Source organism: Coregonus lavaretus, assembly GCF_964263955.1.
Source record: "Coregonus lavaretus genome assembly, contig: HAP1_SCAFFOLD_370, whole genome shotgun sequence".
Lineage (NCBI taxonomy): Eukaryota > Metazoa > Chordata > Actinopteri > Salmoniformes > Salmonidae > Coregonus > Coregonus lavaretus.
Window position 1 is genome coordinate 215,090 of NW_028161731.1, and position 127,323 is coordinate 342,412.

The 127,323-nt window shown below is 45.0% G+C and overlaps 1 protein-coding gene across 1 annotated transcript; it reads left to right on the forward strand.

The window, feature by feature from the left end:
* Positions 1-28,529: 28,529 nt before the first annotated feature.
* Positions 28,530-114,436, forward strand: LOC311120186 (neurexophilin-2-like; the record flags this gene model as incomplete). The annotated part of the gene is made up of 2 exons (XM_084194802.1): positions 28,530-28,574; positions 113,648-114,436. The coding sequence occupies 2 exons, from the start codon at positions 28,530-28,532 to the stop codon at positions 114,434-114,436; spliced, it is 834 nt and encodes a 277-aa protein (XP_084050928.1).
* Between the last annotated feature and the right edge of the window lie 12,887 nt (positions 114,437-127,323).

Genomic DNA, 127,323 nt, shown 5'->3' on the forward strand with positions numbered 1-127,323 from the left:
CCACTGTACCATTTTATTTATCACCATTTTGGTCTTCAGACAAGTTCCTTACCTTCTTTCCTTTCCACTGGCTCTATTTTTGCTGCAATCAGATATTTCTGTTAACTGCATGTGCGACATAACTCCACTCCACCAGTCCTATTTATGATATAATTTACAGTGCCTTACAAAAGTATTCCTCCCCCTTGCCGTTTTTCCTATTTTGTTGCATTACAACCTGTAATTTAAATGGATTTGGATTTGGATTTCATGTAATGGACATACACAAAATAGTCAAATTGGTGAAGTGAAATGAAAAAAAGAACTTGTATCAAAAAATTCGAAACAATAAATAACAAAAAAAAGGTGCGTGCATATGTGTCACATAATTAGTTAAATAAAGTCCACCTGTGTGCAATCTAAGTGTCACATGATCTCAGTATATATACACCTGTTCTGAAAGGCCCAAGAGTCTGCAACACCACTAAGCAAGGGGCACCACCAAGCAAGCGGCACCATGAAGACCAAGGAGCTCTCCAAACAGGTCAGGGACAAAGTTGTGGAGAAGTACAGATCAGGGTTGGGTTATAAAAAAAAATCTGAAACTTTGAACCTCCCACGGAGCACCATTAAATCCATTATTAAAAAATGGAAAGAAAATGGCATCACAACAAACCTGCCAAGAGAGGGCCGCCCACCAAAACTCACAGACCAGGCAAGGAGGGCATTAATCAGAGGCAACAAAGAGACCAAAGATAACCCTGAAGGAGCTGCAAAGCTCCACAGCGGAGATTGGAGTATCTGTCCATAGGACCACTTTAAGCCATACACTCCACAGAACTGGGCTTTATGGAAGAGGGGCCAGAAAAATGCAATTTCTTAAAGAAAAAAATAAGTAAACACATTTGCTGTTCGCCAAAAGGCATGTGGGAGACTCCCCAAACATATGGAAGAAGGTACTCTGGACAGATGAGACTAAAATTGAGCTTTTTGGCCATCAAGGAAATCTCTATGTCTGGCGCAAAGCCAACACCTCTCATCACTCTGAGAACACCATCCCCACAGTGAAGCATGGTGGTGGCAGCATCATGCTGTGGGGATGTTTTTCATCGGCAGGGACTGGGAAACTGGTCAGAATTGAAGGAATGATGGATGGCGTTAAATACAGTGAAATTCTTGAGGGAAACCTGTTTCAGTCTTCCAGAGATTTGAGACTGAGACAGAGGTTCACCTTCCATTTTGCATCTTCAAAGTGGTAGGCATGTTGTGTAAATCAAATGATACAACCCCCCCCCCCAAAAAAAAATCTATTTTAATTCCAGGTTGTACAGTGAGGGAAAAAAGTATTTGATCCCCTGCTGATTTTGTACGTTTGCCCACTGACAAAGACATGATCAGTCTATCATTTTAATGGTAGGATTATTTGAACAGTGAGAGACAGAATAACATCAACAAAATCCAGAAAAACGCATGTCAAAAATGTTATAAATTGATTTGCATTTTAATGAGGGAAATAAGTATTTGGCCCCTCTGCAAAACATGACTTTGTACTTGGTGGCAAAACCCTTGTTGGCAATCACAGAGGTCAGACGTTTCTTGTAGTTGGCCACCAGGTTTGCACACATCTCAGGAGGGATTTTGTTCCACTCCTCTTTGCAGATCTTCTCCAAGTCATTAAGGTTTCGAGGCTGACGTTAGGCAACTCAAACAGTCAGCTCCCTCCACAGATTTTCTATGGGATTAAGGTCTGGAGACTGGCTAGGCCACTCCAGGACCTTAATGTGCTTCTTCTTGAGCCACTCCTTTGTTGCCTTGGCCGTGTGTTTTGGGTCATTGTCATGCTGGAATACCCATCCACGACCCATTTTCAATGCCCTGGCTGAGGGAAGGAGGTTCTCACCCAAGATTTTACGGTACATGGCCCCGTCCATCGTCCCTTTGATGCAGTGAAGTTGTCCTGTCCCCTTAGCAGAAAAACACCCCCAAAGCTTAAAATTTCCACCTCCATGTTTGACGGTGAGGATGGTGTTCTTGGGGTCATAGGCAGCATTCCTCCTCCTCCAAACATGGCGAGTTGAGTTGATGCCAAAGAGCTTCATTTTGGTCTCATCTGACCACAACACTTTCACCCAGTTCTCCTCTGAATCATTCAGATGTTCATTGGCAAACTTCAGACGGCCCTGTATATGTGCTTTCTTGAGCAGGGGGACCTTGCGGACGCTGCAGGATTTCAGTCCTTCACGGCGTAGTGTGTTACCAATTGTTTTCTTGGTGACTATGGTCCCAGCTGCTTTGAGATCATTGACAAGATCCTCCCGTGTAGTTCTGGGCTGATTCCTCACCGTTCTCATGATCATTGCAACTCCACGAGGTGAGATCTTGCATGGAGCCCCAGGCCGAGGGAGATTGACAGTTATTTTGTGTTTCTTCCATTTGCGAATAATCGCACCAACTGTTGTCACCTTCTCACCAAGCTGCTTGGCGATGGTCTTGTAGCCCATTCCAGCATTGTGTAGGTCTACAATCTTGTCCCTGACATCCTTGGAGAGCTCTTTGGTCTTGGCCATGGTGGAGAGTTTGGAATCTGATTGATTGATTGCTTCTGTGGACAGGTGCCTTTTATACAGGTAACAAGCTGAGATTAGGAGCACTCCCTTTAAAAATGTGCTCCTAATCTCAGCTCGTTACCTGTATAAAAGACACCTGGGAGCCAGAAATCTTTCTGATTGAGAGGGGGTCAAATACTTATTTCCCTCATTAAAATGCAAATCAATTTATAACATTTTTGACATGCGTTTTTCTGGATTTTTTTGTTGTTATTCTGTCTCTCACTGTTCAAATAAACCTACCATTAAAATGATAGACTGATCATTTCTTTGTCAGTGGGCAAACGTACAAAATCAGCAGGGGACCAAATACTTTTTTCCCTCACTGTAAGGCAACAAAATATGAAAAATGCCAAGGAGGGTGAATGCTTTCGCAAGCCACTGTACAAAGATTATACAGTTTTTTATTTTTTTTCCCAAAATAATGGTTTTCTATCAATTAGAATATTTGGGTTTAACCATAACATTTGTTATAATATTTCGTCAGCCTTTTCTGATGGATTAAACTGAAATTGCAACCAGCTTTCTGGTTGGAGATGATTTCATTTTCAAATGATGATGTGTGTTGGACAGAGGTGGGTCCTGCCTGGTGGCAGAGGATTGGCTCAGGCCTGTGGGAGACACATGGCTCAGCTAGAAGACAATGACCAGGCACCGTCCCCATCCCTCCTATCACCTGGACAGATAGAGACATGTAAGAATCTTTCATGCATGTGTGCATGTCATCCATGTCTTTAAATACAGTGCCTTGCAAAAGTATTCATCCCCCTAGGAGTTCTTCCTATTTTGTTGCATTACAACCTGTAATTTAAATGGATTTTTATTTGGATTTCATGTAATGGACATACACAAAATAGTCCAAATTGGTGAAGTGAAATTAAACAAATAACTTGTTTAAAAAAATACTAAAAAATAAATAACGGTAAAGTGGTGCGTGCATATGGATTCACCCCATTTGCTATGAAGCCCCTAAATAAGATCTGGTGCAACCAATTACCTTCAGAAGTCACATAATTAGTTAAATAAAGTCCACAGAGGGCACACCTCCTCAGTGATAACAGTATAACTCTGGTTCATAGGCTCATGATTACTGCATACTGTTGGGCTCCCGAGTGGCGCAGCGGTCTAAGGCACTGCATCTCAGTGCTTGAGGCGTCACTACAGACCCCCTGGTTCGATTCCAGGCTGTAGCACAACCGGCCGTGATTGGGAGTCCCATAGGGCGGCGCACAATTGGCTCAGCGTCGTCCGGGTTTGGCCGGTGTAGGCCGTCATTGTAAATAAGAATTTGTTCTTAACTGACTTGTCTAGTTAAATATAAATAAATACAATAGCTGTAGGACAAACAGAGGTAATTAGGGGAACATAAATTAAGTTACTTACATTGTGTCCGCCCCTAGGATAATGTACATTTGATGCAGCATTATGACGACTCATTGTCACAATGGTAGGGATTAACTGAGATGGTCTTGGGTCATTGATAAATCATTGTTTCAACACGGCCTTGAAATGCGTGGACAGAGTCCAGGAGCCAAGATTATTTGGAAGGACCGTCATTCTTGTAGAGTGTCTTCTGTTTCCAGAAGGTGTCATATCTATCTCTATCACTCCAGTATCCCAGCACATTGTAAATATGGTATTGGAACTGACCCTGTATATATACTACCAGTCAAAAGTTTGGACACCTACTCATTCAATGGTTTTTCTTTATGTTGACTTTTTTCTACATTGTAGAATAATAGTGAAAACATCAAAACGATGAAATAACACATATGGAATCATATAGTAATCAAAAAAAGTGTTACAAAAATCAAAATATATTTGAGATTCTTCAAATAGCCACCCTTTGCCTTGATGACAGCTTTGCACACTCTTAGCATTCTCTCAACCAGCTTCATGAGGTAGTCACCTGGAATGCATTACTATGAGTGGCTATTTAAAGAACCTCAAATATAAAATATATTTTGATTTGTTTAACACTTTTTTGGTTACTACATGATTCCATTTGTGTTATTTCATAGTTTTGATGTCTTCACTATTATTCTACAATGTAAAAACAAAACTTGAATGAGTAGGTGTGTCCAAACTTTTAGCTTCTTACGTTCTTGTGTTCTTATTTTTATTTCTTGTGTGTTTTTGTTCTACATTATGCAATTTTTTGTGATACATTGATATTGATATTGAGCTTGCAAGAAAGGCATTTCACTGTACACCTGACATTAACAACGTGGAAGTTATAGAGGATCTGATTTGACAGCTCTAACACAGTTCCACCTCTAGTTGACAGCTCTAACACAGTTCCACTCCTAGTTGACAGCTCTAACACAGTTCCACCTCTAGTTGACAGCTCTAACACAGTTCCACCTCTAGTTGACAGCTCTAACACAGTTCCACCTCTAGTTGACAGCTCTAACACAGTTCCACCTCTAGTTGACAGCTCTAACACAGTTCCACCTCTAGTTGACAGCTCTAACACAGTTCCACCTCTAGTTGACAGCTCTAACACAGTTCCACCTCTAGTTGACAGCTCTAACACAGTTCCACCTCTAGTTGACAGCTCTAACACAGTTCCACCTCTAGTTGACAGCTCTAACACAGTTCCACCTCTAGTTGACAGCTCTAACACAGTTCCACTCCTAGTTGACAGCTCTAACACAGTTCCACCTCTAGTTGACAGCTCTAACACAGTTCCACCTCTAGTTGACAGCTCTAACACAGTTCCACCTCTAGTTGACAGCTCTAACACAGTTCCACCTCTAGTTGACAGCTCTAACACAGTTCCACCTCTAGTTGACAGCTCTAACACAGTTCCACCTCTAGTTGACAGCTCTAACACAGTTCCACCTCTAGTTGACAGCTCTAACACAGTTCCACCTCTAGTTGACAGCTCTAACACAGTTCCACTCCTAGTTGACAGCTCTAACACAGTTCCACCTCTAGTTGACAGCTCTAACACAGTTCCACCTCTAGTTGACAGCTCTAACACAGTTCCACCTCTAGTTGACAGCTCTAACACAGTTCCACCTCTAGTTGACAGCTCTAACACAGTTCCACCTCTAGTTGACAGCTCTAACACAGTTCCACTCCTAGTTGACAGCTCTAACACAGTTCCACCTCTAGTTGACAGCTCTAACACAGTTCCACTCCTAGTTGACAGCTCTAACACAGTTCCACCTCTAGTTGACAGCTCTAACACAGTTCCACCTCTAGTTGACAGCTCTAACACAGTTCCACCTCTAGTTGACAGCTCTAACACAGTTCCACCTCCTAGTTGACAGCTCTAACACAGTTCCACTCCTAGTTGACAGCTCTAACACAGTTCCACCTCTAGTTGACAGCTCTAACACAGTTCCACTCCTAGTTGACAGCTCTAACACAGTTCCACCTCTAGTTGACAGCTCTAACACAGTTCCACCTCTAGTTGACAGCTCTAACACAGTTCCACCTCTAGTTGACAGCTCTAACACAGTTCCACCTCTAGTTGACAGCTCTAACACAGTTCCACCTCTAGTTGACAGCTCTAACACAGTTCCACCTCTAGTTGACAGCTCTAACACAGTTCCACCTCTAGTTGACAGCTCTAACACAGTTCCACCTCTAGTTGACAGCTCTAACACAGTTCCACCTCTAGTTGACAGCTCTAACACAGTTCCACCTCTAGTTGACAGCTCTAACACAGTTCCACCTCTAGTTGACAGCTCTAACACAGTTCCACCTCCTAGTTGACAGCTCTAACACAGTTCCACCTCTAGTTGACAGCTCTAACACAGTTCCACCTCTAGTTGACAGCTCTAACACAGTTCCACCTCTAGTTGACAGCTCTAACACAGTTCCACCTCTAGTTGACAGCTCTAACACAGTTCCACCTCTAGTTGACAGCTCTAACACAGTTCCACCTCTAGTTGACAGCTCTAACACAGTTCCACCTCTAGTTGACAGCTCTAACACAGTTCCACCTCTAGTTGACAGCTCTAACACAGTTCCACCTCTAGTTGACAGCTCTAACACAGTTCCACCTCTAGTTGACAGCTCTAACACAGTTCCACCTCTAGTTGACAGCTCTAACACAGTTCCACCTCTAGTTGACAGCTCTAACACAGTTCCACTCCTAGTTGACAGCTCTAACACAGTTCCACCTCTAGTTGACAGCTCTAACACAGTTCCACCTCTAGTTGACAGCTCTAACACAGTTCCACCTCTAGTTGACAGCTCTAACACAGTTCCACCTCTAGTTGACAGCTCTAACACAGTTCCACCTCTAGTTGACAGCTCTAACACAGTTCCACCTCTAGTTGACAGCTCTAACACAGTTCCACCTCTAGTTGACAGCTCTAACACAGTTCCACCTCTAGTTGACAGCTCTAACACAGTTCCACTCCTAGTTGACAGCTCTAACACAGTTCCACCTCCTAGTTGACAGCTCTAACACAGTTCCACCTCTAGTTGACAGCTCTAACACAGTTCCACCTCTAGTTGACAGCTCTAACACAGTTCCACCTCTAGTTGACAGCTCTAACACAGTTCCACCTCTAGTTGACAGCTCTAACACAGTTCCACCTCTAGTTGACAGCTCTAACACAGTTCCACCTCTAGTTGACAGCTCTAACACAGTTCCACCTCTAGTTGACAGCTCTAACACAGTTCCACCTCTAGTTGACAGCTCTAACACAGTTCCACCTCTAGTTGACAGCTCTAACACAGTTCCACCTCTAGTTGACAGCTCTAACACAGTTCCACCTCTAGTTGACAGCTCTAACACAGTTCCACCTCTAGTTGACAGCTCTAACACAGTTCCACCTCTAGTTGACAGCTCTAACACAGTTCCACCTCTAGTTGACAGCTCTAACACAGTTCCACCTCTAGTTGACAGCTCTAACACAGTTCCACCTCTAGTTGACAGCTCTAACACAGTTCCACCTCCTAGTTGACAGCTCTAACACAGTTCCACCTCTAGTTGACAGCTCTAACACAGTTCCACCTCTAGTTGACAGCTCTAACACAGTTCCACCTCTAGTTGACAGCTCTAACACAGTTCCACCTCTAGTTGACAGCTCTAACACAGTTCCACCTCCTAGTTGACAGCTCTAACACAGTTCCACCTCTAGTTGACAGCTCTAACACAGTTCCACCTCTAGTTGACAGCTCTAACACAGTTCCACCTCTAGTTGACAGCTCTAACACAGTTCCACCTCTAGTTGACAGCTCTAACACAGTTCCACCTCTAGTTGACAGCTCTAACACAGTTCCACCTCTAGTTGACAGCTCTAACACAGTTCCACTCCTAGTTGACAGCTCTAACACAGTTCCACCTCTAGTTGACAGCTCTAACACAGTTCCACCTCTAGTTGACAGCTCTAACACAGTTCCACCTCTAGTTGACAGCTCTAACACAGTTCCACCTCTAGTTGACAGCTCTAACACAGTTCCACCTCTAGTTGACAGCTCTAACACAGTTCCACCTCTAGTTGACAGCTCTAACACAGTTCCACCTCCTAGTTGACAGCTCTAACACAGTTCCACCTCCTAGTTGACAGCTCTAACACAGTTCCACCTCTAGTTGACAGCTCTAACACAGTTCCACCTCTAGTTGACAGCTCTAACACAGTTCCACCTCTAGTTGACAGCTCTAACACAGTTCCACCTCTAGTTGACAGCTCTAACACAGTTCCACCTCTAGTTGACAGCTCTAACACAGTTCCACCTCTAGTTGACAGCTCTAACACAGTTCCACCTCTAGTTGACAGCTCTAACACAGTTCCACCTCTAGTTGACAGCTCTAACACAGTTCCACCTCTAGTTGACAGCTCTAACACAGTTCCACCTCTAGTTGACAGCTCTAACACAGTTCCACCTCTAGTTGACAGCTCTAACACAGTTCCACCTCCTAGTTGACAGCTCTAACACAGTTCCACCTCTAGTTGACAGCTCTAACACAGTTCCACCTCTAGTTGACAGCTCTAACACAGTTCCACCTCTAGTTGACAGCTCTAACACAGTTCCACTCCTAGTTGACAGCTCTAACACAGTTCCACCTCTAGTTGACAGCTCTAACACAGTTCCACCTCTAGTTGACAGCTCTAACACAGTTCCACCTCTAGTTGACAGCTCTAACACAGTTCCACTCCTAGTTGACAGCTCTAACACAGTTCCACCTCTAGTTGACAGCTCTAACACAGTTCCACCTCTAGTTGACAGCTCTAACACAGTTCCACCTCTAGTTGACAGCTCTAACACAGTTCCACCTCCTAGTTGACAGCTCTAACACAGTTCCACCTCTAGTTGACAGCTCTAACACAGTTCCACCTCTAGTTGACAGCTCTAACACAGTTCCACCTCTAGTTGACAGCTCTAACACAGTTCCACCTCCTAGTTGACAGCTCTAACACAGTTCCACCTCTAGTTGACAGCTCTAACACAGTTCCACCTCCTAGTTGACAGCTCTAACACAGTTCCACCTCTAGTTGACAGCTCTAACACAGTTCCACCTCTAGTTGACAGCTCTAACACAGTTCCACCTCTAGTTGACAGCTCTAACACAGTTCCACCTCTAGTTGACAGCTCTAACACAGTTCCACCTCTAGTTGACAGCTCTAACACAGTTCCACCTCTAGTTGACAGCTCTAACACAGTTCCACCTCTAGTTGACAGCTCTAACACAGTTCCACCTCTAGTTGACAGCTCTAACACAGTTCCACCTCTAGTTGACAGCTCTAACACAGTTCCACCTCTAGTTGACAGCTCTAACACAGTTCCACCTCTAGTTGACAGCTCTAACACAGTTCCACCTCTAGTTGACAGCTCTAACACAGTTCCACCTCTAGTTGACAGCTCTAACACAGTTCCACCTCTAGTTGACAGCTCTAACACAGTTCCACCTCTAGTTGACAGCTCTAACACAGTTCCACCTCTAGTTGACAGCTCTAACACAGTTCCACCTCTAGTTGACAGCTCTAACACAGTTCCACTCCTAGTTGACAGCTCTAACACAGTTCCACCTCTAGTTGACAGCTCTAACACAGTTCCACCTCTAGTTGACAGCTCTAACACAGTTCCACCTCTAGTTGACAGCTCTAACACAGTTCCACCTCTAGTTGACAGCTCTAACACAGTTCCACCTCTAGTTGACAGCTCTAACACAGTTCCACCTCTAGTTGACAGCTCTAACACAGTTCCACCTCTAGTTGACAGCTCTAACACAGTTCCACCTCTAGTTGACAGCTCTAACACAGTTCCACCTCTAGTTGACAGCTCTAACACAGTTCCACCTCTAGTTGACAGCTCTAACACAGTTCCACTCCTAGTTGACAGCTCTAACACAGTTCCACTCTAGTTGACAGCTCTAACACAGTTCCACCTCTAGTTGACAGCTCTAACACAGTTCCACCTCCTAGTTGACAGCTCTAACACAGTTCCACCTCTAGTTGACAGCTCTAACACAGTTCCACTCCTAGTTGACAGCTCTAACACAGTTCCACCTCCTAGTTGACAGCTCTAACACAGTTCCACCTCTAGTTGACAGCTCTAACACAGTTCCACCTCTAGTTGACAGCTCTAACACAGTTCCACCTCCTAGTTGACAGCTCTAACACAGTTCCACCTCTAGTTGACAGCTCTAACACAGTTCCACTCCTAGTTGACAGCTCTAACACAGTTCCACCTCTAGTTGACAGCTCTAACACAGTTCCACCTCTAGTTGACAGCTCTAACACAGTTCCACCTCTAGTTGACAGCTCTAACACAGTTCCACTCCTAGTTGACAGCTCTAACACAGTTCCACCTCTAGTTGACAGCTCTAACACAGTTCCACTCCTAGTTGACAGCTCTAACACAGTTCCACCTCTAGTTGACAGCTCTAACACAGTTCCACCTCTAGTTGACAGCTCTAACACAGTTCCACCTCTAGTTGACAGCTCTAACACAGTTCCACTCCTAGTTGACAGCTCTAACACAGTTCCACCTCTAGTTGACAGCTCTAACACAGTTCCACCTCTAGTTGACAGCTCTAACACAGTTCCACCTCTAGTTGACAGCTCTAACACAGTTCCACCTCCTAGTTGACAGCTCTAACACAGTTCCACCTCTAGTTGACAGCTCTAACACAGTTCCACCTCTAGTTGACAGCTCTAACACAGTTCCACCTCTAGTTGACAGCTCTAACACAGTTCCACTCCTAGTTGACAGCTCTAACACAGTTCCACCTCTAGTTGACAGCTCTAACACAGTTCCACCTCCTAGTTGACAGCTCTAACACAGTTCCACCTCTAGTTGACAGCTCTAACACAGTTCCACCTCTAGTTGACAGCTCTAACACAGTTCCACCTCCTAGTTGACAGCTCTAACACAGTTCCACCTCCTAGTTGACAGCTCTAACACAGTTCCACCTCTAGTTGACAGCTCTAACACAGTTCCACCTCTAGTTGACAGCTCTAACACAGTTCCACCTCTAGTTGACAGCTCTAACACAGTTCCACCTCTAGTTGACAGCTCTAACACAGTTCCACCTCTAGTTGACAGCTCTAACACAGTTCCACCTCTAGTTGACAGCTCTAACACAGTTCCACTCCTAGTTGACAGCTCTAACACAGTTCCACCTCTAGTTGACAGCTCTAACACAGTTCCACTCTAGTTGACAGCTCTAACACAGTTCCACTCCTAGTTGACAGCTCTAACACAGTTCCACCTCTAGTTGACAGCTCTAACACAGTTCCACCTCTAGTTGACAGCTCTAACACAGTTCCACCTCTAGTTGACAGCTCTAACACAGTTCCACCTCTAGTTGACAGCTCTAACACAGTTCCACCTCTAGTTGACAGCTCTAACACAGTTCCACCTCTAGTTGACAGCTCTAACACAGTTCCACCTCTAGTTGACAGCTCTAACACAGTTCCACTCCTAGTTGACAGCTCTAACACAGTTCCACCTCTAGTTGACAGCTCTAACACAGTTCCACCTCTAGTTGACAGCTCTAACACAGTTCCACCTCTAGTTGACAGCTCTAACACAGTTCCACCTCTAGTTGACAGCTCTAACACAGTTCCACCTCTAGTTGACAGCTTCTAACACAGTTCCACCTCTAGTTGACAGCTCTAACACAGTTCCACCTCTAGTTGACAGCTCTAACACAGTTCCCTCAAGTTCCACTCTAGTTGACAGCTCTAACACAGTTCCACCTCTAGTTGACAGCTCTAACACAGTTCCACTCCTAGTTGACAGCTCTAACACAGTTCCACCTCTAGTTGACAGCTCTAACACAGTTCCACCTCTAGTTGACAGCTCTAACACAGTTCCACCTCTAGTTGACAGCTCTAACACAGTTCCACCTCTAGTTGACAGCTCTAACACAGTTCCACCTCTAGTTGACAGCTCTAACACAGTTCCACCTCTAGTTGACAGCTCTAACACAGTTCCACCTCTAGTTGACAGCTCTAACACAGTTCCACCTCTAGTTGACAGCTCTAACACAGTTCCACCTCTAGTTGACAGCTCTAACACAGTTCCACCTCTAGTTGACAGCTCTAACACAGTTCCACCTCTAGTTGACAGCTCTAACACAGTTCCACTCCTAGTTGACAGCTCTAACACAGTTCCACCTCTAGTTGACAGCTCTAACACAGTTCCACTCTAGTTGACAGCTCTAACACAGTTCCACCTCTAGTTGACAGCTCTAACACAGTTCCACTCTAGTTGACAGCTCTAACACAGTTCCACCTCTAGTTGACAGCTCTAACACAGTTCCACCTCTAGTTGACAGCTCTAACACAGTTCCACCTCTAGTTGACAGCTCTAACACAGTTCCACCTCTAGTTGACAGCTCTAACACAGTTCCACCTCTAGTTGACAGCTCTAACACAGTTCCACCTCTAGTTGACAGCTCTAACACAGTTCCACTCTAGTTGACAGCTCTAACACAGTTCCACCTCTAGTTGACAGCTCTAACACAGTTCCACCTCTAGTTGACAGCTCTAACACAGTTCCACCTCTAGTTGACAGCTCTAACACAGTTCCACCTCTAGTTGACAGCTCTAACACAGTTCCACCTCTAGTTGACAGCTCTAACACAGTTCCACCTCTAGTTGACAGCTCTAACACAGTTCCACCTCTAGTTGACAGCTCTAACACAGTTCCACCTCCTAGTTGACAGCTCTAACACAGTTCCACTCTAGTTGACAGCTCTAACACAGTTCCACCTCTAGTTGACAGCTCTAACACAGTTCCACTCCTAGTTGACAGCTCTAAACACAGTTCCACTCCTAGTTGACAGCTCTAACACAGTTCCACCTCCTAGTTGACAGCTCACACAGTTCCACTCTAGTTGACAGCTCTACACAGTTCCACCTCTAGTTGACAGTCTCAACACAGTTCCACCTCTAGTTGACAGCTCTAACACAGTTCCACCTCTAGTTGACAGCTCTACACAGTTCCACCTCTAGTTGACAGCTCTAACACAGTTCCACCTCCTAGTTGACAGCTCTAACACAGTTCCACTCCTCTAGTTGACAGCTCTAACACAGTTCCACTCCTAGTTGACAGCTCTAACACAGTTCCACTCCTAGTTGACAGCTCTCAGCTAACAGTTCCACCTTAGTTGAAGTCTAACACAGTTCCACCTCTAGTTGCAGCTCTAACCAGTTCCACCTCTGTTGACAGCTCTAACACAGTTCCACCTCTAGTTGAAAGCTCTACACACAGTTCCACCTCTAGTTGACAGCTCTAAACACAGTTCCACTCCCTAGTTGACAGCTCTAACACAGTTCCACCTCCTAGACTCGACAGCTCTAACACAGTTCACCTCCTAGTTGACAGCTTCTAACAAGTTCCACTCCTAGTTGACAAGCTCTAACACAGTTCCACCTCTAGTTGACAGCTCTAACACAGTTCCACCTCTAGTTGACAGCTCTAACACAGTTCCACCTCTAGTTGACAGCTCTAACACAGTTCCACCTCTAGTTGACAGCTCTAACACAGTTCCACCTCTAGTTGACAGCTCTAACACAGTTCCACCTCTAGTTGACAGCTCTAACACAGTTCCACCTCTAGTTGACAGCTCTAACACAGTTCCACCTCTAGTTGACAGCTCTAACACAGTTCCACCTCTAGTTGACAGCTCTAACACAGTTCCACCTCTAGTTGACAGCTCTAACACAGTTCCACCTCTAGTTGACAGCTCTAACACAGTTCCACCTCTAGTTGACAGCTCTAACACAGTTCCACCTCTAGTTGACAGCTCTAACACAGTTCCACCTCCTAGTTGACAGCTCTAACACAGTTCCACCTCTAGTTGACAGCTCTAACACAGTTCCACCTCTAGTTGACAGCTCTAACACAGTTCCACCTCTAGTTGACAGCTCTAACACAGTTCCACCTCTAGTTGACAGCTCTAACACAGTTCCACCTCTAGTTGACAGCTCTAACACAGTTCCACCTCTAGTTGACAGCTCTAACACAGTTCCACCTCTAGTTGACAGCTCTAACACAGTTCCACCTCTAGTTGACAGCTCTAACACAGTTCCACCTCTAGTTGACAGCTCTAACACAGTTCCACCTCTAGTTGACAGCTCTAACACAGTTCCACCTCTAGTTGACAGCTCTAACACAGTTCCACCTCTAGTTGACAGCTCTAACACAGTTCCACCTCTAGTTGACAGCTCTAACACAGTTCCACCTCCTAGTTGACAGCTCTAACACAGTTCCACCTCTAGTTGACAGCTCTAACACAGTTCCACCTCTAGTTGACAGCTCTAACACAGTTCCACCTCTAGTTGACAGCTCTAACACAGTTCCACCTCTAGTTGACAGCTCTAACACAGTTCCACCTCTAGTTGACAGCTCTAACACAGTTCCACCTCTAGTTGACAGCTCTAACACAGTTCCACCTCTAGTTGACAGCTCTAACACAGTTCCACCTCTAGTTGACAGCTCTAACACAGTTCCACCTCTAGTTGACAGCTCTAACACAGTTCCACCTCTAGTTGACAGCTCTAACACAGTTCCACCTCTAGTTGACAGCTCTAACACAGTTCCACCTCTAGTTGACAGCTCTAACACAGTTCCACCTCTAGTTGACAGCTCTAACACAGTTCCACCTCTAGTTGACAGCTCTAACACAGTTCCACCTCTAGTTGACAGCTCTAACACAGTTCCACCTCTAGTTGACAGCTCTAACACAGTTCCACCTCTAGTTGACAGCTCTAACACAGTTCCACCTCTAGTTGACAGCTCTAACACAGTTCCACCTCTAGTTGACAGCTCTAACACAGTTCCACCTCTAGTTGACAGCTCTAACACAGTTCCACCTCTAGTTGACAGCTCTAACACAGTTCCACCTCTAGTTGACAGCTCTAACACAGTTCCACCTCTAGTTGACAGCTCTAACACAGTTCCACCTCTAGTTGACAGCTCTAACACAGTTCCACCTCTAGTTGACAGCTCTAACACAGTTCCACCTCTAGTTGACAGCTCTAACACAGTTCCACCTCTAGTTGACAGCTCTAACACAGTTCCACCTCTAGTTGACAGCTCTAACACAGTTCCACCTCTAGTTGACAGCTCTAACACAGTTCCACCTCTAGTTGACAGCTCTAACACAGTTCCACCTCTAGTTGACAGCTCTAACACAGTTCCACCTCTAGTTGACAGCTCTAACACAGTTCCACCTCTAGTTGACAGCTCTAACACAGTTCCACCTCTAGTTGACAGCTCTAACACAGTTCCACCTCTAGTTGACAGCTCTAACACAGTTCCACCTCTAGTTGACAGCTCTAACACAGTTCCACCTCTAGTTGACAGCTCTAACACAGTTCCACCTCCTAGTTGACAGCTCTAACACAGTTCCACCTCTAGTTGACAGCTCTAACACAGTTCCACCTCTAGTTGACAGCTCTAACACAGTTCCACCTCTAGTTGACAGCTCTAACACAGTTCCACCTCTAGTTGACAGCTCTAACACAGTTCCACCTCTAGTTGACAGCTCTAACACAGTTCCACCTCTAGTTGACAGCTCTAACACAGTTCCACCTCTAGTTGACAGCTCTAACACAGTTCCACCTCTAGTTGACAGCTCTAACACAGTTCCACCTCTAGTTGACAGCTCTAACACAGTTCCACCTCTAGTTGACAGCTCTAACACAGTTCCACCCTAGTTGACAGCTCTAACACAGTTCCACCTCTAGTTGACAGCTCTAACACAGTTCCACCTCTAGTTGACAGCTCTAACACAGTTCCACCTCTAGTTGACAGCTCTAACACAGTTCCACCTCTAGTTGACAGCTCTAACACAGTTCCACCTCTAGTTGACAGCTCTAACACAGTTCCACCTCTAGTTGACAGCTCTAACACAGTTCCACCTCTAGTTGACAGCTCTAACACAGTTCCACCTCTAGTTGACAGCTCTAACACAGTTCCACCTCTAGTTGACAGCTCTAACACAGTTCCACCTCTAGTTGACAGCTCTAACACAGTTCCACCTCTAGTTGACAGCTCTAACACAGTTCCACCTCTAGTTGACAGCTCTAACACAGTTCCACCTCTAGTTGACAGCTCTAACACAGTTCCACCTCTAGTTGACAGCTCTAACACAGTTCCACCTCTAGTTGACAGCTCTAACACAGTTCCACCTCTAGTTGACAGCTCTAACACAGTTCCACCTCTAGTTGACAGCTCTAACACAGTTCCACCTCTAGTTGACAGCTCTAACACAGTTCCACCTCTAGTTGACAGCTCTAACACAGTTCCACCTCTAGTTGACAGCTCTAACACAGTTCCACCTCTAGTTGACAGCTCTAACACAGTTCCACCTCTAGTTGACAGCTCTAACACAGTTCCACCTCTAGTTGACAGCTCTAACACAGTTCCACCTCTAGTTGACAGCTCTAACACAGTTCCACCTCTAGTTGACAGCTCTAACACAGTTCCACCTCTAGTTGACAGCTCTAACACAGTTCCACCTCTAGTTGACAGCTCTAACACAGTTCCACCTCCTAGTTGACAGCTCTAACACAGTTCCACCTCTAGTTGACAGCTCTAACACAGTTCCACCTCCTAGTTGACAGCTCTAACACAGTTCCACCTCTAGTTGACAGCTCTAACACAGTTCCACCTCTAGTTGACAGCTCTAACACAGTTCCACCCTAGTTGACAGCTCTAACACAGTTCCACCTCTAGTTGACAGCTCTAACACAGTTCCACCTCTAGTTGACAGCTCTAACACAGTTAGACAGCTCTATGTAGATGTCGGCTAAAGAGAATCTGATTGAATAGACACCTTCCAATCATGTGTGCAAACATTTTACTTATGGGTGGCCCCCGGGAATCAAACCCACAATCCTGACGTTGCAAGCGCCATGCTCTATTGTACACCTACCAGCCTAGAGATCTCTGGTTCAGTGTTAGTGCCACCTACCAGCCCAGAGATCTCTGGTTCAGAGGTGAAGCAGTTTGATTTATTGAATATGAGCTGCAGCGTAAACCAACTTGCACATAACATTCTGAAAACCATATGTTTCTTAGAGCTTGGTGAGAGTGGGGTTGTCCTATGGTTATTTGCATACAACCTTCCCACAACATTCTGGGAATGGTTCAGGATAACCAGCTAGAACATAACGTTCTTAGGTGGGAATTTCAGTCCTTCAGCAAAACGTTTACTCTAGGTTTCCACATGGTTCTATTTAAAGTCATCTTCTCAGAACATTAAGAAAACATTCCATAAAAAACACCAGAAAACATTAGTAACGTTCAAAGAACGTTCTAAGAATGTTATTTAAAAACAAATACATTCCGTTCTCAGTGTCAACAAAACTCTCTCTATTCTCTATCTTGTTAAGTGTTTTCGGGTGTGTTGGCCGTGCCCACTAATTGGCCACACCTTATCTTAATGAGTGCTTGTTTCCTTTGAAATGGGGTCTGTTTGAATAGACTAAAATGAACAGCTTTAAACATGGCATGCTCCATCCTCGTTGTCACGCCCTGGCTCTGGGGACTCTTAAATGTTGAGCCAGGGTGTGGATTTGCTATGTTTAGTTTTTCTATGTTTTTGTTCTAGATCGTTTGATCTATGTTGGCCAGGGTGGTTCCCAATCAGAGGCAGCTGTAGCTCGTTGTCTCTGATTGGGGACCATACTTAGGCTGCCTGTTTTGCACTAGTCTTTGTGGGATCTTGATCCGTAAAGGTTTGTTGTGTTATAACCTCAGGACTTCACGTATCATTTGTTTGTTGTTTTTGTCATTAAGTACGTTAAATAAAAGTATGTACGCTTATCACGCTGCGCCTTGGTCCGTGTCTTCAGTCAACGATCGTGACACTCGTGGTGCAGTGGACTAATCCATGGATAGAGAACAGAAGATCATAGGTTTGAATCTCACTGACGCCATGCCACAATAAAAAAGAAATGTGTTTGATTAATGCCTAAACAAATTACTTTCTGTGTCCTATCTGTGCTTGGAGTTCAAAACAGTTAATCTAAGCTAGCAGTGTTATTAAAAGTCTTATTGAAACATGTTTTCAGAACGTTATTTAATTACCTTCAAATAACCTATAATTTCCGTTCTCAGAACGTTATTAAAACATTCAGGGAACCATAGTAAAACGTTCTCAGAACCTCCCTGCAACCTAAAAATGAACGTTCCCAGACTGGTGGAATTTTCACTTCCGCTCTCAGAAGGTAAAAAAAAAAAATCTGTTTTACCGATCAGGAAACTTATGGCTTCGTTCCCAGAACCAATGGAAAACCGAAAAACGTACGTGCCAAGCACTTCCAAGGAACCGAATGTGCTAGCTGGGAGGTGTGGTGCAGGGTTAGGGTTAGGGTTCGGGTTCGGGTTCGGGTTAGGGTTAGGGTTCGGGTTCGGGTTCGGGTTCGGGTTAGGGTTAGGGTTAGGGTTAGGGTTCGGGTTCGGGTTCGGGTTAGGGTTAGGTTTAGGGTTAGGGTTAGGGTTAGGGTTACAGACTAGGGATTTTTACGTAATGAAACATTCAGTTGAACGGAAACGGTGCTGTACTGAACGACCAGTGGAAAAACGGAGAGGGGTTGGGTTGTAGGTTGGGAAATGCTGTCAGCATGGCCACTGCCTTTTAAATATGTCACTCATTGCTTTAAGCCACACCCCGCCACACCCACCAAACGGGAGCAAACATACCTCAAAGTATTTTCCAGAACATACCAGCAGTAGTGGTGCGTGGGTAAAATCAATGGGCCATATTACAACCTATGTGTTGTGATAATTGAGTTGTTTGCTCTATAACCTGTTAGTTCATATGCCTTGACACCGTGATATAAAGGCCTAAAGGCCGAGACAATAAGAAGACACAGTGGCAGAATAAATTCAACCACACCTTTGTTTCATCACAAAACCGGAGAGCAACCTCTGTCCGGTGGAGTCCACAAAGCATATTGCATGTAACAAACAGTTACATGACCTACAGCACGGTCAGGCAAGGTCATGTTTCAGATGTTTTCGGACCACTAAACAACTATTGATTTAGAACCACAGTTACCGTAAGTCGCAAAGAAAACAGGAGCTGCCTCCACTATTCCAGCACCATTTCAACATCATCAAATCACCTCTGCTTAGTCTAATACAGTGACAACTAAAAGATACCGAAAACGATTTAGTCCAATCAACGTAAGCTAAATATGATGTGGCTGTCAATGGTTCTGATTTCTGTGTGTGTGTGTGTTTGTGTGTGTGTGTGTGTGTGTGTGTGTGTGTGTGTGTGTGTGTGTGTGTGCATTCATGCAAATCGAAAAAACATGTTGACTCACCCTACTTGTAGAAAAACGCTAACACCATCCTCCTCTCTTTCATGTTGACCAAACGGTCTACGACTCTGTCAGACAGTACACACTTTTAGTTTGTTGTCCTCGGCAACCTGGCTAAATGCTCACTAGCCTAACTTCCATTCATGGGCAACGTTAGCTAGTTAACATTAGCCTTCTACATCTAGCTACATATTGAACTTCCATCCTCTCAGGCCAGGGGCACAATGTATGAATTAATGGTTGGATCAGAATTGCCGTTATAATCATTGGCCAGTACGGAGAATTAAGTAAAACCACAAGTTCAAATCCCTATATCCATCCATTGCTAATTTAGGAAAGAGACACTTTTTGCTAGTTAGCTAGCCACCGGAGGACAACAACACAACGAGATGCAACAATTCATTCAAGTTGTTTCTGTCAATGACGTATTGCTCTCGATGTGACGTGATTGGCCAAATCCAAACTGGCTCAACGCTGATTGGCTATTATTTTATACTTTTTTTTAAATCAAGGGAGGCCAAATGCTTGCTGGCTTCCCTTGCATTCAACGCTACGGGCGGCAACAATGTCATACTCTTTTTGACCAGACAGCATCAGATAGATGGCCTACGCATAAAGAGACAGAGGGGCGCTGTTTCACTCGCTCTGATGCTTTTTCCAGTGAGATACATTCAGCCTCTTGGCCAATACACTGAGCAAATATGTCACGCCCTGGCTCTGGGGACTCTTATATGTTGAGCCAGGGTGTTAGTTTCTATGTTTAGTGTTCTATGTTCATGTTCTAGTTCATGTGTTTCTATGTTGGCCGGGGTGGTTCCCAATCAGAGGCAGCTGTGGCTTGTTGTCTCTGATTGGGAACCATACTTAGGCAGCCTGTTTTGCACTTGTCATTTGTGGGATCTTGTTCCGGAGAGGTTTGTGTTTTGTCAACCTTAGGACTTCACGTATCGTTTTGTTGTTTTGTAGTTGACTGTAAAGTACTCATTAAAAGATGTACGCATTTCACGCTGCGCCTTGGTCCGTTGCTTATGACGATCGTGACAAAAGATCCCACCAAAACAGGACCAAGCAGCGTGTTCAGGAGCAAACGCCGGGTAAGGAACTGGAGAAGTTGGCGATGTCCCAGGTGGGCGAATGGTGGTCTTGGGAGGACATGTTCGCGGGCAGAGGTCCATGGGCAAAAGTTAAGGCCCTGGCGAGAGAGGAGGTACGACGCCAACAGTGCCGTCGTCGGACAGGCGAGAGGCAACCCCAAGAAATGTTTTGGGGGGGCACACGGCATGGACGACGGGGATGCTTGAGGCAGCTACAGGACGTATCGGGAGAATAGGAGAGGAGGCCACCAGGTTACGGGGGCTATTGGTCCAGAGGGAGCAGGAGTTAGTGGGTCAGAGGGAGGAGCTACTGGAGGCGATAAGGAAGAAGGAGAGAGTAGAGGCACGGCGAGAGGAACTGGTTAGGGTTAGGGTTACTGGTTAGGGTTAGGGTTAGGGTTAGGGTTACTGGTTAGGGTTAGGGTTAGGGTTACTGGTTAGGGTTAGGGTTAGGGTTAGGGTTAGGGTTACTGGTTAGGGTTAGGGTTAGGGTTAGGGTTAGGGTTAGGGTTACTGGTTAGGGTTAGGGTTAGGGTTAGGGTTAGGGTTAGGGTTACTGGTTAGGGTTAGGGTTAGGGTTACTGGTTAGGGTTAGGGTTACTGGTTAGGGTTAGGGTTACTGGTTAGGGTTAGGGTTAGGGTTAGGGTTACTGGTTAGGGTTAGGGTTAGGGTTAGGGTTACTGGTTAGGGTTAGGGTTAGGGTTAGGGTTACTGGTTAGGGTTAGGGTTAGGGTTAGGGTTACTGGTTAGGGTTAGGGTTAGGGTTAGGGTTACTGGTTAGGGTTAGGGTTAGGGTTAGGGTTAGGGTTACTGGTTAGGGTTAGGGTTAGGGTTAGGGTTACTGGTTAGGGTTAGGGTTACTGGTTAGGGTTAGGGTTACTGGTTAGGGTTAGGGTTAGGGTTAGGGTTACTGGTTAGGGTTAGGGTTAGGGTTAGGGTTAGGGTTAGGGTTACTGGTTAGGGTTAGGGTTACTGGTTAGGGTTAGGGTTAGGGTTAGGGTTACTGGTTAGGGTTAGGGTTAGGGTTACTGGTTAGGGTTAGGGTTACTGGTTAGGGTTAGGGTTACTGGTTAGGGTTAGGGTTAGGGTTAGGGTTAGGGTTAGGGTTACTGGTTAGGGTTAGGGTTACTGGTTAGGGTTAGGGTTAGGGTTAGGGTTACTGGTTAGGGTTAGGGTTACTGGTTAGGGTTAGGGTTACTGGTTAGGGTTAGGGTTACTGGTTAGGGTTAAGGTTAGGGTTAGGGTTACTGGTTAGGGTTAGGGTTACTGGTTAGGGTTAGGGTTACTGGTTAGGGTTAGGGTTAGGGTTAGGGTTACTGGTTAGGGTTCAATCAATTTCAATCAATTTTATTTTATATAGCCCTTCTTACATCAGCTAATATCTCGAAGTGCTGTACAGAAACCCAGCCTAAAACCCCAAACAGCTAGTAATGCAGGTGTAGAAGCACGGTGGCTAGGAAAAACTCCCTAGAAAGGCAAAACCTAGGAAGAAACCTAGAGAGGAACCAGGCTATGAGGGGTGGCCAGTCCTCTTCTGGCTGTGCCGGGTGGAGATTATAACAGAACCATGCCAAGATGTTCAAAAATGTTCATAAGTGACAAGCATGGTCAAATAATAATCAGGAATAAATCTCAGTTGGCTTTTCATAGCCGATCATTAGAGTTTAAAACAGCAGGTCTGGGACAGGTAGGGGTTCCATAACCGCAGGCAGAACAGTTTAAACTGGAATAGCAGCAAGGCCAGGCGGACTGGGGATAGCAAGGAGTCACCACGGCCGGTAGTCCCGACGTATGGTCCTAGGGCTCAGGTCTCTCAGTTGGCTTTTCATAGCCGATCATTTAGAGTTGAAAACAGCAGGTATGGGACAGGTAGGGGTTTCGTAGCCGCAGGCAGAACAGTTGAAACTGGAATAGCAGCAAGGCCAGGCGGACTGGGGGCAGCAGGGTGTCATCATGCCCGGTAGTCCTGACGTATGGTCCTAGGGCTCAGGTTCTCAGAGAGAAAGAGAGAACGAGAGAATTAGAGAGAGCATACTTAAATTCACACAGGACACTGGATAAGACAGGAGAAGTACTCCAGGTATAACCAACTAACCCCAGCCCCCCGACACATAAACTACTGCAGCATAAATACTGGAGGCTGAGACAGGAGCGGTCCGGAGACACTGTGGCCCCATCCGAAGAAACCCCCGGACAGGGCCAAACAGGAAGGATATAACCCCACCCACTCCGCCAAAGCACAGCCCCCGCACCACTAGAGGGATATCCCCAACCACCAACTTACAATCCTGAGACAAGGCCGAGTATAGCCCACAGAGGTCTCCACCACAGCACAAACCAAGGGGGGGGGGGGGGCGCCAACCCAGACAGGAAGATCACGTCAGTAACTCAACCCACTCAAGTGACGCACCCCTCCCAGGGACGGCATGAAAGAGCACCAGCAGGCCAGTGACTCAGCCCCTGCAACAGGGTTAGAGGCAGAGAACCCCAGTGGAGAGGGGAACCGGCCTGGCAGAGACAGCAAGGGCTGTTCGTTGCTCCAGCCTTTCCGTTCACCTTCACACTCCTGGGCCAGACTACACTCAATCATATGACCTACTGAAGAGATAAGTCTTCAGTAAAGACTTAAAGGTTGAGACCGAGTCTGCGTCTCTCACATGGGTAGGCAGACTGTTCCATAAAAATGGAGATCTATAGGAGAAAGCCCTGCCTCCCGCTGTTTGCTTAGAAATTCTAGGGACAATTAGGAGGCCTGCGTCTTGTGACCGTAGCGTACGTATTGGTATGTACGGCAGGACCAACTCGGAAAGATAGGTAGGAGCAAGCCCATGTAACGCTTTATAGGTTAACAGTAAAACCTTGAAATCAGCCCTTGCCTTAACAGGAAGCCAGTGTAGGGAAGCTAGCACTGGAGTAATATGATCAAATTTCTTGGTTCTAGTCAGGATTCTAGCAGGGGTTAGGGTTAGGGTTACTGGTTACTGGTTAGGGTTAGGGTTAGGGTTACTGGTTAGGGTTAGGGTTACTGGTTAGGGTTAGGGTTAGGGTTACTGGTTAGGGTTAGGGTTACTGGTTAGGGTTAGGGTTAGGGTTAGGGTTACTGGTTAGGGTTAGGGTTACTGGTTAGGGTTAGGGTTAGGGTTACTGGGTAGGGTTAGGGTTACTGGTTAGGGTTAGGGTTAGGGTTAGGGTTAGGGTTAGGGTTACTGGTTAGGGTTAGGGTTAGGGTTAGGGTTAGGGTTACTGGGTAGGGTTAGGGTTACTGGTTAGGGTTAGGGTTAGGGTTAGGGTTACTGGTTAGGGTTAGGGTTAGGGTTAGGGTTACTGGGTAGGGTTAGGGTTACTGGTTAGGGTTAGGGTTAGGGTTAGGGTTAGGGTTACTGGTTAGGGTTAGGGTTATGGTTAGGGTTAGGGTTACTGGTTAGGGTTAGGGTTACTGGTTAGGGTTAGGGTTACTGGTTAGGGTTAGGGTTAGGGTTACTGGTTAGGGTTATGGTTACTGGTTAGGGTTAGGGTTAGGGTTAGGGTTAGGGTTACTGGTTAGGGTTAGGGTTACTGGTTAGGGTTAGGGTTAGGGTTAGGGTTCTGGTTAGGCAGCAGAGGGAGGAACTGGTTAGGGTTAGGGTTACTGGTTAGGCAGCAGAGGGAGGAACTGGTTAGGCAGCAGAGGGAGCGGAGGGTTATGAGGAAACCCAGTCCCGCTCCTCGCACCAAGCAAGTGGTGTGTGTCACCAGTCCGGTCCGGCCCGTTCCTGATCCCCGCACTAAGTTAGTGGTGCGTGTTCCCAGTACGGTCAGGCCTGTTCCTGCTCCCCGCACTAAGTTAGTGGTGCGTGTTCCCAGTACGGCCCAACCCGTTCCTGCTCCCCGCACTAAGTAAGTGGTGCGTGTTCCCAGTCCGGCCCGACCTGTTCCTGCTCCCCGCACTAAGATAGTGGTGCGTGTTCCCAGTACGGCCCGACCCGTTCCTGCTCCCCGCACTAAGTTAGTGGTGCGTGTTCCCAGTCCGGCCCGACCCGTTCCTGCTCCCTGCACTAAGTTAGTGGTGCATGTTCCTAGTACGGCCCAACCCGTTCCTGCTCCCCGCACTAAGTTAGTGGTGCGTGTTCCCAGTACGGCCCGACCCGTTCCTGCTCCCCGCACTAAGTTAGTGGTGCGTGTTCTCAGTCCGGCCCGGCCTGTTCCTGCCCCTCGCACCAAGCCAGTGGTGCGCGTCGCCAGCCCGGCCCGGCCTGTTCCTGCCCCTCGCACCAAGGCTGTGGTGCGCGTCGCCAGCCCGGCCCGGTCTGTTCCTGCCCCTCGCACCGAGCCTGTGGTGCGCGTCGCCAGTCCGGCCCGGCCTGTTCCTGCCCCTCGCACCAAGCCTGTGGTGCGCGTCGCCAGCCCGGCCCGGCCTGTTCCTGCCCCTCGCACCAAGCCTGTGGTGTGCGTCGCCAGCCCGGTCCGGCCTGTTCCTGCTCCCCGCACCAAGCCTGTGGTGCGCGACGCCAGCCCGGTCCGGCCTGTTCCTGCTCCCCGCACCAAGCCTGTGGTGCGCGTCGTTAGCCCGGTCCGGCCTGTTCCTGCTCCCCGCACCAAGCCAGTGGTGCGCGTCGTCAGCCCGGTCCGGCCCGTTCCTGCTCCCCGCACCAAGCCAGTGGTGCGCGTCGTCAGCCCGGTCCGGCCCGTCCCTGCTCCCCGCACCAAGCCAGTGGTGCGCGTCGCCAGCCCGGTCCGGCCGGTTCCTGCTCCCCGCACCAAGCCAGTGGTGCACGTCGTCAGTCCGGCACAGCCCGTGCCTGTTCCACCGGTGCCTGGTCAGGTACCGGTCAGCTGCTCCACACCGGAGCCTAAGCAATCCGCTCCACCGATGTCCAGTCCAGCTCCGGCCAGCGGGACCAGACCAGGGGCGCTACGGGAGGTAGCTAGAGAGTGGTGGTCACGCCCGGAGCCGGATCCGCCTCCGAGGCGGAATGCCCACCCGGCCCCTCCCCTGTTGGGTTTAGTTGCCGCGGTCGCAGTCCGCGCCTTTGGGGGGGGGTACTGTCACGCCCTGGCTCTGGGGACTCTTATATGTTGAGCCAGGGTGTTAGTTTCTATGTTTAGTGTTCTATGTTCATGTTCTAGTTCATGTGTTTCTATGTTGGCCGGGGTGGTTCCCAATCAGAGGCAGCTGTGGCTTGTTGTCTCTGATTGGGAACCATACTTAGGCAGCCTGTTTTGCACTTGTCATTTGTGGGATCTTGTTCCGGAGAGGTTTGTGTTTTGTCAACCTTAGGACTTCACGTATCGTTTTGTTGTTTTGTTGTTGACTGTAAAGTACTTATTAAAAGATGTACGCATATCACGCTGCGCCTTGATCCGTTACTTATGACGATCGTGACAAAATAAGAGGCAAAACAAATACTGTTTTACTATAGCCAATACTGATGGCTACATTTGATTTGTATAGGACCATGGAGTGGTGGTTAAACCAAGGTGTGGTCATAATGATTTGACAATATGTCAGTGTGGATAGAAAGCCATGCTGTGTTTCCTGACAGCTCAATCTCCAGATTAATGATACAATCAGTCAGTATGTTACCAAGCTGCTGGACTACAAGTCAATGACATTTCAATTACAGGAGTGAAATATCCTCACAGAACAGTTCACTCATCAACCCAGGTCTCAGACACTATCCAGACATATTCAACAACCCAGGTCCCAGACACTATCCAGACATATTCAACAACCCAGGTCCCAGACACTATCCAGACATATTCAACAACCCAGGTCCCAGATACTATCCAGATATATTCAACAACCCAGGTCCCAGACACTATCCAGACATATTCAACAACCCAGGTCCCAGACACTATCCAGACATATTCAACAACCCAGGTCCCAGACACTATCCAGACATATTCAACAACCCAGGTCCCAGACACTATCCAGACATATTCAACAACCCAGGTCCCAGACACTATCCAGACATATTCAACAACCCAGGTCCCAGACACTATCCAGACATATTCAACAACCCAGGTCCCAGACACTATCCAGACATATTCAACAACCCAGGTCTCAGATACTATCCAGACATATTCACAGGAGATCTGTAGTTTTCTGTCGCTTTCCTTCTTTTTCCAATCACAATAATGATGGTAAATAAATTCCTCCTCTCCTCTCCCTTCATCTCCTGTCCCCAACATTCCAATACCAGACACTGTGAGAGCTTATTCTGCCCTCTAGTGGTGGGATGGTATAATGTTGCTCTATAATGAGATTTGAGAAAGTGTTTTATTCAACCTTATGGTGGTGCTGAAGACACACCAGTATCTAGTTTGATGATGCAGTTTTTCACAGCTATATCTCAATGGTTTATAGATCAGAGTATATATGAATGAAGGCCTAAATACAATAGTAATTGTGTCTGACAATATGTAAAACATACATCGCCTGACCACGGTACTGTGCTGGTCCAAGTCCAACTCTACCTACAATGTAATGGTCAGGGAGTGAGTGGGCTGGCAGGCTAACAGTAATAATGTTGAAACCATACATTTAATGATAACATTTAATTCAGATCAGAAGGCTTGTATAGCAGTTACAGCTCATGTCACATTTCAAATCTTTCTGTAAACAAATTGACCTTATTAACATTAACACGTATTTAGTTAGATAAAACAATTCACATGAAAACAGAACTCAAGAGCCAGACATGCAGCAACTGAAAGTCAGTGAAAAGTGAAAAAAAATAAACAGATGTTCAGAACCATGACATGCTCCTCACCAGCCCCCTGTTCCTCCTAGGTAGACCCTGTAACCCAGCTCCTCACCAGCCCCCTGTTCCTCCTAGGTAGACCCTCTAACCCAGCTCCTCACCAGCCCCCTGTGCCTCCTAGGTAGACCCTGTAACCCAGCTCCTCACCAGCCCCCTGTTCCTCCTAGGTAGACCCTCTAACCCAGCTCCTCACCAGCCCCCTGTTCCTCCTAGGTAGACCCTGTAACCCAGCTCCTCACCAGCCCCCTGTGCCTCCTAGGTAGACCCTGTAACCCAGCTCCTCACCAGCCCCCTGTGCCTCCTAGGTAGACCCTGTAACCCTAACCCAGCTCCTCACCAGCCCCCTGTGCCTCCTAGGTAGACCCTCTAACCCTAACCCAGCTCCTCACCAGCCCCCTGTTCCTCCTAGGTAGAGTTCAAAGGAAAGTCTCTTTGTGTGCTCTGACAGCGGAGCCGAACCTTTGAACGCGGGGCGGATAATGCGCATTAAGACAAACTCTCAACTACTGAGAGGATACTCCGCACCGCACACTACAGAGAGGATACTCCGCACCGCACACTACAGAGAGGATACTCCGCACCGCACACTACGGTAGTAGACTCTACTCTACAGCGTTCGCTGACAAAACATAGTGCATGCTCTATTGCAAAACATAATTTCACCAAGACAATGTCTGTAATCGCATTATGACATTGCTGCTTGGGAAAAAAGGGCAGATGGGAAAGCGGCTTTAAGGTTGGACTTGACTCACCGGAAGATTAAGTATTGTCTCAATCAAGTCACTGAATGCAGTCACTGGAAATTAATTTCAACACAATTCTCTGGTAGAATTAGAAGGTTTTTCAACAATAGAAAAGAGGTTTCTGCTTCGGAACAGTAAAACCAGTTGATAAGTGAACAGCGGTCTGGGACCTGAGCGGACTGCTCTCCTGAAGCGCATGGATTCATGGTCTGTCCCGAAATAACGAAGGAATTGCGTTTGGGGAAAAAAGTTAAGGTGGATTTGAACGTTATTAGTAATGCATGTAGCTTATTCATCCATAGCATTGTGAGGTTATGTAGCCTACTCGAAATGTATTTTTAAGGAATTAAAAACTACTTTAGTGGAAGGTTTGGGCTTTTCTGCTGTTCTTCTTATAACGGACAGTAACAGGGTGATGCATTTGATACATGTGTCGTGTGTACATAAATATTAATGTTAGTAGGCTACAGTATCTCTAAAATATGTTTGTGGTGTTTTTATTTTCTGCACAGTAATGGCATCTGTACATGCGTCCTCTGGTCCCAAAACCTTCCAAAGCGGAATTAATCGTCATTCCTCCTAAATAAAGTCTGAGAGCAGTTATCAAACATGAGAATACCAACATCCCTCCTGCCCATTTTTCTCCTACATCAGGTGAGTGACAATGTTTAGTCAACTGTTTTCTATCTGCTGGTATTAGGAATAGTCTACAGTCAAAAATGCACAAATATATTATTTTGTTAATTTAGTGTATTCATATCCAAGATATGACATGGTCAAATGTAATTACAAGGTCATTTAGGCTCAGTGAGGATCTGGTTGCTCTTTAATAGACACTTTGTAAATCATGGCAAATATATACATAGATTGTCAGATAATAAGAGTTTTATTTAATATTACTGCATTATTAGCAAGTCAAACGTGGTAATATTGTCTGTTGATATTTGCAAGCCACCTACAAAAAGGTTTGTATTCAATGTATACATTTTACTTTACAGAAATTAGTTGAAATAAATAAATTACAGAAATAGTTGAAGATTGGTCTCCACTGTCACTGTGTTATAGAGAAATACCCCACTCAGTACATAGTAATGATAATTATAGCTATACAGTAGAAGTCTATTTAATACAACAAATTATAACAACCATGTCATTATTTATAAATCGCTGGAATCATATAATACAACCTCTATATTCTCCATCTAGTAGAGTTCTCTATTAGAACCTCTATATTCTCCATCTAGTAGAGTTCTCTATTAGAACCTCTATATTCTCCATCTAGTAGAGTTCTCTATTAGAACCTCTATATTCTCCATCTAGTAGAGTTCTCTATTAGAACCTCTATATTCTCCATCTAGTAGAGTTCTCTATTAGAACCTCTATATTCTCCATCTAGTAGAGTTCTCTATTAGAACCTCTATATTCTCCATCTAGTAGAGTTCTCTATTGCTACTCATCGTAAAGCGTCTCATCCATATGGTGTGATTTACCGAGGAAATATCACAATATACTGGTGCTTGTTAGCACATGCTATTGAGTGTTCAGTAGTTATTCGTGTTAATTTTACAGTACAATATGATAATAGAAAGCATCTACCGAACACCCAGAGCTGATTAGATGCTGGAAGCAAAAGGTAAAACTGGAGAAATAGGAAAAAGTAACCACACACTTCCAGCCACGGAATCAGCCGAGGCTGCCCCTCCTCCTACATGTCGCCCTGACACTTCCAGCCACGGAATCAGCCGAGGCTGCCCCTCCTCCTACACGTCGCCCTGACACTTCCAGCCGCGGAATCAGCCGAGGCTGCCCCTCCTCCTACACGTCGCCCTGACACTTCCAGCCACGGAATCAGCCGAGGCTGCCCCTCCTCCTACACGTCGCCCTGACACTTCCAGCCACGGAATCAGCCGAGGCTGCCCCTCCTCCTACATGTCGCCCTGACACTTCCAGCCACGGAATCAGCCGAGGCTGCCCCTCCTCCTACACGTCGCCCTGACACTTCCAGCCACGGAATCAGCCGAGGCTGCCCCTCCTCCTACACGTCGCCCTGACACTTCCAGCCGCGGAATCAGCCGAGGCTGCCCCTCCTCCTACACGTCGCCCTGACACTTCCAGCCACGGAATCAGCCGAGGCTGCCCCTCCTCCTACACGTCGCCCTGACACTTCCAGCCGCGGAATCAGCCGAGGCTGCCCCTCCTCCTACACGTCGCCCTGACACTTCCAGCCACGGAATCAGCCGAGGCTGCCCCTCCTCCTACACGTCGCCCTGACACTTCCAGCCACGGAATCAGCCGAGGCTGCCCCTCCTCCTACACGTCGCCCTGACACTTCCAGTCAGATGAAAAATGTTTTTGAGAAATCAAATGAGTGTGTAATACATGTACTCTCATTTACTCAGACTGTATGCCATATAATTCACAATCCATTATATTTTACAACCATTATCTAGTTTACTCCCATGTACTCATGCTGCCATAGCATTTACAAACCATTCCTAGTTTGTTTTCAGGCTTTTTTATGTCCTACTGAAATTACAGTGATTCCTTCATATTTCTAAATGTGCAGTGTTTCTTTAGAGGTATGAAGTGGTTATGTTTTTATCGCTGAATTAATGACAGCGTAAAAAGTGTAAACCAGTTACGTAATATGAGAGATTTCCTTTAGTCCACATTGTGTCAAGTCCTATTACATTTTCAGGGTCATGTCTCAGAACAGCTTCAGCTAGTTTACACACCATCCATATTACCAGCTCTTTCTGGATTGCACTGCAGCTGCATGGATGTGGGAGTTATTTACATGTTGATTTTGGGGCAGTATCTACCAGCAGCACTAACGAGATAAGGATGCAGTGTGCCTGTTAACCCTCTTCTAATGACATGCATGGATGACATAAATAGTAATTAATTAAATTATTTTCATTTAATGGATTTGAACAAGATTCAACCCTTGGATGTAATCCTTAATGAGCGGCCTGTTCAGATGAAAGTCGCGTGTTTGTGTTATTTTATAATACTGAGAGACCCGCATCATAGCAACCTGCTGATACACAACAGAGCCTGCTCAAATAATAATAATCTTTGACCACAAGGGCTTTCTGAACCTTACAGTTCATCCTCTGTTCTAGAATATATGATTTGAAGATAAATCTGTGTAAATCCAGGGAATTTATTCCTGTATTTACCAGAGATTGTTCATCTTAATCTGGGTAAAGCCCTCTGTGACCCGATGCTGTTTTCTCTGCAGGACGCTTTAATCTCTCCAAAGATAGATCAGAAGATTTAAGGAAATAAAACTCCACATTATTCACTGTTAGTATTTAAATGTTGCTTTGCAGTAGCAGTACAGATGTCGGATCTTAATTTGACCTGTTTCGTTGCAGGAGGAAAATAATCCTGCAGCACAAGGTTTTGAATATCTGAATAAATATTTAGAATCGCCGTCAGGGGGCAGCTAGAAGCGGTGTTCGTATACAATGCATTACCGTACCTACAGGATAAACAATGCATTCGGAAAGTATTCAGACCGCTTTACTTTTTCCAAATTTTGTAACGTTACAGCCTTATTCTAAAATTGATTAAATATTTTTTTTTCCACCTCATCAATCTACACACAATACCCCATAATGACAAAGAAAAAACAGGTTTGTAGAGATTTTTGCAAGTTTATAAAAAAAATAAAAATACAGAAATATCATATTTACATAAGTATTCAGACCCTTTACTCAGTACTTTGTTGAAGCACCTTTGGCAGAGACTACAGCCTCGAGTCTTCTTGGGTATGACGCTACAAGCTTGGCACACCTGTATTTGGGGAGTTCCTCCCATTCTTCTCTGCAGATCCTCTCAAGCTCTGTCAGGTTGGATGGGGAGCGTCGCTGCACAGCTATTTTCAGGTCTCTGCATAGATGTTCGGTCAGGTTCAAGCCCGGGCTCTGGCTGGGCCACTCAAGGACGTTCAGAGACTTGCCCCGAAGCCACTCCTCTTGGCTGTGTGCTTAGGGTCGTTTTCCTGTTGGAAGGTGAACCTTCGCCCCAGTCAGAGGTCCTGAGCGCTCTGGAACAGGTTTTCATCAAGGATCTCTCTGTACTTTGCTCCGTTCATCTTTCCCTCGATCCTGACTAGTCTCCCAGTCCCTGCCGCTGAAAAACATCCCCACAGCATGATACCGCCACCATCGGGTTCTTGGTCACCTCCCTGATCAAGGCCCTTCTGACATGACCACTGCTACTGCTACCACTACTCTACATTACTACTTTACAACATTACTACTGCTACCACTACTCTACATTACTACTTTACAACAATACTACTGCTACCACTACTCTACATTACTACTTTACAACATTACTACTGCTACCACTACTCTACATTACTACTTTACAACATTACTACTGCTACCACTACTCTACATTACTACTGCTACCACTACTCTACATTACTACTTTACAACATTACTACTGCTACCACTACTCTACATTACTACTTTACAACATTACTACTGCTACCACTACTCTACATTACTACTTTACAACATTACTACTGCTACCACTACTCTACATTACTACTTTACAACATTACTACTGCTACCACTACCCTACATTACTACTTTACAACATTACTACTGCTACCACTACTCTACATTACTACTGCTACCACTACTCTACATTACTACTGCTACCACTACTCTACATTACTACTTTACAACATTACTACTGCTACCACTACTCTACATTACTACTTTACAACAATACTACTGCTACCACTACTCTACATTACTACTTTACAACATTACTACTGCTACCACTACTCTACATTACTACTTTACAACATTACTACTGCTACCACTACTCTACATTACTACTGCTACCACTACTCTACATTACTACTTTACAACATTACTACTGCTACCACTACTCTACATTACTACTTTACAACATTACTACTGCTACCACTACTCTACATTACTACTTTACAACATTACTACTGCTACCACTACTCTACATTACTACTTTACAACATTACTACTGCTACCACTACGCCACATTACTACTGCTACCACTACTCTACATTACTACTTTACAACATTACTACTGCTACCACTACGCCACATTACTACTTTACAACATTAATACTGCTACCACTACCCTACATTACTACTTTACAACATTACTACTGCTACCACTACTCTACATTACTACTTTACAACATTACTACTGCTACCACTACTCTACATTACTACTTTACAACATTACTACTGCTACCACTACTCTACATTACTACTTTACAACATTACTACTGCTACCACTACTCTACATTACTACTTTACAACAATACTACTGCTACCACTACTCTACATTACTACTACTACCACTACTCTACATTACTACTTTACAACATTACTACTGCTACCACTACGCCACATTACTACTTTACAACATTACTACTGCTACCACTACGCCACATTACTACTTTACAACATTACTACTGCTACCACTACCCTACATTACTACTTTACAACATTACTACTGATACCACTACTCTACATTACTACTTTACAACATTACTACTGCTACCACTACTCTACATTACTACTGCTACCACTACTCTACATTACTACTGCTACCACTACTCTACATTACTACTTTACAACATTACTACTGCTACCACTACTCTACATTACTACTTTACAATATTACTACTGCTACCACTACTCTACATTACTACTGCTACCACTACTCTATATGACTACTTTATAACATTACTACTGCTACCACTATGCTACATTACTACTTTACTACAAAAACAAATAAAGAGAGTTGCACACTCTATGTATAAACTACCAGTAATTTATTGGGTAAGAAACCACCAACGTTTCGGCATCACTGTGCCTTCCTCAGGATGAAAAAGGCACAATGATGCCAAAACGTTGGTGGTTTCTTACCCAATAAATGACTGGTAGTTTATACATAGTGTGTAAAGTAGTAATGTAAAGTAGTGATAGCAGTAGTAATGTTGTAAAGTAGTAATGTGGCGTAGTGGTAGCAGTAGTAATGTTGTAAAGTAGTAATGTAGAGTAGTGGTAGCAGTAGTAATGTAGAGTAGTGGTAGCAGTAGTAATGTTGTAAAGTAGTAATGTAGAGTAGTGGTAGCAGTAGTAATGTTGTAAAGTAGTAATGTGGCATAGTGGTAGCAGTAGTAATGTTGTAAAGTAGTCATGTGGCGTAGTGGTAGCAGTAGTAATGTTGTAAAGTAGTAATGTAGAGTAGTGGTAGCAGTAGTAATGTAGAGTAGTGGTAGCAGTAGTAATGTAGGGTAGTGGTAGCAGTAGTAATGTTGTAAAGTAGTAATGTGGCGTAGTGGTAGAAGTAGTAATGTAGAGTAGTGGTAGCAGTAGTAATGTTGTAAAGTAGTAATGTAGAGTAGTGGTAGCAGTAGTAATGTAGGGTAGTGGTAGCAGTAGTAATGTTGTAAAGTAGTAATGTGGCGTAGTGGTAGCAGTAGTAATGTTGTAAAGTAGTAATGTAGAGTAGTGGTAGCAGTAGTAATGTAGAGTAGTGGTAGCAGTAGTAATGTTGTAAAGTAGTAATGTAGAGTAGTGGTAGCAGTAGTAATGTTGTAAAGTAGTAATGTGGCGTAGTGGTAGCAGTAGTAATGTTGTAAAGTAGTAATGTAGAGTAGTGGTAGCAGTAGTAATGTAGAGTAGTGGTAGCAGTAGTAATGTAGGGTAGTGGTAGCAGTAGTAATGTTGTAAAGTAGTAATGTAGAGTAGTGGTAGCAGTAGTAATGTTGTAAAGTAGTAATGTAGAGTAGTGGTAGCAGTAGTAATGTTGTAAAGTAGTAATGTGGCATAGTGGTAGCAGTAGTAATGTTGTAAAGTAGTAATGTGGCGTAGTGGTAGCAGTAGTAATGTTGTAAAGTAGTAATGTAGAGTAGTGGTAGCAGTAGTAATGTTGTAAAGTAGTAATGTAGAGTAGTGGTAGCAGTAGTAATGTTGTAAAGTAGTAATGCAGAGTAGTGGTAGCAGTAGTAATGTTGTAAAGTAGTAATGTGGCGTAGTGGTAGCAGTAATAATGTTGTAAAGTAGTAATGTAGAGTAGTGGTAGCAGTAGTAATGTTGTAAAGTAGTAATGTAGAGTAGTGGTAGCAGTAGTAATGTAGAGTAGTGGTAGCAGTAGTAATGTAGGGTAGTGGTAGCAGTAGTAATGTTGTAAAGTAGTAATGTAGAGTAGTGGTAGCAGTAGTAATGTTGTAAAGTAGTAATGTAGAGTAGTGGTAGCAGTAGTAATGTTGTAAAGTAGTAATGTGGCATAGTGGTAGCAGTAGTAATGTTGTAAAGTAGTAATGTGGCGTAGTGGTAGCAGTAGTAATGTTGTAAAGTAGTAATGTAGAGTAGTGGTAGCAGTAGTAATGTTGTAAAGTAGTAATGTAGAGTAGTGGTAGCAGTAGTAATGTTGTAAAGTAGTAATGCAGAGTAGTGGTAGCAGTAGTAATGTTGTAAAGTAGTAATGTGGCGTAGTGGTAGCAGTAGTAATGTTGTAAAGTAGTAATGTAGAGTAGTGGTAGCAGTAGTAATGTTGTAAAGTAGTAATGTAGAGTAGTGGTAGCAGTAGTAATGTTGTAAAGTAGTAATGTAGAGTAGTGGTAGCAGTAGTAATGTAGAGTAGTGGTAGCAGTAGTAATGTTGTAAAGTAGTAATGTGGCGTAGTGGTAGCAGTAGTAATGTTGTAAAGTAGTAATGTGGCGTAGTGGTAGCAGTAGTAATGTTGTAAAGTAGTAATGTGGTGTAGTGGTAGCAGTAGTAATGTTGTAAAGTAGTAATGTGGCGTAGTGGTAGCAGTAGTAATGTTGTAAAGTAGGATTGTGGCGTAGTGGTAGCAGTAGTAATGTAGAGTAGTGGTAGCAGTAGTAATGTTGTAAAGTAGTAATGTGGCGTAGTGGTAGCAGTAGTAATGTTGTAAAGTAGGATTGTGGCGTAGTGGTAGCAGTAGTAATGTGGCGTAGTGGTAGCAGTAGTAATGTGGCGTAGTGGTAACAGTAGCAGTAGTGATGATTTAAAGTAGTAATGTAGCATATTGGTAGTAGTATCAGTAGTAATGTTGTAAAGTAGTAATGTAGCGTTCTTGTATAAGTTTTTTTTATTTTTATTTTTTTATTTCACCTTTATTTAACCAGGTAAACCAGTTGAGAACAAGTTCTCATTTACAACTGCGACCTGGCCAAGATAAAGCAAAGCAGTGCGATAAAAACAACAACACAGAGTTACATATGGGGTAAAACAAAACAAAGTCAAAAATACAACAGAAATAAATATATATACAGTGTGTGCAAATATAGCAAGTTATGGAGGTAAGGCAATAAATAGGCTATAGTGCAAAATAATTACAATTAGTATTAACACTGGAATGATAGATGTGCAAGAGATGATGTGCAAATAGAGATACTGGGGTACAAATGAGCAAAATAAATAACAATATAGGGATGAGGTAGTTGGGCGGGCTAATTTCAGATGGGCTGTGTACAGGTGCAGTGATCGGTAAGGTGCTCTGACAACTGATGCTTAAAGTTAGTGAGGGAGATAAGTGTCTCCAGCTTCAGAGAATTTTGCAATTTGTTCCAGTCATTGGCAGCAGAGAACTGGAAGGAATGGCGGCCAAAGGAGGTGTTGGCTTTGGGGATGACCAGTGAGATATACCTGCTGGAGCGCATACTACGGGTGGGTGTTGCTATGGTGACCAATGAGCTAAGATAAGGCGGGGATTTGCCTAGCAGTGATTTATAGATGGCCTGGAGCCAGTGGGTTTGGCGACGAATATGTAGTGAGGACCAGCCAACAAGAGCGTACAGGTCACAGTGGTGGGTAGTATATGGGGCTTTGGAGACAAAACGGATGGCACTGTGATAGACTACATCCAATTTGCTGAGTAGAGTGTTGGAGGCTATTTTGTAAATGACATCGCCGAAGTCAAGGATCGGTAGGATAGTCAGTTTTACGAGGGCATGTTTGGCAGCATGAGTGAAGGAGGCTTTGTTGCGAAATAGGAAACCGATTCTAGATTTAACTTTGGATTGGAGATTCTTAATGTGAGTCTGGAAGGAGAGTTTACAGTCTAACCAGACACCTAGATATTTGTAGTTGTCCACATACTCTAGGTCAGACCCGTCGAGAGTAGTGATTCTAGTCGGGTGGGCGGGTGCAAGCAGCGTTCGGTTGAAGAGCATGCATTTAGTTTTACTAGTGTTTAAGAGCAGTTGGAGGCTACTGAAGGAGTGTTGTATGGCATTGAAGCTCGTTTGGAGGTTTGTTAACACAGTGTCCAATGAAGGGCCAGATGTATACAAAATGGTGTCGTCTGCGTAGAGGTGGATCTGAGAGTCACCAGCAGCAAGAGCGACGTCATTGATATACACAGAGAAAAGAGTCGGCCCAAGAATTGAACCCTGTGGCACCCCCATAGAGACTGCCATAGGTCCAGACAACAGGCCCTCCGATTTGACACATTGAACTCTATCTGAGAAGTAGTTGGTGAACCAGGCGAGGCAGTCATTTGAGAAACCAAGGCTATTTAGTCTGCCAATAAGAATGCGGTGGTTGACAGAGTCGAAAGCCTTGGCCAGGTCAATGAAAACGGCTGCACAGTACTGTCTATTATCGATCGCGGTTATAATACCGTTTAGGACCTTGAGCGTGGCTGAAGTGCACCCATGACCAGCTCGGAAACCGGATTGCATAGCGGAGAAGGCACGGTGGGATTCGAAATGGTCGGTGATCTGTTTGTTAACTTGGCTTTCAAAAACTTTTGAAAGGCAGGGCAGGATGGATATGGGTCTGTAACAGTTTGGATCTAGAGTGTCACCCCCTTTGAAGAGGGGGATGACCGCGGCAGCTTTCCAATCTCTGGGGATCTCAGACGTTACGAAAGAGAGGTTGAACAGGCTAGTAATAGGGGTTGCGACAATTTCGGCGGCTAGTTTTAGAAAGAAAGGGTCCAGATTGTCTAGCCCAGATGATTTGTAGGGGTCCAGATTTTGCAGCTCTTTCAGAACATCAGCTGTCTGGATTTCTGTGAAGGAGAAGCGGGGGGGGCATGGGCAAGTTGCAGCGGAGGGTGCAGAGCTGGTGGCCGGGGTAGTGGTAGCCAGGTGGAAAGCATGGCCAGCCGTAGCAAAATGCTTGTTGAAATTCTCGATTATTGTAGATTTATCGGTGGTGATAGTGTTTCCTAGCCTCAGTGCAGTGGGCAGCTGGGAGGAAGTGCTCTTATTTTCCATGGACTTTACAGTGTCCCAAAACTTTTTGGAGTTAGTGCTACAGGATGCAAATTTCTGTTTGAAAAAGTTAGCCTTTGCTTTCCTAACTGCTTGTGTATATTGGTTCCTAACTTCCCTGAAAAGTTGCATATCGCGGGGGCTATTTGATGCTAATGCAGTACGCCACAGGATGTTTTTGTGCTGGTCAAGGGCAGTCAAGTCTGAGGAGAACCAGTATTAATGCTGTAAGGAGTGATATAGGATAGTGGTAGTAGTAGTAATGTTGTAAAGTAGTAATGTTGCGTAGTAGTATCAGTATATTTGTATTTATATTTGTATTTATTACAAAGATGATGATTGTGGACTACTTGAAAAGAAGAGGACCGAGCACGCCCCATTCTCATCGACGGGGCTGTAGTGGAACAGGTTGAGAGCTTCAAGTTCCTTGGTGTCCACATCACCAACAAACGAACATGGTCCAAGCACACCAAGACAGTCGTGAAGAGGGCACGACAAAGCCTATTCCCCCTAAGGAGACTGAAAAGATTTGGCATGGGTCCTCAGATCCTCAAAAGGTTCAACAGCTGCACCATCGAGAGCATCCTGACTGGTTGCATCACTGCCTGGTATGGCAACTGCTCGGCTTCCGACCGCAAAGCACTACAGAGGGTAGTGCGTACGGCCCAGTACATCACTGGTGCCAAGCTTCCTGCCATCCAGGACCTCTATACCAGGCGGTGTCAGAGGAAGGCCCTAAAAATTGTCAAAGACTCCAGCCACCCTAGTCATAGACTGTTCTCTCTGCTACCGCACGGCAAGCGGTACCGGAGCGGCAAGTCTAGGTTCAAGAGGCTTCTAAACAGCTTCTACCCCCAAGCCATAAGACTCCTGAACATCTAATCAAATGGCTACCCAGACTTTTTGTATTGCCCCCCCACCCCTCTTTTACGCTGTTGCTACTCTCTGTTTATTATCTATGCATAGTCACTTTAATAACTCTACCTACAGTTGAAGTCGGAAGTTTACATACACTTAGGTTGGAGTCATTAAAACTCGTTTTTCAACCACTCCACAAATTTCTTGTTAACAAACTATAGTTTTGGCAAGTCGGTTAGGACATCTACTTTGTGCATGACACAAGTAATTTTTCCAACAATTGTTTACAGACAGATTATTTCACTTATAATTCACTGTATCACAATTCCAGTGGGTCAGAAGTTTACATACACTAAGTTGACTGTGCCTTTAAACAGCTTGGAAGATTCCAGAAAATGATGTCATGGCTTTAAAAGCTTCTGATAGGCTAATTGACATCATTTGAGTCAATTGGAGGTGTACCTGTGGATGTATTTCAAGGCCTACCTTCAAACTCAGTGCCTCTTTGCTTGACATCATGGGAAAATCAAAAGAAATCAGCCAAGACCTCAGAAAAAAATAGTAGACCTCCACAAGTCTGGTTCATCCTTGGGAGCAATTTCCAAACGCCTGAAGGTACCATGTTCATCTGTACAAACAATAGTACGCAAGTATAAACACCAGAGAAATGTCCTCTGGTCTGATGAAACAAAAATAGAACTGTTTGGCCATGATGACCATCGTTATGTTTGGAGGAAAAAGGGGGATGCTTGCAAGCCGAAGAACACCATCCCAACCGTGAAGCACGGGGGGTCAGCATCATTCTGTGGGGGTGCTTTGCTGCAGGAGGGACTGGTGCACTTCACAAAATAGATGGCATCATGAGGAGGGAAAATTATGTGGATATATTGAAGCAACATCTCAAGATATCAATCAGGAAGTTAAAGCTTGGTCGCAAATGGGTCTTCCAAATGGACAATGACCCCAAGCATACTTCCGAAGTTGTGACAAAATGTCTTAAGGATAACAAAGTCAAGGTATTGGAGTGGCCATCACAAAGCCCTGACCTCAATCCTATAGAAAATGTGTGGGCAGAACTGAAAAAGCGTGTGCGAGCAAGGAAGCCTACAAACCTGACTCAGTTACACCAACTCTGTCAGGAGGAATGGGCTAAAATTCACCCAATTTATTGTGGGAAGCTTGTGGAAGGCTACCCGAAATGTTTGACCCAAGTAAAAACAATTTAAAGGCAATGGTACCAAATACTAATTGAGTGTGTGTAAACTTCTAACCCTCTGGGAATGTGATGAAAGAAATAAAAGCTGAAATAAATCCTTCTCTCTACTATTATTCTGACATTTCACATTCTTAAAATAAAGTGGTGATCCTAACTGACCTAAGACAGGGAATTTTTACTAGGATTAAATGTCAGGAATTGTGAAAAACTGAGTTTAAATGTATTTGGCTAAGGTGTATGTAAACTTCCGACTTCAACTGTACATATTACCTCAATTACCTCGACTAACCGGTGCCCCCGCACATTGCCTCGGTACCGGTACCCCCTGTATATAGCCTCCCTACTGTTATTACACATTGACTCGGTACCGGTACCCCCTGTATATAGCCTCCCTACTGTTATTTCCCATTGAGTCTGTACCGTTACCCCCTGTATATAGCCTCCCTACTGTTATTTCCCATTGACTCTGTACCGGTACCCCCTGTATATAGCCTCCCTACTGTTATTTCCCATTGACTCTGTACCGGTACCCCCTGTATATAGCCTCCCTACTGTTATTTCCCATTGACTCTGTACCGGTACCCCCCTGTATATAGCCTCCCTACTGTTATTTCCCATTGACTCTGTACCGGTATCCCCTGTATATAGCCTCCCTACTGTTATTTCCCATTGACTCTGTACCGGTACCCCCTGTATATAGCCTCTCTACTGTTATTTCCCATTGACTCTGTACCGGTACCCCCCTGTATATAGCCTCTCTACTGTTATTTCCCATTGACTCTGTACCGGTATCCCCCTGTATATAGCCTCTCTACTGTTATTTCCCATTGACTCTGTACCGGTACCCCCTGTATATAGCCTCCCTACTGTTATTTCCCATTGACTCTGTACCGGTATCCCCCTGTATATAGCCTCCCTACTGTTATTTCCCATTGACTCTGTACCGGTACCCCCTGTATATAGCCTCTCTACTGTTATTTCCCATTGACTCTGTACCGGTACCCCCCTGTATATAGCCTCCCTACTGTTATTTCCCATTGACTCTGTATCGGTACCCCCTGTATATAGCCTCCCTACTGTTATTACACATTGACTCTGTACCGGTACCCCCCTGTATATAGCCTCCCTACTGTTATTTCACATTGACTCTGTACCGGTACCCCCTGTATATAGCCTCCCTACTGTTATTTCACATTGACTCTGTACCGGTACCCCCTGTATATAGCCTCCCTACTGTTATTACACATTGACTCTGTACCGGTACCCCCCTGTATATAGCCTCCCTACTGTTATTTCACATTGACTCTGTACCGGTACCCCCTGTATATAGCCTCCCTACTGTTATTTCACATTGACTCTGTACCGGTACCCCCTGTATATAGCCTCCCTACTGTTATTTCACATTGACTCTGTACCGGTACCCCCTGTATATAGCCTCCCTACTGTTATTTCCCATTGACTCGGTACCGGTACCCCCTGTATATAGCCTCCCTACTGTTATTTCCCATTGACTCAGTACCGGTACCCCCTGTATATAGCCTCCCTACTGTTATTTCCCATTGACTCTGTACCGGTACCCCCTGTATATAGCCTCCCTACTGTTATTACACATTGACTCTGTACCGGTACCCCCTGTATATAGCCTCGCTACTGTTATTTCCCATTGACTCTGTACCGGTACCCCCTGTATATAGCCTCCCAACTGTTATTTCCCATTGACTCTGTACCGGTACCCCCTGTATATAGCCTCCCTACTGTTATTTCCCATTGACTCGGTACCGGTACCCCCTGTATATAGCCTCCCTACTGTTATTTCCCATTGACTCTGTACCGGTACCCCCTGTATATAGCCTCCCTACTGTTATTACACATTGACTCTGTACCGGTACCCCCTGTATATAGCCTCTCTACTGTTATTTCCCATTGACTCTGTACCGGTACCCCCTGTATATAGCCTCCCTACTGTTATTTTCCATTGACTCTGTACCGGTACCCCCTGTATATAGCCTCTCTACTGTTATTACACATTGACTCTGTACCGGTACCCCCCTGTATATAGCCTCCCTACTGTTATTTCCCATTGACTCTGTACCGGTACCCCCTGTATATAGCCTCCCAACTGTTATTTCACATTGACTCTGTACCGGTACCCCCTGTATATAGCCTCCCTACTGTTATTTTTACTGCTGCTCTTTAATTATTTGTTACTTTTATTTTGTATTATTTTATATTGTATTTTTTTGTGATTTTGTCTGATATTCTTTCTTAAAACTGTATTGTTGGTTAAGGGCTTGTACAGTGCTATGAAAAAGTATTTGCCCCCTTTCTAATTTTCTCTACTTTTGCATATTTGTGATACTGAATGTTATCAGATCTTCAACCAAAACCTAATATTAGATAAAGGGAACATAAGTGAACAAATAACACAACAATTACATATTTATTTCATAAACAAAGTCATTCAACACCCAATTCCCCTTTGTGAAAAAGTAATTGCCCCCTTACACTCAATAACTGGTTGTGCCACCTTTAGCTGCAATGACTCCAACCAAATGCTTCCTGTAGTTGTTGATCAGTCTCCCACGTCGCTGTGGAGGAATTTTGGCCCACTCGTCCATGCAGAACTGCTTTAACTCAATGACGTGTGGGATTTCAAGCATGAACTGCTCGTTTCAAGTCCTTCCACAACATCTCAATTGGGATTAGGTCTGGACTTTGACTAGGCCATTCCAAAACTTCCAATTTGTTGCATTTTAGCAATTTTCATGTAGACTTGATTGTGTGTTTTGGATCATTGTCTTGCTGCATGACCCAGCTGCGCTTCAGCTTCAGCTCACAGATGGATGGTCTGACATTCTCCCGTAGAATTCTCTGATACAGAGCAGAATTCATGGTTCGTATGTTATCGTGTGTGTATGCATGTGTCTGTGCCTATGTTTGTGTTGCTTCACAGTCCCCGCTGTTCCATAAGGTGTTTTTTAATCTGTTTTTTAAATCAAATTTTACTACTTGCATCAGTTACTTGATGTGGAATAGAGTTCCATGTAGTCATGGCTCTATGTAGTACTGTGCATCTCCCATAGTCTGTTCTGGACTTGGGGACTGTGAAGAGACCTCTGGTGGCATGTCTTGTGGGGTATGCATGGGTGTCTGAGCAGTGTGCTAGTCGTTTAAACAGACAGCTCAGTGCATTCAACATGTCAATACCTCTCACAAATACAAGTAGTGATGAAGTCAATATCTCCTCCACTTTGAGCCAGGAGAGATTGACATGCATATTATTAATATTAGCTCTCTGTGTACATCCAAGGGCCAGCCGTGCTGCCCTGTTCTGAGCCAATTGCAATTTTCCTAAGTCCTTTTTTGTGGCACCTGACCACACGACTGAACAGTAGTCCAGGTGTGACAAAAGTAGGGCCTGTAGGACCTGCCTTGTTGATAGTGCTGTTAAGAAGGTAGAGCAGCGCTTTATTATGGACATAGTTCTCCCCATCTTAGCTACTGTTGTATCAATATGTTTTGACCATGACAGTTTACAATCCAGGGTTACTCCAAGCAGTTTAGTCACCTCAACTTGCTCAATTTTGTCACGATCGTTGAGAGACGGGTCGGACCAAGGTGCAGCGTGAAAAGCGTACATGTTTATTAACTAAATAAACATACAACAAAACAAGAAACAACGTAACGTGAAGTCCAAAGGGCTATACACACACCAGACTAACAGGAACAAGATCCCACAACTAAGGGAAGCAACCAGGCTACTTAAGGATGATCCCCAATCAGAGACAACGAGCAACAGCTGCCTCTGATTGGGAATCATACCCGGCCAAACATAGACACACAACCTAGCACTGCAACATAGAAATAGACTAACTAGAACATAAACATAGAATATATAACATAGAAACTCACGCCCTGACCAAACCAACTAAAGACAACAGGCCTCTCCTTCCTCCCATGATGCACCAAGGCCTGTCTGGACCCTGGTGTGGGAGGCCCCGACCCTGGAGAGGGGCTGACTTCTGGGTCTGGAGTGGAGCCGCTGACCGGAGCTGGACTGGACACCGGTGGAACAGGCCGGGCCGGACTGGGGACACGCACCACTGGTCTGGTGCGAGGAGCAGGAATGGGCCGGGCCGGACTGGAGACACGCACCACAGGTCTGATGCGAGGAGCAGGAACGGGCCGGGCCGGACTGGGAACACGCACCACAGGCCTGGTGCGGGGAGCAGGTACGGGCCGTACTGGACTGGTGAGGTGCACTGGTGACACAGTGCGTAGAACCGGAGCAGGATATACTGGACCGTGGAGGCGTACTGGAGGTCTGGAGTGTACAGCTGGCACAACCCGTCCTGGCTGGATGCCCACTTTCGCACGACACGATGCGGGGCGCTGGCACAGGACGCACTGGGCTGTGAATGGCGACACAGTGCGACACAGTGCGTATCTCCGCATACCTAGGTTCCTCTATGAACTCCTTCTGTTGCCTGAACAGCTCCTCTCTCCTTGCCTCCACTACTTCCTTCTCCCTTTGAGCCTCCTGTAGCGCCTCCCTCTGAACGGATAACTCCTGCTCCCTCTGATCTAACAGCCCCCGTAACGTGGTGGCCTCCTCTCTCAGACTCTCGATCCGCAGGTCTTGAGGACCTCGAAAATAGCGGCCTCCTCCTCTCTAGTCAGCCCTTTCCCGGCCTCCTGCTGCCTCGTCGTCCACCCCGTGAGCCCCCCCCAAAATTTGTTTTTTTCCCCAATCAGAGACAATGAGCGACAGCTGTCTCTGATTGGGAATCACAACCGGCCAAACCTAGAAACACAACCTAGCACTGCAACATAGAAATAGACTAACTAGAACATAAACATAGAATATATAACATAGAAACTCACGCCCTGACCAAACCAACTAAAGACAACAGGCCTCTCAAGGCCAGGGCGTGACACATTTCCACATTATTTATTACAATATTTAGTTGAGGTTTAGGGTTTAGTGAATGATTTGTCCCAAATACAATGCTTTTAGTTTTAGAAATATTTAGGACTAACTTATTCCTTGCCACCCACTCTGAAACTAACTGCAACTCTTTGTTAAGTGTTGCAATCATTTCAGTTGCTGTAGTAGCTGACATGTATAGTGTTGAGTCATCTGCATACATAGACACTCTGGTTTTACTCAAAGCCAGTGGCATGTCATTAGTAAAGATTGAAAAAAGTAATGGGCCTAGACAGCTGCCCTGGGGAATTCCTGATTCTACCTTTATGTAGAATTATGTTGGAGAGGCTTCCATTAAAGAACACCCTCTGTGTTCTCTTAGACAGGTAACTCTGTATCCACAATATAGCAGGTGGAGTAAAGCCATAAGACATACGTTATTCCAGCATTAGACTATGATCGATAATGTCGTAGAGTAGTAATATTGCTAAGTAATAATGTAGCGTAGTGGTATCAGTATCAGTAGTAATGTTTTAAAGTAGTAATGTAGTGTAGCAGTAGCAGTTGCAGTAGTCATGTTGTAAAATAGTAATATTGCGTAGTGGTTGCAGTAGCAATGTTGTAAAGTAGTAATGTAGCATAGCAGTAGCAGTATTAATGTAGTGTAGTGGTAGCAGTAGTAATGTTGTGAAGTAGAAATGTAGCATAGTGGTAGCAGTAGTAATGTTATAAAATAGTGATGTAGCATAGTGGTAGCAGTAGAAATGTAGCATAGTGGTAGCAGTAGTAATGTTATAAAATAGTAATGTAGCATAGTGGTAGCAGTAGTAACGTTGTAAATTAGTAATGTAGCATTGTGGTAGCAGATGCAGTATTAATGTTGTCAAATAGTAATGTAGCGTAGTGGTAGCAGTATTAATGTTATAGAGTAGTAATGTAGCATAGTGATAGCAGTATTCATGTTATAAAATAGTAATGTAGCATAATGATAGCAGTAGTAATGTTTTAAAGTAGTAATGTAGCGTAGTGGTAGCAGTAGTAATGTTGCGTAGTAGTAGTAATGTTGTAAAATAGTAATGTAGCCTAGTGGTAGCAGTAGTAATGTTGTAAAATAGTAATGTAGCCTAGTATTAGCAGTAATAATGTTGCGTAGCAGTAGTAATGTTGTAAAATAGTAATGTAGCCTAGTGTTAGCAGTAATAATGTTGCGTAGCAGCAGTAATGTTGTAAAATAGTAATGTAGCCTAGTGGTAGCAGTAATAATGTTGTGTAGCAGTAGTAATGTTGTAAAATAGTAATGTAGCCTAGTGGTAGCAGTAATAATGCTGTAAAGTTGTAATGTAGCGTAGTTGTAGCAGGACTGTAGCAGATGACTGGTTTACAATGCTATCAAATTAATATAGTATTCATTTGGAGTGCAGCCTTGTGTGTGGCTATGCCCCTGTTTTCACCTCCCATCCTCCCTGTAGCCCCAACCAGCCTCCCTGTGGGCCTCCTGTCCCCTGGCTCCCTCCCTGCGTACCCTCTCTGTCTATGGACATATTGTCTGTGCCACAAACACACACACACACACACACACACACACACACACACACACACACACACACACACACACACACACACACACACACACACACACACACACACACACACACAGTAGGTGTAGCCACAGCATCTGTGCAGTCCCCTAGGGAGAGATAGGGGGGTCAGAGTCTTCACATGAACCATTCTCTCTATGACGTCTGTACAGTCAGTGCCTGATCATCTGACAGCACAACAATGTATCTGAGGACAGAACCACTTGAGCTCTGCTCTCTAATGTTCTGCTGTATTAGTGGATCATGTATCACTGTTCTGGTCCTATAGTGTCCATGATGTATCATGGAATGTTGGGATGAAAAGGCCTACTGTTCAGGATTACTAATGAGAAGAAGATGACTCCATTCTCCATGTCCCACTACGAAGCTCTGTGTTGCTTTATGACACAACATCCACAAAGCAGCTAAGCTATGGTACAGTCTCTACTATAAATTATTATGGGCTCTACTATATTCTACGAGTCATTCTGGTCTGCACAGATTCATGGGACTGACTCCCTGCTGGAGATGTAGTATTCTATAAAGACATGTACAGTGAGGGAAAACAATATTTGATCCACTGCTGATTTTGTACATTTGCCCACTGACAAAGACATGATCAGTCTATAATTTTAATGGTAGGTTTATTTGAACAGTCAAAACCTGTGTCAAAAATGTTATAAATTGATTTGCATTCTAGTGAGAGAAATAAGTATTTGACCCCTCTGCAAAACATGATTTAGTACTTGGTGGCAAAACCCTTGTTGGCAATCACAGAGGTCAGACGTTTCTTGTAGTTGGCCACCAGGTTTGCACACATCTCAGGAGGGATTTTGTCCCACTCGTCTTTGCAGATCTTCTCCAAGTCATTAAGGTTTCGAGCCTGACGTTTGGCAACTCAAACCTTCAGCTCCCTCCACAGATTTTCTATGGCATTAAGGTCTGGAGACTGGCTAGGCCATTCCAGGACCCTAATGTGCTTCTTCTTGAGCCACTCCTTTGTTGCCTTGGCCATGTGTTTTGGGTCATTGTCATGCTGGAATACATATCCACGACCCATTTTCAATGCCCTGGCTGAGGGAAGGAGGTTCTCACCCAAGATTTTACGGTACATGGCCCCGTCCATCGTCCCTTTGATGCAGTGAAGTTGTCCTGTCCCCTTAGCAGAAAAACACCCCCAAAGCATAATGTTTCCACCTCCATGTTTGACGGTGGGGATGGTGTTCTTGGGGTCATAGGCAGCATTCCTCCCCCTCCAAACACGGCGAGTTGAGTTGATGCCAAAGAGCTCCATTTTGGTCTCATCTGACCACAACACTTTCACCCAGTTCTCCTCTGAATCATTCAGATGTTCATTGGCAAACTTCAGACGGGCCTGTATATGTGCTTTCTTGAGCAGGGGGACCTTGCGGGCGCTGCAGGATTTCAGTCCTTCAAGGCGTACTGTGTTACCAATTGTTTTCTTGGTGACTATGGTCCCAGCTGCCTTGAGATCATTGACAAGATCCTCCCTTGTAGTTCTGGGCTGATTCCTCACCGTTCTCATGACATTGCAACTCCACGAGGTGAGATCTTGCATGGAGCCCCAGGCCGAGGGAGATTGACAGGTCTTTTGTGTTTCTTCCATTTGCGAATAATCGCACCAACTGTTGTGACCTTCTCACCAAGCTGCTTGGCGATGGTCTTGTAGCCCATTCCAGCCTTGTGTAGGTCTACAATCTTGTCCCTGACATCCTTGGAGAGCTCTTTGGTCTTGGCCATGGTGGAGAGTTTGGAATCTGATTGATTGATTGCTTCTGTGGACAGGTGTCTGTTATACAGGTAACAAACTGAGATTAGGAGCACTCCCTTTAAGAGTGTGCTCCTAATCTCAGCTCGTTACCTGTATAAAAGACACCTAGGAGCCAGAAATCTTTCTGATTGAGAGGGGGTCAATTACTTATTTCCCTCATTAAAATGCTAATCAATTTCTAACATTTTTCACATGCGTTTTTCTGGATTTTGTTGTTGTTATTCTGTCTCTCACTGCTCAAATAAACCTACCATTAAAATGATAGAGTGATCATTTCTTTGTCAGTGGGCAAACGTACAAAATCAGCAGGGGATCAAATACTTTTTTCCCCTCACTGTAGTGTCCTATTGTCACGAACGTTGAGAGACGGGTCGGACCAAGGTGCAGCGTGAAAAGCGTACATGTTTATTAACTCAAATAAACATACAAACCAAAACAAGAAACAACGTAACGTGAAGTCCAAAGGGCTATACACACACCAACCTGACAGGAACAAGATCCCACAACTAAGGTAGGCAACCAGGCTGCCTAAGGATGATCCCCAATCAGAGACAACGAGCAACAGCTGCCTCTGATTGGGAATCACACCCGGCCAAACATAGAAATAGAAAAACTAGAACATAAACATAGAATATACAACATAGATCCTCACGCCCTGACCAAACCAACTAAAGACAACCGGCCTCTCAAGGCCAGGGCGTGACAGTACCCCCCCCCCCCCCCCAAAGGTGCGTACTCCGGCCACACCAACCTGACTCATTAGGGGAGGGTCCGGGTGGGCATTAAGCCTCAGAGGCGGATCCGGCTCCGGGTGTGACGACCTCTCCCTCTCTGCCTCCCCGTTGCGCCCCTGGTCTGGTCTGGACCTCGGCGCGATGCTTCCCCTCTCCTTCCTCCCACGATGCACCAAGCCCTGTCTGGACCCTGGTGTGGGAGACCCCGAACCTAGAGAGGGGCTGACGTCTGGGTCTGAAGTGGAGCCGCTGACCGGAGCTGAACTGGACCCCGGTGGAGCGGACTGCTCTGGCTCCGGAGTGGAGCCACTGCTCTGGCTCCGGAGTGGAGCCGCTGACCGGAGCTGAACTGGACACCGGTGGAGCGGACTGCTCTGGCTCCGGAGTGGAGTCGCTGACCGGAGCTGAACTTGACCCCGGTGGAGCGGACTGCTCTGGCTCCGGAGTGGAGTCGCTGACCGGAGCTGAACTGGACCCCGGTGGAGCGGACTACTCTGTCTCCGGAGTGGATCCGCTGACCGGTGCTGGACCAGGCACCGGTGGAACGTGCCGGGCCGGCCTGGGAACATGCACCACTGGTCTGGTGCGAGGAGCAGGAAAGGGCCGGGCCGGACTGGAGACACACACCACAGGTCTGGTGTGAGGAGCAGGCACGGGCCGTACCGGACTGGGAACACGCACCACTGGCTTGGTGCGAGAAGCAGGCATGAGGCATACCGGACTGGGAACCGGCGCTGGAGGTCTACGACTGTACCAGTCCTTTACTCTCCGCGCCCAATCCTCCAGTGAGGACTCCTCCGGGAGCCCCCACGAGGTAGGGAACAGAAACTCATCGTCGTCGTCATCTTCTGACTCCTCAGTGTAAAACTGTTCCCATTCCTGTTCCCATGGTCGTAGGGATTCCAACTGGAACCCCACCGGGTGCAGTGGACGGGGTTCTTCTCTCTCGATCCCCGACCACCCCTTTAGCCCCCCCAAAAACATTTACTGGGGCTGCCTCTCGGGCTTCCTCCTCGGCCGGCGCCATCGGTGTCGCCGTTGCTCCTCTCTTACCCGGGCTTCCTCTGTCTATTCCCAAGGACGGCGATCCATCCCAGCCTGGATCTCCTCCCATGTCCAAGATCCCTTACCATCCAGGATCTCCTCCCATGTCCAGGATGTCTGCTCCTGGCCACGCTGCTTGGTCCTCGTTTGGTGGGATCTTCTGTCACGAACGTTGAGAGACGGGTCGGACCAAGGTGCAGCGTGAAAAGCGTACATGTTTATTAACTCAAATAAACATACAACAAAACAAGAAACAACGTAACGTGAAGTCCAAAGGGCTATACACACACCAACCTGACAGGAACAAGATCCCACAACTAAGGTAGGCAACCAGGCTGCCTAAGGATGATCCCCAATCAGAGACAACGAGCAACAGCTGCCTCTGATTGGGAATCATACCCGGCCAAACATAGAAATAGAAAAACTAGAACATAAACATAGAATATACAACATAGATCCTCACGCCCTGACCAAACCAACTAAAGACAACCGGCCTCTCAAGGCCAGGGCGTGACACCTATAAAGAGATGTAGTATTCTATAAAGAGAAGTAGTATTCTATAAAGAGAAGTAGTATTCTATAAAGAGAAGTAGTATTCTATAAAGAGATGTAGTGTCCTATAAAGAGATGTAGTATCCTATAAAGAGATGTAGTATTCTATAAAGAGATGTAGTATTCTATAAAGAGATGTAGTGTCCTATAAAGAGATGTAGTGTCCTATAAAGAGATGTAGTATTCTATAAAGAGATGTAGTATTCTATAAAGAGATGTAGTATTCTATAAAGAGATGTAGTGTCCTATAAAGAGATGTAGTATTCTATAAAGAGAAGTAGTATTCTATAAAGAGATGTAGTATTCTATAAAGAGAAGTAGTATTCTATAAAGAGATGTAGTATTCTATAAAGAGATGTAGTATTCTATAAAGAGATGTAGTATTCTATAAAGAGATGTAGTATTCTATAAAGAGATGTAGTGTCCTATAAATACAACCAGTCATGTTTTCATCTGATTGTCAAAAAATCCCTTTACTAGGCTACCTGTGAATGTTCATCTCCTCGCAACATATTTCCAGCCTCCAAACAGTGGTGGATAGAAAGAGACATATTTTACCCAAAACAGCAGAAAGTCTAATGACATTTGGCTGATTGGCTGATTGGCTGATTGGCCACTAGAGATCCTGGTTCGAATCCGGGCTCTGTCGTAGCCGGCCGCGACCGGGAGCACAACTGGCCCAGGGTAGGGGAGGGAATGGCCGGCAGGGGATGTAGCTCAGTTGGTAGAGCATGGCGTTTGCAACGCCAGGGTTGTGGGTTCGTTTCCCACGGGGGGGCAAGTATGAAATAAAAAATAAAAAAATAATAATGTATGCACTCACTAACTGTAAGTCGCTCTGGATAAGAGCGTCTGCTAAATGACTAAAATGTAAAAAATGTAAATGTATTAGCCCAGAATTTATGCATCAACTACTGTCCGTGCGCGTGTCGGCTATTCATCTCTGCGTTGGCAAAATGTCAGTGTTCTCGTCAAACCACATGGCATTTTGGAGTGTTGGCTATACCACCTGTCCATTCGCTGGCGTTGCAAACGCCATGCTCTACCAACTGAGCTACATCCCTGCCGGCCATTCCCTCCCCTACCCATGTAAATGTCATGCCTCTGACATGCAGTGATGATACATAGTGGTGTAACAGCCTACAGTTTTCTTGACATTTTGTTTTAATTATTGTGATAGGCTCATGTTCTACCGATACAGCGTACCCCCACTATATATTTAGCCGGTACAGCGTACCCCCACTATATATTTAGCCGGTACAGCGTACCCCCACTATATATTTAGCCGGTACAGCGTACCCCCACTATATATTTAGCCGGTACAGCGTACCCCCACTATATATTTAGCCGGTACAGCGTACCCCCACTATATATTTAGCCGGTACAGCGTACCCCCACTATATATTTAGCTGGGATGCCGTACCGCCTTACTTTCACCCGTGGTTGCACCACTTTGGCCCTCAGAACAGCCTCAATTCATCTGGGCATGGACTCTACAAGGTGTCCAAACCGTTCCACAGAGATGCTGGCCCATGTTGACTCCAATGTTTCCCACAGTTGTGTCAAGTTGGCTGGATGTCCTTTGGGTGGTGGACCATTCTTGATACATTTACATTTACATTTACGTCATTTAGCAGACGCTCTTATCCAGAGCGACTTACAGTTAGTGCATACATTATTATTTGTAATTTTCATACCCCATGGGAATCGAACCCACAACCCTGGCGTTGCAAACGCCATGCTCTACCAACTGAGCTACCTCCCTGCCGGCCATTCCCTCCCCTACCCTGGGCCAATTGTGCGCCGCCCCATTGGTCTCCCGGTTGGATTTGAACCAGGATCTCTAGTGGCACAGCTAGCACTGCGATGCAGTGCCTTAGACCACTGCGCCACTCGGAAACAGGAAACTATTGAGCATGAAAAACCCAGCAGTGTTGCAGTTCTTGACACAAACCGGTGCGCCTGGCACCTACTATCATACCCCGTTCAAAGGCACTTAGATATTTTGTCTTGTCCATTCACCCACACAATCCATGTCAATTGTCTCAAGGTTTAAAAATCCTTCTTTAACCTGTCTCCTCCCCTTCATCTATACAGATTGAAGTGGATTTAACAAGTGACATCAATAAGGGATCATAGCTTTCACTTGGTCAGTCTATATCATGGAAAGAGCAGGTGTTCATAATGTTTTGTAGTGTATGTAAAGATTCATAACAAGTATACTGCGAATGGCGTACTTAAAATGTACCAGAATATTTTTTGCTTAAATGTTGCAATAAAATGAAAGCCAGTGGTAGACAGAGACAGTGGAAGTGAACGTTGAAAGGGTTCGTCAAGGACACCAGTTTGAGTCCCGTCTTCATAATAAACCATACATTTTGTCTAAACTAAAGTCTCTCTCCAGGGCATGCTCAGCTCTCTCCTCTTCAGCCCTCTTCTCTTCCCTGGGCACAATTAGCTCTGCTTTCATTTTTTATTTATTGTATATTTAAAGGCAACTAACAGTGGCAGTGTAATAACTGAACTGTGGAGGATTAGGAGCTGCAGCTTTAATCTCATGCTTCTAATAATGCTGCATGGACTGATTGATTAGTTTTTCAGGAAGCTTATGTCAGAAAAACTAATCCGTCTTTGGATTGTGCCAGCCTTGTACGGTTTTCTGCTCCGCCACTTTATCGTTGCAGTGAATTCCAGAGCTGCTGGGCTGTGATAAGGCTGGTTTCTTCCCCACAGACAATCAAAACACTGTTTATATTACTGTGAAGTGGCTGTAGCCTCGATGCTAGGCCTGGCTTCACCCTCTCCCAGGACTGGCCTTCTGAGGCACGGCAACTCTCCACAACCCTGTGTAGCTCAGTTGGTAGAGCATGGCGCTTGCAACGCAAGGGTTGTGGGTTCGATTCCCACGGGGGGCCAGTATGAAAAAAAATAAAATTATGCACTCACTAACTGTAAGTTGCTCTGGATAAGAGCGTCTGCAAAATAAAAGAGAAAAAAACGCCCGACAAGCCAAATGGGAGAGAAATATATTGGAGGAAATGGCGGTTGGTCAAGCTAGTAACCCAGGAATGGCTCTGTAAGTGATTAAATTAGGATTTTAGTGAGTTTGTAAAGACGAGAGGCTTATAAGGTGCTGATGTGTATCAGAGCTCATATTGGGGTCACTGTGTTGTACCCAGAGGGCCTGACTAAATACCTCATAAACAGTCACTGTGTTGTACCCAGAGGGCCTGAATAAATCCCTCATAAAATCACAGTGTTGTACCCAGAGGGCCTGACTAAATACCTCATAAACAGTCACAGTGTTGTAGCCAGAGGGCCTGACTAAATCCCTCATAAAGTCACAGTGTTGTACCCAGAGGGCCTGACTAAATCCTTCATAAACAGTCAGTGTTGTATATATTAGTAGTGTAACAGTAGGTATTAGTGGTGTAACAGTAGGTATTAGTGGTGTAACAGTAGGTATTAGTGGTGTAACAGTAGGTATTAGTGGTAATAACAGTAGGTATTAGTGGTGTAACAGTAGGTATTAGTGGTGTAACAGTAGGTATTAGTGGTGTAACAGTAGGTATTAGTGGTGTAACAGTAGGTATTAGTGGTAATAACAGTAGGTATTAGTGGTGTAACAGTAGGTATTAGTGGTATTAACAGTAGGTATTAGTGGTATTAACAGTAGGTATTAGTGGTGTAACAGTAGGTATTAGTGGTGTAACAGTAGGTATTAGTGGTGTAACAGTAGGTATTAGTTATGTAACAGTAGGTATTAGCGGTGTAACAGTAGGTATTAGCGGTGTAACAGTAGGTATTAGTGGTGTAACAGTAGGTATTAGTGGTAATAACAGTAGGTATTAGTGGTGTAACAGTAGGTATTAGTGGTATTAACAGTAGATATTTGTGGTGTAACAGTAGGTATTAGTGGTAATAACAGTAGGTATTAGTGGTAATAACAGTAGGTATTAGTGGTATTAACAGTAGGTATTAGTGGTGTAACAGTAGGTATTAGTGGTGTAACAGTAGGTATTAGTGGTGTAACAGTAGGTATTAGTGGTGTAACAGTAGGTATTAGTGGTGTAACAGTAGGTATTAGTGGTAATAACAGTAGGTATTAGTGGTAATAACAGTAGGTATTAGTGGTATTAACAGTAGGTATTAGTGGTGTAACAGTAGGTATTAGTGGTGTAACAGTAGGTATTAGTGGTGTAACAGTAGGTATTAGTGGTGTAACAGTAGGTATTAGTGGTGTAACAGTAGGTATTAGTGGTGTAACAGTAGGTATTAGTGGTGTATCAGTAGGTATTAGTGGTGTAACAGTAGGCATTAGTGGTGTAACAGTAGGTATTAGTGGTGTAACAGTAGGTATTGGTAATGTAACAGTAGGTATTAGTGGTGTAACAGTAGGTATTAGTGGTGTAACAGTAGGTATTAGTGGTGTAACAGTAGGTATTAGTGGTGTAACAGTAGGTATTAGTGGTGTAATATATTAGTGGTGTAACAGTAGGTATTAGTGGTGTAACAGTAGGTATTAGTGGTGTAACAGTCGGTATTAGTGGTGTAATATGTTAGCAGTGTAACAGTAGGTATTAGTGGTGTAACAGTAGGTATTAGTAGTGTAACAGTAGGTATTAGTGGTGTAACAGTAGGTATTAGTGGTGTAATATATTAGCGGTGTAACAGTAGGTATTAGTGGTGTAACAGTAGGTATTAGTGGTGTAATATATTAGCGGTGTAACAGTAGGTATTAGTGGTGTAATATATTAGTGGTGTAACAGTAGGTATTAGTTGTGTAACATATTAGTGGTGTAACAGTAGATATTAGTGGTGTAACAGTAGGTATTAGTGGTGTAATATATTAGCGGTGTAACAGTAGGTATTAGTGGTGTAACAGTAGGTATTAGTGGTGTAACAGTAGGTATTAGTGGTGTAACAGTAGGTATTAGTTTTGTAATATATTAGTGGTGTAACAGTAGGTATTAGTGGTGTAACATATTAGTGGTGTAACAGTAGGTATTAGTGGTGTAACAGTAGGTATTAGTTTTGTAATATATTAGTGGTGTAACAGTAGGTATTAGTGGTGTATCAGTAGGTATTAGTGGTGTAACAGTAGGTATTAGTGGTGTAACAGTAGGTATTAGTGGTGTATTAGTGGTGTAACAGTAGGTATTAGTGGTGTAACAGTAGGTATTAGTGGTGTAACAGTAGGTATTAGTGGTGTAACAGTAGGTATTAGTAGTGTAACAGTAGGTATTAGATGTGTAACAGTAGGTATTAGTGGTGTAACAGTAGGTATTAGTGGTGTAACAGTAGGTATTAGTTTTGTAATATATTAGTGGTGTAACAGTAGGTATTAGTGGTGTAACAGTAGGTATTAGTGGTGTAACAGTAGGTTTTAGTGGTGTAACAGTATGTATTAGTGGTGTAACAGTAGGTATTAGTGGTGTAACAGTAGGTATTAGTGGTGTAACAGTAGGTATTAGTGGTGTAACAGTAGGTATTAGTGGTGTAATATGTTAACAGTGTAACAGTAGGTATTAGTGGTGTAATATATTAGTGGTGTAACAGTAGGTATTAGTTGTGTAACATATTAGTGGTGTAACAGTAGGTATTAGTGGTGTAACAGTAGGTATTAGTTTTGTAATATATTAGTGGTGTAACAGTAGGTATTAGTGGTGTAACAGTAGGTATTAGTGGTGTAATATATTAGTGGTGTAACAGTAGGTATTAGTGGTGTAACAGTAGGTATTAGTTTTGTAATATATTAGTGGTGTAACAGTAGGTATTAGTGGTGTAACAGTAGGTATTAGTGGTGTAACAGTAGGTATTAGTGGTGTAATATATTAGTGGTGTAACAGTAGGTATCAGTTGTGTAACATATTAGTGGTGTAACAGTAGGTATTAGTGGTGTAACAGTAGGTATTAGTTTTGTAATATATTAGTGGTGTAACAGTAGGTATTAGTGGTGTAACAGTAGGTATTAGTAGTGTAACAGTAGGTATTAGTGGTGTAATATATTAGTGGTGTAACAGTAGGTATTAGTTGTGTAACATATTAGTGGTGTAACAGTAGGTATTAGTGGTGTAACAGTAGGTATTAGTTTTGTAATATATTAGTGGTGTAACAGTAGGTATTAGTGATGTAACAGTAGGTATTAGTGGTGTAACAGTAAGTATTAGTGGTGTAACAGTAGGTATTAGTGGTGTAACAGTAGGTATTAGTGGTGTAATATGTTAGCAGTGTAACAGTAGGTATTAGTGGTGTAACAGTAGGTATTAGTGGTGTAACAGTAGGTATTAGTGGTCTAACAGTAGGTATTAGTGGTGTAATATATTAGCGGTGTAACAGTAGGTATTAGTGGTGTAATAAATTAGCGGTGTAACAGTAGGTATTAGTGGTGTAACAGTAGGTATTAGTGGTGTAACAGTAGGTATTAGTGGTGTAACAGTAGGTATTAGTGGTGTAACAGTAGGTATTAGTGGTAATAACAGTGGGTATTAGTGGTGTAACAGTAGGTATTAGCGGTGTAACAGTAGGTATTAGTGGTGTAACAGTAGGTATTAGTGGTGTAACAGTAGGTATTAGTGGTGTAACAGTAGGTATTAGTGGTGTAATATGTTAGCAGTGTAACAGTAGGTATTAGTGGTGTAACAGTAGGTATTAGTGGTGTAACAGTAGGTATTAATGGTGTAATATATTAGTGGTGTAACAGTAGGTATTAGTTGTGTAACATATTAGTGGTGTAACAGTAGGTATTAGTGGTGTAACAGTAGGTATTAGTTATGTAACAGTATGTATTAGTGGTGTAACAGTAAGTATTAGTGGTGTAACAGTAGGTATTAGTGGTGTAACAGTAGGTATTAGTGGTGTAACAGTAGGTAATAGTGGTGTAACAGTAGATATTAATGGTGTAACAGTAGGTATTAGTGGTGTAACAGTAGGTATTAGTGGTGTAACAGTAGGTATTAGTGGTGTAACAGTAGGTATTAGTGGAATTAACAGTAGGTATTAGTGGTGTAACAGTAGGTATTAGTGGAATTAACAGTAGGTATTAGTGGTATTAACAGTAGGTATTAGTGGTGTAACAGTAGGTATTAGTGGAATTAACAGTAGGGATTAGTGGTGTAACAGTAGGTATTAGTGGTGTAACAGTAGGTATTAGTGGTAATAACAGTAGGTATTAGTGGTGTAACAGTAGGTATTAGTGGTGTAACAGTAGGTATTAGTGGTGTAATATATTAGTGGTGTAACAGTAGGTATTAGCGGTGTAACAGTATGTATTAGTGGTGTAACAGTAGGTATTAGTGGTGTAACAGTAGGTATTAGCAGTGTAACGGTAGGTATTAGTGGTGTAACAGTAGGTATTAGTGGTGTAACAGTAGGTATTAGTGGTGTAACAGTAGGTATTAGTGGTGTAATATATTAGTGGTGTAACAGTAGGTATTAGTGGTGTAACAGTAGGTATTAGTGGTATTAACAGTAGGTATTAGTGGTGTAACAGTAGGTATTAGTGGTGTAATATATTAGTGGTGTAACAGTAGGTATTAGTGGTGTAACAGTAGGTATTAGTGGTGTAACAGTAGGTATTAGTGGTGTAACAGTAGGTATTAGTGGTATTAACAGTAGGTATTAGTAGTGTAACAGTAGGTATTAGTAGTGTAACAGTAGGTATTAGTGGTGTAACAGTAGGTATTAGTGGTGTAACAGTAGGTTTTAGTGGTGTAACATTTACATTACATTTACGTCATTTAGCAGACGCTCTTATCCAGAGCGACTTACAAATTGGTGCATTCACCTTATAGCCAGTGGGATGGTGGGGTGGGGTAAGGGGGGGGGGGGGTTAGAAGGATTACTTTATCCTATCCCAGGTGTTCCTTAAAGAGGTGGGGTTTCAAATGTCTCCGGAAGGTGGTGAGTGACTCCGCTGTCCTGGCGTCGTGAGGGAGCTTGTTCCACCATTGGGGTGCCAGAGCAGCGAACAGTTTTGACTAGGCTGAGAGGGAACTGTGCTTCAGCAGAGGTAGGGGAGCCAGCAGGCCAGAGGTGGATGAACGCAATGCCCTCGTTTGGGTGTAGGGACAGATCAGAGCCTGAAGGTACAGAGGTGCCGTTCCCCTCACAGCTCCGTAGGCAAGCACCATGGTCTTGTAGCAGATGCGAGCTTCAACTGGAAGCCAGTGTAGTGTGCGGAGGAGCGGGGTGACGTGAGAGAACTTGGGAAGGTTGAACACCAGACGGGCTGCGGCATTCTGGATGAGTTGTAGGGGTTTGATGGCACAGGCAGGGAGCCCAGCCAACAGCGAGTTGCAGTAATCCAGACGGGAGATGACAAGTGCCTGGATTAGGACCTGTGCCGCTTCCTGTGTAAGGCAGGGTCGTACTCTCCGAATGTTGTAGAGCATGAACCTACAGGATCGGTTCACCGCCTTGATGTTAGCGGAGAACGACAGGGTGTTGTCCAGGGTCACGCCAAGGCTCTTCGCACTCTGGGAGGAGGACACAACGGAGTTGTCAACCGTGATGGCGAGATCATGGAACGGGCAGTCCTTCCCCGGGAGGAAGAGCAGCTCCGTCTTGCCAAGGTTCAGCTTGAGGTGGTGATCCGTCATCCATACTGATATGTCTGCCAGACATGCAGAGATGCGATTCGCCACCTGGTTATCAGAAGGGGGAAAGGGGAAGATTAGTTGTGTGTTGTCTGCGTAGCAATGATAGGAGAGGCCATGTGAGGATATGACAGAGCCAAGTGACTTGGTGTATAGCGAGAATAGGAGAGGGCCTAGAACTGAGCCCTGGGGGACACCAGTGGTGAGAGCACGTGGTGCGGAGACAGCTTCTCGCCACGCCACTTGGTAGGAGCGACCGGTCAGGTAGGACGCAATCCAAGAGTGAGCCACGCCGGAGATGCCCAGCTCGGAGAGGGTGGAGAGGAGGATCTGATGGTTCACAGTATCAAAGGCAGCAGACAGGTCTAGAAGGACAAGAGTAGAGGAGAGAGAGTTAGCTTTAGCAGTGCGGAGAGCCTCCGTGACACAGAGAAGAGCAGTCTCAGTTGAATGACCAGTCTTGAAACCTGACTGGTTTGGATCAAGAAGGTCATTCTGAGAGAGATAGCAAGAGAGTTGGCTAAAGACGGCACGCTCAATAGTTTTGGAGAGAAACGAAAGAAGAGATACTGGTCTGTAGTTGTTGACATCAGAGGGATCGAGTGTTGGTTTTTTGAGAAGGGGTGCAACTCTCGCTCTCTTGAAGACGGAAGGGACATAGCCAGCGGTCAAGGATGAGTTGATCAGCGAGGTGAGGTAAGGGAGAAGGTCACCGGAGATGGTCTGGAGAAGAGAGGAGGGGATAGGGTCAAGCGGGCAGGTTGTTGGGCGGCCTGCCGTCACAAGTCGCAATATTTTATCTGGAGAGAGAGGGGAGAAAGAAGTCAAAGCATAGGGTAGGGCAGTGTGAGCAGGACCAGCAGTGTCATTTGACTTAACAAACGAGGATCGGATGTCGTCAACCTTCTTTTCAAAATGGTTGACGAAGTCATCCACAGAGAGGGAGTCTAGTTTTCCTCCATTTCCGCTCGGCTGCCCGGAGCCCTGTTCTGTGAGCTCGCAATGAGTCATCAAGCCACGGAGCTGGAGGGGAGGACCGAGCCGGCCGGGAGGATAGGGGACATAGAGAGTCAAAGGATGCAGAAAGGGAGGAGAGGAGGGTTGAGGAGGCAGAATCAGGAGATTGGAGGGAGAAGGATTGAGCAGAGGGAAGAGATGATAGGATGGAAGAGGAGAGAGTAGCGGGAGAGAGAGAGCGAAGGTTGCGACGGCGCATTACCATCTGAGAAGGGGCAGAGTGAGTAGTGTTGGAGGAGAGCGAGAGAGAAAAGGATACAAAGTAGTGGTCGGAGACATGGAGGGGAGTTGCAGTGAGATTAGTAGAAGAACAGCATCTAGTAAAGATGAAGTCAAATGTATTGCTTGCCTTGAGTAGGGGGGATGGTGAGAGGGTGAGGTCAAAAGAGGAGAGGAGTGGAAAGAAGGAGGCAGAGAGAAATGAGTCAAAGGTAGACGTAGGGAGGTTGAAGTCCCCCAGAACTGTGAGGGGTGAGCCATCCTCAGGAAAGGAACTTATCAAGGCGTCAAGCTCATTGATGAACTCTCCAAGGGAACCTGGAGGGCGATAGATGACAAGGATATTAAGCTTAAATGGGCTAGTGACTGTGACAGCATGGAATTCAAATGAGGAGATAGACAGATGGGTCAGGGGAAAAATAGAGAATGTCCATTTGGGAGAGATGAGGATTCCTGTGCCACCACCCCGCTGACCAGATGCTCTCAGGGTATGCGAGAACACATGGTCAGACGAGGAGAGAGCAGTAGGAGTAGCAGTGTTTTCAGTGGTAATCCATGTTTCCGTCAGCGCCAAGAAGTCGAGGGACTGGAGGGTAGCATAGGCTGAGATGAACTCTGCCTTGTTGGCAGCAGAACGGCAGTTCCAGAGGCTGCCTGAGACCTGGAACTCCACGTGGGTGGTGCGTGCAGGGACCACCAGGTTAGAGAGGCAGCAGCCACGCGGTGTGAGGCGTTTGTATAGCCTGTGCGGAGAGGAGAGAACAGGGATAGACAGAGGCATAGTTGACAGGCTGCAGAAAATGGCTACAATAATTCAAAGGAGGTCGGAATGAAATGAACTGAAAGGAGAGAGCGGGGCCTCCCTCACCACAACACCCAAATATTACTCTCCCAACTTCCACCTCAGAAACTATAATTGTTGTAAACTACAGCGGTTCAATGTTTTCTAGGAATAGACTAACTTAGTTTATTCAGCTAGCTAACTAGGTACAGTATTCTTCCGTGAAAATCGTCCAGGGCAGCTAGTCATAAGACGCCACAGCCAGCTAGCATGCCGGACTCCAACAACACGGTTTAGCACCAATACTCGGCCACAACCAACCACCAGTGTGTCAACACGCCAAGCAGATCGTTCGTGTCCGTGTCTAACGTTGTGGGTTAGTCCCGACAGCTTGAGCGAGTCCGTCGTCAACTTATTCAGCCAGTTAGTTAGCTAGAATAGTTAGCATACTAGCCAGCCATTGCTTTCAGACAAAGAAGAAACCCCTCCTTTCACGGCACGAACACACAGAGAGAGCAAAACTAACGTTAACTAGTCACCCATGTCCCGAATTCCTTGAACGACTCTAACTACCAATATGTAAAAATAAAACACAAATGTAGGTTATGACTTACCCCTAGCAGCTACTGTTAGCTAGCCAAGTGCAAAGCTAGCCACTGAATTGACTCAGCCAGTTCGCGTCTGTTCGCTAGGTAATTCCAGCTATTGTTTACTAGTTGCTATCCAGGTAGCAACAAGCTAGCTAAATTTCAAGCACAGTAGCCACTTACTACCTAACGTTAACGGTTCAGACAATGAGGTTAAAAACAGCTGAATGGTAGGCAATTATTGTATGTAATAATTGTAGGCAGCCAGCTGGCGTAATTACAGGCACTCTCAGGAGTGAAAAAACTATACCGTTGCTAATAGTTGCCAGTAGCTACCCGCTAGGTAGTGGGTTAGCCAGCTAGCTTCGTGCTTCACCGTGCTCAGCCAAATACAATACTAACCTACAATAATTACATACAACAACCCACGATAACTACCTACAATACCTAACAGTAGGTATTAGTGGTGTAACAGTAGGTATTAGTGGTGTAACAGTAGGTATTAGTGGTGTAACAGTAGGTATTAGTGGTGTAACATTAGGAATTAATGGTGTATCAGTAGGTATTAGTGGTGTAATATATTAATGGTAATAACAGTAGGTATTAGTGGTGTAACAGTAGGTATTAGTGGTGTAATATATTAATGGTTTAACAGTAGGTATTAGTGGTATTAACAGTAGGTATTAGTGGTGTAACAGTGGGTATTAGTGGTGTAACAGTAGGTATTAGTGGTGTAACAGTAGGTATTAGTGGTGTAACAGTAGGAATTAATGGTGTAACATATTAATGGTGTAACAGTAGGTATTAGTGGTATTAACAGTAGGTATTAGTGGTGTAACAGTGGGTATTAGTGGTGTAACAGTAGGTATTAGTGGTGTAACAGTAGGTATTAGTGGTAATAACAGTAGGTATTAGTGGTGTAACAGTAGGTATTAGTGGTGTAACAGTAGGTATTAGTGGTGTAACAGTAGGTATTAGTGGTGTAACAGTAGGAATTAATGGTGTAACATATTAATGGTGTAACAGTAGGTATTAGTGGTGTAACAGTAGGTATTAGTAGTGTAACAGTAGGTATAAGTGGTGTAACAGTAGGTATTAGTGGTGTAACAGTAGGTATTAGTGGTGTAACAGTAGGTATTAGTGGTGTATCAGTAGGTATTAGTAGTGTAACAGTAGGTATTAGTGGTGTAACAGTAGGTATTAGTAGTGTAACAGTAGGTATTAGTGGTGTAATATATCAGCGGTGTAACAGTAGGTATTAGTGGTGTAACAGTAGGTATTAGTGGTGTAACAGTAGGTATTAGTAGTGTAACAGTAGGTATTAGTGGTGTAATATATCAGCGGTGTAACAGTAGGTATTAGTGGTGTAACAGTAGGTATTAGTAGTGTAACAGTAGGTATTAGTGGTGTAACAGTAGGTATTAGTGGTGTAACAGTAGGTATTAGTAGTGTAACAGTAGGTATTAGTGGTGTAACAGTAGGTATTAGTGGTGTAACAGTAGGTATTAGTGGTGTAACAGTAGGTATTAGTGGTGTAACAGTAGGTATTAGTGGTGTAACAGTAGGTATTAGTAGTGTAACAGTAGGTATTAGTGGTGTAACAGTAGGTATTAGTGGTTTAACATATTAGTGGTGTAACAGTAGATATTAGTGGTGTAACAGTAGGTATTAGTGGTGTAACAGTAGGTATTAGTAGTGTAACAGTAGGTATAAGTGGTGTAACAGTAGGTATTAGTGGTGTAACAGTAGGTATTAGTGGTGTAACAGTAGGTATTAGTGGTGTATCAGTAGGTATTAGTAGTGTAACAGTAGGTATTAGTGGTGTAACAGTAGGTATTAGTGGTGTAACAGTAGCTATTAGAGGTGTAACAGTACGTATTAGTGGTGAAACAGTAGGTATTAGTGGTGTATCAGTAGGTATTAGTAGTGTAACAGTAGGTATTAGTGGTGTAACAGTAGGTATTAGTGGTGTAACAGTAGGTATTAGTGGTTTAACATATTAGTGGTGTAACAGTAGATATTAGTGGTGTAACAGTAGGTATTAGTGGTGTAACAGTAGGTATTAGTAGTGTAACAGTAGGTATAAGTGGTGTAACAGTAGGTATTAGTGGTGTAACAGTAGGTATTAGTGGTGTAACAGTAGGTATTAGTGGTGTATCAGTAGGTATTAGTAGTGTAACAGTAGGTATTAGTGGTGTAACAGTAGGTATTAGTGGTGTAATATATTAGTGGTGTAACAGTAGGTATTAGTGGTGTAATATGTTAGCAGTGTAACAGTAGGTATTAGTGGTGTAACAGTAGGTATTAGTGGTGTAATATATTAGTGGTGTAACAGTAGGTATTAGTGGTGTAATATGTTAGCAGTGTAACAGTAGGTATTAGTGGTGTAACAGTAGGTATTAGTGGTGTAATATATTAGCGGTGTAACAGTAGGTATTAGTGGTGTAACAGTAGGTATTAGTGGTGTAACAGTAGGTATTAGTGGTGTATCAGTAGGTATTAGTGGTGTAACAGTAGGTATTAGTTTTGTAATATATTAGTGGTGTAACAGTAGGTATTAGTGATGTAACAGTAGGTATTATTAGTGTAACAGTAGGTATTAGTGGTGTAACAGTAGGTATTAGTGGTGTAACAGTAGGTATTAATGGTGTAATATATTAGTGGTGTAACAGTAGGTATTAGTGGTGTAACAGTAGGTATTAGTGGTGTAACAGTAGGTATTAGTTTTGTAATATATTAGTGGTTTAACAGTAGGTATTAGTGATGTAACAGTAGGTATTAGTAGTGTAACAGTAGGTATTAGTGGTGTAACAGTAGGTATTAGTGGTGTAACAGTAGGTATTAATGGTGTAATATATTAGTGGTGTAACAGTAGGTATTAGTTGTGTAACATATTAGTCGTGTAACAGTAGGTATTAGTGGTGTAACAGTAGGTATTAGTTATGTAACAGTAGGTATTAGTGGTGTAACAGTAAGTATTAGTGGTGTAACGGTAGGTATTAGTGGTGTAACAGTAGGTATTAGTGGTGTAACAGTAGGTAATAGTGGTGTAACAGTAGATATTAATGGTGTAACAGTAGGTATTAGTGGTGTAACAGTAGGTATTAGTGGTGTAACAGTAGGTATTAGTGGTGTAACAGTAGGTATTAGTGGTAATAACAGTAGGTATTAGTGGTGTAACAGTAGGTATTAGTGGTGTAACAGTAGGTATTAGTGGAATTAACAGTAGGTATTAGTGGTGTAACAGTAGGTATTAGTGGAATTAACAGTAGGTATTAGTGGTATTAACAGTAGGTATTAGTGGTGTAACAGTAGGTATTAGTGGAATTAACAGTAGGGATTAGTGGTGTAACAGTAGGTATTAGTGGTGTAACAGTAGCTATTAGTGGTAAAAACAGTAGGTATTAGTGGTGTAACAGTAGGTATTAGCGGTGTAACAGTAGGTATTAGTGGTGTAACAGTAGGTATTAGTGGTGTAACAGTAGGTATTAGTGGTGTAATATATTAGTGGTGTAACAGTAGGTATTAGCGGTGTAACAGTATGTATTAGTGGTGTAACAGTAGGTATTAGTGGTGTAACAGTAGGTATTAGCAGTGTAACGGTAGGTATTAGTGGTGTAACAGTAGGTATTAGTGGTGTAACAGTAGGTATTAGTGGTGTAACAGTAGGTATTAGTGGTGTAAAATATTAGTGGTGTAACAGTAGGTATTAGTGGTGTAACAGTAGGTATTAGTGGTATTAACAGTAGGTATTAGTGGTGTAACAGTAGGTATTAGTGGTGTAATATATTAGTGGTGTAACAGTAGGTATTAGTGGTGTAACAGTAGGTATTAGTGGTGTAACAGTAGGTATTAGTGGTATTAACAGTAGGTATTAGTAGTGTAACAGTAGGTATTAGTAGTGTAACAGTAGGTATTAGTGGTGTAACAGTAGGTATTAGTGGTGTAACAGTAGGTATTAGTGGTGTAACAGTAGGTATTAGTGGTGTAATATGTTATCAGTGTAACAGTAGGTATTAGTGGTGTAACAGTAGGTATTAGTGGTGTAATATATTAGTGGTGTAACAGTAGGTATTAGTGGTGTAATATGTTAGCAGTGTAACAGTAGGTATTAGTGGTGTAACAGTAGGTATTAGTGGTGTAATATGTTAGCAGTGTAACAGTAGGTATTAGTGGTGTAACAGTAGGTATTAGTGGTGTAATATGTTAGCAGTGTAACAGTAGGTATTAGTGGTGTAACAGTAGGTATTAGTGGTGTAATATGTTAGCAGTGTAACAGTAGGTATTAGTGGTGTAAGAGTAGGTATTAGTGGTGTAATATATTAGTGGTGTAACAGTAGGTATTAGTGGTGTAACAGTAGGTATTAGTGGTGTAACAGTAGGTATTAGTGGTGTAATATGTTAGCAGTGTAACAGTAGGTATTAGTGGTGTAACAGTAGGTATTAGTGGTGTAATATGTTAGCAGTGTAACAGTAGGTATTAGTGGTGTAACAGTAGGTATTAGTGGTGTAATATATTAGTGGTGTAACAGTAGGTATTAGTGGTGTAACAGTAGGTATTAGTGGTGTAACAGTAGGTATTAGTGGTGTAATATGTTAGCAGTGTAACAGTAGGTATTAGTGGTGTAACAGTAGGTATTAGTGGTGTAATATATTAGTGGTGTAACAGTAGGTATTAGTGGTGTAATATGTTAGCAGTGTAACAGTAGGTATTAGTGGTGTAACAGTAGGTATTAGTGGTGTAATATATTAGTGGTGTAACAGTAGGTATTAGTGGTGTAATATGTTAGCAGTGTAACAGTAGGTATTAGTGGTGTAACAGTAGGTATTAGTGGTGTAATATATTAGTGGTGTAACAGTAGGTATTAGTGGTGTAATATGTTATCAGTGTATCAGTAGGTATTAGTGGTGTAACAGTAGGTATTAGTGGTGTAATATATTAGCGGTGTAACAGTAGGTATTAGTGGTGTAACAGTAGGTATTAGTGGTGTAACAGTAGGTATTAGTGGTGTATCAGTAGGTATTAGTGGTGTAACAGTAGGTATTAGTGGTGTATCAGTAGGTATTAGTGGTGTAACAGTAGGTATTAGTTTTGTAATATATTAGTGGTGTAACAGTAGGTATTAGTGATGTAACAGTAGGTATTAGTAGTGTAACAGTAGGTATTAGTGGTGTAACAGTAGGTATTAGTGGTGTAACAGTAGGTATTAATGGTGTAATATATTAGTGGTGTAACAGTAGGTATTAGTGGTGTAACAGTAGGTATTAGTGGTGTAACAGTAGGTATTAGTGGTAATAACAGTAGGTATTAGTGGTGTAACAGTAGGTATTAGTGGTGTAACAGTAGGTATTAGTGGAATTAACAGTAGGTATTAGTGGTGTAACAGTAGGTATTAGTGGAATTAACAGTAGGTATTAGTGGTATTAACAGTAGGTATTAGTGGTGTAACAGTAGGTATTAGTGGAATTAACAGTAGGGATTAGTGGTGTAACAGTAGGTATTAGTGGTGTAACAGTAGCTATTAGTGGTAATAACAGTAGGTATTAGTGGTGTAACAGTAGGTATTAGCGGTGTAACAGTAGGTATTAGTGGTGTAACAGTAGGTATTAGTGGTGTAACAGTAGGTATTAGTGGTGTAATATATTAGTGGTGTAACAGTAGGTATTAGCGGTGTAACAGTATGTATTAGTGGTGTAACAGTAGGTATTAGTGGTGTAACAGTAGGTATTAGCAGTGTAACGGTAGGTATTAGTGGTGTAACAGTAGGTATTAGTGGTGTAACAGTAGGTATTAGTGGTGTAACAGTAGGTATTAGTGGTGTAAAATATTAGTGGTGTAACAGTAGGTATTAGTGGTGTAACAGTAGGTATTAGTGGTATTAACAGTAGGTATTAGTGGTGTAACAGTAGGTATTAGTGGTGTAATATATTTTTGGTGTAACAGTAGGTATTAGTGGTGTAACAGTAGGTATTAGTGGTGTAACAGTAGGTATTAGTGGTATTAACAGTAGGTATTAGTAGTGTAACAGTAGGTATTAGTAGTGTAACAGTAGGTATTAGTGGTGTAACAGTAGGTATTAGTGGTGTAACAGTAGGTATTAGTGGTGTAACAGTAGGTATTAGTGGTGTAATATGTTATCAGTGTAACAGTAGGTATTAGTGGTGTAACAGTAGGTATTAGTGGTGTAATATATTAGTGGTGTAACAGTAGGTATTAGTGGTGTAATATGTTAGCAGTGTAACAGTAGGTATTAGTGGTGTAACAGTAGGTATTAGTGGTGTAATATGTTAGCAGTGTAACAGTAGGTATTAGTGGTGTAACAGTAGGTATTAGTGGTGTAATATGTTAGCAGTGTAACAGTAGGTATTAGTGGTGTAACAGTAGGTATTAGTGGTGTAATATGTTAGCAGTGTAACAGTAGGTATTAGTGGTGTAAGAGTAGGTATTAGTGGTGTAATATATTAGTGGTGTAACAGTAGGTATTAGTGGTGTAACAGTAGGTATTAGTGGTGTAACAGTAGGTATTAGTGGTGTAATATGTTAGCAGTGTAACAGTAGGTATTAGTGGTGTAACAGTAGGTATTAGTGGTGTAATATGTTAGCAGTGTAACAGTAGGTATTAGTGGTGTAACAGTAGGTATTAGTGGTGTAATATATTAGTGGTGTAACAGTAGGTATTAGTGGTGTAACAGTAGGTATTAGTGGTGTAACAGTAGGTATTAGTGGTTTAATATGTTAGCAGTGTAACAGTAGGTATTAGTGGTGTAACAGTAGGTATTAGTGGTGTAATATATTAGTGGTGTAACAGTAGGTATTAGTGGTGTAATATGTTAGCAGTGTAACAGTAGGTATTAGTGGTGTAACAGTAGGTATTAGTGGTGTAATATATTAGTGGTGTAACAGTAGGTATTAGTGGTGTAATATGTTATCAGTGTATCAGTAGGTATTAGTGGTGTAACAGTAGGTATTAGTGGTGTAATATATTAGCGGTGTAACAGTAGGTATTAGTGGTGTAACAGTAGGTATTAGTGGTGTAACAGTAGGTATTAGTGGTGTATCAGTAGGTATTAGTGGTGTAACAGTAGGTATTAGTGGTGTATCAGTAGGTATTAGTGGTGTAACAGTAGGTATTAGTTTTGTAATATATTAGTGGTGTAACAGTAGGTATTAGTGATGTAACAGTAGGTATTAGTAGTGTAACAGTAGGTATTAGTGGTGTAACAGTAGGTATTAGTGGTGTAACAGTAGGTATTAATGGTGTAATATATTAGTGGTGTAACAGTATGTATTAGTGGTGTAACAGTAGGTATTAGTGGTGTAACAGTAGGTATTAGTTTTGTAATATATTAGTGGTGTAACAGTAGGTATTAGTGATGTAACAGTAGGTATTAGTAGTGTAACAGTGGGTATTAGTGGTGTAACAGTAGGTATTAGTGGTGTAACAGTAGGTATTAGTGGTAATAACAGTAGGTATTAGTGGTGTAACAGTAGGTATTAGTGGTGTAACAGTAGGTATTAGTGGTGTAACAGTAGGTATTAGTGGTGTAACAGTAGGAATTAATGGTGTAACATATTAATGGTGTAACAGTAGGTATTAGTGGTGTAACAGTAGGTATTAGTAGTGTAACAGTAGGTATAAGTGGTGTAACAGTAGGTATTAGTGGTGTAACAGTAGGTATTAGTGGTGTAACAGTAGGTATTAGTGGTGTATCAGTAGGTATTAGTAGTGTAACAGTAGGTATTAGTGGTGTAACAGTAGGTATTAGTAGTGTAACAGTAGGTATTAGTGGTGTAATATATCAGCGGTGTAACAGTAGGTATTAGTGGTGTAACAGTAGGTATTAGTGGTGTAACAGTAGGTATTAGTAGTGTAACAGTAGGTATTAGTGGTGTAATATATCAGCGGTGTAACAGTAGGTATTAGTAGTGTAACAGTAGGTATTAGTGGTGTAACAGTAGGTATTAGTGGTTTAACATATTAGTGGTGTAACAGTAGATATTAGTGGTGTAACAGTAGGTATTAGTGGTGTAACAGTAGGTATTAGTGGTGTAACAGTAGGTATTAGTGGTGTAACAGTAGGTATTAGTAGTGTAACAGTAGGTATTAGTGGTGTAACAGTAGGTATTAGTGGTTTAACATATTAGTGGTGTAACAGTAGATATTAGTGGTGTAACAGTAGGTATTAGTGGTGTAACAGTAGGTATTAGTAGTGTAACAGTAGGTATAAGTGGTGTAACAGTAGGTATTAGTGGTGTAACAGTAGGTATTAGTGGTGTAACAGTAGGTATTAGTGGTGTATCAGTAGGTATTAGTAGTGTAACAGTAGGTATTAGTGGTGTAACAGTAGGTATTAGTGGTGTAACAGTAGCTATTAGAGGTGTAACAGTACGTATTAGTGGTGAAACAGTAGGTATTAGTGGTGTATCAGTAGGTATTAGTAGTGTAACAGTAGGTATTAGTGGTGTAACAGTAGGTATTAGTGGTGTAACAGTAGGTATTAGTAGTGTAACAGTAGGTATTAGTGGTGTAACAGTAGGTATTAGTGGTTTAACATATTAGTGGTGTAACAGTAGATATTAGTGGTGTAACAGTAGGTATTAGTGGTGTAACAGTAGGTATTAGTAGTGTAACAGTAGGTATAAGTGGTGTAACAGTAGGTATTAGTGGTGTAACAGTAGGTATTAGTGGTGTAACAGTAGGTATTAGTGGTGTATCAGTAGGTATTAGTAGTGTAACAGTAGGTATTAGTGGTGTAACAGTAGGTATTAGTAGTGTAACAGTAGGTATTAGTGGTGTAATATATCAGCGGTGTAACAGTAGGTATTAGTAGTGTAACAGTAGGTATTAGTGGTGTAACAGTAGGTATTAGTGGTTTAACATATTAGTGGTGTAACAGTAGATATTAGTGGTGTAACAGTAGGTATTAGTGGTGTAACAGTAGGTATTAGTGGTGTAACAGTAGGTATTAGTGGTGTAACAGTAGGTATTAGTAGTGTAACAGTAGGTATTAGTGGTGTAACAGTAGGTATTAGTGGTGTAACAGTAGCTATTAGAGGTGTAACAGTACGTATTAGTGGTGAAACAGTAGGTATTAGTGGTGTATCAGTAGGTATTAGTAGTGTAACAGTAGGTATTAGTGGTGTAACAGTAGGTATTAGTGGTGTAACAGTAGGTATTAGTAGTGTAACAGTAGGTATTAGTGGTGTAATATATCAGCGGTGTAACAGTAGGTATTAGTAGTGTAACAGTAGGTATTAGTGGTGTAACAGTAGGTATTAGTGGTTTAACATATTAGTGGTGTAACAGTAGATATTAGTGGTGTAACAGTAGGTATTAGTGGTGTAACAGTAGGTATTAGTGGTGTAACAGTAGGTATTAGTGGTGTAACAGTAGGTATTAGTAGTGTAACAGTAGGTATTAGTGGTGTAACAGTAGGTATTAGTGGTTTAACATATTAGTGGTGTAACAGTAGATATTAGTGGTGTAACAGTAGGTATTAGTGGTGTAACAGTAGGTATTAGTAGTGTAACAGTAGGTATAAGTGGTGTAACAGTAGGTATTAGTGGTGTAACAGTAGGTATTAGTGGTGTAACAGTAGGTATTAGTGGTGTATCAGTAGGTATTAGTAGTGTAACAGTAGGTATTAGTGGTGTAACAGTAGGTATTAGTGGTGTAACAGTAGCTATTAGAGGTGTAACAGTACGTATTAGTGGTGAAACAGTAGGTATTAGTGGTGTATCAGTAGGTATTAGTAGTGTAACAGTAGGTATTAGTGGTGTAACAGTAGGTATTAGTGGTGTAACAGTAGGTATTAGTAGTGTAACAGTAGGTATTAGTGGTGTAACAGTAGGTATTAGTGGTTTAACATATTAGTGGTGTAACAGTAGATATTAGTGGTGTAACAGTAGGTATTAGTGGTGTAACAGTAGGTATTAGTAGTGTAACAGTAGGTATAAGTGGTGTAACAGTAGGTATTAGTGGTGTAACAGTAGGTATTAGTGGTGTAACAGTAGGTATTAGTGGTGTATCAGTAGGTATTAGTAGTGTAACAGTAGGTATTAGTGGTGTAACAGTAGGTATTAGTGGTGTAACAGTAGCTATTAGAGGTATAACAGTACGTATTAGTGGTGAAACAGTAGGTATTAGTAGTGTAACAGTAGGTATTAGTGGTGTAATATATCAGCGGTGTAACAGTAGGTATTAGTGGTGTAACAGTAGGTATTAGTGGTGTAATATATTAGTGGTGTAACAGTAGGTATTAGTGGTGTAATATGTTAGCAGTGTAACAGTAGGTATTAGTGGTGTAACAGTAGGTATTAGTGGTGTAATATATTAGTGGTGTAACAGTAGGTATTAGTGGTGTAATATGTTATCAGTGTATCAGTAGGTATTAGTGGTGTAACAGTAGGTATTAGTGGTGTAATATATTAGCGGTGTAACAGTAGGTATTAGTGGTGTAACAGTAGGTATTAGTGGTGTAACAGTAGGTATTAGTGGTGTATCAGTAGGTATTAGTGGTGTAACAGTAGGTATTAGTGGTGTATCAGTAGGTATTAGTGGTGTAACAGTAGGTATTAGTTTTGTAATATATTAGTGGTGTAACAGTAGGTATTAGTGATGTAACAGTAGGTATTAGTAGTGTAACAGTAGGTATTAGTGGTGTAACAGTAGGTATTAGTGGTGTAACAGTAGGTATTAATGGTGTAATATATTAGTGGTGTAACAGTATGTATTAGTGGTGTAACAGTAGGTATTAGTGGTGTAACAGTAGGTATTAGTTTTGTAATATATTAGTGGTGTAACAGTAGGTATTAGTGATGTAACAGTAGGTATTAGTAGTGTAACAGTGGGTATTAGTGGTGTAACAGTAGGTATTAGTGGTGTAACAGTAGGTATTAGTGGTAATAACAGTAGGTATTAGTGGTGTAACAGTAGGTATTAGTGGTGTAACAGTAGGTATTAGTGGTGTAACAGTAGGTATTAGTGGTGTAACAGTAGGAATTAATGGTGTAACATATTAATGGTGTAACAGTAGGTATTAGTGGTGTAACAGTAGGTATTAGTAGTGTAACAGTAGGTATAAGTGGTGTAACAGTAGGTATTAGTGGTGTAACAGTAGGTATTAGTGGTGTAACAGTAGGTATTAGTGGTGTATCAGTAGGTATTAGTAGTGTAACAGTAGGTATTAGTGGTGTAACAGTAGGTATTAGTAGTGTAACAGTAGGTATTAGTGGTGTAATATATCAGCGGTGTAACAGTAGGTATTAGTGGTGTAACAGTAGGTATTAGTGGTGTAACAGTAGGTATTAGTAGTGTAACAGTAGGTATTAGTGGTGTAATATATCAGCGGTGTAACAGTAGGTATTAGTAGTGTAACAGTAGGTATTAGTGGTGTAACAGTAGGTATTAGTGGTTTAACATATTAGTGGTGTAACAGTAGATATTAGTGGTGTAACAGTAGGTATTAGTGGTGTAACAGTAGGTATTAGTGGTGTAACAGTAGGTATTAGTGGTGTAACAGTAGGTATTAGTAGTGTAACAGTAGGTATTAGTGGTGTAACAGTAGGTATTAGTGGTTTAACATATTAGTGGTGTAACAGTAGATATTAGTGGTGTAACAGTAGGTATTAGTGGTGTAACAGTAGGTATTAGTAGTGTAACAGTAGGTATAAGTGGTGTAACAGTAGGTATTAGTGGTGTAACAGTAGGTATTAGTGGTGTAACAGTAGGTATTAGTGGTGTATCAGTAGGTATTAGTAGTGTAACAGTAGGTATTAGTGGTGTAACAGTAGGTATTAGTGGTGTAACAGTAGCTATTAGAGGTGTAACAGTACGTATTAGTGGTGAAACAGTAGGTATTAGTGGTGTATCAGTAGGTATTAGTAGTGTAACAGTAGGTATTAGTGGTGTAACAGTAGGTATTAGTGGTGTAACAGTAGGTATTAGTAGTGTAACAGTAGGTATTAGTGGTGTAACAGTAGGTATTAGTGGTTTAACATATTAGTGGTGTAACAGTAGATATTAGTGGTGTAACAGTAGGTATTAGTGGTGTAACAGTAGGTATTAGTAGTGTAACAGTAGGTATAAGTGGTGTAACAGTAGGTATTAGTGGTGTAACAGTAGGTATTAGTGGTGTAACAGTAGGTATTAGTGGTGTATCAGTAGGTATTAGTAGTGTAACAGTAGGTATTAGTGGTGTAACAGTAGGTATTAGTAGTGTAACAGTAGGTATTAGTGGTGTAATATATCAGCGGTGTAACAGTAGGTATTAGTAGTGTAACAGTAGGTATTAGTGGTGTAACAGTAGGTATTAGTGGTTTAACATATTAGTGGTGTAACAGTAGATATTAGTGGTGTAACAGTAGGTATTAGTGGTGTAACAGTAGGTATTAGTGGTGTAACAGTAGGTATTAGTGGTGTAACAGTAGGTATTAGTAGTGTAACAGTAGGTATTAGTGGTGTAACAGTAGGTATTAGTGGTTTAACATATTAGTGGTGTAACAGTAGATATTAGTGGTGTAACAGTAGGTATTAGTGGTGTAACAGTAGGTATTAGTAGTGTAACAGTAGGTATAAGTGGTGTAACAGTAGGTATTAGTGGTGTAACAGTAGGTATTAGTGGTGTAACAGTAGGTATTAGTGGTGTATCAGTAGGTATTAGTAGTGTAACAGTAGGTATTAGTGGTGTAACAGTAGGTATTAGTGGTGTAACAGTAGCTATTAGAGGTGTAACAGTACGTATTAGTGGTGAAACAGTAGGTATTAGTGGTGTATCAGTAGGTATTAGTAGTGTAACAGTAGGTATTAGTGGTGTAACAGTAGGTATTAGTGGTGTAACAGTAGGTATTAGTAGTGTAACAGTAGGTATTAGTGGTGTAACAGTAGGTATTAGTGGTTTAACATATTAGTGGTGTAACAGTAGATATTAGTGGTGTAACAGTAGGTATTAGTGGTGTAACAGTAGGTATTAGTAGTGTAACAGTAGGTATAAGTGGTGTAACAGTAGGTATTAGTGGTGTAACAGTAGGTATTAGTGGTGTAACAGTAGGTATTAGTGGTGTATCAGTAGGTATTAGTAGTGTAACAGTAGGTATTAGTGGTGTAACAGTAGGTATTAGTGGTGTAACAGTAGCTATTAGAGGTATAACAGTACGTATTAGTGGTGAAACAGTAGGTATTAGTAGTGTAACAGTAGGTATTAGTGGTGTAATATATCAGCGGTGTAACAGTAGGTATTAGTGGTGTAACAGTAGGTATTAGTGGTGTAACAGTAGGTATTAGTAGTGTAACAGTAGGTATTAGTGGTGTAATATATCAGCGGTGTAACAGTAGGTATTAGTGGTGTAACAGTAGGTATTAGTAGTGTAACAGTAGGTATTAGTAGTGTAACAGTAGGTATTAGTGGTGTAACAGTAGGTATTAGTGGTTTAACATATTAGTGGTGTAACAGTAGATATTAGTGGTGTAACAGTATGTATTAGTGGTGTAACAGTAGGTATTAGTGGTGTAACAGTAGGTATTAGTGGTGTAACAGTAGGTATTAGTTGTGTAATATATTAGCGGTGTAACAGTAGGTATTAGTGGTGAAACAGTAGGTATTAGTGGTGTAACAGTAGGTATTAGTGGTGTAACAGTAGGTATTAGTGGTGTAACAGTAAGTATTAGTGGTGTAACAGTAGGTATTAGTGTTGTAATATATTAGTGGTGTACCAGTAGGTATTAGTGGTGTAACAGTAGGTATTAGTGGTGTAACAGTAGGTATTAGTGGTGTAACAGTAGCTATTAGTGGTGTAACAGTAGGTATTAGTGTTGTAATATATTAGTGGTGTACCAGTAGGTATTAGTGGTGTAACAGTAGGTATTAGTGGTGTAACAGTAGGTATTAGTGGTGTAATATATTAGTGGTGTAACAGTAGGTATTAGTGGTGTAATACATTAGTAGTGTAATAGTAGGTATTAGTGGTGTAACAGTAGGTATTAGTGGTGTAATATATTAGTGGTGTACCAGTAGGTATTAGTGGTGTAACAGTAGGTATTAGTGGTGTACCAGTAGGTATTAGTGGTGTAACAGTAGCTATTAGTGGTGTAACAGTAGGTATTAGTGTTGTAATATATTAGTGGTGTACCAGTAGGTATTAGTGGTGTAACAGTAGGTATTAGTGGTGTAACAGTAGGTATTAGTGGTGTAACAGTAGGTATTAGTGGTGTAACAGTAGGTATTAGTGGTGTAACAGTAGGTATTAGTGGTGTAATATATTAGCAGTGTAACAGTAGGTATTAGTGGTGTAACAGTAGGTATTAGTTGTGTAACATATTAGTGGTGTAACAGTAGGTATTAGCGGTGTAACAGTAGGTATTAGTGGTGTAACAGTAGGTATTAGTGGTGTAATATATTAGTGGTGTACCAGTAGGTATTAGTTGTGTAACAGTAGGTATTAGTGGTGTAATATGTTAGCAGTGTAACAGTAGGTATTAGTGGTGTAACAGTAGGTATTAGTTGTGTAACATATTAGTGGTGTAACAGTAGGTATTAGCGGTGTAACAGTAGGTATTAGTGGTGTAATATATTAGTGGTGTAACAGTAGGTATTAGCGGTGTAACAGTAGGTATTAGTGGTGTAATATATTAGTGGTGTAACAGTAGGTATTAGTTGTGTAACAGTAGGTATTAGTGGTGTAACAGTAGGTATTAGTGGTGCCACCAGGCTCTTCACAGTGCGCTCATATGGCTCATACCTTCACCAGACTGTGGTATGACATCGGTAATAATTACCACCTGATGTTAGGGAAGGGCAGCCAATCACAAAGCATGTCAGAGCTTTGTAAAATGATTGACCTTTCTAATTTACATCACTATTGCTTTCTTCTACGAGACAGCTTTGTAATAACAGGATGGCAGCTTTATAATAACAGGATGGCAGCTTTATAATAACAGGATGGCAGCTTTATAATAACAGGATGGCAGCTTTAGAATAACAGGATGGCAGCTTTAGAATAACAGGATGGCAGCTTTATAATAACAGGATGGCAGCTTTATAATAACAGGATGGCAGCTTTATAATAACAGGATGGCAGCTTTATGATAACAGGATGGCAGCTTTATGATAACAGGGTGGCAGCTTTATAATAACAGGATGGCAGCTTTATAATAACAGGATGGCAGCTTTATGATAACAGGATGGCAGCTTTATAATAACAGGATGGCAGCTTTAGAATAACAGGATGGCAGCTTTATGATAACAGGATGGCAGCTTTATGATAACAGGATGGCAGCTTTAGAATAACAGGATGGCAGCTTTATGATAACAGGATGGCAGCTTTATGATAACAGGATGGCAGCTTTATGATAACAGGATGGCAGCTTTATGATAACAGGATGGCAGCTTTAGAATAACAGGATGGCAGCTTTATAATAACAGGATGGCAGCTTTATAATAACAGGATGGCAGCTTTATAATAACAGGATGGCAGCTTTAGAATAACAGGATGGCAGCTTTAGAATAACAGGATGGCAGCTTTATAATAACAGGATGGCAGCTTTAGAATAACAGGATGGCAGCTTTAGAATAACAGGATGGCAGCTTTAGAATAACAGGATGGCAGCTTTATAACTCCTGAGTGGCGCAGTGGTCTAAGGCACTGCATCGCAGTGCTAACTGTGCCACTAGAGATCCTGGTTCGAATCCAGGCTCTGTCGCCGCCGGCCGCGACCGGGAGACTCATGGGCGGCGCACAATTGGCCCAGTGTCGTCCAGGGTAGGGGAGGGAGGCCGGCAGGGATGTAGCTCAGTTGATAGAGCATGGCGTTTGCAACGCCAGGGTTGTGGGTTCGATTCCCACGGGGGGCCAGTATAAAAAAAATATCTATTCACTAACTGTAAGTCGCTCTGGATAAGAGCGTCTGCTAAATGACTATAATGTAATGTAATGTATAATAACAGGATGGCAGCTTTAGAATAACAGGATGGCAGCTTTAGAATAACAGGATGGCAGCTTTAGAATAAGAATGATAAATCTCAGCTGATTATTGTCTGTTTTCATTTTTCTCTTCTCTGTGGTCTCTGAGGGTTCTCTTTCAGCTTGTCATTCCCAGTCTAACAAAGCGCTGTCAGCTCCTCTCTGTCTTCTGAAGTACCTACCTGTCTCCAGACAGCAGAGAGAAATGGAAGCTGGGCCTCTCTTCTGTTTCTGTCTTCAAAGGAACCGTCTCTCCTGTCTGAGTCAAGGTGCTATCAGCTCAAAGAGAAGGAACATTAGTTATGTCCGACTGGGCTCATCCATTAAGACAGAGGGTTAGGGAATCAAGGAATCCTAATTTACCCCACATTTCAATATGGCAAAATGTTTACGCTGGGTTTTGAAAATAACAAAATAACTTTAAATTGCAGTTGAAATTGCAGTGAGGACTACTGGTCTAAAAAACAAATGTAAACGCAATTGTAGATTTGCAATAGAGGAGAAAATAAGATGCAACCTTTAATATTGTGGCAACGTTTTCTATGCCCATGAATGAAGAAATGATGAAATTCCAACAATTTCACAAATACAGTATATCTTTTTACAGTATGATTATTTTTAATCTCCCCAGTCAGCCATAACGGAGTTGGAGTCAGATGGAGTGAGAAGGAAATGTAGATGAGGGTATAGAGGAGGTTCTCAGGGTAGTTTAGGGAAGACCATAGAGGAGGCAGGCAGTGTAGAGAAGGGAGGGTAGAGGGGGGTGTAGAGAAGGGAGGGTAGAGGGGGGTGTAGAGAAGGGAGGGTAGAGGGGGTGTAGAGAAGAGAGGGTAGAGGGGGTATGTAGAGAAGGGAGGGTAGAGGGGGTGTAGAGAAGGGAGGGTAGAGGGGGTGTAGAGAAGGGAGGGTAGAGGGGGTGTAGAGAAGAGAGGGTAGAGGGGGTGTAGAGAAGAGAGGGTAGAGGGGGGATGTAGAGAAGGGAGGGTAGAGGGGGTGTAGAGAAGGGAGGGTAGAGGGGGTGTAGAGAAGGGAGGGTAGAGGGGGTATGTAGGGAAGGGAGGGTAGAGGGGGTATGTAGAGAAGGGAGGGTAGAGGGGGGATGTAGAGAAGGGAGGGTAGAGGGGGGATGTAGAGAAGGGAGGGTAGAGGGGGGTGTAGAGAAGGGAGGGTAGAGGGGGTGTAGAGAAGGGAGGGTAGAGGGGGTGTAGAGAAGGGAGGGTAGAGGGGGTGTAGAGAAGGGAGGGTAGAGGGGGTGTAGAGAAGGGAGGGTAGAGGGGGGTGTAGAGAAGGGAGGGTAGAGGGGGGTGTAGAGAAGGGAGGGTAGAGGGGGGTGTAGAGAAGGGAGGGTAGAGGGGGGTGTAGAGAAGGGAGGGTAGAGGGGGGTGTAGAGAAGGGAGGGTAGAGGGGGTGTAGAGAAGGGAGGGTAGAGGGGGTATGTAGAGAAGGGAGGGTAGAGGGGGTGTAGAGAAGGGAGGGTAGAGGGGGTGTGTAGGGCAGGGAGGGTAGAGGGGATGTAGAGAAGGGAGGGTAGAGGGGGGTGTAGAGAAGGGAGGGTAGAGGGGGTGTAGAGAAGGGAGGGTAGAGGGGGTGTAGAGAAGGGAGGGTAGAGGGGGGATGTAGAGAAGGGAGGGTAGAGGGGGTGTAGAGAAGGGAGGGTAGAGGGGGTGTAGAGAAGGGAGGGTAGAGGGGGTGTAGAGAAGGGAGGGTAGAGGGGGGTGTAGAGAAGGGAGGGTAGAGGGGGATGTAGGGAAGGGAGGGTAGAGGGGGGTGTAGAGAAGGGAGGGTAGAGGGGGTGTAGAGAAGGGAGGGTAGAGGGGGTATGTAGAGAAGGGAGGGTAGAGGGGGTGTAGAGAAGGGAGGGTAGAGGGGGTGTGTAGGGCAGGGAGGGTAGAGGGGATGTAGAGAAGGGAGGGTAGAGGGGGGTGTAGAGAAGGGAGGGTAGAGGGGGTGTAGAGAAGGGAGGGTAGAGGGGGTGTAGAGAAGGGAGGGTAGAGGGGGGATGTAGAGAAGGGAGGGTAGAGGGGGTGTAGAGAAGGGAGGGTAGAGGGGGTGTAGAGAAGGGAGGGTAGAGGGGGTGTAGAGAAGGGAGGGTAGAGGGGGGTGTAGAGAAGGGAGGGTAGAGGGGGATGTAGGGAAGGGAGGGTAGAGGGGGTGTAGAGAAGAGAGGGTAGAGGGTGTGTAGAGAAGGGAGGGTAGAGGGGATGTAGAGAAGGGAGGGTAGAGGGGATGTAGAGAAGGGAGGGTAGAGGGGATGTAGAGAAGGGAGGGTAGAGGGGGTGTAGAGAAGGGAGGGTAGAGGGGGTGTAGAGAAGGGAGGGTCCTGGGATGTGTAAAGGGATTATGGGAGTGATGATGCGATGAAAGGTAACACCTGCAGGAAAGTGAAGTGTGCACAGCGCCGTGCACGGCTCGGCTGTCAGATCTGTCAGGAGCTGAGATAACAACACAAGTATTCTCCTTCCTTCCTTGATTACCTGACGTCTCTCCACCTCTCCTCTTCATCACTCCATCTCTCCACCTCTCCTCTCCATCACTCCATCTCTCCACCTCTCCTCTCCATCCCTCCATCTCTCCACCTCTCCATCACTCCGTCTCTCCACCTCTCCTCTCCATCCCTCCATCTCTCCACCTCTCCTCTCCATCACTCCGTCTCTCCACCTCTCCTCTCCATCCCTCCATCTCTCCACCTCTCCTATCTCTTCCATCCCTCCATCTCCATCCCTCGAGACATGGCTCATTGTAACCATCGTTAGCATGTAGCAGAATACATCAGCATGTTATGGCCATCTGGCCCTAAACCCACACCTCTGGCCCTAAACCCACACCTCTGGCCCTAAACCCACACCTCTGGCCCTAAACCCACACCTCTGGCCCTAAACCCACACCTCTGGCCCTAAACCCACACCTCTGGCCCTAAACCCACACCTCTGGCCCTAAACCCACACCTCTGGCCCTAACCCTAACCTCTGGCCCTAAACCCACACCTCTGGCCCTAAACCCACACCTCTGGCCCTAAACCCAGACCTCTGGCCCTAAACCCACACCTCTGGCCCTAAACCCAGACCTCTGGCCCTAAACCCACACCTCTGGCCCTCACTACCTCTGGCCCTAAACCCAGACCTCTGGCCCTAAACCCAGACCTCTGGCCCTAAACCCACACCTCTGGCCCTAAACCCACACCTCTGGCCCTCACTACCTCTGGCCCTCACTACCTCTGGCCCTAAACCCACACCTCTAACCCTAAACCCACACCTCTGGCCCTAAACCCAGACCTCTGGCCCTAAACCCACACCTCTGGCCCTCACTACCTCTGGCCCTAAACCCAGACCTCTAATCCTAAACCCACACCTCTGGCCCTAAACCCACACCTCTGGCCCTAAACCCAGACCTCTAATCCTAAACCCACACCTCTGGCCCTAAACCCAGACCTCTGGCCCTAAACCCACACCTCTAACCCTAAACCCACACCTCTGGCCCTAAACCCAGACCTCTGGCCCTAAACCCACACCTCTGGCCCTAAACCCACACCTCTGGCCCTAAACCCACACCTCTGGCCCTCACTACCTCTGGCCCTAAACCCACACCTCTGGCCCTCACTACCTCTGGCCCTAAACCCACACCTCTGGCCCTCACTACCTCTGGCCCTAAACCCACACCTCTGGCCCTCACTACCTCTGGCCCTAAACCCAGACCTCTCGCCCTAAACCCAGACCTCTGGCCCTAAACCCACACCTCTGGCCCTAAACCCACACCTCTGGCCCTAAACCCACACCTCTGGCCCTAAACCCAGACCTCTGGCCCTAAACCCACACCTCTGGCCCTAAACCCACACCTCTAACCCTAAACCCACACCTCTGGCCCTAAACCCAGACCTCTGGCCCTAAACCCAGACCTCTGGCCCTAAACCCAGACCCCTGGCCCTAAACCCACACCTCTGGCCCTAAACCCACACCTCTGGCCCTAAACCCACACCTCTGGCCCTAAACCCACACCTCTGGCCCTAAACCCACACCTCTAACCCTAAACCCACACCTCTGGCCCTAAACCCACACCTCTGGCCCTCACTACCTCTGGCCCTAAACCCAGACCTCTGGCCCTAAACCCACACCTCTGGCCCTAAACCCACACCTCTAACCCTAAACCCACACCTCTGGCCATAAACCCACACCTCTGGCCCTAAACCCACAACTCTAACCCTAAACCCACACCTCTAACCCTAAACCCACACCTCTAACCCTAAACCCACACCTCTGGCCCTAAACCCACACCTCTGGCCCTAAACCCACACCTCTAACCCTAAACCCACACCTCTGGCCCTAAACCCACACCTCTGGCCCTAAACCCACACCTCTAATCCTAAACCCACACCTCTGGCCCTCACTACCTCTGGCCCTAAACCCAGACCTCTGGCCCTCACTACCTCTGGCCCTAAACCCAGACCTCTGGCCCTAAACCCACACCTCTGGCCCTAAACCCACACCTCTAATCCTAAACCCACACCTCTGGCCCTCACTACCTCTGGCCCTAAACCCACACCTCTGGCCCTCACTACCTCTGGCCCTAAACCCAGACCTCTGGCCCTAAACCCACACCTCTAACCCTAAACCCACACCTCTGGCCCTCACTACCTCTGGCCCTAAACCCACACCTCTGGCCCTCACTACCTCTGGCCCTAAACCCAGACCTCTGGCCCTAAACCCACACCTCTGGCCCTAAACCCACACCTCTGGCCCTAAACCCACACCTCTGGCCCTAAACCCACACCTCTAACCCTAAACCCACACCTCTGGCCCTAAACCCACACCTCTAACCCTAAACCCACACCTCTGGCCCTAAACCCAGACCTCTGGCCCTAAACCCACACCTCTGGCCCTAAACTACCCTGCTAGCACACAGCTAGCACGCACACCACTACTAACCTGCTAGAACACAGCTAGCACACAGCTAGCACGCACACCACTAGTACCACGCTAGCACACAGCTAGCATGCACATCACTAGTACCCTGCTAGCACACAGCTAGCACGCACACCACTAGTACCACGCTAGCACACAGCTAGCACGCAAATCACTAGTACCCTGCTAGCACACAGCTAGCATGCACATCACTAGTACCCTGCTAGCACACAGCTAGCACACACACCACTAGTACCCTGCTAGCACACAGCTAGCATGCACATCACTAGTACCCTGCTAGCACACAGCTAGCACACACACCACTAGTACCCTGCTAGCACACAGCTAGCATGCACATCACTAGTACCCTGCTAGCACACAGCTAGCACACAGCTAGCACGCACACCACTAGTACCTGTAGCCTATAACTGTAGCCTATAGCAGGGACGGAAGACTGTGTTCCCCAGAGCTGTATCCTATATCAGGGATGGAAGACTGTGTTCCCCAGAGCTGTATCCTATAGCACCACTAATACCTGCTGTTACACCACTAATACCTGCTGTTACACAACTAATACCTACTGTTACACTACTAATACCTACTGTTACACTACTAATACCTACTGTTACACCGCTAATACCTACTGTTACACCACTAATACCTACTGTTACACAACTAATACCTACTGTTACACCACTAATATATTACACCACTAATACCTACTGTTACACCACTAATACCTACTGTTACACCACTAATACCTACTGTTACACCACTAAAATATTACACCACTAATACCTACTGTTACACCACTAATACCTACTGTTACACTACTAATCTATTACACCACTAATACCTACTGTTACACCACTAATACCTACTGTTACACATCTAATACCTACTGTTACACTACTAATACCTACTGTTACACAACTAATACCTACTGTTACACCACTAATACCTACTGTTACACCACTAATACCTACTGTTACACATCTAATACCTACTGTTACACCACTAATACCTACTGTTACACTACTAATGTAATACACCACTAATACCTACTGTTACACCACTAATACCTACTGTTACACCACTAATACCTACTGTTACACCACTAATACCTACTGTTACACCACTAAAATATTACACCACTAATACCTACTGTTACACCACTAATACCTACTGTTACACCACTAATACCTACTGTTACACTACTAATCTATTACACCACTAATACCTACTGTTACACCACTAATACCTACTGTTACACCACTAATACCTACTGTTACACATCTAATACCTACCGTTACACCACTAATACCTACTCGCTACCCCTGGCCCTCGCTACGTCTGGCCCTCGCTACCTCTGGCCCTCACTACCTCTGGCCCTCACTACGTCTGGCCCTCGCTACCTCTGGCCCTCGCTACCTCTGGCCCTCGCTACCTCTGGCCCTAGCTACCTCTGGCCCTAGCTACCTCTGGCCCTAAACCCCGACCTCTGACCCTCACTATCTCTGGCCCTCGCTACCTCTGGCCCTCACTACTTCTGGCCCTCACTACCTCAGGCCCTCGCTTTCTCTGGCTCTCACTACCTCTGGCCCTAAACCCCGACCTCTGGCCCTCACTACCTCTGGCCCTCGTTACCTCTGGCCCTCGCTACCTCTGGCCCTTGCTACCTCTGGCCCTCGCTACCTCTGGCCCTCGCTACCTCTGGCCGTAAACCCCAACCTCGGGCCCTCACTACCTCTGGCCCTCGCTACCTCTGGCCCTCGCTACGTCTGGCCCTCGCTAACTCTGGCCCTCGCTACCTCTGGCCCTCGCTACCTCTGGCCCTCGCTACCTCTGGCCCTCGCTACCTCTGGCCATAAACCCCGACCTCTGGCCCTCACTACCTCTGGCCCTCGCTACCTCTGGCCCTCACTACCTCTGGCCCTAAACCCCAACCTCTGGCCCTCGCTACTTCTGGCCCTCGCTACCTCTGGCCATAAACCCCGACCTCTGGCCCTCACTACCTCTGGCCCTCGCTACCTCTGGCCCTCACTACCTCTGGCCCTCACTACCTCTGGTCCTCACTACCTCTGGCCCTAAACCCGGACCTCTGGCCCTCACTACCTCTGGCCCTCGCTACCTCTGGCCCTCGCTACCTCTGGCCCTCGCTACCTCTGGCCCTCGCTACCTCTGGCCCTCGCTAACTCTGGCCCTCACTACCTCTGGCCCTCGCTAACTCTGGCCCTCGCTACCTCTGGCCCTCGCTACCTCTGGCCATAAACCCCGACCTCTGGCCCTCACTACCTCTGGCCCTCACTACCTCTGTCCCTCGCTACCTCTGGCCCTAAACCCTGACCTCTGGCCCTCGCTACCTCTGGCCCTCGATACCTCTGGCCCTAAACCCGGACCTCTGGCCCTCACTACCTCTGGCCCTCGCTACCTCTGGCCCTCGCTACCTCTGGCCCTCGCTACCTCTGGCCCTCACTACCTCTGGCCCTCGCTACCTCTGGCCCTCACTACCTCTGGCCCTCACTACCACTGTCCCTCGCTACCTCTGGCCCTCGCTACCTCTGGCCCTCGCTACCTCTGGCCCTCGCTACCTCTGGCCCTCGCTACCTCTGGCCCTCGCTACCTCTGGCCCTCGCTACCTCTGGCACTCGCTACGTCTGGCCATCGCTAACTCTGGCCCTCTTTACCTCTGGCCCTCACTACCTCTGGCCCTCGCTACCTCTGGCCCTCACTACCTCTGGCCCTCACTACCTCTGGCCCTCACTACCTCTGGCTCTAAACCCCAACCTCTGGCCCTCGCTACCTCTGGCCCTCACTACCTCTGGCCCTAGCTACCTCTGGCCCTAAACCCCGACCTCTGGCCCTCACTACTTCTGGCCCTCGCTACCTCTGGCCCTCACTACCTCTGGTCCTCACTACCTCTGGCCCTAAACCCGGACCTCTGGCCCTCACTACCTCTGGCCCTCGCTACCTCTGGCCCTCGCTACCTCTGGCCCTCACTACCTCTGGCCCTCGCTACTTCTGGCCCTCGCTACCTATGGCCCTCACTACCTCTGGCCCTCGCTACCTCTGGCCCTCACTACCCCTGGCCCTCGCTACCTCTGGCCCTCGCTACCTCTGGCCCTCGCTACCTCTGGCCCTAAACCCCGACCTCTGGCCCTCGCTAACTCTGGCCCTCGCTACCTCTGGCCCTCGCTACCTCTGTCCCTAAACCCCGACCTCTGGCCCTCGCTAACTCTGGCCCTCGCTACCTCTGGCCCTCGCTACCTCTGGCCCTCGCTACCTCTGGCCCTCATTACCTCTGGCCCTCGCTATCTCTGGCCCTCACTACCTCTGGCCCTCGCTACCTCTGGCCCTCGCTACCTCTGGCCCTCGCTACCTCTGGCCCTCGCTATCTCTGGCCCTCGCTATCTCTGGCCCTCGCTACCTCTGGCCCTCGCTACCTCTGGCCCTCATTACCTCTGGCCCTCGCTATCTCTGGCCCTCACTACCTCTGGCCCTCGCTACCTCTGGCCCTCGCTACCTCTGGCCCTCGCTACCTCTGGCCCTCGCTATCTCTGGCCCTCACTACCTCTGGCCCTCGCTACCTCTGGCCCTCGCTACCTCTGGCCCTAAACCCACTAGTCCTTCTACTACACTACAGTATCATACAGTGGGGGAAAAAAGTATTTAGTCAGCAACCAATTGTGCAAGTTCTCCCACTTAAAAAGATGAGAGAGGCCTGTAATTTTCATCATAGGTACACGTCAACTATGACAGACAAATTGAGAAAAACAAATACAGAAAATCACATTGTAGGATTTTTTATGAATTTATTTGCAAATTATGGTGGAAAATAAGTATTTGGTCACCTACAAACAAGCAAGATTTCTGGCTCTCACAGACCTGTAACTTTTTCTTTAAGAGGCTCCTCTGTCCTCCACTCGTTACCTGTATTAATGGCACCTGTTTGAACTTGTTATCAGTATAAAAAACACCTGTCCACAACCTCAAACAGTCACACTCCAAACTCCACTATGGCCAAGACCAAAGAGCTGTCAAAGGACACCAGAAACAAAATTGTAGACCTGCACCAGGCTGGGAAGACTGAATCTGCAATAGGTTAGCAGCTTGGTTTGAAGAAATCAACTGTGGGAGCAATTATTAGGAAATGGAAGACATACAAGACCACTGATAATCTCCCTCGATCTGGGGCTCCACGCAAGATCTCACCCTGTGGGGTCAAAATGATCACAAGAACGGTGAGCAAAAATCCCAGAACCGCACGGGGGGACCTAGTGAATGACCTGCAGAGAGCTGGGACCAAAGTAACAAAGCCTACCATCAGTAACACACTACGCCGCCAGGGACTCAAATCCTGCAGTGCCAGACGTGTCCCCCTGCTTAAGCCAGTACATGTCCAGGCCCGTCTGAAGTTTGCTAGAGTGCATTTGGATGATCCAGAAGAGGATTGGGAGAATGTCATATGGTCAGATGAAACCAAAATAGAACTTTTTGGTAAAAACTCAACTCGTCGTGTTTGGAGGACAAAGAATGCTGAGTTGCATCCAAAGAACACCATACCTACTGTGAAGCATGGGGGTGGAAACATCATGCTTTGGGGCTGTTTTTCTGCAAAGGGACCAGGACGACTGATCCGTGTAAAGGAAAGAATGAATGGGGCCATGTATCATGAGATTTTGAGTGAAAACCTCCTTCCATCAGCAAGGGCATTGAAGATGAAACGTGGCTGGGTCTTTCAGCATGACAATGATCCCAAACACACCGCCCGGGCAACGAAGGAGTGGCTTCGTAAGAAGCATTTCAAGGTCCTGGAGTGGCCTAGCCAGTCTCCAGATCTCAACCCCATAGAAAATCTTTGGAGGGAGTTGAAAGTTCATGTTGCCCAGCAACAGCCCCAAAACATCACTGCTCTAGAGGAGATCTGCATGGAGGAATGGGCCAAAATACCAGCAACAGTGTGTGAAAACCTTGTGAAGACTTACAGAAAACGTTTGACCTGTGTCATTGCCAACAAAGGGTATATAACAAAGTATTGAGAAACTTTTGTTATTGACCAAATACTTATTTTCCACCATAATTTGCAAATAAATTCATTAAAAATCCTACAATGTGATTTTCTGGAAAAAAAATTCTCATTTTGTCTGTCATAGTTGACGTGTACCTATGATGAAAATTACAGGCCTCTCTCATCTTTTTAAGTGGGAGAACTTGCACAATTGGTGGCTGACTAAATACTTTTTTCCCCCCACTGTATGATGCCATCTCAACAGGGATTCAGATGTTAAGATTCATCCATGCTGATGATTAGGAGAGACATCACTCTAAATACAGTCCGGAATATGACAATAATTCTGATACAATACCATTAATACCAGTTTAGTAATAACACTGTCTACAGCAGTGATTCTATAATCTACAGCCCTCTCCTCAGGCAAATGATCTCAGCATGTACAGGTCCTCATTTTGCTTCCAACAACCTAAAACTGTATCCAGGAATATAATAATCAATTAATTTAGATTATTTTGGATCTTATTTCCAGGACTGTTTCAAGTTGAAATAATTATAGTAGGCTTAGACTTGAACTTACCGGAACTCTGCTTAATATTACATATGACACTACTGACATCCTACCACAGTACTGACACTACTGAGATCATAACACAGTACTGACACTACTGAGATCATAACACAGTACTGACACTACTGAGATCATAACACAGTACTGACACTACTGACATCCTACCACAGTACTGACACTACTGAGATCATAACACAGTACTGACACTACTGACATCCTACCACAGTACTGACACTACTGACATCCTACCACAGTACTGACACTACTGAGATCAAAACACAGTACTGACACTACTGACATCCTACCACAGTTCTGACAGTACTGACATCCTACCACAGTACTGACACTACTGACATCCTACCACAGTACTGACACTACTGAGATCATAACACAGTACTGACACTACTGACATCCTACCACAGTACTGACACTACTGAGATCATAACACAGTACTGACACTACTGACATCCTACCACAGTTCTGACAGTACTGACATCCTACCACAGTACTGACACTACTGACATCCTACCACAGTACTGACACTGCTGACATCCTACCACAGTACTGACACTACTGAGATCATAACACAGTACTGACACTACTGACATCCTACCACAGTACTGACACTACTGAGATCATAACACAGTACTGACACTACTGACATCCTACCACAGTACTGACACTACTGACATCCTACCACAGTACTGACACTACTGAGATCAAAACACAGTACTGACACTACTGAGATCATAACACAATACTGACATAGTGATGAAAGCATCACTTTCATGATTCATCTCATCATTCACTAAGAATACTCTCACAATATGACAGAACATGGAGAGAACATGTAGCTAGGGGTAGAACATGTAGGTATGGCAGAACATGGAGAGAACATGTAGATAGGGGTAGAACATGTAGGTATGACAGAACATGGAGAGAACATGTAGCTAGGGGTAGAACATGTAGGTATGGCAGAACATGGAGAGAACATGTAGCTAGGGGTAGAACATGTAGGTATGACAGAACATGGAGAGAACATGTAGGTAGGGGGAGAACATGTAGGTATGACAGAACATGGAGAGAACATGTAGGTAGGGGGAGAACATGTAGGTATGACAGAACATGGAGAGAACATGTAGCTAGGGGTAGAACATGTAGGTATGTAGAGTTAGGGTTAGGGTTAGTAGGGTAACTGACATGGAGAGAGTACAGTAGGGTAACTGACATGGAGAGAGTACAGTAGGGTAACTGACATGGAGAGAGTACAGTAGGGTGACTGACATGGAGAGAGTACAGTAGGGTGACTGACATGGAGAGAGTACAGTAGGGTAACTGACATGGAGAGAGTACAGTAGGGTGACTGACATGGAGAGAGTACAGTAGGGTGACTGACATGGAGAGAGTACAGTAGGGTGACTGACATGTAGAGAGTACAGTAGGGTAACTGACATGGAGAGAGTACAGTAGGGTGACTGACATGGAGAGAGTACAGTAGGGTGACTGACATGTAGAGAGTACAGTAGGGTGACTGACATGTAGAGAGTACAGTAGGGTGACTGACATGGAGAGAGTACAGTAGGGTGACTGACATGGAGAGAGTACAGTAGGGTAACTGACATGGAGAGAGTACAGTAGGGTGACTGACATGGAGAGAGTACAGTAGGGTAACTGACATGGAGAGAGTACAGTAGGGTAACTGACATGGAGAGAGTACAGTAGGGTAACTGACATGGAGAGAGTACAGTAGGGTAACTGACATGGAGAGAGTACAGTAGGGTAACTGACATGGAGAGAGTACAGTAGGGTGACTGACATGGAGAGAGTACAGTAGGGTGACTGACATGGAGAGAGTACAGTAGGGTAACTGACATGTAGAGAGTACAGTAGGGTGACTGACATGGAGAGAGTACAGTAGGGTAACTGACATGGAGAGAGTACAGTAGGGTGACTGACATGGAGAGAGTACAGTAGGGTGACTGACATGGAGAGAGTACAGTAGGTTGACTGACATGGAGAGAGTACAGTAGGGTGACTGACATGGAGAGAGTACAGTAGGGTGACTGACATGGAGAGAGTACAGTAGGGTAACTGACATGGAGAGAGTACAGTAGGGTAACTGACATGTAGAGAGTACAGTAGGGTGACTGACATGGAGAGAGTACAGTAGGGTGACTGACATGGAGAGAGTACAGTAGGGTGACTGACATGGAGAGAGTACAGTAGGGTGACTGACATGGAGAGAGTACAGTAGGGTGACTGACACGGAGAGAGTACAGTAGGGTAACTGACATGGAGAGAGTACAGTAGGGTGACTGACATGTAGAGAGTACAGTAGGGTGACTGACATGGAGAGAGTACAGTAGGGTGACTGACATGTAGAGAGTACAGTAGGGTGACTGACATGGAGAGAGTACAGTAGGGTAACTGACATGTAGAGAGTACAGTAGGGTGACTGACATGGAGAGAGTACAGTAGGGTGACTGACATGTAGAGAGTACAGTAGGGTGACTGACATGGAGAGAGTACAGTAGGGTAACTGACATGGAGAGAGTACAGTAGGGTAACTGACATGGAGAGAGTACAGTAGGGTAACTGACATGGAGAGAGTACAGTAGGGTGACTGACATGGAGAGAGTACAGTAGGGTGACTGACATGGAGAGAGTACAGTAGGGTGACTGACATGGAGAGAGTACAGTAGGGTGACTGACATGGAGAGAGTACAGTAGGGTGACTGACATGGAGAGAGTACAGTAGGGTGACTGACATGGAGAGAGTACAGTAGGGTGACTGACATGGAGAGAGTACAGTAGGGTAACTGACATGTAGAGAGTACAGTAGGGTGACTGACATGGAGAGAGTACAGTAGGGTGACTGACATGTAGAGAGTACAGTAGGGTGACTGACATGGAGAGAGTACAGTAGGGTGACTGACATGGAGAGAGTACAGTAGGGTGACTGACATGGAGAGAGTACAGTAGGGTGACTGACACGGAGAGAGTACAGTAGGGTAACTGACATGGAGAGAGTACAGTAGGGTGACTGACATGTAGAGAGTACAGTAGGGTGACTGACATGGAGAGAGTACAGTAGGGTGACTGACATGGAGAGAGTACAGTAGGGTAACTGACATGGAGAGAGTACAGTAGGGTGACTGACATGTAGAGAGTACAGTAGGGTGACTGACATGGAGAGAGTACAGTAGGGTAACTGACATGTAGAGAGTACAGTAGGGTGACTGACATGGAGAGAGTACAGTAGGGTGACTGACATGGAGAGAGTACAGTAGGGTAACTGACATGTAGAGAGTACAGTAGGGTGACTGACATGTAGAGAGTACAGTAGGGTAACTGACATGGAGAGAGTACAGTAGGGTAACTGACATGGAGAGAGTACAGTAGGGTGACTGACATGGAGAGAGTACAGTAGGGTGACTGACATGTAGAGAGTACAGTAGGGTGACTGACATGTAGAGAGTACAGTAGGGTGACTGACATGGAGAGAGTACAGTAGGGTAACTGACATGTAGAGAGTACAGTAGGGTGACTGACATGGAGAGAGTACAGTAGGGTAACTGACATGTAGAGAGTACAGTAGGGTGACTGACATGGAGAGAGTACAGTAGGGTGACTGACATGTAGAGAGTACAGTAGGGTGACTGACATGGAGAGAGTACAGTAGGGTGACTGACATGGAGAGAGTACAGTAGGGTGACTGACATGGAGAGAGTACAGTAGGGTGACTGACATGGAGAGAGTACAGTAGGGTAACTGACATGGAGAGAGTACAGTAGGGTGACTGACATGTAGAGAGTACAGTAGGGTGACTGACATGGAGAGAGTACAGTAGGGTAACTGACATGTAGAGAGTACAGTAGGGTGACTGACATGGAGAGAGTACAGTAGGGTGACTGACATGGAGAGAGTACAGTAGGGTGACTGACATGGAGAGAGTACAGTAGGGTAACTGACATGTAGAGAGTACAGTAGGGTAACTGACATGGAGAGAGTACAGTAGGGTAACTGACATGGAGAGAGTACAGTAGGGTGACTGACATGTAGAGAGTACAGTAGGGTGACTGACATGGAGAGAGTACAGTAGGGTGACTGACATGGAGAGAGTACAGTAGGGTAACTGACATGTAGAGAGTACAGCAGGGTAACTGACATGGAGAGAGTACAGTAGGGTGACTGACATGTAGAGAGTACAGTAGGGTGACTGACATGGAGAGAGTACAGTAGGGTGACTGACATGGAGAGAGTACAGTAGGGTGACTGACATGTAGAGAGTACAGTAGGGTGACTGACATGGAGAGAGTACAGTAGGGTAACTGACATGGAGAGAGTACAGTAGGGTGACTGACATGTAGAGAGTACAGTAGGGTGACTGACATGGAGAGAGTACAGTAGGGTGACTGACATGGAGAGAGTACAGTAGGGTGACTGACATGGAGAGAGTACAGTAGGGTGACTGACATGGAGAGAGTACAGTAGGGTAACTGACATGTAGAGAGTACAGTAGGGTGACTGACATGGAGAGAGTACAGTAGGGTGACTGACATGGAGAGAGTACAGTAGGGTGACTGACATGGAGAGAGTACAGTAGGGTGACTGACATGGAGAGAGTACAGTAGGGTGACTGACATGTAGAGAGTACAGTAGGGTGACTGACATGGAGAGAGTACAGTAGGGTAACTGACATGTAGAGAGTACAGTAGGGTGACTGACATGTAGAGAGTACAGTAGGGTGACTGACAGTAGAGAGTACAGTAGGGTGACTGACATGGAGAGAGTACAGTAGGGTAACTGACATGTAGAGAGTACAGTAGGGTGACTGACATGTAGAGAGTACAGTAGGGTGACTGACATGTAGAGAGTACAGTAGGGTGACTGACATGGAGAGAGTACAGTAGGGTGACTGACATGGAGAGAGTACAGTAGGGTAACTGACATGGAGAGAGTACAGTAGGGTGACTGACATGTAGAGAGTACAGTAGGGTAACTGACATGGAGAGAGTACAGTAGGGTGACTGACATGGAGAGAGTACAGTAGGGTGACTGACATGGAGAGAGTACAGTAGGGTGACTGACATGGAGAGAGTACAGTAGGGTGACTGACATGGAGAGAGTACAGTAGGGTGACTGACATGGAGAGAGTACAGTAGGGTAACTGACATGTAGAGAGTACAGTAGGGTGACTGACATGGAGAGAGTACAGTAGGGTAACTGACATGTAGAGAGTACAGTAGGGTGACTGACATGGAGAGAGTACAGTAGGGTGACTGACATGGAGAGAGTACAGTAGGGTGACTGACATGTAGAGAGTACAGTAGGGTGACTGACATGGAGAGAGTACAGTAGGGTGACGGATGGGGGAGAGTGGGGGGTGAGAAGGATGGGGGAGAGTGGGGGGTGAGGAGGATGGGGGAGAGTGGGGGGTGAGGAGGATTGGGGAGAGTGGGGGGAGTGGGGGAGAGTGGGGGAGAGTGGGGGGTGAGAAGGATGGGGGAGAGTGGGGGGTGAGGAGGATGGGGGAGAGTGGGGGGTGAGGAGGATGGGGGAGAGTGGGGGGTGAGGAGGATGGGGAGAGTGGGGGGTGAGGAGGATGGGGGAGAGTGGGGGGTGAGGAGGATGGGGGAGAGTGGGGGGTGAGGAGGATGGGGAGAGTGGGGGGTGAGGAGGATGGGGGAGAGTGGGGGGTGAGAAGGATGGGGGAGAGTGGGGGTGAGGAGGATGGGGGAGAGTGGGGGGTGAGGAGGATGGGGGAGAGTGGGGGGTGAGAAGGATGGGGGAGAGTGGGGGGTGAGGAGGATGGGGGAGAGTGGGGGGTGAGAAGGATGGGGGAGAGTGGGGGGTGAGGAGGATGGGGGAGAGTGGGGGGTGAGAAGGATGGAGATTCATGTGAATGGAATAGTGGTGAGTTCTTGAAAACAGGAGTCAGCAGAACCTGTGAATCCAGTCTATTCATTGACTATGCGTCTGGTCTATACTGTTAACTGACTGTGGAACTGATGACATAGTTACAGCCGGTGAGACGGCACCATTTCCTCTGTCCAGCATTTCCCTATAAATACAGGAATTAAGTTAATGAAGCTTCAGACACAGGGACTTAGCAGGGAAATGGATTGCAGCACAGAAGTCAGGTCAATTTCCATCCTGTAGATAAATCCATGAGAAACAGCTCAGTGCTTCACTGGAGGCAGAACCCCCAGCCAGCCTGCTTCTCTCTGCTGCTCTGATACTCAGGTTAATTAGTCGTTATGTTGTAGAGAGGAAATACGTCTGGAGCTACTGAACCAATCATCCACAAAAACACAACTATCTGGAAACAGCGTTACACTGTGGAAATACAGCAACAGGTTTTATTTTAGCTGGAGTGTGTAAGGATGCAAACCCTGTCAAAGCCTGGTCTGAAAAAATATATTACAAAATCTGACAATAAGCAGGTGCCATGTTGTCAATAGAACACTGTTAGTCCATGGAGAGAGAGAGGACAACAAAATGACAGAAGAGAGGGATGGAGGTTAAAGAAAAAAGAAAAAGAAAAAATGAAATGGATTCCATCCTGACAGGACAGCGGGCGGCCTGCGGCAGGGAACCCATCACTGTGGCAAGGCGTTTTAACTTCTCCTCTCACATGATCTAGCGGCCAGAGGATGTTACAGCTTCTTCATACCTTTCTAGAGGCTAGTTCTGGTCACTGTGGCAATTACCATTATGTCAGCCTGTAGAAGATATGTCTCCCCACGGGACACAGCAGATAGCCCATAATGCCTCATTACAGAGCAACGTCTCGTCTGATTCATCCTTCTGCTACTGAGAGGACTGTCTGGGTTCTGGTAGCACTAATACCCCACTAACCCCACCTCTCATATCTCTCTGGCAACACTAACACCTCTCATATCTCTCTGGCAACACTAACACCCCTCATATCTCTCTGGCAACACTAACACCTCTCATATCTCTCTGGCAACACTAACACCTCTCATATCTCTCTGGCAACACTAACACCTCTCATATCTCTCTGGCAACACTAACACCTCTCATATCTCTCTGGTAACACTAACACCCCTCATATCTCTCTGGCAACACTAACACCTCTCATATCTCTCTGGCAACACTAACACCCCTCATATCATTCTGGCAACACTAACACCTCTCATATCTCTCTGGCAACACTAACCCCACCTCTCATATCTCTCTGGCAACACTAACACCTCTCATATCTCTCTGGCAACACTAACCCCACCTCTCATATCTCTCTGGCAACACTAACACCCCTCATATCATTCTGGCAACACTAACACCTCTCATATCTCTCTGGCAACACTAACACCTCTCATATCTCTCTGGCAACACTAACCCCACCTCTCATATCTCTCTGGCAACACTAACACCTCTCATATCTCTCTGGCAACACTAACCCCACCTCTCATATCTCTCTGGCAACACTAACACCCCTCCTATCATTCTGGCAACACTAACACCTCTCATATCTCTCTGTCAACACTAACACCTCTCATATCTTTCTGGCAACACTAACACCTCTCATATCCCTCTGGCAACACTAACACCTCTCATATCTATCTGGCAACACTAACACCTCTCATATCTCTCTGGCAACACTAACACCCCTCATATCTCTCTGGCAACACTAACCCCACCTCTCATATCTCTCTGGCAACACTAACACCTCTCATATCCCTCTGGCAACACTAACACCCCTCCTATCTCTCTGGCAACACTAACACCTCTCATATCTTTCTGGCAACACTTACACCTCTCATATCTCTCTGGCAACACTAACACCTCTCATATCTCTCTGGCAACACTAACACCTCTCATATCTCTCTGGAAACACTAACACCTCTCATATCTCTCTGGCAACACTAACACCCCTCATATCTCTCTGGCAACACTTACACCTCTCATATCTCTCTGGCAACACTAACACCCCTCCTATCTCTCTGGCAAAACTAACACCTCTCATAAAACTGTCAACACTAACACCTCTCATATCTCTCTGGCAACACTAACACCTCTCATATCTCTCTGGCAACACTAACACCTCTCATATATCTCTGGCAACACTAACACCTCTCATATCTCTCTGGCAACACTTACACCTCTCATATCTCTCTGGCAACACTAACACCCCTCATATCTATCTGGCAACACTAACACCCCTCATATCTCTCTGGCAACACTAACACCTCTCATAAAACTGTCAACACTAACACCTCTCATATCTCTCTGGCAACACTAACACCTCTCATAAAACTGTCAAAACTAACACCTCTCATAAAACTGGCAACACTAACACCTCTCATAAAACTGTCAACACTAACACCCCTTTAAGAAATACTGACATATACCTTGCTATTAAACATGTGATATTAGGAACTCATCCATTTAGCAGTGACTAGGTGGAGTAATATAGGTAGTGATATACAGTGCATTCGGAAAGTATTCAGATCCCCATTAGTTCCTGCCAAGGCAGCAGCTACTCTTCCTGGGGTTTATTATGGATCCCCATTAGTTCCTGCCAAGGCAGCAGCTACTCTTCCTGGGGTTTATTATGGATCCCCATTAGTTCCTGCCAAGGCAGCAGCTACTCTTCCTGCAGTCCAGCAAAATTAAGGCAGTTATACAATTGTAAAAACATTACAACACATTTATTACAGAATTGGCCCATACTCCACTACCATATATCTACAACAAAAAATCCATGTGTGTGTATGCATGTGTCTGTGCCTATGTTTGTGTTGCTTCACAGTCCCCGCTGTTCCATAAGGTGTATTTATATCTGTTTTTTAAAATCTGATTCTACTGCTTGCATCAGTTACCTGATGTGGAATAGAGTTCCATGTAGTCATGGCTCTATGTAGTACTGTGCGCCTCCCATAGTCTGTTCTGGACTTGGGGACTGTGAAGAGACCTCTGGTGGCATGTCTTGTGGGGTATGCATGGGTGTCTGAGCTGTGTGCTAGTAGTTTAAACAGACAGCTCAGTGCATTCAACATGTCAATACCTCTCACAAATACAAGTAGTGATGAAGTCAATATCTCCTCCACTTTGAGCCAGGAGAGATTGACATGCATATTATTAATATTAGCTCTCTGTGTACATCCAAGGGCCAGCCGTGCTGCCCTGTTCTGAGCCAATTGCAATTTTTCTAAGTCCTTTTTGTGGCACCTGACCACACGACTGAACAGTAGTCCAGGTGTGACCAAACTAGGGCCTGTAGGACCTGCCTTGTTGATAGTGTTGTTAAGAAGGTAGAGCAGTGCTTTATTATGGACAGACTTCTCCCCATCTTAGCTACTGTTGTATCAATATGTTTTGACCATGACATTTCAAATCAAATCAAATCAAATCAAATTTTATTGGTCACATGCGCCGAATACAACAGGTGCAGACATTACAGTGAAATGCTTACTTACAGCCCTTAACCAACAGTGCATTTATTTTAAACAAAAAAAGTAAGAATAAAACAACAACAAAAAAAGTGTTGAGAAAAAAAGAGCAGAAGTAAAATAAAGTGACAGTAGGGAGGCTATATATACAGTAAAATAAAGTGACAGTAGGGAGGCTATATATACAGGGGGGTACCGTTGCATAGTCAATGTGCGGGGGCACCGGCTAGTTGAGGTAGTTGAGGTAATATGTACATGTGGGTAGAGTTAAAGTGACTATGCATAAATACTTAACAGAGTAGCAGCAGCGTAAAAAGGATGGGGTGGGGGGGCAGTGCAAATATTCCGGGTAGCCATGATTAGCTGTTCAGGAGTCTTATGGCTTGGGGGTAGAAGCTGTTGAGAAGTCTTTTGGACCTAGACTTGGCACTCCGGTACCGCTTGCCGTGCGGTAGCAGAGAGAACAGTCTATGACTAGGGTGGCTGGAGTCTTTGACAATTTTGAGGGCCTTCCTCTGACACCGCCTGGTATAGAGGTCCTGGATGGCAGGGAGCTTTGCCCCAGTGATGTACTGGGCCGTACGCACTACCCTCTGTAGTGCCTTGCGGTCAGAGGCCAAGCAGTTGCCATACCAGGCGGTGATGCAACCAGTCAGGATGCTCTCGATGGTGCAGCTGTAGAATTTTTTGAGGATCTGAGGACCCATGCCAAATCTTTTTAGTCTCCTGAGGGGGAATAGGCTTTGTCGTGCCCTCTTCACGACTGTCTTGGTGTGTTTGGACCATGATAGTTCGTTGGTGATGTGGACACCAAGGAACTTGAAGCTCTCAACCTGTTCCACTACAGCCCCGTCGATGAGAATGGGGGCGTGCTCAGTCCTCTTTTTTTTCCTGTAGTCCACAATCATCTCCTTTGTCTTGGTCACGTTGAGGGAGAGGTTGTTGTCCTGGCACCACACGGCCAGATCTCTGACCTCCTCCCTATAGGCTGTCTCATCGTTGTCGGTGATCAGGCCTACCACTGTTGTGTCGTCGGCAAACTTAATGATGGTGTTGGAGTCGTGCCTGGCCATGCAGTCATGGGTGAACAGAGAGTACAGGAGGGGACTGAGCACGCACCCCTGAGGGGCCCCCGTGTTGAGGATCAGTGTGGCAGATGTGTTGTTACCTACCCTTACCACCTGGGGGCGGCCCGTCAGGAAGTCCAGGATCCAGTTGCAGAGGGAGGTGTTTAGTCCCAGGATCCTTAGCTTAGTGATGAGCTTAGAGGGCACTATGGTGTTGAATGCTGAGCTGTAGTCAATGAATAGCATTCTCACGTAGGTGTTCCTCTTGTCCAGGTGGGAAAGGGCAGTGTGGAGTGCGATAGAGATTGCATCATCTGTGGATCTGTTGGGGCGGTATGCAAATTGGAGTGGGTCTAGGGTTTCTGGGATTATGCTGTTGATGTGAGCCATGACCAGTCTTTCAAAGCACTTCATGGCTACAGACGTCAGTGCTACGGGTCGGTAGTCATTTAGGCAGGTTATCTTAGAGTTCTTGGGCACGGGGACTATGGTGGTCTGCTTGAAACATGTTGGTATTACAGACTCAGTCAGGGACATGTTGAAAATGTCAGTGAAGACACTTGCCAGTTGGTCAGCACATGCTCGGAGTACACGTCCTGGTAATCCGTCTGGCCCTGCGGCCTTGTGAATGTTGACCTGCTTAAAAGTCTTACTCACATCGGCTACGGAGAGCGTGATCACATAGTCGTCCGGAGCAGCTGGTGCTCTCATGCATGCTTCAGTGTTGCTTGCCTCGAAGCGAGCATAGAAGTGGTTTAGCTCGTCTGGTAGGCTTGTGTCACTGGGCAGCTCGCGGCTGTGCTTCCCTTTGTAGTCTGTAATAGTTTTCAAGCCCTGCCACATCCGACGAGCGTCAGAGCCAGTGTAGTATGATTCAATCTTAGACCTGTATTGACTCTTTGCCTGTTTGATGGTTCGTCGGAGGTCATAGCGGGATTTCTTATAAGCGTCCGGGTTAGAGTCCCGTTCCTTGAAAGCGGCAGCTCTACCCTTTAGCTCAGTGCGGATGTTTCCTGTAATCCATGGCTTCTGGTTGGGGTATGTACGTACGGTCACTGTGGGGACGACATCATCGATGCACTTATTGATGAAGCCAGTGACTGATGTGGTGTACTCCTCAATGCTGTCTGAAGAATCCCGGAACATGTTCCAGTCTGTGCTAGCAAAACAGTCCTGTAGCTTAGCATCTGCGTCATCTGACCACTTTTTTATTAACCGAATCACTGGTGCTTCCTGCTTCAGTTTTTGCTTATAAGCAGGAATCAGGAGGATAGAGTTATGGTCAGATTTGCCAAATGGAGGGCGAGGGAGAGCTTTGTATGCGTCTCTGTGTGTGGAGTAAAGGTGGTCTAGAGTTTTTTCCCCTCTGGTTGCACATTTAACACGCTGATAGAAATTAGGCAGAACGGATTTAAGTTTCCCTGCATTAAAGTCCCCGGCCACTAGGAGCGCTGCATCTGGATGAGCGTTTTCCTGTTGATTAATGGCCTTGTACAACTCATTCAGTGCAATCTTAATGCCAGCATTGGTTTGTGGTGGTAAATAGACAGCTATGAAAAATATAGATGAAAACTCTCTTGGTAAATAGTGTGGTCTACAGCTTATCATAAGATACTCTACCTCAGGCCAGCAAAACCAGTGTTACTCCAAGCAGTTTAGTCACCTCAACTTGCTCAATTTCCACATTATTTATTACAAGATTTAGTTGAGGTTTAGGGTTTAGTGAATGATTTGTCCCAAATACAATGCTTTTAGTTTTTGAAATATTAAGGACTAACTTATTCCTTGACGTGTATATCAAATCACATTTTATTTGCCACGTGCCGAATACAACAGATGTAGACCTTACAGTCAAATGCTTACTGACAAGCCCTTAACCAACAATGCAGTTTTAAGAAAAAAAAAGTGTTAAGTGAAAAATAGATAAGTAAAAAATAAAATAACAGTAGGGAGGCTATATACAGGGGGGTACCGGTACAGAGTCAATGGGAAATAACAGTAGGGAGGCTATATACAGGGGGTACCGGTACAGAGTCAATGTGAAATAACAGTAGAGGGGCTATATACAGGGGGTACCGGTACAGAGTCAATGTGAAATAACAGTAGAGAGGCTATATACAGGGGGTACCAGTACAGAGTCAATGGGAAATAACAGTAGAGAGGCTATATACAGGGGGTACCGGTACAGAGTCAATGGGAAATAACAGTAGGGAGGCTATATACAGGGGGTACCGGTACAGAGTCAATGGGAAATAACAGTAGGGAGGCTATATACAGGAGGTACCGGTACAGAGTCAATGGGAAATAACAGTAGGGAGGCTATATACAGGGGGTACCGGTACAGAGTCAATGTGAAATAACAGTAGAGAGGCTATATACAGGGGGTACTGGTACAGAGTCAATGGGAAATAACAGTAGGGAGGCTATATACAGGGGGTACCGGTACAGAGTCAATGTGAAATAACAGTAGGGAGGCTATATACAGGGGGTACCGGTACAGAGTCAATGTGAAATAACAGTAGGGAGGATATATACAGGGGGTACCGGTACAGAGTCAATGTGCGGGGGCACCAGTTAGTCGAGGTAATTGAGGCAATATGTACATTTACATTTACATTTACATTTAAGTCATTTAGCAGACGCTCTTATCCAGAGCGACTTACAAATTGGTGCATTCACCCTATAGCCAGTGGGTTTACCACTTTACAATAATAATAATTATTTTTTATTTTATTTTTTGGGGGGGGGGGTAGAAGGATTACTTCATCCTATCCCAGGTATTCCTTAAAGAGGTGGGGTTTCAAATGTCTCCGGAAGGTGGTGAGTGACTCCGCTGTCCTGGCGTCGTGAGGGAGCTTGTTCCACCATTGGGGTGCCAGAGCAGCGAACAGTTTTGACTGGGCTGAGCGGGAACTATGCTTCCGCAGAGGAAGGGGAGCCAGCAGGCCAGAGGTGGATGAACGCAATGCCCTCGTTTGGGTGTAGGGACTGATCAGAGCCTGAAGGTACGGAGGTGCCGTTCCCCTCACTGCTCCATAGGCAAGCACCATGGTCTTGTAACGGATGCGAGCTTCAACTGGAAGCCAGTGGAGTGTGCGGAGGAGGGGGGTGACGTGAGAGAACTTGGGAAGGTTGAACACCAGACGGGCTGCGGCATTCTGGATGAGTTGTAGGGGTTTAATGGCACAGGCAGGGAGCCCAGCCAACAGCGAGTTGCAGTAATCCAGACGGGAGATGACAAGTGCCTGGATTAGGACCTGTGCCGCTTCCTGTGTAAGGCAGGGTCGTACTCTCCGAATGTTGTAGAGCATGAACCTGCAGGATCGGGTCACCGCCTTGATGTTAGCGGAGAATGACAGGGTGTTGTCCAGGGTCACGCCAAGGCTCTTCGCACTCTGGGAGGAGGACACAACGGAGTTGTCAACCGTGATGGCGAGATCATGGAACGGGCAGTCCTTCCCCGGGAGGAAGAGCAGCTCCGTCTTGCCAGGGTTCAGCTTGAGGTGGTGATCCGTCATCCATTCTGATATGTCGGCCAGACATGCAGAGATGCGATTCGCCACCTGGTTATCAGAAGGGGGAAAGGAGAAGATTAGTTGTGTATCGTCAGCGTAGCAATGATAGGAGAGGCCATGTGAGGATATGACAGAGCCAAGTGACTTGGTGTATAGGGAGAAAAGGAGAGGGCCTAGAACTGAGCCCTGGGGGACACCAGTGGTGAGAGCACGTGGTGCGGAGACAGCTTCTCGCCACGCCACTTGGTAGGAGTGACCGGTCAGGTAGGACGCAATCCAGGAGTGAGCCGCGCCGGAGATGCCCAGCTCGGAGAGGGTGGAGAGGAGGATCTGATGGTTCACAGTATCAAAGGCAGCAGACAGGTCTAGAAGGACAAGAGCAGAGGAGAGAGAGTTAGCTTTAGCAGTGCGGAGAGCCTCTGTGACACAGAGAAGAGCAGTCTCAGTTGAATGACCAGTCCTGAAACCTGACTGGTTTGGATCAAGAAGGTCATTTTGAGAGAGATAGCAAGAGAGTTGGCTAAAGACGGCACGCTCAATAGTTTTGGAAAGAAAAGAAAGAAGGGATACTGGTCTGTAGTTGTTGACATCAGTGGGATCGAGTGTTGTTTTTTTTTGTACAGTTGAAGTCGGAAGTTTACATACACCTTAGCCAAATACATTTAAACTCAGTTTTTCACAATTCGTGATATTTAATCCTAGTAAAAGTTCCCTGTTTTAGGTCAGTTAGGATCACCACTTTATTTTAAGAATGTGAAATGTCAGAATAATAGTAAAGAGAATGATTTATTTCAGCTTTTATTTCTTTCATCACATTCCCAGAGGGTTAGAAGTTTACATACACTCAATTAGTATTTGGTAGCATTGCCTTTAAATTGTTTAACTTCGGTCAAACATTTCGGGTAGCCTTCCACAAGCTTCCCACAATAAGTTGGGTGAATTTTGGCCCATTCCTCCTGACAGAGCTGGTGTAACTGAGTCAGGTTTGTAGGCCTCCTTGCTCGCACACGCTTTTTCAGTTCTGCCCACACATTTTCTATAGGATTGAGGTCAGGGCTTTGTGATGGCCACTCCAATACCTTGACTTTGTTGTCCTTAAGCCATTTTGCCACAACTTTGGAAGTATGCTTGGGGTCATTGTCCATTTGGAAGACCCATTTGCGACCAAGCTTTAACCTCCTGACTGATGTCATGAGATGTTGCTTCAATATATCCACATAATTTTCCCTCCTCATGATGCCATCTATTTTGTGAAGTGCACCAGTCCCTCCAGCAGCAAAGCACCCCCACAGCATGATGCTGCCACCCCCGTGCTTCACGGTTGGGATGGTGTTCTTCGGCTTGCAAGCAACCCCCTTTTTCCTCCAAACATAACGATGGTCATTATGGCCAAACAGTTCTATTTTTGTTTCATCAGACCAGAGGACATTTCTCCAAAAGGTACGATCTTTGTCCCCATGTGCAGTTGCAAACCGTAGTCTGGCTTTTTTATGGCGGTTTTGGAGTAGTGGCTTCTTCCTTGCTGAGCGGCCTTTCAGGTTATGTTGATATAGGACTTGTTTTACTGTGGATATAGATACTTTTGTACCTGTTTCCTCCAGCATCTTCACAAGGTCCTTTGCTGTTGTTCTGGGATTGATTTGCACTTTTCGCACCAAAGTATGTTCATCTCTAGGAGAAAGAACGTGTCTCCTTCCTGAGCGGTATGATGGCTGCGTGTTCCCATGGTGTTTATACTTGCGTACTGTTGTCTGTAGATGAACGTGGTACCTTCAGGCGTTTGGAAATTGCTCCCAAGTATGAACCAGACTTGTGGAGGTCTACCATTTTTTTTTCTGAGGTCTTGGCTGATTTCTTTTGATTTTCCCATGATGTCAAGCAAAGAGGCACTGAGTTTGAAGGTAGGCCTTGAAATGCATCCACAGGTACACCTCCAATTGACTCAAATGATGTCAGTTAGCCTATCAGAAGGTTCTAAAGACATGACATCATTTTCTGGAATTGTCCAAGCTGTTTAAAGGCACAGTCAACTTAGTGTATGTAAACTTCTGACCCACTGGAATTGTGATACAGTGAATTAGAAGTGAAATAATCTGTCTGTAAACAATTGTTGGAAAAATTACTTGTACCATGCACAAAGTAGATGTCCTAACTGACTTGCCAAAACTATAGTGATTGAAAAACTAGTTTTAATGACTCCAATTTAAGTGTATGTAAACTTCCGACTTCAACTGTACATGGTAGAGTTAAAGTGACTATACTCCGGTACCACTTGCCGTGCGGTAGCAGAGACAACAGTCTATGACTAGGGTGGCTGGAGTCTTTGACAATTTTTAGGGCATTCCTTTGACACCGCATGGTATAGAGCTCCTGGATGGCAGGAAGCTTGGCCCCAGTGATGTACTGGGCCGTACGCACTACCCTCTGTAGTGCCTTGCGGCGGAGGCCGAGCATTTGCCATACAAGGCGGTGATGCAACCAGTCAGGATGCTCTCGATGGTGCAGCTGTAAAACTTTTTGAGGATCTGAGGACCCATGACAAATCTTTTCAGTCTCCTGAGGGGGAATAGGCTTTGTCTTGCCCTCTTCATGACTGTCTTGGTGTGTTTGGGCCATGAAAGTTTGTTGGTGATGTGGACATCAAGGAACTTGAAGCTCTCAACCTGTTCCACTACAGCCCTGTTGATGAGAATGGGGGCGTGCTCAGTCCTCTTTTTTTTCCTGTAGTCCACAATCATCTCCTTTGTCTTGATCACGTTGAGGGAGAGGTTGTTATCCTGGCACCACACGGCCAGGTCTCTGACCTCCTCCCTATAGGCTGTCTCATCGTTGTCGGTGATCAGGCCTACCACTGTTGTGTCGTCGGCAAACTTAATGATGGTGTTGGAGTCGTGCCTGGCCATGCAGTCATGGGTTAACAGGGAGTACAGGAGGGGACTGAGCACGCACCTCTGAGGGGCCCCGTGTTGAGACTCAGCGTGGCAGATGTGTTGTTACCTACAGTGAGGGAAAAAAGTATTTGATCCCCTGCTGATTATGTAAGTTTTCCCACTGACAAAGAAATGATCAGTCTATAATTTTAATGGTAGGTTTATTTGAACAGTGAGAGACAGAATAACAACAACAAAATCCAGAAAAACGCATGTCAAAAATGTTCTGGCTCCCAGGTGTCTTTCATACAGGTAACGAGCTGAGATTAGTAGCACACTCTTAAAGGGAGTGCTCCTAATCTCAGTTTGTTACCTGTAGAAAAGACACCTGTCCACAGAAGCAATCAATCAATCAGATTCCAAACTCTCCACCATGGCCAAGACCAAAGAGCTCTCCAAGGATGTCAGGGACAAGATTGTAGACCTACACAAGGCTGGAATGGTCTACAAGACCATCGCCAAGCAGCTTGGTGAGAAGGTGACAACAGTTGGTGCAATTATTCGCAAATGGAAGAAACACAAAAGAACTGTCAATCTCCCTCGGCCTGGGGCTCCATGCAAGATCTCACCTCGTGGAGTTGCAATGATCATGAGAACGGTGAGGAATCAGCCCAGAACTACACGGGAGGATCTTGTCAATGATCTCAAGGCAGCTGGGACCATAGTCACCAAGAAAACAATTGGTAACACACTACGTCGTGAAGGACTGAAATCCTGCAGCGCCCGCAAGGTCCCCCTGCTCAAGAAAGCACATATACAGGGCCGTCTGAAGATTGCCAATGAACATCTGAATGAGTCAGAGGAGAACTGGGTGAAAGTGTTGTGGTCAGATGAGACCAAAATCGAGCTCTTTGGCATCAACTCAACTCGCCATGTTTGGAGGAGGAGGAATGCTGCCTATGACCCTAAGAACACCATCCCCACCGTCAAACATGGAGGTGGAAACATTATGCTTTGGGTGTGTTTTTCTGCTAAGGGGACAGGACAACTTCACCGCATCAAAGGGATGATGGACGGGGCCATGTACCGTCAAATCTTGGGTGAGAACCTCTTTCCCTCAGCCAGGGCATTGAAAATGGGTCGTGGATGGGTATTCCAGCATGACAATGACCCAAAACACACGGCCAAGGCAACAAAGGAGTGGCTCAAGAAGAAGCACCTTAAGGTCCTGGAATGGCCTAGCCAGAGTCCAGACCTTAATCCCATAGAAAATCTGTGGAGGGAGCTGAAGGTTCGAGTTGCCAAACGTCAGCCTCGAAACCTTAATGACTTGGAGAAGGTCTGCAAAGAGGAGTGGGACAAAATCCTTCCTAAGATGTGTGCAAACCTGGTGGCCAACTACAAGAAATGTCTGACCTCTGTGATTGCCAACAAGGGTTTTGCCACCAAGTAATAAGTCATGTTTTGCAGAGGGGTCAAATACTTATTTCCCTCATTAAAATGCAAATCAATTTATAACATTTTTGCCATGCGTTTTTCTGGAATTTTTTTTGTTATTCTGTCTCTCACTGTTCAAATAAAACTACCATTAAAATTATAGACTGATCATTTCTTTGTCAGTGGGCAAACGTACAAAATCAGCAGGGGATCAAATACTTTTTTCCCTCACTGTACATATGGGGTAAAACACGTAGTCGTAGGTGAACAGGGAGTACAGGAGGGGACTAAGCACGCACCCCTGAGGGGCCCCCGTGTTGAGGATCAGCGTGGCAGATGTGTTGTTACCTACCCTTACCACCTGAGGGGCGGCCCATCAGGAAGTCCAGGATCCAGTTGCAGAGGGTGGTGTTTAGTCCCAGGGTTCTTAGCTTAGTGATGAGCCTTGAGGGTACTATGGTGTTGAGCGCTGAGGTGTAGTCAATGAATAACATTCTCACATAGGTGTTCCTCTTGTCCAGGTGGGAAAGGGCAGTGTGGAATGCAATAGAGATTGCATCGTCTGTGGATCTGTTGGGGCGGTATGCAAATTGGAGTGGGTCTAGGGCTTCTGGGATAATGGTGTTGATGTGAGCCATGACCAGCCTTTTAAAATGCTTCATGGCTACAGACATGAGTGCTATGGGTCGGTAGTCATTTAGGCAGGTTATCTTAGTGTTCTTGGGAACCGGGACTATGGTGGTCTGCTTGAAACATGTTGGTATTACAGACTCAGTCAGGGACATGTTGAAAATGTCAGTGAAGACACTTGCCAGTTGGTCAGCGCATGTTCGGAGTACATGTCCTGGTAATCCGTCTGGCCCTGCGGCATTGTGAATGTTGACCTGCTTAAAAGTATTACTCACGTCGGCTACGGAGAGTGTGATCACATAGTCATCCGGAACAGCTGATGCTCTCATGCAGGCTTCAGTGTTGCTTGCCTCGAAGCGAGCATAGAAATTATTTAGCTCGTCTGGTAGGCTTGTGTCACTGGGCAGTTCACGGCTGTGCTTCCCTTTTTAATAGACCACCAAGTGTCTGTAATAGTTTGCAAGCCCTGCCACATCAGACGAGCGTAGTACGATTCAATCTTAGTCCTGTATTGACTCTTTGCCTGGTTGATGGTTCATCGGAGGGCATAGCAGGATTTCTTATAAGCGTCAATGTTACAGTCCCGCTCCTTGAAAGTGGCAGCTCTACCCTTTAGCTCAGTGCGGATGTTGCCTGTAATCCATGGCTTCTGGTTGGGGTACGTACGGTCACTGTGGGGACGACGTCATCGATGCACTTATTGATGAAGCCAGTGACTGATGTGGTGTACTCCTCAATGCCATCGGAAGAATCCTGGAACATGTTCCAGTCTGTGCTCGCAAAACAGTCCTGTAGCTTAGCATTTGCATCATCTGACCACTTCCTTATTAACCGAGTCACTGGTGCTTCCTGCTTTAGTTTTTGCTTATAAGCAGGAATCACGAGGATATAATTATGGTCAGATTTGCCAAATGGAGGGCGAGGGAGAGCTTTGTACGCGTCTCTGTGTGTGGAGTAAAGGTGGTCTAGAGTTTTTTTTCCTCTGGTTGCACATTTAACATGCTGGTAGAAATTAGGTAGAACGGATTTAACTTTCCCTGCATTAAAGTCCCCGGCCACTAGGAGCGCTGCCTCTGGATGAGCGTTTTCCTGTCTGCTTATGGCCTTATACAGCTCATTGAGTGCGGACTTAGTGCCAGCATCGGTTTGTGGTGGTAGGTAGACAGCTACAAAAAATATAGAAGAAAACTCTCTTGGTAGATAGTGTGGTCTACAGCTTATCATGAGATACTCTACCTCAGGCCAGCAAAACCTTGAGACTTCCTTAGTATTAGATTTTATGCACCAGCTGTTGTTTACAAATATACACAGACCGCCACCCCTTGTCTTACCGGAGTCAGCCGTTCTATCCTGCTGATGTATCATATATCCTGCCAGCTGTATGTTATCCATGTCGTCGTTCAGCCACGACTCGGTGAAACATAAGATATTACAGTTGTTAATGTCCCGTTGGAAGGATAACCTTAGTCTTAGGTCGCCCATTTTGTTCTCAAATGATTGAACATTGGCTAATAGGATTGATGGAAGAGGCAGATTACTCGCTCGCTGTCGGATCCTTACAAGGCACCCCGACCTACGTCCACGATATCTCTGTCTCTTTCTCATGCGAATGACAGGGATTTGGGCATTGTCAGGTGTCTGTAGAATATCCTTCGTGTCCGACTCGTTGAATAAAATTTTTTCGTCCAATACGAAATACAATTCATAATGTCATTAAAACCCACATGGACTGCGATAGAATCGATGTCCATGTCCTGGCGTATTGCATTCGGGAGCAGCTTAGTAATGTCATTTACTCGAGCTCCGGGACACCAGGAACAGTCACACGTCTTACCATGGAGCTGCCCAAAATCCACTTCACAGGATGGTGCAGGCCTCCGACAGCTTGATCCAGAGCTTTGTATTTCGGAAGGTTGCCGACGTCGACTTCGACGGTTGTGTGATATAGATGGTGTGATATAGGTGGTGTGATATAGATGGTGTGATATACAGTGGGGGAAAAAAGTATTTAGTCAGCCACCAATTGTGCAAGTTCTCCCACTTAAAAAGATGAGAGAGGCCTGTAATTTTCATCATAGGTACATGTCAACTATGACAGACAAAAGGAGAAAACATTTCCAGAAAATCACATTGTAGGATTTTTAATGAATTTATTTGCAAATTATGGTGGAAAATAAGTATTTGGTCAATAACAAAAGTTTCTCAATACTTTGTTATATACCCTTTGTTGGCAATGACACAGGTCAAACGTTTTCTGTAAGTCTTCACAAGGTTTTCACACACTGTTGCTGGTATTTTGGCCCATTCCTCCATGCAAATCTCCTCTAGAGCAGTGATGTTTTGGGGCTGTCACTGGGCAACACGGACTTTCAACTCCCTCCAAAGATTTTCTATGGGGTTGAGATCTGGAGACTGGCTAGGCCACTCCAGGACCTTGAAATGCTTCTTACGAAGTCACTCCTTCATTGCCCAGGCGGTGTGTTTGGGATCATTGTCATGCTGAAAGACCCAGCCACGTTTCATCTTCAATGCCCTTGCTGATGGAAGGAGGATTTCACTCAAAATCTCACGATACATGGCCCCATTCATTCTTTCCTTTACACGGATCAGTCGTCCTGGTCCCTTTGCAGAAAAACAGCCCCAAAGCATGATGTTTCCACCCCCATGCTTCACAGTAGGTATGGTGTTCTTTGGATGCAACTCAGCATTCTTTGTCCTCCAAACACGACGAGTTGAGTTTTTACCAAAAAGTTCTATTTTGGTTTCATCTGACCATATGACATTCTCCCAATCCTCTTCTGGATCATCCAAATGCACACTATCAAACTTCAGACGGGCCTGGACATATACTGGCTTAAGCAGGGGGACACTTCTGGCACTGCAGGATTTGAGTCCCTGGCGGCGTAGTGTGTTACTGATGGTAGGCTTTGTTACTTTGGTCCCAGCTCTCTGCAGGTCATTCACTAGGTCCCCCCGTGTGGTTCTGGGATTTTTGCTCACCGTTCTTGTGATCATTTTGACCCCACGGGGTGAGATCTTGCGTGGAGCCCCAGATCGAGGGAGATTATCAGTGGTCTTGTATGTCTTCCATTTCCTAATAATTGCTCCCACAGTTGATTTCTTCAAACCAAGCTGCTTACCTATTGCAGATTCAGTCTTCCCAGCCTGGTGCAGGTCTACAATTTTGTTTCTGGTGTCCTTTGACAGCTCTTTGGTCTTGGCCATAGTGGAGTTTGGAGTGTGACTGTTTGAGGTTGTGGACAGATGTCTTTTATACTGATAACAAGTTCAAACAGGTGCCATTAATACAGGTAACGAGTGGAGGACAGAGGAGCCTCTTAAAGAAGAAGTTACAGGTCTGTGAGAGCCAGAAATCTTGCTTGTTTGTAGGTGACCAAATACTTATTTTCCACCATAATTTGCAAATAAATTCATAAAAATCCTACAATGTGATTTTCTGGAGAAAAAAAATCTCAATTTGTCTGTCATAGTTGACGTGTACCTATGATGAAAATTACAGGCCTCTCTCATCTTTTTAAGTGGGAGAACTTGCACAATTGGTGGCTGACTAAATACTTTTTCCCCCCACTGTTGGTGGTGTGATATAGGTGGTGTGATAAGGGTTGTGTGATAAGGGTGGTGTGATATAGGTGGTGTGATATAGGTGGTGTGATAAGGGTGGTGTGGTAAGGGTGGTGTGATAAGGGTGGTGTGATATAGGTGGTGTGATAAGGTTGGTGTGATAAGGGTGGTGTGATAAGGGTGGTGTGATAAGGGTGGTGTTTTAAGGGTGGTGTGATATAGGTGGTGTGATTAGGGTGGTGTGATAAGGGTGGTGTGATATGGGTGGTGTGATAAGGGTGGTGTGATAAGGGTGGTGTGATATAGGTGGTGTGATAAGGATGGTGTGATAAGGGTGGTGTGATAAGGGTGGTGTGATAAGGGTGGTGTGATATAGGTGGTGTGATATAGGTGGTGTGATAAGGGTGGTGTGATAAGGGTGGTGTGATATAGGTGGTGTGATATAAGTGGTGTGATAAGGATGGTGTGATAAGGGTGGTGTGATATAGGTGGTGTGATATAGGTGGTGTGATAAGGGTGGTGTGATATAGGTGGTGTGATAAGGGTGGTGTGATATAGGTGGTGTGATAAGGATGGTGTGATAAGGGTGGTGTGATATAGGTGGTGTGATAAGGGTGGTGTGATATAGGTGGTGTGATAAGGGTGGTGTGATATAGGTGGTGTGATAAGGGTGGTGTGATATAGGTGGTGTGATAAGGGTGGTGTGATAAGGGTGGTGTGATATAGGTGGTGTGATATAGGTGGTGTGATAAGGATGGTGTGATAAGGGTGGTGTGATAAGGGTGGTGTGATATTAGGTGTGAGGAGAAAGTCAGTCACATTTCCACGGTCTCTTCCACAGGCAGATCCCAACGCTGGCAGGTCATCTCTGAGCTTTGAACACTTTGGAATGAGGTCTTGTGTTTTCAGCTTATTACGATAATAGTGTCTGTTTTAAGCCACGTCGCCCTGGAATGCCTGGAGCATCCGCTTAACCAATCAGCATAGCAGCTCCGATTAACCAATCTTAATTAAGAAGCTTTTGTGTTTCTCCTTCATCAGACCTTGCCTGGCAGTTTTTTTTCTTTCTCAGTTTTGAAGTCTAAATGACTGCCTCTTCCTTCCATTTGACTGTTCAGGGCTTCAAAGCTTCACTAACACATTATACAGCAGCACTGCACACCTTAATGTTGTGTCTCATATAGCGCCAAGTGAAGGGAGAGAGAGGAGAGAGGAGAGAGAGAGAGAGAGAGAAGGGAGAGAGAGGAGGGAGGAGAGAGGAGAGAGAGAGAGAGAGAGAGGAGAGGGAGAGAGAGGAGAGAGGAGAGAGGAGAGAGGAGAGAGAGAGAGAGAGAGAGAGAGAGGAGAGGGAGAGAGAGAAGGGAGAGAGAGGAGAGAGGAGAGAGGAGAGAGAGGAGAGAGAGAGAAGGGAGAGAGAGGAGGGAGGAGAGAGGAGAGAGAGAGGAGAGGGAGAAGGGAGAGAGAGGAGAGAGGAGAGAGGAGAGAGGAGAGAGAGAGAAGGAAGAGAGAGGAGAGAGGAGAGAGAGAGAGGAGAGAGAAGGGAGAGAGAGGAGAGAGGAGAGAGAGAGAAGGGAGAGAGAGAGAGTGAGAGAGAGAGAGAGAGAGCGAGAGAGAGAGAAGGGGGAGAAAGAGAGGATAGGGGGAGAGGAGAGGGAGAAGGGGGAGAGAGAGGAGGAGGAGAGAGATTGTGTCAACGCAGGCTTTCAAGTTCACATTTCTCTCTGTATTTGATATCCTCCTTGTTGTCACAGCAATTTCCCCAGTTGTTCATCAGACTTAAATGTTTCTCTCATTTCCATTATGATAATCTTGCCCAATCCTCACCTGAGCACCTCACTGAACATGAGGAATACATTTAGTTTCCTCTCAAGTACAGTATGTTCAATAAAAAGAGGCAAAAGAAGAAACATTCTCCTGGTGCTATATATTATATTAAACACTGTACAATACGTTATATAAATGTTATTTTCTGAAAGATAACAAGACAACGTTCTAACACTGTGTAATGGTTGTAGACGACGTGTCTAGTTTGTTCGCTGTGAACACATATGCTTCAATTAAGCTTACAGCTGAAGTTATAATTAGGTTGGAAATACAGTAGAGCTCGTGTTAGATTTGAAACAGCCTTTTTAAAGCTTCACATCTGGTGCGACTAGCCAGTGATTCCAGGCCTCAGGTCCCTGCTAGCTAATTACTGCTAACACCTAACAGCTTATTACCCTGTATTATGATTCAACTGTATCTGGACTGGACCAGGAACCACTCCTGAAGCAGAGAGGCTGTGAGGTAGAGAGGATCATTGCTAGATTAGGATGACTACTTGCAGTTAAACACTTCAAATCCAGTAATGTATAGGGGGACATATTATAGTAGATTTGTAGTAGGTCATAAAGTGGAATAGTAGTGGAACAAAAGAGAATCATCCACATTGTGTCCCTATTTTGAAATAACTTTAGAAATTACAGAATGTGGCTTTAATGTGTTTTATATTATTTGATGCATCCAGTTGCTCTGCTGTTTGAATATTATGGTACAGTGGTATAGTTTATTACATAGTTCATGTCCTCTAACCTTCTCTTCCTGTATCTCTCTGTGTTTCCTCTGTAGGTGTGGTGCAGGAAGGTCCAGCTGCAATTCCCAGAGACAGAGCTGATAGAGTGGGGGGAGGGGGTCCATGAGGAGAAGTTCTCCCCCAGCGGAGCCGGAGCCAGTCCCAGAGTCTTCAACCCCCTGAGGCTGTTCGCTAGGGGGGTCCCTGGAGCCCCTGGGGCCGTCAGGGCCCCCAGCCTTAAACACAACCCCATCAGGGATATGACATACCTAGAGAACATGGAGGACTTCTGGGATTGGTTATCCAACCAGACAGATGTTCAGGCCAGCCAGGCCAGAACCAAGCGACGACCCATCGTCAAGACGGGCAAGTTCAAGAAGATGTTTGGTTGGGGAGACTTCCACTCCAACATCAAGACTGTCAAGCTCAACCTGCTGATCACCGGGAAGATCGTAGACCACGGTAACGGAACGTTCAGCGTCTACTTCCGCCATAACTCCACTGGCCTGGGGAACGTGTCGGTGAGTCTGGTGCCACCGTCTAAAGTGGTGGAGTTTGAGATGGCTCAGCAGTCCACACTGGAGACCAAAGACTCTAAAGCTTTCAACTGTCGTATCGAGTATGAGAAGACGGACCGAAACAAGAAGACGGCTCTGTGCAGCTTCGACTCCTCCAAGGTGTGTTACCAGGAACAGACACAGAGCCACGTCTCCTGGCTCTGCTCCAAGCCCTTTAAAGTAATCTGCATCTACATCGCCTTCTACAGCGTGGACTACAAACTGGTGCAGAAGGTCTGCCCGGACTACAACTACCATAGTGACACTCCCTACTCCTCCACTGGCTGAAGGTCTGCTCAGACTCCAACTACCATAGTAACACTCCCTACTCCTCTACTGGCTGAAGGTCTGCCCAGACTCCAACTACCATAGTGACACTCCCTACTCCTCTACTGGCTGAAGGTCTGCTCAGACTACAACTACCATAGTAACACTCCCTACTCCTCTACTGGCTGAAGGTCTGCCCAGACTCCAACTACCATAATGACACTCCCTACTCCTCCACTGGCTGAAGGTCTGCTCAGACTCCAACTACCATAATGACACTCCCTACTCCTCCACTGGCTGAAGGTCTGCTCAGACTCCAACTACCATAGTAACACTCCCTACTCCTCCACTGGCTGAAGATCTGCTCAGACTCCAACTACCATAGTAACACTCCCTACTCCTCCACTGGCTGAAGGTCAGCCCAGACTCCAACTACCATAGTGACACTCCCTACTCCTCCACTGGCTGAAAGTCTGCCCAGACTCCAACTACCATAATGACACTCCCTACTCCTCTACTGGCTGAAGGTCTGCCCAGACTCCAACTACCATAGTAACACTCCCTACTCCTCTACTGGCTGAAGGTCTGCCTGGACTACAACTACCATAGTAACACTCCCTACTCCTCTACTGGCTGAAGGTCTGCCCAGACTCCAACTACCATAGTAACACTCCCTACTCCTCCACTGGCTGAAGGTCTGCCCAGACTCCAACTACCATAGTAACACTCCCTACTCCTCTACTGGCTGAAGGTCTGCTCGGACTACAACTACCATAGTGACACTCCCTACTCCTCCACTGGCTGAAGGTCTGTCCAGACTCCAACTACCATAATGACACTCCCTACTCCTCTACTGGCTGAAGGTCTCTCCAGACTACAACTACCATAGTAACACTCCCTACTCCTCTACTGGCTGAAGGTCAGCCCAGACTCCAACTACCATAGTAACACTCCCTACTCCTCTACTGGCTGAAGGTCTGCCCAGACTCCAACTACCATAGTAACACTCCCTACTCCTCTACTGGCTGAAGGTCTGCCCAGACTCCAACTACCATAGTAAAAATTCCTACTCCTCCACTGGCTGAAGGTCTGCCCAGACTCCAACTACCATAGTAGCACTCCCTACTCCTCTACTGGCTGAAAGTCTGCTCAGACTACAACTACCATAGTAACACTCCCTACTCCTCCACTGGCTGAAGGTCTGCCCAGACTCCAACTACCATAGTAACACTCCCTACTCCTCTACTGGCTGAAGGTCTGCCCAGACTCCAACTACCATAGTAACACTCCCTACTCCTCCACTGGCTGAAGGTCTGCCTGGACTACAACTACCATAGTAACACTCCCTACTCCTCTACTGGCTGAAGGTCTGCCCAGACTCCAACTACCATAGTAACACTCCCTACTCCTCCACTGGCTGAAGGTCTGCCCAGACTCCAACTACCATAGTAACACTCCCTACTCCTCTACTGGCTGAAGGTCTGTCCAGACTACAACTACCATAGTAACACTCCCTTGTCCTCTACTGGCTGAAGGTCTGCCTGGACTACAACTACCATAGTAACACTCCCTACTCCTCCACTGGCTGAAGGTCTGCCCAGACTCCAACTACCATAGTAACACTCCCTACTCCTCTACTGGCTGAAGGTCTGCCTGGACTACAACTACCATAGTAACACTCCCTACTCCTCCACTGGCTGAAGGTCTGCCCAGACTCCAACTACCATAGTAACACTCCCTACTCCTCTACTGGCTGAAGGTCTGTCCAGACTCCAACTACCATAGTAAAAATTCATACTCCTCCACTGGCTGAAGGTCTGCCCAGACTCCAACTACCATAGTAACACTCCCTACTCCTCTACTGGCTGAAGGTCTGCCCAGATTCCAACTACCATAGTAACACTCCCTACTCCTCTACTGGCTGAAAGTCTGCTCAGACTACAACTACCATAGTAACACTCCCTACTCCTCTACTGGCTGAAGGTCAGCCCAGACTCCAACTACCATAGTAACACTCCCTACTCCTCTACTGGCTGAAGGTCTGCCCAGACTCCAACTACCATAGTAACACTCCCTACTCCTCTACTGGCTGAAGGTCTGCCCAGACTCCAACTACCATAGTAACACTCCCTACTCCTCTACTGGCTGAAGGTCTGCTCGGACTACAACTACCATAGTGACACTCCCTACTCCTCCACTGGCTGAAGGTCTGTCCAGACTACAACTACCATAATGACACTCCCTACTCCTCCACTGGCTGAAGGTCTGTCCAGACTACAACTACCATAATGACACTCCCTACTCCTCCACTGGCTGAAGGTCTCTCCAGACTCCAACTACCATAGTAACACTCCCTACTCTTCTACTGGCTGAAGGTCTGCCTGGACTACAACTACCATAGTAACACTCCCTACTCCTCCACTGGCTGAAGGTCTGCCCAGACTCCAACTACCATAGTAACACTCCCTACTCCTCTACTGGCTGAAGGTCTGCCTGGACTACAACTACCATAGTAACACTCCCTACTCCTCCACTGGCTGAAGGTCTGCCCAGACTCCAACTACCATAGTAACACTCCCTACTCCTCTACTGGCTGAAGGTCTGTCCAGACTCCAACTACCATAGTAAAAATTCCTACTCCTCCACTGGCTGAAGGTCTGCCCAGACTCCAACTACCATAGTAACACTCCCTACTCCTCTACTGGCTGAAGGTCTGCCCAGATTCCAACTACCATAGTAACACTCCCTACTCCTCTACTGGCTGAAAGTCTGCTCAGACTACAACTACCATAGTAACACTCCCTACTCCTCTACTGGCTGAAGGTCAGCCCAGACTCCAACTACCATAGTAACACTCCCTACTCCTCTACTGGCTGAAGGTCTGCCCAGACTCCAACTACCATAGTAACACTCCCTACTCCTCTACTGGCTGAAGGTCTGCCCAGACTCCAACTACCATAGTAACACTCCCTACTCCTCTACTGGCTGAAGGTCTGCTCGGACTACAACTACCATAGTGACACTCCCTACTCCTCCACTGGCTGAAGGTCTGTCCAGACTACAACTACCATAATGACACTCCCTACTCCTCCACTGGCTGAAGGTCTGTCCAGACTACAACTACCATAATGACACTCCCTACTCCTCCACTGGCTGAAGGTCTCTCCAGACTACAACTACCATAGTAACACTCCCTACTCTTCTACTGGCTGAAGGTCTGCCTGGACTACAACTACCATAGTAACACTCCCTACTCCTCCACTGGCTGAAGGTCTGCCCAGACTCCAAATACCATAGTAACACTCCCTACTCCTCCACTGGCTGAAGGTCTGCCCAGACTCCAACTACCATAGTAACACTCCCTACTCCTCCACTGGCTGAAGGTCTGCCCAGACTCCAACTACCATAGTAACACTCCCTACTCCTCTACTGGCTGAAGGTCTGCCCAGACTCCAACTACCATAGTAACACTCCCTACTCCTCTACTGGCTGAAGGTCTGCCCAGACTCCAACTACCATAGTAACACTCCCTACTCCTCTACTGGCTGAAGGTCTGCCCAGATTCCAACTACCATAGTAACACTCCCTACTCCTCTACTGGCTGAAAGTCTGCTCAGACTACAACTACCATAGTAACACTCCCTACTCCTCCACTGGCTGAAGGTCTGCCCAGACTCCAACTACCATAGTAACACTCCCTACTCCTCTACTGGCTGAAGGTCTGCCCAGACTCCAACTACCATAGTAACACTCCCTACTCCTCCACTGGCTGAAAGTCTGCCCAGACTCCAACTACCATAGTAACACTCCCTACTCCTCTACTGGCTGAAGGTCAGCCCAGACTCCAACTACCATAGTAACACTCCCTACTCCTCTACTGGCTGAAGGTCTGCTCAGACTCCAACTACCATAGTAACACTCCCTACTCCTCTACTGGCTGAAGGTCTGCCCAGACTCCAACTACCATAGTAACACTCCCTACTCCTCTACTGGCTGAAGGTCTGCTCGGACTACAACTACCATAGTGACACTCCCTACTTCTCCACTGGCTGAAGGTCTGTCCAAACTACAACTACCATAATGACACTCCCTACTCCTCCACTGGCTGAAGGTCTGTCCAGACTACAACTACCATAGTAACACTCCCTACTCCTCCACTGGCCGAAGGTCTGTCCAGACTCCAACTACCATAATGACACTCCCTACTCCTCCACTGGCTGAAGGTCTCTCCAGACTACAACTACCATAGTAACACTCCCTACTCCTCTACTGGCTGAAGGTCTGCTTGGACTACAACTACCATAGTAACACTCCCTACTCCTCTACTGGCTGAAGGTCAGCCCAGACTCCAACTACCATAGTAACACTCCCTACTCCTCCACTGGCTGAAGGTCTGCCCGGACTACAACTACCATAGTGACACTCCCTACTCCTCCACTGGCTGAAGGTCTGCTCAGACTCCAACTACCATAGTAACACTCCCTACTCCTCTACTGGCTGAAGGTCTGCCCAGACTCCAACTACCATAGCGACACTCCCTACTCCTCTACTGGCTGAAGGTCTGCCCAGACTCCAACTACCATAGTAACACTCCCTACTCCTCTACTGGCTGAAGGTCAGCCCAGACTCCAACTACCATAGTAACACTCCCTACTCCTCCACTGGCTGAAGGTCTGCTCAGACTCCAACTACCATAGTAACACTCCCTACTCCTCTACTGGCTGAAGGTCTGCCCAGACTCCAACTACCATAGTGACACTCCCTACTCCTCTACTGGCTGAAGGTCTGCCCAGACTCCAACTACCATAGTAACACTCCCTACTCCTCTACTGGCTGAAGGTCAGCCCAGACTCCAACTACCATAGTGACACTCCCTACTCCTCTACTGGCTGAAGGTCTCTCCAGACTCCAACTACCATAGTAACACTCCCTACTCCTCTACTGGCTGAAAGTCTGCTCAGACTACAACTACCATAGTAACACTCCCTACTCCTCCACTGGCTGAAGGTCTGCCTGGACTCCAACTACCATAGTAACACTCCCTACTCCTCCACTGGCTGAAGGTCTGCCTGGACTACAACTACCATAGTGACACTCCCTACTCCTCTACTGGCTGAAGGTCTGCCCAGACTCCAACTACCATAGTAACACTCCCTACTCCTCCACTGGCTGAAGTTCTGCCCGGACTCCAACTACCATAGTAACACTCCCTACTCCTCCACTGGCTGAAGGTCTCTCCGGACTACAACTACCATAGTAACACTCCCTACTCCTCTACTGGCTGAAGGTCTGCCCAGACTCCAACTACCATAGTAACACTCCCTACTCCTCTACTGGCTGAAGGTCTGCCCAGACTCCAACTACCATAGTAACACTCCCTACTCCTCCACTGGCTGAAGGTCTGCCCAGACTCCAACTACCATAGTAACACTCCCTACTCCTCTACTGGCTGAAAGTCTGCTCAGACTCCAACTACCATAGTAACACTCCCTACTCCTCTACTGGCTGAAGGTCTGCCTGGACTACAACTACCATAGTGACACTCCCTACTCCTCTACTTGCTGAAGGTCTGCCCAGACTCCAACTACCATAGTAACACTCCCTACTCCTCTACTGGCTGAAGGTCTGTCCAGACTCCAACTACCATTGTAACACTCCCTACTCCTCCACTGGCTGAAGGTCTGCCCAGACTCCAACTACCATAGTGACACTCCCTACTCCTCTACTGGCTGAAGGTCTGCCTGGACTCCAACTACCATAGTGACACTCCCTACTCCTCCACTGGCTGAAGGTCTGCCCAGACTCCAACTACCATAGTAACACTCCCTACTCCTCCACTGGCTGAAAGTCTCCCTGGACTACAACTACCATAGTAACACTCCCTACTCCTCTACTGGCTGAAGGTCTGCCTGGACTCCAACTACCATAGTAACACTCCCTACTCCTCTACTGGCTGAAGGTCTGCCCAGACTCCAACTACCATAGTAACACTCCCTACTCCTCCACTGGCTGAAGGTCTGCTCAGACTCCAACTACCATAGTAACACTCCCTACTCCTCCACTGGCTGAAGGTCTGCCTGGACTACAACTACCATAGTGACACTCCCTACTCCTCCACTGGCTGAAGGTCTGCCTGGACTACAATTACCATAGTGACACTCCCTACTCCTCTACTGGCTGAAGGTCTGCCTGGACTACAACTATCATAGTGACACTCCCTACTCCTCTACTGGCTGAAGGTCTGCCCAGACTCCAACTACCATAGTGACACTCCCTACTCCTCTTATGGCTGAAGGTCTGCCTGGACTACAACTACCATAGTGACACTCCCTACTCCTCTACTGGCTGAAGGTCTGCTCAGACTCCAACTACCATAGTAACACTCCCTACTCCTCTACTGGCTGAAGGTCTGCTCAGACTACAACTACCATAGTAACACTCCCTACTCCTCCACTGGCTGAAGGTCTCTCCGGACTACAACTACCATAGTAACACTCCCTACTCCTCTACTGGCTGAAGGTCTGCCCAGACTCCAACTACCATAGTAACACTCCCTACTCCTCCACTGGCTGATCCAGTCTAAGCATGTACCTGGATCTCCCATAGAGTTAGTAGGATCACAATATCACTAGCCCTGGTTACAATATCACTAACCCTGGTTACAACATTACCAACCCTGGTTACAATATCACTAACCCTGGTTACAATATCACTAACCCTGGTTACAATATCACTAGCCCTGGTTACAATATCACTAACCCTGGTTACAATATCACCAACCCTGGTTACAACATTACCAACCCTGGTTACAATATCACTAACCCTGGTTACAATATCACTAACCCTGGTTACAACATCACTAGCCCTGGTTACAATATCACCAACCTTGGTTCAACCCTGGTTGACCATTCTGTTAGTATGACCACAATATGACCAACCCTTGTTCAATTCTGGTTCAACCCTGGTTCTGTTAGTATGACCACAATATGATCAAATCTTGTTCAACCTTGGTTCAACCCTGGTTCTGTTAATATGACCAACTCTTGTTCAACCTTGTGCAACTTGGTTCAACCCTGGTTCTGTTAGTATGACCACAATATGACCCAACTCTGGTTAAACTGCTCTGTTATGATGACCACAATATGACCCAACTCTGGTTAAACTGCTCTGTAATGATGACCCCTCTGTTCCTCCTGTAATGATGACCCCTCTGTTCCTCCTGTAATGATGACCCCTCTGTTCCTCCTGTAATGATGACCCCTCTGTTCCTCCTGTAATGATGACCCCTCTGTTCCTCCTCCTCATCACATCCTTGTGTTCTCAGTAAATCCCAGCCAATTAGAGCAGTCCAGATGTGTGGTATTAGGATAGACTATAGGCTCTCACTACCCCATGACACCCTGCAGACCTGTACAACAATGTTAACATCAAATCACTTCCTAGGCTTGTTAAATATCAACATATTATATCATCTCCTAGGCATTTAAAAAAAGGGAATCTTGATTCTCTAAAGAGAATTTCAAGTTCAAGCAAACATTTGCTAGTTTTTTGTTCCTATTTCTTCCTTTAATACAACATGCTACAATTATACTGTTGTATCAATCCAGGACATGTGCCTGATAACAGTAGAAGGCACAGGACAGATACAGTGAGCTCCAAAAGTGTTGGGACAGTGATGTTGTTTTGGCTCTGTACTCCAGCACTTTGGATTTGAAATGATACAATGACTATGATGTTAAAGTACAGACTGTCAGCGTTAATTTGAGGGTATTTCCATCCATATTGCGGCAAATCCTTTAGAAATTACAGCACTTTTTGTACATAGTCCCCCCATTTTAGGCGACCAAAAGTATTGGGACAAATTCACTTTTATGTGTATTAAAGTAGTAAAAAGTTAAATATTTGGTACATCAACTTTGTGACTCTACACATTTGTTGGATGCATTTGCTGTTTGTTTTGGGTGTGTTTCAGATTATTTTGTGCCCAATAGTAATGAATGGTAAATAATGTATTGTGTCATTTTGGAGTCACTTTTATTTTAAATAAGAATAGAATATGTTTCTAAACACTTGACAATGATGAGTGAGAAAGTTACAGAGGCATAAATATCATAAATATCAGACCCCCCCAACATGCTAACCTCCCTGTTATTGTAATGGTGAGAAGTTAGCATGTCTTGGGGGTATGATATAAAAAGCTAACCTCCCTGTTATTGTAATGGTGAGAAGTTAGCATGTCTTGGGGGTATGATATAAAAAGCTAACCTCCCTGTTATTGTAATGGTGAGAGGTTAGCATGTCTTGGGGGTATGATATAAAAAGCTAACCTCCCTGTTATTGTAATGCTGAGAGGTTAGCATATCATGGGGGTATGATATAAAAAGCTAACCTCCCTGTTATTGTAATGGTGAGAGGTTAGCATGTCTTGGGGGTATGATATAAAAAGCTAACCTCCCTGTTATTGTAATGCTGAGAGGTTAGCATGTCTTGGGGGTATGATATAAAAAGCTAACCTCCCTGTTATTGTAATGGTGAGAAGTTAGCATGTCTTGGGGGTATGATATAAAAAGCTAACCTCCCTGTTATTGTAATGCTGAGAGGTTAGCATGTCTTGGGGGTATGATATAAAAAGCTAACCTCCCTGTTATTGTAATGCTGAGAGGTTAGCATGTCTTGGGGATATGATATATGTGCGTCTGTAACTTTCTCACTCATCATTATTCACGATTCTATCAGGACTATCGTAATCATGGTAGCATCCACATTAATGTGTAAGTGTTTAGAAACATATTCTATTCTTCTTTACAATAAAAGTGACTCCAAAATAACACAATACATAATTTACCATTCATTTCTACAGTCTGCACTTTAACCTCACAGTCATTGTATCATTTCAAAACCAAAGTGCTGGAGTACAGAGCCAAAACAACAAAACATGTTACTGTCCCAATACTATTGGAGATCGCTGTAGATAACAACATGAGTTAGAGGAGAGGTGTCTGATTACAATAGAAGGTACAGGACATAGAGATAACAACAGGAGATAGAGGAGAGGTGCCTGATTACAATAGAAGGTACAGGACAGAGAGATAACAACATGAGTTAGAGGAGAGGTGCCTGATTACAATAGAAGGTACAGGACAGAGAGATAGAGGAGAGGTGTCTGATTACAATAGAAGGTACAGGACATAGAGATAACAACAGGAGTTAGAGGAGAGGTGCCTGATTACAATAGAAGGTACAGGACAGAGAGATAACAACATGAGTTAGAGGAGAGGTGTCTGATTACAATAGAAGGTACAGGACATAGAGATAACAACAGGAGTTAGAGGAGAGGTGCCTGATTACAATAGAAGGTACAGGACAGAGAGATAACAACATGAGTTAGAGGAGAGGTGCCTGATTACAATAGAAGGTACAGGACAGAGAGATAGAGGAGAGGTGTCTGATTACAATAGAAGGTACAGGACATAGAGATAACAACAGGAGTTAGAGGAGAGGTGCCTGATTACAATAGAAGGTACAGGACAGAGAGATAACAGCATGAGTTAGAGGAGAGGTGCCTGATTACAATAGAAGGTACAGGACATAGAGATAACAACATGAGTTAGAGGAGAGGTGCCTGATTACAATAGAAGGTACAGGACATAGAGATAACAACATGAGTTAGAGGAGAGGTGTCTGATTACAATAGAAGGTACAGGACAGAGAGATAACAACATGAGTTAGAGGAGAGGTGTCTGATTACAATAGAAGGTACAGGACAGAGAGATAACAACAGGAGATAGAGGAGAGGTGTCTGATTACAATAGAAGGTACAGGACATAGAGATAACAGCAGGAGTTAGAGGAGAGGTGTCTGATTACAATAGAAGGTACAGGACAGAGAGATAACAACAGGAGTTAGAGGAGAGAGTCTGATTACAATAGAAGGTACAGGACATAGAGATAACAACAGGAGTTAGAGGAGAGGTGCCTGATTACAATAGAAGGTACAGGACAGAGAGATAACAGCAGGAGTTAGAGGAGAGGTGTCTGATTACAATAGAAGGTACAGGACATAGAGATAACAGCAGGAGTTAGAGGAGAGGTGCCTGATTACAATAGAAGGTACAGGACAGAGAGATAGAGGAGAGGTGTCTGATTACAATAGAAGGTACAGGACATAGAGATAACAACAGGAGATAGAGGAGAGGAGTCTGATTACAATAGAAGGTACAGGACATATAGATAACAACAGGAGTTAGAGGAGAGGTGTCTGATTACAATAGAAGGTACAGGACATAGAGATAACAACAGGAGATAGAGGAGAGGAGTCTGATTACAATAGAAGGTACAGGACAGAGAGATAACAACAGGAGTTAGAGGAGAGGTGTCTGATTACAATAGAAGGTACAGGACATAGAGATAACAACAGGAGATAGAGGAGAGGAGTCTGATTACAATAGAAGGTACAGGACATATAGATAACAACAGGAGATAGAGGAGAGGTGCCTGATTACAATAGAAGGTACAGGACATAGAGATAACAACAGGAGTTAGAGGAGAGGTGTCTGATTACAATAGAAGGTACAGGACATAGAGATAACAACAGGAGATAGAGGAGAGGAGTCTGATTACAATAGAAGGTACAGGACAGAGAGATAACAACATGAGTTAGAGGAGAGGTGTCTGATTACAATAGAAGGTACAGGACATATAGATAACAACAGGAGATAGAGGAGAGGAGTCTGATTACAATAGAAGGTACAGGACATAGAGATAACAGCAGGAGATAGAGGAGAGGAGTCTGATTACAATAGAAGGTACAGGACATAGAGATAACAACAGGAGATAGAGGAGAGGAGTCTGATTACAATAGAAGGTACAGGACAGAGAGATAACAACATGAGTTAGAGGAGAGGTGTCTGATTACAATAGAAGGTACAGGACATAGAGATAACAACAGGAGATAGAGGAGAGGAGTCTGATTACAATAGAAGGTACAGGACATAGAGATAACAACATGAGTGTTTAGTGAAGATGGCAGGCTGTTAACATCACTTTGTCACGGTCCTGGCTCTTCCTGACTCCTCCTGCCACTCAGCCTGACTCTTCATGGCTTCCATTAACATTCATTAGAGGGGGGAATTGTCATTTACTATGTGACGGAGGAAACTAAAATGCTCAAAGTTACTATTCTCCTCTTCTGGAATGATAACATGCCAGTAATCATGGAGCAGAGATAAAGATATTACAGGAGCTGTGTGGGGGAATTCTGATGTTAAACTGCTGCTCTTCAGGACACACATGCACTTGAGAGTTAATTCTCCAAACACTGAAAATAATAGAAAAGACTCTCTCTCTCTCTCTCTCTCTCTCTACCCTCTCTCCCTCTCTCTCTCTCCTCTCTCTCTTTCTCTCCCCTCTCTCTGTCTCTCTCTCTGTCTCTCTCTCTCTGTCTCTCTCTCTCTCTCTCCCCTCTCTCCCTCTCTCTCTTTCTCTCTCCCCTCTCTCTCTTTCGCTCTCTCGCTCTCTTTCGCTCTCTCTCTCTTTCCTCTCTCTCTGCTCTCTCTCTCTCTCTCTCTCTCTCTCTCTCTCTCTCTCTCTCTAATATTTGGCCAACAATTCTTTTTTTTATTTATTTATGGATGTTTAGAACATTTTGAAAGTTTAGAATGTTTAGGGGTCATTCCACCAATTGGGTTCCTTTTGAGTAGTGTAGTAGTAGTGTAGTAGTAGTGTAGTAGTAGTGTAGTAGTAGTGTAGTAGTGTAGTAGTAGTGTAGTAGTAGTGTAGTAGTAGTGTAGTGTTTGTTTCACCTAATTTTAACATTCTGTTAATAAAACAACATGTTTTCCCATCTCAAGAGGTTAAAGAAAAAAAATACTAAGCTAACAAATGGAATTGTTTTGATACCCCTTTAGGTATCAAAATAAAACCTTTACTACTATAGCCCACAGAAACCCATTGAATAACACATTCATAAATGGCAAAAAAGACAGTCCAAAATTAAATAATAAGGAATAATGTTTTGAAGTGTCTGTCTATATAAGACAGATCAGGACATATTTAACCCCTTACTTTTGTTGGCACAAAACTACCTCCATGCTTCCATTCGTTTGTATGAGTGACCTTCAGAGTCTCCCATTTCCATAGATGGGTCATAATAGTTTGTAGGCCAAACCGTTCGGACGCTACAGACGTTTTCATGACAAAACTAATTTTCGGGATGTCTCATGGTGTGACAAACACAGCTGTAGCTCAGCCACCTTCCACCGCAGATGGGGACGGTCAACATAGGCGGATGGGGTCGGTCAACATAGGCGGATGGGGACGGTCAACATAGGCGGATGGGGACGGTCAACATCGGCGGATGGGGACGGTCAACATAGGCGGATGGGGACGGTCAACATAGGCGGATGGGGACGGTCAACATAGGCGGATGGGGACGGTCAACATAGGCGGATGGGGACGGTCAACAAAGGCGGATGGGGACGGTCAACAAAGGCGGATGCGGTGGACTGAGATGCAGTCCATGCAAAAACCTGATATCTCTAGCTTAAATTGACAGATTTTGATGTGGATTTTTAAATTATGTTACTTAGATTGACGCACGGGTGTGTCAATAGACTCTTAAAATGTTTTACATTTTAGTCATTTAGCAGATGCTCTTATCCAGAGCGACTTACAGTTAGTGAGCTACACGGGACTAAGGATTAAAACAAGAGTTCAGTTCACGTAACAGGGTTGACCTTAAAATGAGGGACAGTTATTATCATTGTTTTCTTGAAATGAATCACATTAAATAAAAAAGAATCAGCTGAAATTACTTTGTCAAAGCAACATAACAACATAACTAGGGCTTTACAATGATGCAAAACATTTTGAGAAATGTTGGGGTTAGTGGGTTAAAATCTTCCTAGAAGT